Source organism: Ictidomys tridecemlineatus, chromosome 9 (assembly GCF_052094955.1).
Source record: "Ictidomys tridecemlineatus isolate mIctTri1 chromosome 9, mIctTri1.hap1, whole genome shotgun sequence".
In the NCBI taxonomy this organism is placed as follows: domain Eukaryota; kingdom Metazoa; phylum Chordata; class Mammalia; order Rodentia; family Sciuridae; genus Ictidomys; species Ictidomys tridecemlineatus.
The window spans coordinates 37,798,876-37,943,054 of record NC_135485.1 but is presented as its reverse complement, the minus strand read 5'-3'; the positions used below and the strand labels follow the sequence as shown (position 1 = coordinate 37,943,054).

At 39.0% G+C, this 144,179-nt stretch overlaps 3 protein-coding genes across 5 annotated transcripts; 2 read left to right on the top strand and 1 right to left on the bottom strand.

Moving 5' to 3' along the window:
• Positions 1 to 41,178: 41,178 nt before the first annotated feature.
• Spata18 (spermatogenesis associated 18) lies at positions 41,179 to 78,167 on the bottom strand. Of its 2 annotated transcripts, XM_040292425.2 has the most exons (13): positions 77,503 to 78,167; positions 65,093 to 65,198; positions 64,854 to 64,969; positions 63,291 to 63,472; positions 59,355 to 59,450; positions 57,240 to 57,638; positions 54,901 to 55,300; positions 53,273 to 53,431; positions 52,244 to 52,419; positions 49,868 to 49,991; positions 47,938 to 48,021; positions 43,821 to 43,866; positions 41,179 to 43,515 (listed from the first exon to the last, which is right to left on the bottom strand). In XM_040292425.2, exons 1-13 carry the CDS (start codon positions 77,587 to 77,589, stop codon positions 43,508 to 43,510), a joined length of 1,983 nt encoding a protein of 660 aa, XP_040148359.1. In that variant the 5' UTR covers positions 77,590 to 78,167; the 3' UTR covers positions 41,179 to 43,507. The 2 variants fall into 2 exon arrangements, with proteins under 2 accessions (XP_040148359.1, XP_040148360.1); XM_040292426.2 differs by lacking the exon at positions 59,355 to 59,450 and having other exon boundaries at positions 77,503 to 78,165.
• A 10,597-nt stretch (positions 78,168 to 88,764) lies between these two features.
• Sgcb (sarcoglycan beta) lies at positions 88,765 to 105,300 on the top strand. The gene is made up of 6 exons (XM_078021289.1): positions 88,765 to 88,876; positions 92,805 to 93,014; positions 97,112 to 97,297; positions 97,982 to 98,173; positions 98,625 to 98,756; positions 102,209 to 105,300. Exons 1-6 carry the CDS (start codon positions 88,841 to 88,843, stop codon positions 102,410 to 102,412), a joined length of 960 nt encoding a protein of 319 aa, XP_077877415.1. The 5' UTR covers positions 88,765 to 88,840; the 3' UTR covers positions 102,413 to 105,300.
• Positions 105,301 to 105,397: 97 nt separating this feature from the next.
• Lrrc66 (leucine rich repeat containing 66) lies at positions 105,398 to 142,147 on the top strand. 2 transcript variants are annotated; one of them, XM_078021288.1, is made up of 5 exons: positions 105,398 to 105,675; positions 108,093 to 108,590; positions 127,476 to 127,645; positions 132,702 to 132,891; positions 134,113 to 142,147. In XM_078021288.1, the coding sequence occupies exons 2-5, from the start codon at positions 108,098 to 108,100 to the stop codon at positions 136,107 to 136,109; spliced, it is 2,850 nt and encodes a 949-aa protein (XP_077877414.1). In that variant the 5' UTR covers positions 105,398 to 105,675; positions 108,093 to 108,097; the 3' UTR covers positions 136,110 to 142,147. The 2 variants fall into 2 exon arrangements, with proteins under 2 accessions (XP_077877414.1, XP_077877413.1); XM_078021287.1 differs by lacking the exon at positions 105,398 to 105,675 and adding an exon at positions 107,548 to 107,824.
• The last annotated feature ends 2,032 nt before the right edge of the window (positions 142,148 to 144,179 follow it).

The following is a 144,179-nucleotide window of genomic DNA, read 5'->3' as shown; positions in this document are numbered from 1 at the left end:
CATATTTAATATATTGTATATTAAAGAACAAATGTTCCTTACCTTATGATGGGGTTTCATCCTGATAAATCCATTACAAGTTGAAAATATCTTAAGTCAAAATGTATTTGAGGGCTGGGGCTGGGGCTCAGTGATAGAGCACTCACCTAGCACATGCGAGGCACTGGGTTCAATCCTCAGCACCACATAAAAATAAATAAACAAAATAAAGGTATTGTGTCCAACTACAACTAAAAACATGTATTTGATACACATAACCTCCTAAACATCATGGCTTGGCCTGGTACCTTAAATGCTCAGAACACTTACATTAGCCTAAAGTTGGGTAGAATTGTCTCTCAGAAAGTCTGTTTTATAATAAAGTGTTGACTATCTCATCTAATTTATTGACTACTATACTGAAAGTGAGAAACAAAATGGTCTCATGGGTACTCACTATTGATGTATAGTTAAGGTACAGTAAAGTGTGGTTCCAACTAGTTCCATTTCATTTGAAGAGTAGAAGCACCCTAACTTGGGAACAATCCATATTTGCATACATTAACAAATACATTTATAATATAAATATATATATACAATTTATCAACATGTAGGGCCAAAGCATTTTTTCACTGTGAGTTCATCATTTCCTGATCTATAAAATCTTTCTGACTTCGACCAAACAATGCACTGTCTGCTACTCCTAACTTGAATTCTCTAAAGATGAGCAGAAGAGCTGAGAATGTGGCTCGGTGGTAGAGGGTTTGCCTAGCATGGGTGAGGCCCTGGATTCAATCTCTAGCACAGCACTCAATCAGTAAGGAAGAAGAGAAAGTTACTTCCTCATCAGTTGAAGTCTAGAACTTTTTGGCCTTTATAATTGTTTCACATGGGTAGCTAGACTTTTTCATTTCTAGTAATGAATATTTTGTGATGCTCTTATCTATGATTATAGAACAAATAGACCCATCACAAATTACTTAACTGACTCCATATATGATCACATTTCACTTCGAATTTGCAATTTTGTTTTTACCTTTAGCACACTGAGAAAGGCACAATATAAAATTGTTGGGGGGGGGTAGTATATGTCCCAAAACACTTGGGGGCATATTAGCACAATTCACAATAGCCTAGAGGTGAAAACAAGCCAGCATACCATCTCCAATGGACGGATAAACAAATTGTGGTACATGTATATGACAGAACCATTACTCATCCATAAAAAGGAATAAGTACAGTATGGCTGAACATCAAAAAAAATTATACTATGCGCAAGAAGGGAAACACTGAAGATTACATTTTGTTTATGACTCCATTTACATAAAATATCCAGAATAGGTAAAGCTGTAATATCAGAAAGCACATTAGTGGTTTCTGGGGGCTTGGAGGAAGAGGGATGTGAGAGATTGATCTATAGGTACAGGAATAGTACCCTTTTGAGGAGATAAAATGTTCTGGAAATAGGTAGAGGTGATGGTCACGCATTGTGAATATACTAAGTGTTCCAAGTTCTATACATTTAAATGCTTAATTTTGTTATGTGAATTTAGGTCTCAAGAATCTACAACTGCCCTCTGCACACATATGCACAAGCCACACACATCCACACTGCGTGTGTGTGCAAGCATGAGCCCACAGCCATCCTTTGCAGCTGTCCTTCTGCCTTCCCAGAGCTCATTGCTCAGTCACTCCTTCTTTGGGTACCAGAGCCTGGAGAATGCTCAGAGCCTTAGAGACATTGCAATCATCACACGAGCTTCTCATCCTCCTTCCCAGACTAAATTCCACCCTCTCAAGTCTGCGTTCAAGAGACTATCAGAATCAGCTTGATGGGCCATTTGGAAACTGTTAGGAAACCTGACAGGTCCCTTTGGGTCTTTTGCTGCTCCATGAAGGTGAACAGGAGCATTGGCTGCATGGCCCCCTCCACCTGCATTCCCTGAGGGGCATCGTTTCCTTTCAGCAGCACAGATGTGCCAGGTCTGCTGAGCAAGTTGAACACACCCATTGCTTTTTGAAAAATGGCAGACACTAAGGTAAGCCCCGCTGGTAAGCACACCAATGCCCTGAAATTTTTATCTCAACATAGGACAGGCTGAGAGACTTTGATTTAGGCCTCCAGATGTTCCACAAAGAGGAAGAGGAAGAACTCCAATGGGACAGCTGAGCTCTGACTGGGAAAGTCTGCCATCTTTATCTCTGGGAGCTCTACACAAAGCAGACCTAGCCCTAGGAGCCTGTTGTGAGACCATTGTGAGACGTGGTAAGCCTCGGAGAGGGGGATTAAAGCTAACAGAAAGCAAATGTCTACTTTGGCAAAGTCCACAACTGACGTCAGTTTATTTTCCTCTCCATTGTTAATGGGGGAAAAAAAAAGTTATAACAAGACAGCTCTGGTAGAAACGCTAAATACAAAATGTTCTGTTTGACTTTGATCATTCCTGCTTATTGTGATAAGCAACACATGGCAGCAGCCTTGACTTCTCAACTGGAGTAAATTATCAATTGAATCATCTTTCCCACAAAAGCTCACCTGCTCAGGAAGGAAAATGTCCAAGAACGAAGACAAAAAAAAAGACAGACTCTGGCAAAGACACAAAAACATGCTTGAATTTACCTGTTAGTGTGCTCTGCTAAACACAGACTCCACCTCTTCTTTTTTTTTTAATATATATTTTTTTTTAGTTGTCAATGGACCTTTATTTTATTGATTTATATGTGGTGCTGAGAATCAAACCAAGGGCCCCAAGAATGCCAGGCAAGTGCTCTACCACTGAGCCACAACCCCAGCCCCTCTACCTCTTCTTAACAGAAAACCCTCATGGAAATTTCTAAGTTTTAGGACCTTCATTGCCATGATCATATCCTTTTTGGTGTGTATGGCTAAATAGGCATAAGGCAAAATTTACAATTTAAATATTTTTAATTGTGCAGGTCAATGACATTAGTACATTCACATTGATATGATTTGCGAATATTCTTTTCCAGGCAATGGATTGTCTTTTCACTCTCTTGACATATCATTTGAAGTACAAGTTTCTAAATTTGGTAAAGTACGAGTTATCTATATTTTCTTTTGTTGTTTGTGCTTTTGTTATTACCCCAAAAAAATCATTGCCAAATCCACTGTCATGATGATTTTCCCCTTTTTACTCTAGGAGTTTTATCATTTTCTTTTTTATATTTTTTTATTTATTTTATTTTATTTTATTTTATTTTTTTTGATGTGGGGAACTGTTTATTTTTTTTATTGTTGGTTGTTCAAAACATTACATAGTTCTTGATATATCATATTTCACACTTTGATTCAAGTATGTCAATATGTAAATCAATGGAAGTGTAACTGATGTGATTCTGCAAGCTGTATACGGGGTAAAAATGGGAGTTCATAACCCACTTGATTTTATTTTTTTAAATAGACAACAACAGTGGAATGCATTACGATTCTTATTACACATATAGAGCACAGTTTTTCATATCTCTGTATATAAAGTATGTTCACACCAATTTATGCCACTATACAGGTACCTTTTTTTGCATTAAATTCTTAATACACATATATACCACAATTTTTCATTATTCTGTTTGTATATAAGGTATGTTGACACCCAATTCAAGTCTTCATATTTAAGTCTTTGATCCATTTTAAGTTAATTTTTATATATCATCTAAGGTAAATGTCCAACTTCATTATTTTGTTTGTAGATATCCAGTTCTTCCAGTTCTTTTTTTTAAAATAGATTGTCCTTTCCCCATTGAATGGTGTTGGTGCCATTGTTGAAAATTATTTCACTATATAGGCAAGGATTTATTTCTGAGATCTCTACTTACTAAATCAATCTACATTTTCAGATCCATGCCAGTACGATACTGTTTTGACTACTGCAGCATTGTAGTAAGTTTTGAAATTATAAAGTGTGAGCCTTACAACTTTATTCTTGTTTTTCAAGATTATTTTGACTATTCAGGGCCTCTGGAGATTCCATATGAGTTTTCAGATAGATTTTCCTATCTCTGTAAAGAAAAATCATTAAGGTTTTAATAAGGATATCATTGAATCTATAAATTTCAAGGTGGTCTCAGTCTTTTATAAATTAAAATGCTGTTGGATTTCATTACAGAAGCACATCTCCACCTCAGAAGGTAGGGTGGGGCCCAGATATGTGACAATCAGACTTCGTTTGCCCTGGAATTACCTCAGTTCTGGTAGGGATGTAGCTCAATGGTAGGGACATGCTTAGTATGTGCAAGGGTCTGGATTTGATCCCTAGCCAACACAAAAAATAATAAGTCCAAGAATTGTCTTGGCTCTTCCCTTGTAATAAATTATATTTATTCCCTACAATCCAATTACACTGATTTAAATTAACCATGCACCCAATTACCAATAACAGTAAGACAGACATTAATTACCTTCGTTCCTGATCCAATCACAGGCAAGATGATAGAATTATTACAACTGGCTTAAATGAGTCAAATTATACCATTGGAGATAAGGGTAGGGGTAACTTCCTGAGTTGTGCAGCAAAAAGAGATGCTCTTGGAGTGGAAGGGGATGAGGATGATTACTATATAGTCAACTAGTGGTGTTCCCTAAATTTCTACATTTATGGTCTCTGTAAGTGGGCTGGGGTTTGTGAACAATAAAAGATGTCTTACAGTCTAGAGGAAAGTAAGGGGGCGGGGGAGGTAGGAAGGAGGGACTATGACATCATAAAGACATAGGGAAGATCAGTGGAGTAGAAGGAGATTTAGAGGGAGGGAGGAGGGATGGGAAAGGGGAGGAAATGCAGAATGAATTTGATAAAACTGCACTGTGTGCATGTATAAATATACCACAGTGAATTCCACCTTTATGTATATCTATAAAGCACCAATTAAAAATAAATACATAAGTGAATGAAAGGAAGACCAGTGGAGGAAGGTTAAGGAGAAAAGGAGGAAAGTAGGGGCACCAGAAACTGAAGTGAAGTAAATTGAATTCTTTGCATGTATAATTATGTCAAAATGAACCCATTATTATGTATAACAATAATGCACTAACAAAAAATATTTTTTAAAAATAAAGGATGTATTGCCCTTAGGTGCAGTAAGTCCAAATATGGTCAAATATTGGGGGAGAGTGCTACTGTGGAATCAAGGTGATTTTATTTAGCAATAGCAATGGATTATGTCAAAATACTAAGAAATTTCCAAACAGATCAAACAAATCCAAAAGTCCTGAATTTAAACCAACTGGAAAAATGTTTATGCCTGAAACTTCAGAAATAATATTTTGCTTAAATCAGTACACAGTGGTGGTAACAATAATGAACCTGTATGGCATTTTAAATACTTTATAATCTAATTTCCCATCTGACCATGCTTAAAAAGCCCATAACTAAGGGGTTCATTCTGCCTGTTGAACTTTTAAAGTTTCCATTTCTTTTTTTATGTACCACCATTTTATAAAAATATTCAACCTCCTCCAGCACATTCTGGCTTGAACAAGCCCTGAGATAAACAGAGGATAATGTGGTGGCTGATTGTTTCCACTTGAAAAAGGAAGAAAGATCTGCCGTATCGATAGTGCTTTCTAGAGGAATCAAATGAAACTAAATAATCTATGTGAGTATTGACAATAGTTCTTCCTCTTTGTGAAGTAGTTGATGCTTCTAAAAATATATTTTCAAATACAACCATCTAAAACTTTTTAAATTGCTGAGTCCCAATATAGCTGAGCCAGTGTTTTATTGTTAGCAACAAATCAGATTAAAGTATCTGAGAAGCATTCACCTGGACAGAAATTGGTTATGAATGTGATGTCACTGAAAATAGTGACATCAGAACCCTCCCATAGGAAGTGTCATGGATCAGTGGACCAACAGCCAAATCTCATCTTCAGTTGTCATTGAGTTGCTCAGAGCAAAAGACTCAGAATACTTATTTCCTGTGAACTACAGTAAACCCCTTTAGGATGTTGATGATGCCTGTTAGAAGACATTTACATTAAAGATTATAAAAGCCTAAGACAAATTAGGCTATCTGGAGTTTGTGGGATGCACTCTTTAAATTAACTTAGACCTATGTGCACAGTGAACAAATTAATATTTCACAAAATCAGGTCAATTTGACATCTCCAATTCCCATATGCTCCTGAAGACCAGAAATCTGTTTCTCTAGCGGATCCAAAGAGAGAAATCCCTGAGGAAAGATTTCAGGCAGAACATTTCAGGGCTTATGTTTCATTGCAATTATCTCTTCTCTTCCTGTGGATATTTGATTTATTACTGCTGTCAGGAAACACCTCAGTTTCCAGTAAGAAAATGAAGAAAGGCTGAGACGCCCACATCCCAGCTGACCAAGCTTCTAGTCACGTGGCATCTGTGAAAATAGAACTGATAAAAGTTCTGGTTTCCAATGCTAATTGAAAAAAAAAAATCAAGTTTTCCATTTTTCCTATCCATCTAGTAGTTTTATTTCTTTTGAGCCTCAATTTTTTAAAGTAATAACTTTAAGAACAGTATCAACAAATGATGCAAACACTTTTTTGGAAAGCAAAATTATTCTACAAAATATTTTTCCACAAAAATAATAATCCTCCCAAGCCCTTTGAAGCTGATTTCTTAAAACAATCCAAATTTCAAAAAAACTAAAAGCCTCAAGAAATAAGGGCCTTTTTTCTTCAGGCGGGTTAAGACATGCATATGGGGAAGTAAATCTATATATTCAGAAAATTTTGAATCTGATACAGTCTGGCTAACTAATGCCTCAGACGCTTATTCAGAAGACTTTACATTTATTTGTTATAGCCATCAAGTTTCCAGAAACACTAAAAAGTTGCATTTTGTCGGAAAATGTGTATGTATGCTTGGGCATGCTGAGGCTCTGTCTTACTTTGGGGAGATTATAATTGAAGACCAATAAATACAAACTCTAGGGGGTTTTACAAGTGGCTCCAGAGTAGTTACGGGCATGCAGTAAACTGCTAGTTTCTCACACAGAACCCATTCTTCCCTCTCCCTCCTACCAACTTTGTGGTTGAGCCTCTCCAGCAACAGACACTGAAGTAAGGCTTTGGGCACAAGCAGTTTGTCTGAGCAGTGATAACAGAGGACACTGGTAGGTGTGTAAGGTAGTCACCCAAGAAAGGAGGCAGCCCCAGTCCAGAGCGTGTCCATGAGTAGCTTGTCTTTGTGAGCCACTGGAGCTCAATACCACTGAGGACTTAAGGGAGGCAGGGAGAACATACCTGAGAGGTTTTCCACCAGGGACCTAAAAGCTTGGGATACCCACTGCTGACCGAGAGCTGCTCTGGAAACATGGATGCTCTGCACTTTACAGCCTGCCCCCCCATGCAGAGCCAGCTACCTTCTGTCCAGAGAGTTCCTCTGTCTAGCAGTAGGTGTAGCAGACAGCTATCAGTGGGTCCCAGAAACAGTGCACCTCAGGAAGATAAGGGCACCAACAGCCCCTATTACACTACACAGATTCCAGTTTGGCCAGGCCTCGCCTCTCTCTACAACATCCATTGCTCATCAGTGCACTCTAGATTGGCTGCCTCCTTTTCTGGGACATAATACTTACGTGCTTATTGTAACATGTGTTCTATAATACAGGGTTATTATATTTACATATATTTATAGGGACACAAGTAGTTCCTCCAAAGCCTTGTAATTTTTGTTTGTGTTTACCAAGAAAGTGTAATAAGATGTTTATACTCAGAAAACCCCATTTTTTACTCTAACTCTGCTAGATTTACTAAATAGTTCCTTAGCTTGAAAGTGCTCCCTGCTTGCCCCCACACCCAAATTCATGTGTTAGAATCCTAATTTCCAACGCAGCAGTGTTGCAAGGGGAAGCCCTAACAAGAGGTGATTAGGTAAGAGTAGACTTGTTGGGGCTGGGGATGTGGCTCAAGCAGTAGCACGCTCGCCTGGCATGTGTGTGGCCCGGGTTCGATCCTCAGCACCACATACAAACAAAGATGTTGTTGTCCGCCGATAACTAAAATATAAAATATTTTTAAAATTCTCTCTCTCTCACCCAGTCTCAGGTATTCTGTTAGAGCAGCGGAAAATGAACTTAAGAAAATAAGCACTCACAGACAAGCTTTGATTTCCATTTTCTCTAGGTATGAAAGAATAATATTCTCTCTTCCTTCTGTCTTGCTGATTTGTCATAGAAACACATATCATGGTGTATGTAAAAGCATCTATAAACTCTGCATACCTAGCTCCACCAAAAAAAAAATCACTTTTTAACCTCTATCAATAATACTTACATCCTCTGGCTTTGTTACCTAGTACGTGAAGGATAATATTTTAAGTTGAAAAATTAGGGCTTTCTCTTCCGGACTTGAGGATACCAGGACCTGACTCTGCCTTTCCTTCACTTGGCTCATGAAATCTGCCCCCTCAGGGAAGGGCCTGACTTTACGGTGTGGAAAGAAACCAAAGGAGGGAAAGAATCAGGTTTGATGCAGCCAGAGGCTTTGCGCCTTGGTGTCCCTTTGCAGCCTCACTGCCTGCCAAGAGGGCAGATGTGGGGACCCCTGGGACCCAGAAGAACAACCCGAGACTCCAGGAGAGGAGGTGCAGAAGCCGAGGGGAACATGAACCCAGGCAGGTCCCAGCTGGGAAATAAACAGGCCAAACCAAGAGCTCTGCTCACTCACAAATCAAAAAAAAAAAAAAAACCTCTCAGAAGGAAAGTTTGTCAGGAGCAACCTGGATGCTGGCCAGAGGGAAAGCAGAGAGGACTGCAGACTCCCAGTAAAACGCATCCACAGAAGAACGCAGATCCATCTCCCTAAGGAGAAGCAGGGGTGGCAGTCAGTGCTGCTCTGTCCACACAGGTTACCTCCCTCCTTCCTTCCACTTTACAGGACAGGGGTGCCTCCCCACCCAAGTGCCTCGCAGTGCCCAGCACAACAACTCATCTTTGTTGTAGGAATTTTCCAAACTCGTGGTCAATAAGAAATCCCTGAAGAACCATTCCTGAGCATGCACTGTGCACAGTGAACTCTGAATAAGTGTTAAGGCTTTGACAGGAAAGCAAAGGGGCAGACATCTCTGCGTGCTGGTGAGCAGCTCAGTGACTTCACAGTTCCACTCATACTTTATCCACACTGGAGGCACCAATGCAGGGAGTTATGTAGATATTTCAGGACTTTAGTTAGTTTCTGCGATTTCAAATTGTTATCAGAAGATCAAGCCCTTCCTTTGTCCCTGGTTTTCTGTCTTACCATTTGACCTTTTCTGAACATGCTCCCACCATGATATCCTCCATCATGACACAACTGGGAGGTGTGACTCACTAAAGCCAGTGCAATGCTATTGGGATTTTCAGACTCCAAAACTGTAGGACAAATATGCCTCTTTTCTTTATAAAGTATGCATCCTCGGGTATTTTGTTATACAATAGAAAGCAGATTAAAACAGCCGCCATATGCAGTTTACAGAGCAGCACTAGCAGATCTGGCATTGGCGGGCATAGATTCAGACAAGAGGGACCTGATCCTAAGGCTCCAGTTTAGGGAATCTCTTCTGACTCTCCTTTTTTGTGCTTCTCCCCATGGAACTAAGAGTCTACAAGTCCAATAGGATGCACCCATTCAGAGCCTGATCTCATTCCTGCTTCTTAATTGTACCCCAAGTACCCAGGTTCTCTAAATTCCCTGTCCAATGACCTAAGGTCAATTCCAGAACCTGTGTGTTCCGCTTGCCTTTGTCTATCCCCCTGACTGCAGACCCTTCACACTTATAGACCCAAAGGGAAGTCAAGAGATAACCTTAGCAGATATGGCTGATGCTTTTATATCAGGCTAATATAGTAAGAAGAAGGATATGCTCAGGGCTGGAAACAAGGGCTAGATTTCCCCCATTAAATACCAAAATGTCAGAAATCCCAGGTTTGAACCTGACTTTTCAGCTAATTATGAAAGTATTTGTCAAGAAAAGAGGATATAACATTTTATTTAATAGATCATTCATTTGATTTATAATTTATTTATAAGCTGTGTCATATTTAGATGTATATTGGGCCTCCATTGAACTCTTCACACAGGTCCTTCACTTGTTGACATGGTGGTTTTGACCTGTAGTGCCAGAAGCAAGACAGGGGTGACATCCTCTCCAGTTCCTTCCAGTTTTGCTAATGTTCTCCACCTGCCTGCCTGCTACCTCTGCTGCCTATTTTCTAAGCCTCATTCTCTCACCTTGCTAGAAATTGCCTCTCCGCAATATCCATTTTTGCTTTAGTGAGTCAGAACTGATTTCTTTGCGTGCAACTCACCATACCAAATGGGAAATAAAAACGCCAGTGGTCTGTGAATTAACTAAGTGGCATGGAACTGTCTGGTAGAAATCTTTCTATCCTGCTAACTTTCTCTACCTAGACTCTGTTAAAAGATTTTTCTCAATTCATGAAACTCCAGCTTTTCTAGTTCTCACGTGATCCAGAGAGTGAAGTGCTCTCTGGAATCACAGACATGGTTAGAGGGCCTCTAGGGACTGTAACCTACACAGCTGCAGGTCTGGAAAACATTGTTCTGACTGTTTCCAGCCCAGTCCTTGAGCTGAGTCACCTTTGGGACTTTCAGGCAATGGATCACTCTCCAATCACAGGTTTAGGCATCTCATCTCTGGGGATATCACAAAAGTCAAAAGTTGGAAGGATTTAGATAGAGAATAAAAAGCAACTTATTAAAAAAAAATATCATGCTTTGGGAGGGACTCCCTCTAACCCAGATTTTAACTAAGGTATTAGACCTTTCATCTTGTGTCATGATTCCAAACACATGGATCTCTGCCTGATGGCATCATCAACTGTTCTAGAATGATCACACATACACACACACACACACACACACACACACACACACACACACACACACTTGTTACAGCCACCTATATGTTCATTGTGATTATTGCTGGCTGGCAAGATTATAAATATTTTCTGTCCCTTTATTTATATTTCCTACTTTTTAACAATAAACAGATTTCAATTGTATAATTAGAATTCAGCAGGTATGGAAAAAAAGCAAAAGGAGACTGGAAAAATATTCTAATCCAAAGTCGAGTTTAAGATTTATGCAGCACTACTAGATCAAGGCTAATGAACTCCACTCTTGACAGGACACAGACAAAAATCTCATTAGTTCTATTTGTTGAGAACTTCAGAATTATATTCAAATTTGCTCCCAAGTCACCCTATTCATCATGTGTTAATATTCTCCTCAAAAAGATTTGAAATAAATCATTTCTGCCTTTGTGTCAATTGTGATATCCTGAGTGTCTTTCCATTCTGTGGAGCTTTTTGAGAATTCTTGGAATTGCTATAAACATGCACCATTGGATCTCTCAACAGAGAAGACTTCTCACCAATTTTCACATAAAAGTTGGAAGTTAACTTGAAAAGTTGGGGGTCATTTTTCCTTCCAATTTTAAAGAAATCTAAATCATTTGGCCAAAGCTAGTATGTTTGCAAAGGAAATTTATTATTTTATGAACTTTCAATCTAAATCTGCATAGTATGCAAGGAGAAAAAGTCAGGACCCCAAATAAACTGATATTCTATACAAAAGAAAAACCTGAAAACAGTCTCTGACATTATGGAATCTGTAGTATTCTTCATCTGGCACTCAATGGAGGGAGAAAGAGAAGTTGAAAATGAATTTTCTGCAAAGGATGAGCTGTCTGATAATGGGCTTACAACAAAGCAAGTCATTTTTCACAGTTTCTTTTAAACAGCAATAGGTAGATACAGCAGTAATGGGAAGAAACTCGTTAAGAACATCCTCTTGGCAGCAAACACACCTGGATGCGAACCCCAGTCTCAAATCTATTGGCCTTATCAGACTTTGAAAACACCATTCCATCTCTCTGTATCCTGATCTCCCCACTTATAAAATGAGAATTATAATAGCACCCTTTTGTAGTTCTATTTTGATGTGCTTTTTCCAGAAAGTCAAGAGTCACATATTTTATATGTGGAAGTTATAAAAAAGTGTGTGTGTGTGTGTGAGAGAGGGGGGTTGTCTCATGAAATTTGATGGGAGTCCAGTAGGTAGAGGAAGGAGGGAAGTGGAGACAGGAAAAGGGAGGAGGGTACGAAAAGGGGAGGTACTGGGGAATGAAATAGACGAAATTCTATTCTTCTATTATGTGCATGTAGGAATATGTAACAATAAATCCCACTGTTATCTAAAATAATGCACCAGTTAAAAAATCAACCTAATTTGTGAAAATACTGGAGGAAAATCATACGACTAATAAATAAATGCCAAAATGCAAAAGAAGATTGGAAACTACTGGAAGAGAGGGGGAAAGGATAGCAGAGACCCTTAAAAATCAATTGAAAATCTATATCAACATCTTCTGTAAACTTTAAAAATTTTTGAAAAATCTGAGAGTTGCAAGAAAAGAGAATTTCTTCTGATAATTACAGTTCAGGAATCTGGAAACAAATGCTATGTGTCAAACCTCAGCTTCCTTAGCCAAGAGCAAAAAAGTCAGCAAAATAATTAAACTTCAAAAATACTTTTTTTTTTTAGACTTTCCCCCAATTTCTTAGATCTCCTGGAATTCAGTGGAAATTCACAAGAATTACAGTTCCTGTTTTCCAGTGTATTTTGATGAATTTATAGTCTCATAGTACATGGATTAAAATCATTAACAACTTTCTCATGTAGATGAAAATTCTTTTTGTTTCTATATTTCTAACAGATAAGGATGAACTAATCAAGACATTTCAGAGACATGTATTTGTTCTCTCTTTCTCTGCTTCTCTCACTGTCTTCTGTTCTCCTTTTATTTGGCACAAACATTAAACAGTGGATGTTAAAAGTCCCTGGCAGGCAAATAAAGAAATAAAATAATTGCTAATTTTCTTCAAACAACAATTGTTTCACTCATATGAAAATGAATAGTTAACTGTGCTTGGTCTTATTAAATGAAAAAAGAAAAGATATTTAAAGCATCACACTCACATAAATAAGGAATTATTAAATCTCACTTATAGTGCAATGAAATCTATGCAATCTAGCTGAAAAACATTTGCCCACGGATGATTGTCTCACTGTAAGCATCTGAGCCTTCAAAGAATTTCAACAATAATAGATGAAGAGGCTTCTAAATATAATTTTAAATATATATTAATATACATTTACATGTATATGTTGTCAATGGGCCAATGGCATCGATCCATTTTAATCTGAAATTTAATTTCCTCTTGATTGTTTTGATCTGTCTAATAAATTTCAAGCAATTGTTGGGTTGCACCATATCCCAAAACTGAATGGTTTTGGCAAGAAATGAATGGAAGTTTGATTTTCATTTTCATCTGTTCATCAAGGTTATTGTTTGCTATTTCTTTGGTTCTCTAGTCCCCTAGCTCAAAAATCTATTTTATTGGAAAGCAATGTATGATTTATTGCAATTTAATCCAGCTTTACCTCCTGGAAATCAGCAAGCAAAAGTGAAGACCAAATTTGTCAGCTGTTGTTGCCTTAAAAAACATTGTGAGAAAAGCGCATTTTATCCTTCTTTATTTGCAATGGGAAATGAAAAGGTGAGCCCTGGCATCGTCTCTTTGCTGACATCCAGGTCTTCGTTTTCTCTGAATGTAGTGGAAAATACTTCAACTTACCTGAGACACCTCCAACCAAGTTTTGAAAAGGGACAGTTCTGAGGTTATGTTCTTAGATGGGTTTATTCTTCGTAAATGATATCCCTTCTTCATTTATTTATAAATGTATCCCTTTTTAAAGAAACAAATATTTCATTGGCTTTTCCAGAAGTAAACAAATTGAACTGATTTATTTTGTATATGCATTCTTCCTTAAACTTTCTAATTTCAGGAAACTTGGTTCCAGCTAGCTACCCAGGTATGTGATTTGTGGTTCAATCAGAAACTCCCATTGGAAGGGCTCCAGGTTTGGCTTAATGCTCCTCCATTGCCATCTTGCAATTCTTTATTATTGAACAAGGAGCTCTGAATTATCGTTTTGTACTGAGCCCCTCCCCCACAATGATGTAGCAAGCCCTGCTCAATTAATGTAATTGATCATTAGAATTCAAATGAAAGAGTATATGAGCTTTATAGATGATAATAATAATAGAGAATATTTGTTGACCATTATATATTAGAACACTGAGAACTTCATAGGCATTCATTCATTTGGGCCTTGAACAAAAACCACTATAATATCATGAGCTCCACTCTATCCAATGAGGATAGAACTGAAACACAAAGAGAATAATGAACTTGCCTAGAATCACTACTAATTGTCGAACCAGAATTAGATCCCTGAAAGCCAGACTGTTATGCCAAAAATAGTGAAAACCGTTTTCAGAAAATTTCAGGATCACGTGGCTTCCATAACACAACCCCTCTCCCCAGAAACTCATAAAGCCAAACTTGTTTCGTGTGTCTACTTCCCCTATTTGCCCTCAAGTTTCAGACTTTAAATTATAGCTACAACTGTGTATGTTTTAGCAGAATTTATAGAGTGCCCCCATTTTTTTGATCCATGAAGTAGCCCACCTGCAGTTTGTTGATGGACCAAAGGATTACAATTTAATTCTTCTGGGAGCATCCACATTACCTTAGGTGCATTTCAGAGGTTTCAGGTTGATTTCCTGACTCATGTATTTGCTAACCCAAGAGACACTCTTACTTTTTACTTCTTATTTAAGGTGGGTTCAGTTCCTTGGCTGCACTAAAAATGCTTCTTGCTTCATAAAACTTGCTCCAGCAGGCTTCTAATTAGTTTGCCTTCTGTCAAAAATGGGAAACCAGCTTCTGAAGTCTAGCGTTTTTTAGGCAGGGAAGGTAATAAACCTAGCAGTCAGCATCTAGGAATAAAAACAAAGAAAGGCAAAGGAATTCCCATTTTGTGAGAGGTGGTGATAATTCAAGGGCAAAACGTCTATGCCCTAAGTGATTTATTCAAAGTATTTTTAAAGAAAGGAAGTTATAGCATAACTACTCATTGGAAGAATCATGATTGACGTGCTGGAAGGGATTGCCAGGATGGGTCCAATATAGGCAGTGAGCAGAGTGTAGCCTGCTATCTCTGAGCTCTGTAATCCAAAGACCAGGCTTTAAACCCTGGCTTTACCATTTGCTAGAAAGTAAAACCTTAGAAAAAGCTTCTTCTGGTTATGCAGATGTGCCTAAGAAACAAAGATGGCACCCTGTCCTCAAGGTTCTTGTGGTCAAGTGGAACTACAATTGCACTTATATACATATTAAGTACAAAAGACATATAGTAGATTCTAACATCATCTTGTACTTCTGTCTCTGAGGAACTTGGTATAAGCCTTCATCACAGGCTAACAGAATGCTTTCAGCTACTTTCCCAGACTAGGCAGGCATGGTACGGTAGGTTACAAGTCAATTCTTATTATTTCGTGTTTTCATGAACAACACGAGTCCATGTTATTCTTGAGCACATCACCCAATGAATTTAAAACTAGAATTTTCAATCTACAAGGAACTTGAGAAACTACCTCATCGACAAGCCTCCAAACTGTACGTGGAGAAGGCCAGCAGCCCGCGGCCGAGTAGGAACGACTCTGTCTCCCTGACCTCAACCCCTCCGCCACCTCATTGTCCCTTTCCCATGTCAACCACATCGGTAGGATCCTCTTTTATTCTCTGTTTATTTGTCTTGGATTTCCAAGTCTGATTTCATGGAAGGAAAGTGTTCTGGAGGTGAGGGGGTGGGATTAAAAATATTTGATCTAGTCCAACCATTTCAATTTTTTGGAATATAACAAAGTCACTTTATGCCCCATCTCAGTTCCACCCACCCTGTCCTGAAACCAGTAGCTGCTTAACTACAGGGACCCAGACAAAGACCAATTTTAGCTTCAGCTTCAGCACAACAGGACAAGATCTCCTGTGTCATTTACATGGCTGTTGCCAGGATTTTTCTTTTTTTTTTTTCAATGTTGGGGATAGAACTTAAGGCCTCACCCATGCTTTAGGCAAGAGCTCTACTACTGAGATAACACCTCCAGCTCTAGGACATTTTTTTTTAATGGTACTGCTGATTGAACCCAGTTTGTAATTCATATACTACCTGTACAATTTTTGTTATATATACCAATTGCTCCTTTATTTACTTAATATTTTCTTTTGTTAAACATTTTAATTTTTTTTTTTAGAATTTTTTCACAACACCTTTATTCTATTTATTTATTTTTACGTGATGCTGGGGATCGAACCCAGCACCTTACATGTGCTAGGCAAGCTCTCTACCACCCAATCAGTTGCTCTTTCATTTACTTAATATCTTCTTTTTTGTTTAATATTTTTTTTAGTTGTAGAAGGACACAATATCTTTAATTTCTCATTTATTTTTATGTGATACTGAGGATCAAACCCAGTACCTCACACAGGTGAGGCAAGTACTTTACAACTGAGTTACAGCCCCAGCCCTAATATTTTCTTTAAATCAGTTTATGTTTCAGTTTTAGCCATGCCTTAAGCAATGATATCCATGAAATCATGAAAAAGTGTGTAATTTGACTAATACATTTTAAAATAAATACAGAATCATTAAAATAACAAATTTTGCATCCAGGCCAAATCATCTCGTGCAATATTTTTTTGGAAAACACTGTTGTAATTCAGTCATTTATCAAATAGCCTTTGAATCCCTACTTCCTGCCAGACACTACACTAAGTGTCAGTTACACACAAATTATCAAGGGGTTAGTATGATGTTATTTCTGGCTGAGGTGATGTGCATGGTACTGAGGTCCCAGGTGCCAAAATGAAGTTATTTAATTATTTAATCTCACTTTATGCCAGAGGTAAACCTGTATCTTTGAAAAAGAATCTATTTCATTAAAAGGGTGCATGTGGGCTGGGGCTGAAATTCAGCGCTTGCCTCCACGTGTGAGGCACTGGGTTCAATCCTCAGCACCACATAAAAAATAAATTAATAAACAAAGATATTGTGTGTCCATCTACAACTAAGAAAAATTGTTAAAGGGTGCATGTGTGTTTAAGGTTTTTATTTTGTTGTTGTTGTTGTTGTTGTTGTTTTTGTTGTTGTTAACCATGTCATGTGACCATTATTCATAGTTCAATCATTGTCACTAGAAATTCCTAGAATAAAAAGAGTTTATGGCTTTTTTTTTTTTTAATGTACTCAGGATTTAACCCAAGGGTGCTCAACCACTGAGCCACATCCGAACCCTTTCTATTTTTTGAGACAGGGTTGCCCTAAGTTCCTTAGGGCCTCGCTAAGTTGCTGAGGCTACACTTGAACTTGCAATCTTCCTGCCTCAGGCTCCCAAGTCACTAGGATTATAGGTGCGTGTGTGCCACTGAGCCCAGCTGAGTTTGTGCTCTTTGAAAGCACTTTTGCAAGGAAGGGGATGCCCACACCTCAATGAGTCAGGAACTTAAGTGGCCCCCAGTTCCTACTTCAGTATATGACAGCATCTGCCAAATTGCTTAGAGTCATTATTATTATTCTTAAAAAGATTCCCTGGGCAAACAAGTGGAAACCACCGGATTATAAAAGGAGGAAATGTGGAAATGTTTTTACTGGAACACCTTTCAGTGCTAGTATGTATTACAGCTTTCTGAGAGAGGGTTGTTGCTTCATTGTTTCTCAAGTCATCTGAACCTGGAACCCTTTCTTAAGAATCATGTATTGGACTAGTTTTTCATAAATACACTCGGGAAAAATATTCTAGAAAACATCCTGCAGTATAACATCAGCCAAGATCAAAAGACCTGGGAAAAGGGAAGCAGCAATTTTCTCTCTTCCTCCTTTGCAATGGATCCTGGCTGGCAAAAAACTTCCCTATGATCCAATCCTGAGGGTTGGAGAAATGGAATTTCATTGAGAATTAACAATTCTCAGACTCAATGTTAAAAGTAGAATAAGAAGAGAAATTCTAGAGTCTAGAGCATACCCTGAGCCCCCAGCAGAAGGAAAGAGCTTCAGCTCACTCAGAGGCATGTCCTAGATACTGGGGTCAAGAGAGGACAGACAGCTTGAGGGGTGTTTGGGGCAGAGGTGGGCTCAACATTTACATTCAGAAGCTGATGGTGTTTGGAGTTCTTCCCTTGAAACATCTGAAGTCCCACACGGAGCCAATGAAGATGATTCCAAATATTTTCCTAGGGCTGAGAATATAAATTCAACTTCAAAACTGGAAAAATTTTCAAACCTATTTCTCCATAATGTGATGTTTGGGTTTCTTTTAAAATACTGTTCCAGTAAAATTGCATAGTGCTTGTCCTCAGACGTAAACAGCGGCCCAAGGGCAGATGGTGAAAACCATGGTTCTCAGACGGCGAGTTGTAAGAACATTTCTCCCTCAATCGTCACGGAACTTCTGAAGCCAAGTGCAGCACAACATGTGGGCCATGTTTATTCCCAAGGCAGCTCTTATTCTTATTCTCACCAGCAAAGGTTATGAGTCATGTTTGGGTGTCTCATAAATTGTGGTAAATTGAGTCAAATTTGTCCTTTTTTTCCAATGTAATTGAGCATCAAAAATCACTACTCTTGAAAACACGAAATTCGAGTGGTTGGCATGTGCTACAGGACCTGCGACAGGTTTATAGGCACCTCTCATGAGATATCCCATATTTTAAGGCCCATGTGTTTCCAGGGAAGACCTGAGTGCCTGCTGAAGTGATTTTATTATTATTATTATTATTATTATTATTCCATTAGTTTCCTAGATTAAAATCTTAGGCCCTGGTCAAGTTCAGTTTTTCAATTAAAAAACTCCAAATAGATTTAAAAAAAAAAAGTGGCAAGGCTATAGTCAACTTTATCTAGTAAAAGTGTCTGAAGGCCCTAAGTAACCTCACAGGGACAGGTAAGCAGAAAACCTCCATTAATATCAGCTTGGTAGATTTTCTAAACAAAGATGGCTGCAACTATCCCCCCTCTGCACCCGAGTCCCTTGCAGAATGATGCGGCACCTCCTACTGTCAAGAGATGTAGTCTGTTTCTCCAGCCTGTGAATCCAGGTTGAACTTATAATTGGAGCCATAAAATATAAAAGAGTAACAGTGTGCTAGGCCTTGCACATTTACCCTCCCTTGGACCCTCGTGAGTAACCTATGGAGAAATAGATTTGAAAATTTTCCAGCTGCTGAAGAACTCAATTATATATGGCCTGTGGTCAGTCAACGCCGTCATAGCAGCTGAGGCCTGAGCTAGTACATGTGGTATATGGTATAGGAACCACATGTGACAAAGCCCAGCCAACATGAACAGCCCAGTTGAAATCAGCCAAGCCCGCCCAAATCGTCTGAACCCACCAGTTGCCCCATTAGCTTGTGAGCAAATAATGCTTAGTTATTTTCTTAAACCACTCAGATTTGGGGTGGCTTGGTATGCAGCCATACTAACTGATATAAGCTTAACCACCACATCATCTTCATCACCCATATCATCATTTAACATTTTTCCATATACATCCTCCCCACATATTTCCTCTACTATTAACATTTTGCATTTTTTTTTATAAATGATTAGCTAATATTGACACAATATTATTAATTCAAGTCCATAGCTCCAGCAGGGTTCACTGTGTTGTATAGCCTTTGGGTTTTGACAAAAGTATAATAGCCCATATCCACCATTACATTATTGTCCAGAATAGTTTCACTGCCCTTTAAGATCCCTGGTTCTCTACCTGTTCATCCTTCTTTCCCTCCCCTGGATTCCTGGCAAACACTTGACATTTTATTGTCTCCATAGTTTCTAGAATGTCACGTGGTTGAAATCATACACTATGTGGCCTTGTCAGATTCGGTTACCTTACCGTATTCTATGTATCTAGCACTATGTTTCTTTCAACCCTGGGGTTATGTCACTTAACCTCGAAAGGTGTTTTACTATTATGTTCAATTTACTAAGCTCAGAGAAGAAAAGTTACACACACAGGTAATAAATGCTGGAGCTTGGGAAACCCAGACCTGCCTTTATAGAGTCTGAGCTCTTAACTACCACAGCCAAAGTTGGGAAGGATGACCCAGAGGCCACATGCAGCCTCCGATTTTGTTTCACTTGGCTCACCTGCTATTTTAAATACCAGAAAATGTCAGCTTTTCTTTAAAAAATTGTAGATGTGGCAATTTTAGGCCTGCATTCTCACAGGGAATTATCTTAGTCAGCTTGGGGTGCTGTAACAGACCCTAAGGACTAGGGGGCCTAAACAGCAGACATTTATTGCTCACAGTCTTGGAGGCTGGAAGGTCAAGCTCAAGGTGCCAGCAGGATCTCTTCTTGATAAAGACTCTTCCTCACTTACAGGCTACCTTTCTTCTCACTGTGTCCTCACATGGCAGAGAGAGGGAACTCTGGTCCCTCTTCTTCTCACAAGGACAATTCATGGGGCCCCACTCATTGAATCCTAGTTACTTTCCAAAGACTCTAACCACACTATTCAAACACAATCAGATTGGAGGTTAGGGCTTCAGGCTATGAATTTTGTGGGGACACAAGCATTCAGTCTACAACAGCAAATAATTGGCTAGTGTTGAGTGACAGTTGTGCCAGGAGGTCATGACATTGTCCTTTTCCAGAGTCCTTACTACTCTCTATGGCAATGACCTGAACCTAGTCACTTATCCTAGTCACTTGATCTCTCTGACACCAGGAGTATTTGAGTTTGGTTTGTTGTTGTTGTTGTTTTTATTTTGTTTTGTTGTTTGTTTTATTTTCTTTCTTTTCTTTCTTTCTTTCCTTTCTTTTTTTCATTTTTTTTCCCACTGATTTCCCTCCCAGTGATGTCACTGACCCTGGCTGGAGTCATGCAGGGCAAGAGTACAGTTTGGCTGTACTATGAGGCAGCTCATCTGGGTCTTGGAATAAAAGGACTGTGCTGCACTCAGGCAATCCTCACCTGCAGCATAGAACATCTTAAATAAGGCATGTCACTGGCTTGGTTCTTTTGGCCTCAAAACCCCTCCTAAAGTGGTATAGGTTCATGAGGGCTTCTCACCTCTGATCAGGAAATCTTGAAGCTGACCTAATGACAAGGCCAATAGGCAGCCACAGGTGAGCTCTGGTCCCTGAGAAGGTCACTTCATGCCAACCAGCTACCAGCTCCTAAGCATTCCCCACAGAACAAAGTCTTCTCTGTAAAACCTCCTGAAGAATTATTTTCTTAGCTTTGCTTAAGAAATCGACTCCAACATCCAAGGGTTCTATCACTTGGATCACTTCTGCCATTTCTCATGCTTGGTGGTCAGGTGGACTACACTTTTACTCCGGGTTCCAGTGCTTTAATGTGAAAACACTACTTGGCTTTCTCCCTCGTACTTTTAGGAATGACTTTCAGCTGCGACCTCTTATCATGGGTACGCCTGAATCCTTTTAGAAACATCTCCACTGCCTAGTAAGGATGAGAGTCCAGTGAAAGGAATTTCTATCAGCCTGATACCTTGACGGATGGTCGGCTTGGGAAGGCAGACCTGAAGCTGGGCTGGAAACAAGAGGTGGAGACAGTTGGGTTAAAGGGAATGTGGAGTCTTGGGAGCAAACTAGGAAGTAGGCAGAAATTGAGGAAGAAGGACAGTAAGTGAAATCAAGGAAATTTAGACAGAAGAAGAGCTATCAAGAGTGAAGAGAAGCCTAAGTGTTACTTGATGCAGCAGAGAAGGTGAGATATGAAGCCATGCCAGGTGTCTTAAAACAAGATTGAAGAATAAAATGATTTAATATGAAATTTGATGTTGGTTACTAGAGTGTAGTAACATAAAGCTCCCCATAGAAATTTACAGACTTTTGGTAAAAGTTCTACTACAGTCCATACCTGTATTCATAAGCATGAATGGGGGATAAGGGAACATCGAGAAGGTTCTAAGTTTGGAGTCTTATGGGACAGAAAAATTGGAGCAGCTTTAAGATAGAGAGCAAAACAAGACTTCAGGGAACACCGGAAATGGAGCCAGAGGTGACAGTGAAGTTTAGAATCTGGGGCGGGCATTGAACTTCCTTAGTCTTTACCTGGGGGTTTGGGCGCCACTCTTATCTAGATCTTGAGGGTCCAGAACACTCTGGATGACACCCAAGTTACATAACCACTGGGTTTCAATGAGAATTTTCCACTGAGATCTCCCAGCTGGTTCCATTCAACCTGCCCCAGGCAAATGCAAACAAACCACAGGTATTTGATCCTGTAGGAGGGACAGGGTGTCCAGACAGAGTGAATGTGTGGGCCCTGGTGTGTGGTGTGTGTTTTCCCAGCAGCCTCTGCAACTGGAGAAATTTGTGATTCAAGATTTGCGTAGTAGTTGCCTAAGAGAAAATGAAATCTGCTTGAGGTTCCTGGATGGGGTATGAATAATGCAAATCTTTAATTTTCACTGAGCTGTTTACTTTACAAGCTTGTCTTCAGAGTACAAGACATTTTGCCGTCTTGGTGAAAATTTTGATTGCAAATTTTGGTAGTAAAGGGCGATTTCACTACACATTTTAATCAGAAATCTATCAATATTGATGAATCTTCATAAGTCACTTTTCAGAGCAAATATAAGTAAGCCAGTGGAGCAGTCGGGAACTACATTCAGCTGTGAATAGACTAAGACCTGAAAATAACAGTGCACTGATCACATAATAGTTCACTCTTTCTTGAAAAGGAGTCTGGACATGGACCCTCCAGGGACGAGGCTGTGGTTCCATGATGGGCTCCACCCCCCAACTTTTCTTTCCATCCTCAGGGCCCCTTTCCTACTCTGCAGGCTGCTGGAAATTCAGCCTGGACAGGAGGGAAAAGGAAGAGCTTGTTTCCATTTCTTAATGAGCCTTTCGGAAGTACCTCTCAGCAGGTCCACTACACATGGTTGGCCAGAGCACAGACCCAGGCCACACCTGACGGCAGGGAAGACTAGGTAGTGTCGTTTCTCATCAGGGCACCTTGCCCAGCACTGCTGAGAAAGTGGACGAACAGACATGGACGGCAGCCCTCTCTCTCACCACACCACCGCATTCTTTGGTTGATTCTCCTTTGGAGGCAGCTAAAAGCTGCTGGGGGTTTTTTGTTGTTGTTTTGGTGGTTGTTTTCATTTTACTGAATTTATTTGGTTAGCATGAATTCCTTTTAATTTAAAATTTATAGTGATGATTTAGTTCATTCCTTTGGGTTAGACCATCAGATTTCAAACAACACATAGTACATGCTCTTGTGAGATTTCTTTCACGTACATTATTTCTACCAAAGTGAAATTTTCTAATATCAAATATGGTACTTTAAAATTACCTCATAAATATTACTCCACCTGCTGTAGTATGGAATCTCCCCCAAAGGTCTAGGTGTTAAGGGCTTGATTCCCAGACTTTATTGTGAGGTACTGTGGTGCTCTAGGAGGAGGGATCACACGGAAGGCCCTTAGGTCATTGCCGGAGTGCCCCTGAAGGGGATCTTGGGACCCCAGCCCCTTCCTTTATTTGTTTGTTTGTTTGTTTGTTTGTTTTTCTTCCTGGCCATGAGGTTAGCAGGCTGCTCTCCCACCAACTCCACGCCATTGCATCACCAGAGGCTGAAGGAAATCGACCTGCCCAATCTTACACTGGAATCTCCAAAACTATAAGCCAAAATCATCTCTTTATAAGTTAATTATCTTGGGTGTTTCATGTAGTGATGGAAAGCCAACACACACCCTTATTAATATGGCAGGAAAAGTAAGATAATCACCATCAAACACTTTCGCGTGGCCTTCTAGGAAAAGCTAAATATGGAGCTGGACAAAGTGGCAAACCACACGTAGTCCCAGTCCCTCAGCAAGCAAGTTTGAGGCCAGTCTCAAGAATTTAGTGAGGCCCTGTCTCAAAATGTAAAAAGTAAAATAAAATAAAAAGGAATGGGAATGTGGGTTGTATGTATGTATTAAGTATGTATTGTATTTATTATATTTATTGCTTAACTAATCTATGAGAAAGATATAGAGTAATTTAATAAGAAAGAACATTAGAGAAGCATAAAGGAAAAAACTGCAGGAAAGAATGACAGAAGGAGTTGACGCAAGGAAGCCCAAGCAGATAAGAAGGTGAGTAAAGAGCGCAGCCACCCAGCCCAGAAGGACTGTGGGCTAAGGCAGGAGTGACAGTGGTGGGGGAGACAGAAGGTCAGATAGGTGCTCGTCTCCCTGTCCTGAATAGTGAGGAATGCAGTGACTAAGTTAGAGATAAGTCTTACCTTACTGCCGTAAACACTTGGTCCTTGTCCGTTTTTTGATAATGGAGTACCCTCTATGGTGGTTTGAGAATGGCATTCATTAGCCCAATGTCTCCCTTTATGGCATCGTGGGCAAATACCCGGTATTCTACTCCTTTGATACCTAGCTTTGTTAAACCCTCCTCCTATGGGGCAACTCCTTTTAAAATGTCCTGTTTGTTCACAATTGTAGCATGTTTTTGGCCTGGCATCTAAAGCCTGTTGTACTGTAGCTGCCAAGACTTGCCCTTGTTCATTAATATCTCTACATAATTTAATATATGTGTTTAAATCTTCATGTCTCCATGGTCTAAGGACCTCTCTGCAGCAACGATTTGCTTGCTCATAAGCCAGTTGTCTAATTAATGGCATTGTTTGTTCTGTATCCTCAAAAACTCTGGCAGCTGTTTGAATAAGCCTATCTACAAATTCAGTGTAAGGTTGATTAGCTCTCTGTATTACCTTAGATAATTGACCTTGTAAATCTCCATGTCCTTGTAAAGTCTTCCATGCCCTAACTGCGTCTGCAGCAATTTGTGCATATATAGCAGGATCATATTCAATTTGTTGCCATTGACCCTCATAAGGTCCTTTTCCTAACAACATATCTAGATTTCTTTGAGGGTAACCGCCTAACTGCATTTCGCCTAGCTGTCTCCGTGCAAAATTCCTCATTGGCAACCTTCCATAACAAATATTGTCCTCCATTTAGCACAGATTTACACATGCTAGCCCAATCTGCTGGCATCATGTCCAAGTTGGTAATGGATTTGACCATGCTTACAGGGAAGGGTGCTTGGGGACCATAGGTTGTTACAGCCTCCTTTAACTGCTTCACTGTTTTGAAATCTAGAGCACAGTGAATCCGCTGCCTTCCTGCCTGCTCAAGTACAGGGCATGCTAATCTTTGAGGTCCTGTCTCAGGATCCCATCTATCAACTACAGGGGTTGGGGGCCCCATAGGATACGGTGTCTCTATAGGTGGACTTGTTGGTTGGACACTTACACCCTCTGGTGATAGAAAGGCGTTAGTAGCAGCCTCCTGTTGTAATTGTTTCCCTGATAGTTCTTCCTCCTTTAAATTTTCTTTCTCTGTCTGACTAGCTCGAGAGACCTTCTCTTTTACTTGATCTAAAATGTATTTCTCCATGGTCTGAACCTCTAACAATTTACTTAACACTCTTTCAGTTTGTTTTTTACTAATTTCTAATCTACTATAAAGATAACGCAACCCAACAAGATAACACAAAACAAAACCGAAACAGAATGAAACAAAAACGGAACAAAAAATCATTGTATCAATTTTCCTATTTTCTTGAAATGTATTTTCGTGGTCTATCTCTCTCTTCCTCAGGGGCGAACAACTTCAAACCTTGAGCCAACCATTTTTCCCAGTTTGCCTGAGAAAGTTCTAGGGATAAGCAGCTTGAAACAAAAACAAAACAAATCAAAACAAGAACACATTGTTTTTTGAAAAGGTCACCCATTCTCTCACCTTCCCTCAGGGGCGAGCAATTTCACTTACCTCCGAGCTTCAGGCATTCCCCGTACGGGCCGCCAAATGCCGCAGTCTGGCTGGGCACAAAATCACGAGCCACTCAAGCAGGAACAAACTTTATTTCCAAAACTCCCGTGAATGCCACACACGCGGCCTTCTCCCGGGACACACTACACCAACCGGAAGTCCCTTCTCTGGAATTCCCTCCTACGGCACTTCCCCAACCAATGGGAACTCTCCGGGAGTCCAGGAGAGCTCCAAAGTAGCAGACCCAGGCGGACAGCAGGGGTCTAATCTCCAATTGAATGCACATCTTAACATAATCATTATCATCTCAATGGCTTGCTGGCTCACCTTTTAACCAAAAATGCCATGCGTCATGGCTATGGCTCTCAGCACCTTACAGGCTGTTCAAGGTAACCTGTGAGGTGACCTGGAAGCCTGGGATGCTTAGACAGCCTAGGTTCAGCTTGCCTTCCTAGTTTCCATGTTTCATGAATACTGGGTTAAAATAAATCAGCCCACAGCCCTTAAGTACAGGGTGGACAGCCTCACCTGTGAACTCAATGGACTTATGACAGGACCCTCAAGAGAATGGGGTGGGGGGGATGCAGGGAATATCCTCCAGGTCCTGACCATTTGAGAAAGACCAGGTACGCAAGTATAAATCACAAACATCACCTGAGATACAGCAGAACACCTAAGGATAGGACCAGGTTGGTCATAACTTGGGGGACAGGAGGTGTACATACCAAAAGACCAGCATGAGGTCTCAAGAAGCCCATCCCACACTCACTTTGGTTTCCTCTTGGAGAAAAGTAGGGGAAGAAGGAAGGAATCTTAAATACCAAGAAATGATTTCCTATGGCATGGGATTAAACATAAACCAGTATAAATAAGTTTAAATCATGAGTTTCAATTGGATTGGGGTCCATTAGTCCCCACTCCCCTCTCACACTCCCCAGAAAAGAAGGAATGAGAGGGGCATGGGAGGCCAGAATTTATCAGGCATATATAAATACAGGCACTTTCTCTGCACCTTTGATTGGGGAGAGGCCATCTGTGGCTGCACCAGAACTGCTAAATTCTTTAACAACCTAAGGGGTCCAAGTGTTCTGCTTTCTTCCACAACATTGTCTCTTGTGAGTCTCCCATGAAGTAAGTGTGGACAACATTTTTTTTTACCTCCATTGCACAATGAATGAAGGGACATGGGTCATAAACTAGAAGTGATGGAGGAAGGATTCGGTTTCTCCAGCTAGGTCTCTGTGCACTGAGCAAGGGAATACAAAAGGCTCCAGGTGTTTCCAACGAGGACTCAGCAAGCAGGCTGACCAGGCAATAGACACATACGGGCACTGCTCTCCAGACATACTGACGGTTCTCACTCTGACCAAAGAGTAAACTCTGGGCAGAGACAGCCCCACACAGCAAGCCCTGGGAGAACCACCCAGATGCCTATATGCTTCAGTGTTCTGTTTTCCCGGAGTATCCACAAAGCCCTGTTAAAGCTCCAGACCCAGTTTCTCATTTCATTTTGTGCCAAGGACATTTTATTTGCAGTTTTCTCAGCTCCCACAAGGCCTCATTGTAGCTCTGTTGGTCTGATTTAATTAACATCAATTCTTGAAAAGACTCACATACAGGACTGGTGCTATTGTTCTCTCTTGCTAACTTGCTGGAAAACCATACACAAACCCCACTGAACCCAATTGCGGCAGACCCAACCACATCATCATCCAAAAGTCATTTGTCACTTCCTAAATTAGTTATAAGCCAAGTTCAGGTTCATAGGAAGCCCCAAGGTCTCAACAACTTTTCCAGGGTCCCAAGATTTAAGCTGTGTTCCCTTTAACCCATTAAGTCTCGAGTTTTCAATTCTGTGAGTATTTCAATGAAATCAATAAGGATGCACTAAAATAGGTTGGAAATCATAATCTAGAGCTTATACAATTTATTATCATTCGTGATATTAATGAATAGCATCACTCATAATTCACCTTTTACTTTTCTCAAAATAATGAAACTCCAAAAAATGTAAATATGTATTTCAAAGTTACCGCAGTGGCATGTTTGATGCTCAGTTTAAGTTCTTAGGTGTTCCATCAATGGGACTCTGGGACGTAATGGGTTAAGATGGGCTGGGGATCTAGAATTGAACTGATGTTTGTAAATCAGCCTCTCTGAGTCTGTGGGCTCCAGCTGCTCGAGTTTCATTAGGATGACTTCTCGGGGCCTTCAGATCTTATTTCACATCAGGCTAAATCTGGTCTTGATTAAAGCTTCAGTGGGGGAAGCATATGGCAGTCAGAAAGGCAGAGGCCCTGTTACAAGCCCCTGCAGGTTCACGCCAAAGAAAGCCAGAGCCCGTAAACGGTCTGCCATTCCTTCAAGTTGGGCTCCAAATGAAACGTGAGCTTGTGTCCCGCCTTTTGTTTATGGATTTGAGTTAATTGAGTTTTTAATTATTAAAAGTAAGACCAGTCAGGCAAGGCATTTAGTGAACTAAGCATTAAAATTGCGCATTAGGGAGGCAAATTACTCCTAAGTCCTCCTCACACAAATTAGCGTGGGGATTCTGCTGTCATCTATTTTAATAGGAAAATGGGAAGGGGTGGGACTGTAACCATTCGCAGTTTGCTAAGCTTTTGCATCTGCAGAGTGAAAGGGATAATGGTTTACCTTTTGAATTCCATGAGGCCAAACAAAACTTTTTTTCTAAGACATACTTCCAGTTGACTCCAGGACTAGCCATACAAAGGGGAAATAGATCCTTGCTCCCCATCATCAGAGCTCCCAGCCAGAGCAGACCAGAAATTACACAGCTTACTTCCACAGATACAGGAGGGGAGGGCTTTTGCACAATGGTCTCATTACTGAAGGAATCGTATGAAATTTTGTTCTGCATGGTCTTGAGTTCTTTATGTTGTAGAAGCAAAGCAGTAGAGGTAGAGTTTTCTTGCAACGGACAGATTTCCTTTTTTTCTTATAATTATGCAAATTATTTCAAAATAAATGCTACTACAGCATATTCCTCATTTTTTTTAAAAAAAAATTTGTTTTATTTTATTTTTAATCCACATACAATAATTGTACAAGTTTATGAGGTAGAAAGTGCTGTTTTAATGATCAGATCATGTAATCAGTATATCCATCATCTTAAACATCTATAGTTTCTTTGGAGTGAAGCATTCAACATCCTTCCTTTTGCATTTTAAGATCTCTGCTTCCTTTCTTCTTAAAACAACATTATGAGTCTTTTTTCTTATGAACAATTCCTATTGTTTTTCAAAAGACTGTTAATTCCTTCTAAAGAAATAGCAGCAAAGTGTTTTCACTGCACCTTGTAGGATAACTGGATCTGTGCTGGCAACCTGTACACTGTCCCCAACTAGCACAGGGTCCTGTCTCTGGCAGTTGCATCCAGGTAAAATCCTAGGATTCCTAGGAATGCCCACAACAGCCCATTCCTAGGAACTGAAACCCAGAAAACACAGCTGGAGATCCAGGAACGGCAGGGAGATAAGCAGCAGAGCTCCCTGGGACAGAGGGATGGGGCTGGGGTTTGGAGTTACAAGGGGGGAGCGAGATGCTCAGTATCCTCAGCAAGAGACAGTTTGTCCTTATAGATGTTTCTTTGATGTTCTATGGATATCTGTGTTCTCAGAGCGTTTATTTAGCACCTGCTCTGTATTGCTTCAAATTTAGTTCTCATAGATATCCTTTATTATCCATCATATTCCATCTCACAGGAATCATGGCATCCTACTTCTGAATCTTCTAACCTGAGGGTTATTTTAGAGTTGCCATCAACTCAACTCAGAAACAACTCAAAGAAGGAGTCGACATGTACCCATGAGGCACGAGTGATTTCTGAAGACTCATGACCCAGGTGATTCTCTCTGAACCCTCCCTCTCTGGGTCAGGCTTTCTAGAAGACTTTACATTTTCCACATGAAATTGCCCATGGCCATGTCTCCAGCCTTTGTCAGCTTGTCTGTGGTAGAGTGTGTCTCTGTGGTCCTGCAGAATGGACCAAAGCCCACTCCCAGGGCTGGCTCAAGAAAGCATGGTTCTATGCCAGGAGAGAAACATTCCTATGAAAGAACATGTTTTAGTCAGCTTTCTCACTGCTGTGACTAAAAGACCTGACAAGAACAATTATAGAGGAAGAAAGTTTACTTGGGGGCTCACAATTTCAGAGGTCTCAGTCCATGGACAGCAGGCTCCATTCCTCAGGGCTTATGGTGAAGCAGAATAACATGGTGGAAGAGTGTGACAGAAAGAAGCAGCTCACATGATAATCAGAAAGGGGGTGGGGAGGGAGGGAGAGAGAGAGAGAGAGAGAGAGAGAGAGAGAGAGAGAGAGAGAGAGAGAGACTCCACTCACCAAATACAAAACATTTACCCCAAAGGCAAGCCCCCGCTGACTGCCTCCTCCAGCCACACCCTACGTTAATCCCAGTGGATTAATTCACCTACAAGGTTAGGGTTTAGTAACCCAATCATTTCTCCTCTAAACCTTCTTGCATTGCATCTGCTCCTCAGCCCATCTGTCTCCCTCGTTACCTGAGCCCCACTTTTTGTATCAAACATCACCTGGCTGCTTGCTGCTTTCAAAGCTTGGCCAGAGGGGAAGTGATGAAGTAGATACCCATCTATCTTCTCTCAAAAAAATAGAGAAATATTCTATTTGCTTATTTACATTGCTTGTTTCCTCCGACTTTGATGTGACTCCCTCAAAGTTCTGGGACATCATACGCAAAGCTGCCTTGTGAATAGAATTCCCCAGGCCAATGCTGTGGTGTTGGTGCTGGCACTGCAGTCAGGAGGTGTACCCGGGACACTTCTGGAGCACTGTGGAGAGGGCTCCCCAATGTCAGTCAGATCATCGTAGCTATGTGTGTGCAGTAAAGGAGCTCAAGACACATGGCCAGGCGTATGGGTGTTCTGATCTGGGTTTCTAGTAATTAAAAAAGTCAGCCCCTAACCCAAGGAAACCTCTGGAGGCAGACACAAATGGCTATGGGGACAGCAGAAGTTGACCATTTCCTATAAAGTCACAGAGCCTAGAAGAAATAATGGTACATCACCCCACACCCATTTGCAAATATATTTATTGTTTTTTTACAGTTTAAACTAAAATTAAGGGAGTCTAATGAAATTCTGGCTTTTCCTAAAGCTGCTTAGAATCCTTTTTAAAAATAATAAACACTAAATTGTTTTATCTTGGGGCTTGACCTTGTTTTGCTGTTATACTACTTCCCGTAAGTCTGACTAGGAGGTAGCCCAGGATTCATCCAGGTCCTCTTTTTCCAACTTTAAAAATCAAAACAGAACATTGCTACTGGTCATCTCTGTGACAAACAGACAGATCTCTTGACTCACAGGAAGAAGAAAAAAAATTAAGTTATTGATTTCAATAACTTTGTTACCACCATGCAGAATATTTTGCAATTAATCTTAAATACATCAAATTATTTTCTGCTCTTGGAAAAGGGGTGTTCCCAGAGGAGGCTTCATAAGACATCAGGATTATCTCCAAATGAAATGTTTTTCTGAGGTCTCTTTATAAAGTCCTCACTGTTTTTCAAAACAGAGATGGTTCTAGTATACACTGCACCATCTTGCAATTACTGGGTTAATTCTGAAGGCAAATCTCCAGCAGAGATAGACCAAAGCAAAACAAGACACATATTTCAGAAAGCTCTGTCAGAGAATACATGATGGAATCACATTCAGTAGTTAACAAACCTCTATTATCTCATACTCTCCCAAGGAAATGTCTATCTTTCTGACACGAGAAGTTCTCGTTCAGTATGAATGTTGAAGATTTTATTTTACTCAAATAAAACAATCCCTGTGCAGTTGAATTTCTTTCAATATTCATTCACTATTTCCCTGAAGGATTAAAAATGCTTTTTAGGGAGCCAGTAGTCACGTCTGCACATCAGACTGGCAGTGTGGTCCTCTTGTTCATGATAACACTAAGTTGCTCTAAGGAATAAGGCAAATTGTACTGATCACATCCACTTGACGCAGTGTGCGTCAACAGAAACTGAGACAGACTGGGCAAGTCCCCATTATCTCTTAAATATAACACTCTTCATTTTTGTGGCAACAAAGAAAAAGTTTCTAATAAATGTAATTTCATCTAGTGTAAGAAATGGGCTTCTTGGGTTTTGCTTTGTTTTCAACATGTTTTACTGAAAAGACCCCAAATGCAGCAGGACTGTTCCATCAAAGCCCAGGGATGGAAGCCCATTGAGCCACAACTGAGAGTGAACATTCAGTACCCAGGAGAATGTGTTACCATTTCTCTTTGTTTAAAAATGTTGACATTTATCATCATATTTTTTTCTCATTAACCTGTTTCCTTAAATATTGAATTATCATATTATGTATTAGAGATATTAACATCCAATGCAATTGCCTAATTTTCCTCACCCTTGTCTGAATGCTGGTCCATTATTCTCTTCCTAGAAAACTTCAGAAGAAAGGCAGAAGCCCTGTTTGAAGAATATGGCTTAATCGGGGAAAATGAAAAATGATTCTGATGATCTCTTCTTAGATGTGGATCTCTAAAGTCTTTGAAGATGTCATCAAACCAATACTAAGTCCTCCTCCTCGTACCCAGATCCAGTGCATGCTGTTGGGCACTGTAAAATTCCAGGGACATGGTCCTCAGCATGGTCCACATCTGTGCTGTCCAGGGCTACTGCCAACCCCCCAGCTTTGGTTATAGGTCCACAGTCAATTTGTTTATTTATTTATTTTCATTTTACTTCTAGCAAGACATTCCAGATGAAGGAAACAATGTGTCGGTTTACATTCTGGCCCAAGTTCCTTCTTGTATACTGGTGTTTCAAGTAACGGCCATCCAAATGAGGGGTGCTCTGGGGCTTGTAAAAAGTGTAATCCGCACAACCAAATGTGGAATTCCCTCCCTCACTTCTTCTTACCTTCGTAATAGTGAGACCAGCAGCCAAACTAAGCAAAGAGTTCTCTTTGATAAAGGCCCTCCTTTAGCTTCTCCTTTAATGCCCTCTCTCTTTATATTTTTCATATTTGAAATGTGTCTTTTTCCTTTCCTGGATTGGCTCTGAGGCCGAGGTTCCTTTACACTAGTCTGGTTAAGAAAGACAGGTTCTTACCAAGGACAATTTCTGGATTCCTAACACTATATATAGCGTCTCCTTGTTAAAATTAAATACAAATAAAGTTGATGCTCAAACCACTAGATAATGCAGACCTAGACTTGATGGCTATGATCTCAATTAGCAACTTCGCTATTTTTAAACTTTTTTTTTTTTTTTTGTGGTCGAGGATGGACAGAAGGCCTTTATTTTATTTATTTTTATGTGGTGTTGAGGATCGAACCCAGTGCCTCACACGTGCTAGGTAAGCACTGTGCTACCGAGTTACAGCTCTAGCCCTCGCTTCCTTATTGTTGAGAACAAATCCACAGCAAGAAAATTTTCCTTCATACAGTCACCAGGGGCAATATCCCAAACCAATCCATCCGAGGAGATGCTAGGAAAGTTGAAGATGAAGTCCCCTCCTCAAGTCTGACATAGATGGCTGAAGCCCTTGAGAGCTAAAGACAAAGCCTAAATGAGGGGTCAGGGGGTAGAAAGTCCTTTGTAAAATTTTGCTTATAGGTTGGTATTTCCATTTACACTTAGCTGTGTGGCCACGGGCCCAAAGGCATATTTAACTGATCAGTTCAGTGTAAAGACAGATTTTATGATCAAAATAAAATTATATGCAAATAATAAGCTTGCAAAAAATAACACACACACACACACACACACACACATACACACACACGCACATAGGCCTAGAGAAGCTAAATTGAAAATCATTATTTTTGACAGGAAACTTCTGCAGAAGCGATTATTAACATGATAATATTTTTTTCTTGCTTCTACATAGAATTTTGGCTTTTCAAACATTCTAGAAACATCACTCTGGCAAGTTCCTACAATTTTCTCTGAGAGCTGTTTAGCCACCTCATTCCATCTTCCAGGAGAAAACTAAAATACTTACTTTAAATAACTCCAAAGATTTCTGAATTGGAGGTCCTTGCCCAGGGCCTGGAGAGTATGGACCACGTAAAATACCAAGCATTTGGAAAATCTTGGAAATCTTTGAGGACAGTGAAAGAAATCCATCAAGGGGCTGGGGGCATATATAGCTCAGTTGGTAGAGTGCTTTCCTCGCAAGCTCCAGGACCCTGGGTTCAATCCCTAGCACCACAGAAAAAAAAAGAAAAGAAAAGAAAAGAAAAGAAAAGAAAGAAAGAAAGAAAGAAAGAAAGAAAGATAGATCAAGAGTGGTATCCCAGACATTTATTAAGACACTACTTTTATACCAGTAAGAACTCTAAGTTGATTAAGACTATGGAGTCGGATTATACATTTTAAAAACTACTAAATTTTTTTCTTCTAGCAGAAAAATTCTTTCCTGAGCCTTAATAGAATCAAATTCATAAATTCTGTATGAGTTTTAATGACATATAATTTCACACATCACATTTTCTATCACACTCTTTATTTTTTATGCCTGACCATCCTCCACCAATTTAAGTTATTCTCCAAATTTATGGAGGGCAGTAAAGCCAGTAATTAAGTTACAGATGTTCTCTGAGGGAAACGCTTTTTGAATCTTGTTACCAAGGGCGCATTTCCTACGCAACATTGCCATCTCGTGGCTGACTTCATTCATTTCCAAAGGACACTCCCGCTGAACTAAAGAGACCTGGAGAGCTCCACAGATTGGGGTGGATTTATGGCCCTCTAATAACCTCCAATTGTGGGTCAACTTGGTTAGGGAGGAAGTAATCATCCCAAGAAATTTTACAACTTTGTTTTCCAGTAATCCATGCCATTTTATATTACATTACCACCTTTGGTTATTTAATGAAGAAAAGCTAAGTTCAGATCAAGGGAAACATTAAGAAGAAAATCCATCATTTCCATCAAAAACACTTCTTTAGAGTGATTATTCCACCCATTTCAAAATGCCTCACACTCAAACTGGATTACATTCGTGGTTGTTTCTTTCCTGAAGATTTTTTGAAACTGCTTGTTTCAACATTAAGACACGATGGTGATGAGACATTCTATTGGGCTCTAAAAGAAAAGAAGAAAAAAATTTTCCGTTGCTCATGAATGGAAACTGAGCAGTTAGTTTCCATCTTCTCTTTGGGATATTTGGTATTTTGCCAAGTAAACAGAAAAAGCCAGATTCCTCTATTCAATGTTTGGGAGAATTCCAGTTGAGGTAAGCCACCTGTGAGGTCTAATATTTGGATGTCAATTTCACTCATTTTTCTCTACAGATACATCCAGATGATCATAAAGCAATTCCCAAGTCTGGATCATGCAGGTGACTTCTGGTTACCTTTGGCAGACAATCATGATGATTCAAACTGTGACCAGTGGGGACTCATTATTCTAACTAGGACTCCAACTTTCAATTACACACAATGAACAGAGATCTATAAGATGGAAAGGAATAACTTCTAAGTTTAGAAAAAGATACACATTCTGACAGCTCAACAGGGAAACTATCCAAACATGAGGTACAAAAGGGGAAATTTTGACCACAAGGAACAGAAACAAAATTGCTATTTTGTTTCTTCCTTCTCATTTATTGAAAATCCAATTGCACAAACTATAATTTGTCATTTATATGCATGTATATATAAAGAATAAATATATTCAATTTTCAATAATTTACCTATTTATGGATTGGGACAAATAGTTCAATATGCTCAGAGGTTTTTAAACTACATCATCATATTCCATTTAGAAAGTTAGGAGCAGCATAACATATGCAATATAATATTATTTCTGCAATAAATATGTAATAAATTATTTCTGCAATATTCTGCTTGTGGGTTATTAAAGCTTGGTCTACACCAGGGTCTTTAAAACCTGCTTGCTGATATTAAAAATACAGATACCACTGAAGATGCTTATTCAGCAAACTTGGGGTGAATCCAAGAATCTATCTCTGATAAGCACACCAAGTAATTTTCATCATCAGACAAATGTGGAAAGTACTATGCAACATTTTCATTGTAGTGACTCAAGATTTAAGACTAATCATAGTCCAGACATATTATAATCTATTTTGAAGGTTGTCATCTTTTAATAACCCAAATATTCAAAAAGTGAGAAAATAATTATTTGCAATTTTCATAGAACGTAATATTCGGACCAGGGTATAAATGAATTGTTTTATGGAATGTTAGTCAGTGTGTTCTAATTTTGAATATTTGTCTCTTTCATTGACATATAACTAGAGGTTAAGTGCCTCTATTTTAAAAATGTAAATGAATTAGTACCAAGGAGAATAATTAGGAAAACTGAAACCCTGAAAAAGAAATCAGAACTAGAAAGAAAATAGAAGTGGAGATGAAAAGATATAAGAAGGTAAAGAGCTAAACCCAAGGCCAGCATCACTCTAAATAGAGAAAAATTGAAAGCATTCCCTTTAAAAACTGGAACAAGACAGGGATGCCCTCTTTCACCATTTCTATTCAACATAATCCTTGAAACTCTAGCCAGAGCAGTTAGATGAAAGAAATTAAAGGGATATGAATAGGAAAAAAAAGAATTAAAACTATCATTATTTGCTGATGACATGATTCTATACTTAGAGGATCCAAAAAACTCCACCAGAAAACTTCTAAACTGTGGTATATCTGCACAATGGAATATTACTCAGCATTAAAAGAGAATACAATTATGGCAGTTGCAGGTAAATGGATGGAGATGGAGAATATCATGGTAAGCAAAGTAAGCCAAAGACCAAATGTTCTCTCTGATAAGTGGATGTTGGTCCATAATGCCTGGGGAGCAGGGGGAATGGAAAAATGGAGAAACTCTGGGCAAAGGGGAGGGGGCATGGGGCAGGAAAGAAGGTGGAATGAAAGGAACATTATTACCCTAGGTACATGTATGACTGCACATATGGTGTAACACTACATTGTTTACAGCCAGAGAAATGAAAAGTTGGGCTGCTGTTGTGTACAAAGAATTCAAATGCATTCTGCTGTCATATATACCTAATTAGCATAAATAAATAAATGTTAAAAACTAACAAAAAAAGAAGGTAAAGGATTAAGGGAAAATGTGAATGCTGGGAACACTGACATAAATATTGGGGAGCAAGGGAATTTTATTTATGATACAATTGATGTGAAAAGTGGATAAAAGGAAAATCCACACATGTATAAAGAACTGGAATAAATAAGAGATTTCTGGTTTGGACATTTCGCTTGTAAGTATTTGTATTTGTCCATTTTTCATGACTAAAATGAAAAAAAAATGGAGGCAGGCTACTTTGTAAAGAAAAGAGGTTCATTTGGCTCAAAGTTCTGGAGGTGCAAGGTCTGGGGCTAGCCTTCTGCTGGCAGAGTCCCAAGACAATGCAGAGCATCACATGGCGAGTGATGGGCATCACACGTGTGTATATGTTGTGTCTCTTCTGGCCTTTCTTCCTCTTCTTATAAAATCACCAGGATTCAATGGTGGGACCCCACCCTAATGGCTTTATTTTAATCCTAATCACTCTGGAAGGCTCCACCTCTACACACCATAGTAGGATTAGGTTTCTTCCTCACACCAAGGATTAAATTTTAAGACATGGTCAGCAGCACCTCTAATTTTTAAAAACAGTTTCCTGAAATCATTTTTCTAGAACAATACCTCTAGAAGGGCTCCATGAACAAAAGGATCTCAAGGTAAAGAAAGTCTGCAGAATGCTGCACAGGACACCTGCTTCTGAGATTCCCTTGCATAGAATCAAAGGAAACCTATTTGACTACTTTAGCTCAGCATTTTAAGTCAGTACTTTCCAAACCAACCTGACCCAGGACCCTTTCTTTCACTCCACATCTTATTAACCTCCCAGAGAGTCAGTGAGAAGAGGGTGGACTCAACATCAGAAAATCTGGGTTTGAACTTTGCTCCCACATTTACCAGCTAAGTGACCTGGAGTAGGTTATTTAGTAATGACCTTGAGTCTCTGGGGCTCCATCTGTAAAATCAGTTTAAAAATGTCTGGCATCTGGGAAATGTTGAATTAAATACCTATTACTAATATTCTGAGAACATTCTGGAAAATTTAGGGACATGTTGAGTCCTGTCAAATTATCAACAAACAGTATTAAGTTATGTTGTCATCTGTTTCGCATCTAGAATAAATTTTTCCAAACAAACCAGACCAAAAGAATATATGCATGTATGTATGTATGTGTGTATATATATTTTTTATTGTTCCTCATCAGACCAAGAAAGGTGAGAAGTTAGTCATATCACATACAAGCCAGTGACATGTAGCAAACAGGGGTCATAAGCAACCTGTTGCTTTCTATAGATACTAACAGTTTTGGGGCCATTTCTAAGGTGAAGTGCTTTACCCTGAGGACCCTCCCACCAGCCAGGAAGCAAGACTGAGCCCCTGCCAAATGCCACAGAGGAAGAGGTAGGGCCTGCTTTTCCCACCCTCCTGACTCACCATCCCATTCAGAGGGAAAAGGCTTCCTGTAACATGCCATGCCATCCCTAATCTCATACTAAGCCTCAAAGTCTGTCCTCGCTCTCTCTATTCGCAGGACTCCAAAACCTCATCCCTATTATGGGGTCTAGTGCTCCAAGTCATTCCCATTCTAACATCCTTCAAAGTCTTCAGCTGGAGCAAGGTCTAAAAAGGAAAATATCAAACACTTGCTAATAATGTGTGGGTGGCGGGGAAGGCTCCTTAAAATGAGCACCCAGTCCTTGGAGAAAGCAGAGGCTTCCACCTTGACCGTGTCTGCTCTGGTTCTAATTAAGGCCACCTTTCCAAGGATGAGTGCAAATTCCTTTGGATCCTTCTTGCCATTTTCATAGTCACCTGTGTTTCCCCAGATTCACTCACTAGAGCTGGGACAGCCTCTGTCTGATGCCTGAACGAGTGTCACAGAGTAGTGAGCCCAGGTTTCCATGTGACAGTGTCAGGGAAGACACTGACCCTACTCACTATTGACAGGAGGTTCTTAACATGATCTCCCAAACAGACATCCTTAACAGTCTCGCCCCTACTATCACAGACCACAGTTGCAGCCTGAAGGCACACACTGCCAAGAAGTGCCAAGGACCCCCTTTCACAACTGAAAGCCTATTTACCACTGCGTCCGTCTGTGGGGCTTCAAGGTACCTAGAACACCATTTAACAAAACAAAGGCAAAAGCTTCTTAAATGAATGGATAATGAACGAATACATCACTTCTCTCCATTCCAACTTCAAACTCTTGACCCACAAGTTGGGCCAATCCTGGAATTCATTCTTCTAAGATATGGCTGTGAAGCTTACTCCCTGATCCATGAAGATAGAAGGAAATAGGAAGGATGTGATGTCCCCTGCCCCAGCATCCCAATAGCAGAAATCCCTTGAACAGTCTGATTCATCAAAGGATCCTCAAGTTCTAACCAATGTCCAACCACCAAATAGCTTTTCTAACATATATTCTGTGCCATATTTCAATTCACTATTTCATTTGTATCAAATAAAATGTTAAATGATTCAGACTCAGGATGTAGCTCAGTGATAGAACATGCAAGAGGCCCTGAGTTCAATCCTCAGCATTTACCACCCCCCAAAATCTTTCAACCATATTGAAGCAAATCATATATCATAGATTCCTTGTTCACCCAAAAGAAAGTAGAAATAGCTATCCAGTTGTGATGGGCAATTGCCAGTGATACCATGGAACGTCTGATGTACCTGATGATCCCCAGCAAGCAGTTTCTTAAGTGTGAAATTGTTCTATCGTGTTTTATTTTGAATTAATGAGTCCCTGTCTTATTTTCAAGGGTCAACACACTTCACTGCTTTGGTATTTAAATGGCATATACTAAATGTCACTTACCCATATGGTTCCTGAGATCATATGTCAATGACTTAATGCAGTTTGTAATGCTAGTTTCTTAAAAGCTCCATAACATCTTATCCTTGATGATGGGTATGAAGTTATTCAAAGCAATACTATTAAGAAAACTTGCACTTGACTTTAACTTTGTAGAATGCTATTGGCAATGACCTTCCTCTCACAGGATTTGTGGTATTCTCAAAAGCAAATTAGAATGGTCTGCAAAATGGCCCTGTTACTTAGGAATACAGCAGATGGAACACACATCTGTGGTAATGGGAGGTGTTGGAACTGATCTTTTCTGAGCTCTTCCTTTCTTCCCTCCCCAACTCATTTTATTATGTTGCCAGGAGTATAAGCTCAATCATCTGTGGATGACATAATTGAGTCATATTCTCTTGAGTTTGTCACAGTATTCTTATACTCTTCATTTTGGTAAGTTTTTCTGTTGAGATCTTTGCTTGATGAATTAATGTTTTTGAATCCTTCAATTGTGTAATATTTCCCATTTGCATTTGCTGGATTCTTGAAGCCATTTCTTGCCCCCCTCATACTTACTCCCTATGACAAGAAAATCATCGTGGCATGCACATGGACAGGACATTAAACTCCATAAAAACCAGCACTTTGTCCATTCCTACATCCTTAACACACAGGAGGTATTCAGTAAGCGTATGAGTAAGTAGATGAACAAATCAAATTAAGATCACCATATGACATGAAGGAACAAAATAAAACAGATTGAATCTTATTCTTAAACAAGAGACTGAAACAAGAATGCAGTGTGTTGGATGAACAGGTTCCATCTCTGTGAGGTTGAAGCCACACCGAGGTGTTGTGGGGGGAAACTGAAGCAATTTAAATGAAAACTTATGAACACGGAAAAAGAGTCTGGAGAGTGAGAAGGATCTGTGAAGAATAGTAAATTAGCAATTAAGGTATGGTATGGAATTGCAGTAATCCAGAGGTCAACCTCAGAGCAGGGTGCAGTCAATTATTTTCTGAATGAATATGGTCATGGTTCAGGCCTGTTATAGTTTGGATGTGAGGTGTTCCCCAAAAGCTCATGTGTGAGACAGTACAAGAATATTCAGAGGTGAAATGCTTGGGTTATGAGAGCCTTAACCCAATCAGTGGATTAACCCCCGATGGGATTAACTTGGTGGGAACTGAAGGCAGATCAGGTGGCTGGAGGAGGTCATTGGGGGTGTGCCTTTGGGGCAAATATTTTGGTGAATGGACTCTCTCTCCCTCTCTCTCTCTCTCTCTCTCTCTCTCTCTCTCTCTCTCTCTCTCTTCTGATCATCATGTGAGCTGCTTCCTTCTGACACACTCTTCTGCCATGATGTTCTGCCTCATCTCAAGCCCCAAGGAATGGAGCCTGCTGTCTGTGGAACTGAGACCTTTGAAACCTTGAGCCCCCAAATAAATTTTTTCTCCTCTACAATTGTTCTGGTTGGGTCTTTTTAGTCATAGCAGCAAAAAAGCTGACTAAAACAAGATCTCACAGATTGGAGATGGTAAAGGACATCACTAACCTGCAACCTGAGAGGAGTTCATTGCAAAGAACTGACAATTACAAAAAGCATTTTTATTGATTTTATTATTAGATGTTAAACCAATAATATAGAAACTAACATTTACCCAGGGTAAAAAAAAAAATTTTTTTTTTCATTTTCAGTGTTTCTAAGTTAAGTCACATACCCAGATGAAATAAGTCCAGATCAGCTTCCTTTGGTTTCACGAATTCTTTCCAAAAATGATTCTAGACTATTCCACTTTCCCTCTGTAGTTAGAGTTCAAATCAGAAACTTGAGAAATGGAAAGTGGCCAGACAGGACCAAAAGCAAATAATTGAGTTATGTGACTTTTTTCCAAATTAGAGTATACATCTGTCTCCTGAAAAGAAATTATGGCACATAGGCATTCTCATTGCTTAGACTTTAGAAAAAATAAACTTTTCAACACATAACACAAAGTAACTAATTGCATGGTTTTAATATACAATAAATTGTCCAGGAGTGAAATTTGCTGTGTAAGTCAAGCAAGACTATTTTGTTGTTGTTGTTGTTCAAAATATTACCAAGCAAGCCAACTAATTGTACCTTTTAATATGACCCTTCCACTTCAGAAAGTTGTATCTAATGACAACATTAGATACATCTTCTGTTGCCAACACAACACACATCAATCTGCAGCTGTAGCTAGGGATTCCACAGGCAGATATTGCATAAAAGCATCAAACACCTTATCTTCCAGGGTAACTATACCCATTCTTTTTAAATTTTTAAAGACATTTTATTAAATTTGGTTTGCTTTCCCTCTGTTTTATTTTACAGTTTGGGGTACTATATTCAACGTAAAAATTCTATGTATACATGGATTATATTAACTTTGGCTTTCATCTCAGGATATCCAGAATAAAATATTTGCTATAAAAGAGGGATTGAGCCTGACAGGGTTAAAAAAAGCTCTAATTTCATCCAGCACTCTCACTCTACAATGAAACTGAGGTTCAGAGAGATGACATCACTTGCTCAAGCCCACAAAGCAAGCTAATGACCGGAGGGATTCTAGGAGCTACCTAGGGGACACCTAGTGCTCCTTCCAACACACCACGAGATCTCAAAAAGGTGATGGCATAAATGCACAAAGAGAGAAAATTAAACTCACACCTCAAGAGAGATCCAGTGGCCATTGGACTCAAAGAAAAGAGACTAAGGAAATCCCCCCACCCCCAGGACAGGGTGTCAAGATGCTCTAGAGAAGTTTTTTTGTTCTGCCCATCTGAAAAGCATCAGGTACTGAACTTCAGCAAACTAAGATGTGTCCAATTCAAAATTTCTCTCTAAAAGGTATATGGAAACTGCAGTCAATGGTGAGGGCTCAGGTGTCAGGGTGGATTGAGAAGAGGAGGCAGGGCAGAAAGAACATCATGCTTCTAGAGAAATCACAGTTCCTTATTGTCTTGAATGTGAACTTTCAAGAGTACTTCACAGTGAACAAGTCAATGAGAAAAGCCCAATTTAAAATAGATAAATGATGCCCTGAGTTTTACTTCTTAAGTTCTAGTATTTTTAGTCAGTTGGAGTTTATAGGAGGTGGAATAGGTAATGAACAGGTCCCATAGGTAACTTGTATATTTAACATGTGCATTTAAACTGTTTAAGACATTTCTAAGTAGATAATGCAAGGTGATCAACATTTATCTCAAAGCTGCATCTAATCAAATTACTGCTCTGTGTTTATGAAGCAAGAAACCTCTCAACTAAGTGACTTCCACATTTGGTACTCCACAAAGCCAAAATGGGTAACTCTCAAAGCAAAAACAGAAAAGCAAACCAACAAAGTGACATACTTTTAAATTATTACAGGTTACACTTAATCTGACATCACTGCTACTAATATGATTGGTGTTGTCTTCCAAACCTTAAAATGCAATTAGAGCACCCATTTTTTTTTTCAGGTTAAAAGCTGATACTAACAATTATAACATGTATGATCAACCTGTAAGCTAAAATGCCCTTTCTTTTGGATTCAGCATGTTAAAGACTTTGCACTCTTGTTCATATAGTTGCTATAAAAGAACCTAGTATTTTCAAGATGGAAATCCTGAATCTTTGTAATGGACTTTGCTTCAAATGAATATGATCCTAAATGCCTATGCAATCGTTTTTTTTATGAAATTAATGGAATTTGTATCTATAAAATAAAATAAAATGCAATATATCTAAAATTACAGATGCGCTAAGCCAAAACATTTAACTCTGTGTGTAGAGGGATACACAGAATGCCAGTTCACATCATGCTAATTGAAGTCAGAGGCGGACAAGGCAGGCAGCAGGAGGCCCAGGGGAAAGGTGGCTGCAATGATGCACTACATGCGGTGGCATAGGACCAACCGTGGTGGTGGTTTTAAAACCCTGTGGAGAAAAACAAACAGTTCATCACTACGGCCAGATCCTTAGAGTTTTCTTTTGGAAGTATATAAACGTAAAAGGGGTGATTGATCTAGGTTTACAGCAATTAAACCCCTCAACTAGAGGCTCTTCCTGTCTAACTCCAGGGACCGGCATGGGTCCCATCAGTGAGAGGACCCAGAAATGGATGATAGGAAGGGAAGGGATATTCTCTAAAGAGCCAAACACTCATGGTGCTGCACAAAGCTGAGTACTAGGAAGAGTATTCAAAAGCAGAAAACTCAATCCGTCTTAACTATCCTGCTTACTTGGCAATGTACATCTTATTGGAGAAGGACTCCGACTTCGAGATATCTGAAAAATAAGACAAAGTGTAATGTGAACCATACAGTAGAAAGAGCTCAAAGGATGAACCCTTTTGACATGTTCTTTTTTTCCCCCCTAAAACTAACAAATTAGTTGCTCCGAGGCCCTTTAGAACTATGATTTCTCCCCTGAGGCTGACCACTGTGAGTCCTTTTATGTTTCTTGAACTAAATGGGCACTCAATTTGGTTTAAATTATAGTATTAATTACAAACTGGGTTCAATGGCCATATTGAAATTAATGCTTTTCAGAAAATAATAATTATAATAATCAATGAAATCTAAAATAATGATATAATTGTCTATTATATAGCCTTAATAAGTCGTCTCATGTCTCCAAAACCCTGCCTTTAAAATCTCATCTTTAATTTCAATAAGCAGAAGCTACCACTGTTACTCTCAGCTGACGCTGCCTGCAAGCATCATTCCTGCCCTGAGTTGTCCAACACTTTAAATAAATAGATTGCTAAGGAAGATAGAGTCTGTTCTGGATGACCTCAAATAAGCCAAAAAGCCAGACTAACCAAAAATATTTACATTTTATTTTGCAGATATACCCAGTTTTGTTGTAGAGAGAGGCTGATGGAAAAAGAAGGAATGTTGGCAGAAGTCTCACCTTTGAGAATACATTCTAACTCCCTTGTCTAAAGTTCAAATTACTTTGTTCCCTTTAGCAAAAATAAGAAACAGAAGGTTTAGACGTGTCTAGGGCTCATCACGGAGGACACTGTCCATGGATGAAATGTCTAATCAGAGTCTAGAGTGACAGTCTGCCCCAGCTGTCACACAAGACATGTCTAACATTACTTTCCTCTAATATACAGTTTCCTCTTGGAATGGGAAGACTATGATTATCCCAGTATAATGCTCTCACTATTTTCCTTTTATTATCAGTCCATTACATGCATGTCTTTTTTAAATACTTAATCAGAAATACAGGTAATCAAGTTATATTAAAATCCTCAAGAGCAAAATTACACAGATGCATGCCTCTTCCACCTCCCCACCATTCTTAGGCCATTTTCCTCCCCTGAATATTTTCCCCAATTCTCAGCCCATTGAAATTCTACTCATTCTAAAAGAGCCAAAGAGCTCCCCAAAGAGCTCTTTTATTTATTTATTTATTTATTTATTTTACTATCATGGCCTTTGTTTTACAGACTGTACCGCTTCATAGACTGGATTACATTCAGTTAATTTGTTTAAATTATATTGATCTTCCTATATGGGGGTCCTTTCAGGGAAAGACTAATCATGCTTAGTTGTTTTTGTGTCCCTCCAAAATCTGACATCTATCAGTTACAGAAGGAATGTTTGAGAAGGAGCCAGCTGCAGAAACAAGATGCTTGCTAAACTCCTTAGGAAAGGTTAGTCTGGGCTGGATTGTGGCTCAGTGGAAGAACGCTTATCTAGCACATGTGAGACACTGGGTTCAATCCTCAGCACCACATAAAAATAAATAAATAAAATAAAGGTATTGTGTCCATCTACAACTAAAAAAAACTATTTAAAAAAAACGAAACTACAGAGCAATAGTAACAAAAACAGCATAGTATTGGCATCAAAATACACTTGTAGACCAATGGTACAGAATAGAGGACACAAGAGACCAATCCACATAATTACAGTTATCTTATATTCGACAAAGGTGCCCAAAATGTACATTGGAGAAAATACAGCCTCTTCAACAAGTGGTGCTGGGAAAATTAGAAATCCACATGCAACAAAATGAAATTAAACCCCTATCTCTCACTATGCACTAAACTCAAATCAAAGTGGAACAAGGACCTAGGAATTAAACCAGAGATACTGCATCTATTAGAAGAAAAAGTAGACCCAACTCTCCATCATGTTGTATTAGGCCCCAACTTCCTTAATAAGACTCCTGTATATCCCAAGAATTAATATCAAGAATCAATAAATGATGGATTCAAACTAAAAAGCTTCTTCTCAGCAAAAGAAATCATCAGTGAGGTGAATGGAAAGCCTACTAATTGGGAACAAATTCTTACCATATGCACATCAGATAGAGCACTAATCTCTAGAATGTATAAAGAACTCAAAAGTCTTAACACCAAAAAAACAAATAATCCAATCAATAAATGGGCCAAGGAACTGAACGACACTTCTCAGAAAAGGTTATACAATCAACCAACAAATATATGAAAAAAATGTTACAAACTGGGTTCAATGGCCATATTGAAATGAATGCTTTTCAGAAAATAATAATTATAATAATCAATGAAATCTAAAATAATGATATAATTGTCTATTACATAGCCTTAATAAGTCATCTCATGTCTCCAAAACCCTGCCTTTAAAATCTCATCTTTAATTTCAATAAATTTAATTTCAATATCATCACTAGCAATTAGAGAAATGCAAATCAAAACTACTCTAAGATTTCATCTCACTCCAGTCAGAATAGCAGCTATTATGAAGACAAACAACAATAAGTGTTGGCACGGATATGGGGGAAAAGGCACAACCTTATGTTGCTGATGGGACTGCAAATTGGTGCAGCCAATATGGAAAGCAGTATGGAGATTCCTTGGAACACTGGGAATGGAACCACCATTTGACCCAGTTATCCCAGTCCTCGGTCTATACCCAAAGGACTTAAAAACAGCATACTACAGGAACACAGCCACATCGATGTTTATAGAAGCACAATTCACAATAGCTAAACTGTGGAAGCAACCTAGATGCCCTTCAGTAGATGAATGGATAAAGAAAATGTGGTATATATACACAATGGAATACTATTCAGCAATAAAAGAGAATAAAATCATGACATTTGCAAGTAAGTGGATGGAGCTGGAGAATATATTGCTAAGTGAAATTAGCCAATCCCCAAAAACCAAATGATGAATGATTTCTCTGATTTAAGAATGCTGATCCATAATATGCTGTAGGGGGGATGGGAGGATTAGATGAACTCTAGATAGGGCAAACGAGAAAAGAGGAGGAGGATGGGAGGGAGGATGAGGGTAGGAAAGACAGTGAAATGTGATGGTCATCATTTCACTAGGTTACATGTATGGAGATATGAAGATGTGACTCTACTTGGTGTACAACCGGAGATACTGTGCTCTATATGTATAATATGAATTGTAATGCATTCTGTTGTCATATATAACAAATTAAAATTTTTACAAAATAATTTAAAAAGAGAAAGGTGACTCTTGTTAGCTGTGTTTTGTTTTGTTTTGTTGCCAAGGAGATCTTGCCCCTTTGGGGCTGCACCTGCTATGTTAAAGAACACTTCAGAGACGTCTAACATTATCAAGTGTGGTTCTGCTCCTCCGCTCTCTTCTAAAACAAGGCTGAACATACATGTAAACAAATGCTGTTTGAAGGAATAGATGATTGTTAGCCTCTCTAACATATACATGTCTTTCTCCAGTCTTGACTAAATATTATTTGTTGAATAAATGTACAGTGGTGAGTTGTAATAATGTTTCTAGGGATGCTATCTTCAAAATTTTCAGAGATGTTTTTCTGTTTTTTTTTTTTTATCTTGATGAAAGTGTTAGTAATGCTTCCAAGAATCAATATACAAAGAAACGAATTTTTCCTACTATGAAATTGGGGACAAATAAATACCTTCAATAAAGTAATGAAATCCAGATCCATTTGGATTTGGATTGGAAATGAACCATTTCCCCAAACTCACACAGTAATTGTGAGAGGAACCAGGGACCTGTGACCAGATCAGTTGACCAAGGCATCTCCTTCTCTTTTCAGAAAGCTATCTGATATCTAATGGCTAACATCAGAGATAATAAAACTACTAAGTAAGGAAAGTCTATTATTGCTTGAACTAATTAAAAATACCAAAAAAATAAAAATTAAAAAAAAACCCACCCTCCTCTTCCTTCACTCTAGAATGGTAAAACTCCTTAGCCCACAGTAATATAAAAAACACTTTAGGGTTAGTGATATTGCAACAAGCTCTCTTTATACCTATGATAGACTTACAATCACCAAAGAGACTGCTGAAGCAAGGAAAACGTGGGCTGTAGGCATTTTGTGTAAAAATGATTAGACAGATAAGTACCGTGCTTAAACCAATGCGGTTACGGGGGCAAATGGGACTTAAACTCCTGCTTCGACACCGACTCACAGCTCTCACTGAATTCCACTAAAAAAAAGAGAGAGACAGACAGAGAGACAGAGAGAGAGAAGTAAGTAATTAAGAATGTACAAAAGAATGTGCAAAAACTGACATGGCTTCAAACAACATGCATATCCCGTGAAACGAGAGGTTTACCAACAGGATTATCCTTGCCCATGACTGGTCACCAGTATGGGCTACATTCTTTTTATTTCCTATGACTGCCCAATATTTGGCAATAATTTTTCAAATAAAATCACGCTAAAATGAACTTGGGGTTATTCAGATTCTTGGTACTAGATTTTTTTTTAAATTTCTTAGAGTAAACTATTAGAAACCCCGTTTAAGTTTGCAAGTGTTGGAGAAAATAAGCTCCAGGTGGGCAGGGATTATGTCTATTTTATTCATTGCCAAATCCCCTAGCATTTAAGTCCATTGCTCAGATCATAGATAAGTACTGAATAAATATCACTGAATGAAACACCACTGTTGCACATTGACTCTCTAACTGTAAATGAATGAAGACCAGAACTGTATCTCCAATTTATCTGATTGCACATATTACACCATATGCTGTTTTTATTGTTTCAATAATAATACAACGATTTTATCCTACAAGTAAAATCCCTTCTTAAGATTTCTCTTTCAACTCGACCCTTTTCTTTTCCAAGTTTTTCCTTTTGGGGAATCAAAATCTTTTGATTTTGAGGTTTAAGCTTGGGCAAGTGTTGGTGATATAGTTGATGTGAGAGAAGGAAGATAGATAAAGAAAACTGGTGGAGAATATGAGTACAGTGGCTGCTTCCTCTCTCTCTCCCTGCCAAACTGCAGTGCAGCGGAGTGTTTAAGAGGCAGTATTGGAGGTCAGGAAGCACACTTTATGCTCTCATAAGATCATTGTAGAGCTTATGTAGCTGTCAGATCAACAAAACCCAGTTTTGATGAGCTCCACTCTCAGAGCACAAAACATTTTATTAAGATATAATCCACCACAATGGGATTTTTTTTAAGCTACACAAACCATTTTCCTAAGTTCTTTGAAAATAAAATACACCCCTCCCCTTCACTATATGCTGCCTGAGGCAGGCACTTCCCCTATTGCCCAGTTCAAAGAGAATCGAATCAGAGACCACCCAGATGATGGTTTTGCTCTGGATCAAGGGGTTTCCCTTTAGAATTAACCCTTTTAGGTAAGGCCAGGTTCAACACTGTATCCCATGAACTATGTACAACCCAGAACCTGTGGCCACCAGTTGCAGCACCCGGTCCTCCTACAACACACACATGCTCACACAATTAGACACCCAGGATTCCCTTATGAAGTCTGTTAAATTATTTAATATGTTTAGCACTTGTATAGCCCTGAATATAGAAAGCAATCTTCCAAAACTGATCTGTTCCTCTTCCCTGACTCCTTTTTCTCCATCCCTCCCCTTTCTACATGTCATACCAAGGAGAGAAAAATGGCACATAGTTTCCCAAAATGAAGACTTAGCAGTAAAAAATTGTCAAATTAATTCCTGAAAGTTCATTAATCACTTTCAAATGCTTAGGATTATAGAAAGCCTCCAAACAAGACGATTTCAAGGGTTTTCCCTTAAAATATCATAATCCCTCTAAGAAGAGGCAAATTTGACTAGTTCCATCTTATAAATAGAGCAATAAAAAATTTACTGCCAGGGAATAATGCAGAATGATGGAAGAATAAATAAAAACAATCTGCTTTTCTAAGGCCATCTTCTTCTCCTTTTTATGAAATCTTATCAAACAACTCTTCATCAACTTCTTCTATAGAATCTTTGGGTTTATAAATATTCTCGAACTTGTGAATCAAACACTGGGGATGAACTGTCATTATGCAAGGCCACCGTACAAAAGCCCCTCTCCTGGTGACAGCTTCTCCCTTCATAATGACGCAGTCATTCTCCATGAGAGCAGGCCATACGTGGTAATAGACCAAAGGAGCGGTGAAATCCGAGTCATAGCTACGGCGGTACCTACAGTAAACACAAAAGAACAGAAAAAAGAAGTTAAGCAATTATATAGCATCGGGGGAAACCTTGCGTGTGAAGTTTCTTTTTTGATTATGCTTAGATCTAGGTAAATATGGATCCCAATCCTGTTATTAAAGAGATGGCTGCAGGCTCTTAAAATAGAAACCAATGATAACTAGGACCTGTCAGGAAGTCACTTAGAGCAAGTCCTGGAGACTAATCTTATTCCTTCTCTGCTCAGGATTGTAAGATTCGCAAGACAGGGAAATGAGACTACCTGAAGTCCCATAGGCTTCCTATAAGATTCTCCATGCTGTCTCTGTGGACAAAGTAAAAGAAATACAGGTGGATGGTTTACTTCTGCAGGTGGCCTGGAAACTGGTTCCATGATCCTATCCAAAGAATAATGAATGGATCAACAAGAACCTGACTGAAGATATTAAAGGTTCTCTTTTAATCCTATACATCAACACATTTACCAACAACTTGTACAAACAGAAACATGATCAAAGATGGGGAGGATAGGAAATGAAAAACAGATGATGATTATACAAAAATAGATCAAGGAGGCCACAAAAATAAGTTGGCTCTAATACGATAAACTAAAGGTTAATGTATATGAGGTCCTGCAACTGAGTCTAAAGAGAATTTAACTGAACAAATAAAGGAAACATGGTTTAGTCTCAACATGAGAGGAAATAAAATAGCAGGTTTTAGTTGCCCTCAAAATGTGTGAACAATATTTTAAGGCTAAATATGAGGAAAATAAAGAAAAATGGCTGTACGTTTGTTAACCCACTCCACTGGTAGTTCAAACTCGCCTATATTTAATTGCAGACACTTTCATTAAAATGAATACTCAGCAGAGCATGAACTATGATTCCCTGGTTGGTTGAATCTGCAGATGGAGACCCTGGCGGATTCAGAGAGCTGAAGGTAGAAACAAAGCCAATCTTTGTTCAGAATCCTGATTTTAACTGGACAGCCATCCAGCAAAAAAGGCAGGAGGTGCCTCTGGTTAAAGGCCTGTGACTGGGAGGGCAGACCGGTCTGGGAAATGGGCAAATTCTACAAACTAAAATGGGTGAAAGTTTGAGTGTTACTGTCTGTCCTCCAAAGGAGAGTGGAATAAAGGAAGGTGCATGACCATGATGATATATGCTCTGTAAATGAACCAGAAAGATCCACCTGTGATGTCATGTTCTTCCATGAGTGGAGGCATGCTGGGATCGGTGACCTAAAAGAAACTAGAAACAGATAAAAGCTGTGCTGTAAGGCAACCAGAAAGCCCAATCACTGGTGTGATTTGCCTAAGCCCCCAAAAGGTATGTGGTCTCCCTCAACAACATGCTTTCAAGAGTCCTGGGTAGCCCCTTCCCCCCGACTCCGTGACTCCAACAACACCCAGAGCTGATATTTCCTGAGCATGCCAGCAGTGACCTCAGCTATCCTTCTATTCCTAGGGAATAGGCATCATTATTTCCCCCTTTGACAGAGAAGACATTAAGGAACGGGAAAACGGAGTAGCATGCCTAGGACTACTCAGCCAACAGGAAGTGGAGCTGAGATTTGAACCCGGGCAGCCCAAGACAGAATCAGTGTTCTTGGCCTCTTCCCAGATTAATCTCCAGTTATAGCTAAAATTTCATCAAATCTCGATAAATGTTTAAAATTAATTTAATATCTTTTAATTTATAAAGAGAATATCTGTCATGTAAAATTTAGAAATCTGATTCTAGATAAGAATACAGTGCATCCTCTCAAACTTTAGTGTGCACAAAGCACACTGGGTACTTTTTAAACTGCAGCTTCCTAAGCTCCACCACAGACGGGCAGCATGAAACAGCGTATCATGGAATGTGGCACAGGAATGTGCGTTTTGCACAAGCACCTTGAGTGATCTGCACACTGCACACTGTACTTTGAGGAACCTAGCCTAAATAATTCAATAAAAGCCAATAAAAAATAATACACATTTGCATTTATAGAGCACCTTTCTTTTAAAATGTTCCAGACAGGTTCCAGGTACCCTTAGTTCTCCCCAAAGCCCAGTCTGTTTGGTGGAGAATGAACCCAGGAAGGGCCTGCTCAGAAATACAGAGAAGTCCACAGCAGGCCCTGGAGAGCAGAGGGTCTACCCGTCCCCCCACCAACACACACATACACTGGAGTCCCCTCCCCGGCACTGTTCCCAGGAACAGAAGCAAGGCAGTTATTAAGGGGGATCCCTTAGCTTCTGCTCCTGTGTCTCTTACTTGGTGTCATTAAAAACTTCTCCATCCGCCCCAAAGGCAATGTCAAGGGGTGGCTCTAAGGACTGCATGGCAAAGGCGATGCAGCAAATCTCCTGGATAAAGTCACTGAGAAGGCAAAAGTCAACTTCAGGGGGGAACGAGATCTTGGGGTTGACATTCATGGCACGGATCACATCCTGAAAAACAAAACCAAAAAAAAAAAAAAAATGGCATTATCTGGTGGCCAACCTGTGACAAGACACTCTGACACCCTGAGGACTCTAACATCAGCTAGTCCCAATGGGGGATGGGAAAGGAGGGTTTCAGTGAAAATAAGCCAGAAAAACAGTATAGGTGCTACATAAAGAAGGATGTTGTCACTCTTTGATAAGGAAGGAGGAAAGATACACAGAGCACAAATGACATGCTGAAGGCCCAAAATTTAAGAGGGAAAATGGTCCATGGATTCTTAAATTATTTTCTTATTTTTCTTTGCTGTGTAAGTGTATAAGGTGCCAACACAGAAGTCTGACGTATTCCTAATCCATAAGAATAATTAAAATAGCTTGCTTTTATTGAGTGTTTACTATGTGCAAAGTCTTGTGCTAAGCAAACGATCCGCTTTCTTTCATTAAATCCTCTCAATGACTCTGTGGGGTAATAATCATTGTTGTTTCCATTTAAAGGTTAGAAAATCTAAGCCCTGAAAGGTTATGTAAACATGTAATATCACATGGCGCAGTCAAGTGGCAGGGTCAGTATGCAAATCCATCCTTACTTACCAAATCCCTTCCTCTTAAGAACTATGATATTCTACCTCCCAATCTTAGGGCCCCACTTGAAGAACAGAACTCTGAAGCTCAGGACATTTTTTTCCATAAAATTTCTAAGAAAAAAATAGAAGTGACTAGTGCTACAAGACTAACTGAATGCTGTTCCTTCTTCTGTTAACTGGAAGCAATACAAATGCTAACGAGTTCCTGAATTATGAATCTCCATTGCAAATGTCATCAACCACAAGCCAGTTCTAACAAGAGACCCAACACTTACGTTAACACTGCTAACGGAATCATACAGATCAAGATGGCAAATGATATATTCGGAGACAGCATTCTCAAAGTCATTCGACCCTCCATAATTTGGTGTTAATGTCTTCCTCACCCGGATCTTGAAGTGTCTGAATGCCATTTTCGCCACGTGAAATGCCTCCTGCATGTGAAAACACAGCACATTTATTATCTAATAAGAGGAGGAGGGTAAATAAGTTCAAAAAAATGAATTCAAGAGAATAACAAAGTCCACATCATATTAGACTTCAGATAACTGAACACAGTTGATGGAAATGTTTTTAATATGATAGAAAATAACATCTCTCAATTTTGAAAAGCATGCAAGTAGATACATAACAGCCCACATTCACTAATTGCAAGCATTAGCCACTGTTCTGGTCTTTCTGAGTGCAGTGAAGCAGGATAGTACAGATTTAAGGACAGAGGTCCTCTACCATGAGCCCACTACAATAGCATATCACTGGCCGAGAATGAGAGAAAACTATCAGTCTAGAGTTCATTCCCTACATAAGCACACTGTCATGCATATTTCCTGTTACATGTTAATTCAATAAATCTTTCTAAATACCTTTTATATAGTAGGCCCAGGGAAAACTCAGTTACAAAAAAGAGACCCAGCCTCTATGTTTGCACAGCTATAACCAACTCAGTGATTCTTAATTATAAAAACCAGGGTTGGTAAAAAATTTTTGTATGAGGAGACAAATCTTTTAGGTTTTTCAAACTACCTACAGTCTCTCACATTTTTTCCCTTACAATTCTTTAAAAATGTAAAAATGTAAAAATCATTCTTACATTCTTAGTTTTGGGGCAGTATTTCTCATAGAAATACAAGCCAGGCCCAGGTATAGTCCACAGGCCATAGTGTACTGACCTCTGATATAAATGAATAGACAGGATTCTGGACAATTCTGCTGTCATAGCAACATTTTCTTTTTTATATCTAATTATTCTCATAATAGACCCTTAGTATCTCAGTATGGCATTGAACAACCCATTGAACAAATGTATTTACTTTGGAAACCAAGGACTATAGGTTTTTAATCTGCCCTACTCAAGCAAGCTGGTGTATTAGCAGTTTCATTAACTACTCTTCATTAAATAAATGAAGAGTTGACACAATTGCAACTTCTGATGTTTAGACCTGAAGTAAATGAATGAAGCAACAGTCATTTGCAGTGATTGATTCTCTCTCTCTCTCTCTCTCTATATATATAGAGAGAGAGAGGGTGTGTGTGCGTGCGTGCTCCTATGATCATATTAGACAAAGTTGATTTACAGTGCTAATCAACTTAGTATATACCCATTGAAAAGACACTTCTTCAACAAATCGGTCAATACTAATAAATGCATATGAACAGTTATTGTCGTGAAAAGGAATTCACCCCGGAATATTTGTAATGAAACAAGGGAGGGAGAGAGGGAGGAAGTGAGGGAGAAAGGAAGGAGTGAAGGAGAGGGAAGGGACAGAAGGGGAGACCGGAATGCCCCCATTCAGTGACCTCAAGATGCACAAGTCCCTTTAAAGTTGTACCATTCACTTTATCTAAATGTCTCCCCGCACTGCACCCAGGACAGCTCAAGTCTGGCCACCAGAGTGTCACCTACCACAGTGGCGATGTAGATGATCCGCTGCACTGTCTCTGCTTTGTCGATGCAGCGCCGCAGCAAGCACTGGGCATCCAGGCGGGCCTGGGAATAGGCGTCGCTGAATCGGGACAGGAGAGCAGCTTTGCGTGCCACATTGGACATTTTGGAACCACCGTTTGGGGACGTGCTTCTGATCTTGGCGATTTTGTTGTTGGGGCTGTTGGACCTGCTCCGGCTGGGGCTGTGGCTGGGGCTGTGGCTGAGGCTGTGGCTGCGGCTGCGGCTCTGGCTGCGGCTGTGGCTCTGGCTCCGGCTGTGGTTCCGGCTGTGGCTCCGGCTGTGGCTCCGGCTGTGGCTGTGGCTGCGGCTGTGGCTGCGGCTGCGTGGGCCAGGGCTAGGAGACCGGCTCCTGGGTGCCCTGTGGAGGAGGAGGAATCAGGTGGGACACGCTGAGTCCCTGGCCTCTGCTTGTTCCCGGTTCTTCTCCCCACATCAACTGCAAATGACACACCCAACCCTCCAAGGGAGGTCAAGTGGCTCTCTGGAATGACCTTCCCCCCAGTCTCAAAGGCCACCCCAACTAAGAAATTACTGGAAGAAATATTCCATATCTGCCTAGTGAGTTGGGATTTATAAAGCACTCCCCTTAGTGTGGCACGTCTATCCTTGAAACAACCCTGTGAGGCCAGCTCTGCTTCTTGGCCATTTTACACATAAGGAACTTGAAGCTTTAAAAAACTAAAGGACCATCCTCAAGGAACACAGCTAGCAAGAGCCAGAGTTCAAGAGGAGAAGTCAGAGGTGGGTGTTTCTGACTCTGACCCTGGAATACTAACACACCACAGGAGCACATCGCTCGAGCATTGTGGGACAATCTGGATTGCTACCCAATAGGAAGTGAAATAATCAACCAGCTAATCCAGAGGACATGGCCCCAGGAAAGGGACGTTTTACATGAGAAACTGTACAATGCTGTCAGTGTTGACTGGCAGGCTATCGGAAGGGGTGGAGAAGGCCTTATGTTTGCTAATTTCCAGGGTGAAGATGCCCCTACCATGGCAGAAAGGAACAGGTTCCAGGGAGCAAGTACACATCAGCACCAGGACAGCACAGAGGGAGTCATTTAGGGAAATGGGTACAGGCAAGGATGATGTTTCAATAGCCTGAATTAGAGCATGCTGGGAGCCTGGAGCAGAGGGGGTAGAAAAAATAAAAGTGATGAGGAGACTCCCAAAATCAACATGCTTCTGTGTCTTCATCTCACACTGTCTTAATGACCCACCTCAACACACCTGCCCTTTAGTGGAAAAGGATTTCATAATACTTAACCTATACACACCACCCATCATGTGACATAGGGAAAAAAAATACCATGCCCTTCAACAGATGGATAAAGAAAATATTACATATATATATATACATACATACACACACACACACAATGGAATATTACTCAGCCATAAAGAAGAATGAAATTATGGCATTTGCTGGCAAATGGATGGAACTGGAGATTATTATGCTAAGTGAAATGAGCCAGTCCCCCAAAACCAAAGGCAGAATTTCTCTCTGATATGCAGATGCTAACACACAATAAAGGTAGGGAAGGAAAGAATCGAAGTTCATTGGATTAGACAAAGAGGAATGAAGGGAAGGGAGGAAGGATGGGAATAGGAAAGACAGTAGAATGAAATCAGACATCACTTTCCTATGTTCATATATGAATACACAACCAGTGAAACACCACATCATGTATAACCACAAGAATGGGATCCTAATTAGGATAAGTTATACTCCCTCAGTGGCAGAGTGCTCATCTAGCATGTATGAGGCCCTGGGTTCAATCCTCAGCACCACATAAAAATAAATAAATAAAACAAATGTATTGTGTCCAACTACAACTAAAAAAATAAATATTAAAAAATACACTCTACTGTCACGTATATCTAAAAAGAACAAATTTTTTAAAATTTTAAGAAAAAAATACCATGCAGACTGCTGTCCCTGGAGAGAAGAGTCCTAGACCTCAGAGAAAAGAACCCCTACATCATGAACATCCTTTCAACTCAGGCACCTCTCACCTGACCAGCGCACACAGCCTGGTTCCAAGTAAACAACCACCCTCCCCATATTTCCCCATTGAAGGGAAATTACTAGCAATCCAGGAGTTGTTTTCTCTCTCTGGAAGAGTGCAGAAAGAAAATGATCCCCTTATAAGACAAAGCTTCCCAAATTGTTGCAGTTTGGGTTTACAGGGTCATTGTAGTCCCCAACTCCACCAACTTCGCACTTTTACTACTAGCTCAGAGAGGAAAAAAAAAAAAAAGCCAAATGAAAAGATCAATGAGAATTTGTCAGACCTTCCTTGAAGACCAGCTTTTTCAGCAGACAAGACAGCAATCTCATCCTTCAGGTTTCGGAGCTGTTTCTCATAGTCAGAGATCACCTCTGCGTTCCGCTGCTCTGCGCACCGCTGCTCCAAGCTCCGCTGCTGCTCTAAGCTCCGCAGCTCTGCGCACCGCTGCTCTAAGTTCCGCTGCTCTGCGCACCTCTGCTCCAAGGTCCGTGGCTCCGAGTTCCTCTGCTCAGAGCGTGGCTCCGAGTTCCTCTGATCAGAGCTCCTTCTCTCTGAGCCCCTCTTGAAGGAACTGCGGTGCTCAGGTCTGATCTGGTCTCTGCTCTGTTCTCTGCTCTGGTCTGTACGCCTAGGTTCTGAGTTCCTATGGCGAGCATCCTCCTGGGCTTGAAGAGATTTAAGCCTGAAGAGCAGAGAGAACAGGGTGGGGAGGGAAGGGAAAAGATTAAACAGAGGAAAGGAAGGAAAGGGAAAAGGAAATGAAGAGAAAGAAGGGAGGGAGAGAGAGAGAGAGAGGGAGGGAGGGCAATAAGCAACAACTGGCATACCTAACATCAGCCTGCCATTTTGCATTGGAAAGGTGAGATGGAAATACACATGAACAAACACATATGAGCAAAGAGCAGAATTGCCAGTATCTGGGGGTTAGTCCCCATCTGCAGCTTACATGGTAAAAGGTCCCCAAAGAAAGAATGCTCATGCAGGGCCTCTAAGAGAAGTAGAGTAGACCTATACTCATGCTGTTCCACACTGGTCTCCATTCTATGAAATTCTGGAAACACCTGACCTTCAAATCCTAGTCCAGGGCTGAAGGTGTTGCTCAGTGGTAGAGCACTTGCCTAGCAAACATGAGGCTCTGGGTTCACTCCCCAGTACCTCAAAAAAAAAAAAAAGAGTTGGAGGGGTGGACTTCAGTGGAAATTGAATGGTATTCACAAGACTATCTAGAAGTACAAAACTATGAAAATAATGGAGTACGGAAACAAACCAACAAAAAGTCTTTAGAAATAAAACTGGCACCCTCCTGAAGATCCAAAGAGATGTGGCTTCCACAAAACAGAAGCAAAATCCATAGAAGAACATGCTGTGATGATCATGACAATAGTGCAAGATGAGAAGGTGAGAAGTAAGATTCAGAAGGATGAAGGAGAAGTGAATAAAGGTAATAGGGTTAAAAGCTACACCAGAAACAGCAGACAACAGATTCAGAACTATGGAGACGAATGAGCGATATGATCAATGAACTTGCGAACGTGTACCAAATAGGAAATAAGAGATTAAAATGATGATGAGGGAGAAGCGAGAAGTGGAAAACAGAACAGCTTCTAAACTAAGAGATATGTGTGTTCCTGAAGAAAGGAGAACAACTAGAATGTGAAAACCATCAGAAAGTGTGAGTTTGAGTGTATGTCTGTAAGTCTAAGTGAGTAAAACACTTCCCACTTGGAAATCAAAACTAACACCAAGAAACATATAACCTTAAAGGATCCGCATGTTGATTTGTTCCCTTCTAGAAATTGATCTTTAGGTAATAATATGAAATTTAAGCTCAGATTTTCCACAAAATTATCCCAGTATTGTTTTCCAATGTTGAAAATCCACATCTAAGTTAATATTCAACATGAAGGAAATATCCAAATGATGGAAATGATGAATGTATTTGAAACTAAGTTCTGCAATCATTTTTTCATGGTGATAGAGGAAAACAATGGGATCAAAAATATATACTTATATACTTTATTCTGTATTCTGCACTGTTAATCATAAGGAACATCAAATGGACAGTTACTGGCACTAGGATTATGAGAGGGTTTTTAGATGTCTTCATATTATGTTGTACTTCAGAGACTTTAGCCTATATCACATAAGTAATATTTTTGTTTTCTTTTTGTGGTATTGGGATTGAACCCAGGACCCACAAGCATCCTAAGTGAGCACTCTACCACTGAGCCTTAGGTAACATTTTTGTAATAAGAAAAATATATCAAATATTACTAAAAATGTTCTGCCTTTTCTCTCTAATTATGAATAATATTTTTTCATACTGTAATAGAGCATCAAAAAAAACTTGAGTCAATGATTAATCGGCAGGCTGCAATAATCCTATCATTTTTCTTACTGCTTTTTTAGCTGATTTATTTCCTCCTCTGCAGCCAAAAGGGATATGGCAGATCTGTTCTTGGTTTCTTCGAGAGACTTTCCCGTTTCAGCAAGACTGTAAGAGAAATCAGTAACTAAAGACAGATTTTCTAAAATCAGCAGACTTTCCAAATCAAGGCCTAGGTTCTCTTGGAGACCTTTGTCATATGATATAAATTCAATGAAAACAAAATCAAATTATAAGACATCTGCACTCAATCAGATAATATTGCAGATATTATGGTGGACATGGACACAAAAACATGCCAGCACCCTTAGCTCAAGGTCAAACACAAAGGAAGGTCAGAGCTACTTTAAAGACTGTGTGATAACTATTAATGTTAAAATGTAAAGGATGAAGGAACTCATTCAATTCCTCCTTCGCCTCTTCCTAATTCATCTACTCTATTTATACCCAATCCCCAGGTTGTCTCTCTATAAAATCTCCATTTTTCTTCAATATACCAATACCTATTCCTGTTGCTTTGCACTGTAGAGCTGCATTTGCCTTATTTTTCCCAAACTTCATAATATGAAAAGCTGATTGCCCACTACAAAAGTCCTCCACAATCACATCAGTCTACAAGTATTTCAGGTCTTTCTGCTTCTGATGTCTGCCGCTTATTGTGCACAATTTTCCTGAGTTTTTGTTGTTAGTTTCAAGGATTCTCTTCATTGTAAGCAAATCATAGTAATATACTCCCTTTTTTTAGGCCTATCTAAATTTAAAAATAAGTGGAAGTGGGATGGATGACCATGGACAAAGATCAGTGGTTCTCAGTGAAGTTGCCCTGGGAACCATGAGATATCATGGGTCCCTGACTTCTCTGATCTGCCTCCCTGGAACAGGCAAACTCTTTCACCACAGTAATCCTGAGGCTAAGACAACACAGGTGAAAGAAGAGTGGGAAATGAGACCTGGGATTCTGCTGTGGTTTGGATCTTAAGTGTCCCCCCTCCCCACCTAGCCAAAGCTTGTGTGTTGATGTCTTGGTCCCCAGATGATGGGGAAGTTGGGCCTAGTTGGAGGAAACAGGTCATTGGAGCAGTGAAGATTATATATGGACCCTGATCCCTTTTCTCCCTCTCTCTCTTTTTTTGCTTCCTGACTGCCATAATGTGAGCAGCTCTGCTTCCCATGTTCCCTGCCATGATATTCAGCCTCACCACAAGTCCAAAAGGACAGGGGCAAAGTGGCCAAGGATTGAAACCATGAACCAAATTAAATCTTTCCACCTTTAAGTTGTTTCCATCAGATATTTTGTCAGAGAGATGGAAATCTGACTAAAATGGAAAATTGCTACTGAGAAGTGAGGCAGTTGCTATGATTAAACATGACCGTGTGGTTCAGGGGCCTTTGGAATTCATTTGCAGGAGGAGTTTGGATCAATTTGGAGAAGCAGACTGGAAAAAGCTTAGAATGCCATAAAGAGAACTTCATGAATGATTCTGGTGGAAGCTCAAAACAACAATGCTGATAGGAATGTGAAGAGTAAAGACTACGCTCATGAAGTTTCAGATGGAAATGAGGACTCTAGGGTGTTTCAGTTCTGGCAAAGAATTTGTCTACACTTTGCTCATGCTGAGACTTTATGGGAAGTTGAGTTTAAAGGTGATGGATTAATTAATGTGGTGCAGGAAATTTCAAGGCAACACAGCATATAGGCAGTGGTAGGGGTATTGCTGGCTGCTTTTAGCCAGATTCACAGGGAGAATCAAAAGCAAAAATCAGTGTGGAAAGATATAAAACTTGGAGTTTGTCCCAAAATAAAGCACATTTAAAGTTGCATCCAACAAGAGTATGGTTGCCAAAGAGATTAATGCCTTTGAGAAAAGAATCTGGGTGCAGAAGCCCATCCTTGTAATCTCAGCTACTTGGGATTCTGAGGCAGGAGAATAATAAGTGAGGCTATCCTGGGCAGTACAGAGAGACACCCATCTCAGAATAAGAAGGAAGAGGAGGAGGAGGAGGAGGAGAAACAGAAGCCACCAAGTATTTTGCATCAGGACAATAGGAAAGATGGCTTGAGGGCATCTCAGGAGTAAGACCCCACCCAGCAAAGACTTCTGTTTGAGAAGACAGCTCTGGGACACACTGCTTGCAAAGGGCCATCTGGGGAACTGAAGAAAAGGAAGCCAGAATCGGAGAGGGAAGAGGGAGCCGCTTACCATATAATTTTGGGAACAGACTTACATTTGGGTTAACCTTAAGTAAAAACATAGAATAAGAACTACAGGTGGGTTGAGCACAGTGGTCCACACCTGAAATCCCAGCGGCTCAGGAGGCTAAGGCAAATAGATCACAAGTTCAAAGCCAGCAATTTAGCGAGACCATAAGCAACTCAGTGAGACCCTATCTCTAAATAAAATATGACAAAAGGACTGAGGATAGCTCAGAGGTTAATCACCCCTGGGTTCAATCCCAGTGCCAAAAATAAAAAAGAACCAGCAAAGTATTGAAATCCTGCTTCACAACTAGAGGGGCTTCAATACTAGAGGGGCTCTTATTCCTGGAAACCTAAGCAGAGAAAGCACAACTCAGGACCCCTCAGCACAAGACACTAGTGCCAAGTCCACTAAGGCTGAGAATACAGTACACAAGCAAAAGATCTTATTTGTAGCACCAGGTGACTATCTAAGCATCCTTTCCCTAGATGCCAATCTAAGGAAGGATAAGGGGAGGGGAAGCTCTATGGGGGGGGGGGGAACTACCTCTGAATAGAAGTTCTCACTATTAACTGAAGTTTTCACAAAAGTGACTATGCTTAACCAGGAAAGACCTAGATGAGGCAAATATAAAGATCAGCTGACATGGGTTGAAATAAATAGAGATTCAGAGAAATCATGTTCCCTGCATGTTACAGCTCAGCTGTACAGTTTGACTTCTGCAGTTGTACTCCTGCTCGCTGACTATGATTCCAAGTGGAAAAATGCACAGGTGCATGTAGAGGCATAAGTACATAGAAAAATGTCTGGAGCCAAATATACCAACATGTTGACACAGGTGAGGTAACAGTTATTTTCATCTTTACATTTTTGGTACTTGTATACATTTGATGAGGAAATTAGTACTACTTTTATAATCAAGTAAAACTAAATCAATAGGGATATCTTCATTTGGGAGAGAAGACTGGACATCTCATGAGAACAATGCAGAGGGCTACAACTATTTCATCACAGACTTAATTGGTTAAAACAGACTTCCTTTCCCTTCCCGGAAGCAATGGAGCGATACTGTGGGAGTGGAAAGACCTTATTAACAGACTTTTGTTAAGTTCTGTCAAAGGCAATTTCATGCATATTTGTCTATCTTCCTCAAGAACAAATCCAAACTTGCAATTTTCTTTGCAGTGATTCCCTGTGCTTGCTACCCTGACTGCCCAGAGCCTGCCTCTGACTTCTGTTGTTGCCTGCCATTAACTTTTTAAAATATATTATTATACCTAAGAATTATTTCAAAAATCTTATTTTTTAAAACTCTAACTCTCTCCCATCAGGCATCAATAGGCCCTGAAAAGAACATTAGTATAGCTGCTTTGTCTTTTATTCTCTTCTTTTTCCTCATTAGCTGATCTTTCATCCTCTTTAACTCTTCCCCTTCTATTATCTTTTTCAAAAAAATCTTTCCTCCCAAGGATAGATTTTTCATCTACAATCTTTACTTATTTATAACTCTGAGCTGATTCTGGACCTGCAGAGGAGGAATAGCTCAGCAGATGGAGGCGAGGGACCAGGGATCACAGACCAGATTGGTATCTTGTCCCCAAACTCAGACATTGACTCCCAACTTGCACAAATCATGTTACTTATTTACAAATGCCCACATTTCACATAAGCCATTATTCTCCTTCAAATTTAAACAGAGTTAAATTGAAAACAATTCTTTTTGAAGATAGATAACTTGCATTCCTCTTACTCGTCTTTAACCTGGTTGAGTTGGTTACGGGTTGAGTTCAAGTCAGAGTCTAGTTGTTGTAGGTCCCGAGGACTACTTGCTCTAAGGTCTCGAGGACTACTCGCTTTAAGGTCCCGGGGACTACTCCTCCCTTTAAGGTCCCGAGGACTACTCCCTTTAAGTCTCTCCCTTTCAAATGTGTCCTGAAAAGATAACAAAAAAATAAAAATTAGTCTGAATACACAAAATGACATAGATTGCAAAACACTGCGCTGAGCAAAAAAAAAAAAAAAAAAAAAGTCAAGACACAGAAGAACACATAATGTGTGCTTCCGTTTGCATCAAGTTCTAGAGCAGACAAAACTGATCTGGAGTCATAGAAACCAGAAGAGTGGTTGCCCTGGAGTGGCACAAGAAACACTCTGGAGTGATGGAAATGCTTCATCTCTCAGTAAGGGATTTGTCAAAACTCACTGACCTGGGATTTCACTGTACATAAATTACACTTTGATTTACAAAAAATAGATTAAAAAATCTTTTAAAGCATCATCCGATGTCTCTACAACCGGATGTAATACCCACAGGGAGTAAAAATTTGAGAAGCATTTAAAAATCCTCAGGGAGAAAAATTACTGAGTGATGACAACTGATAGCTATTAAAGTCTTAACCACACACCACACCTCTGCAAGGGTTTTTTCATGTTTATTGACATTTCATTCTCACAATGACCCCATTATTAGGTCAGTAAAATCATTGTCCTAATTCAGTCAAAGAAGGAAACTGAGACATAAATGTTCAGACCCTACCAAGGGCCATGGGAGCAGGACAGATTTCCTGGCCCTAGATCTCCAAGCAGGGATTCTGTCTAGTTAAGACCCCTGCATTAAAACAGTCTGCTCGAAAGGCTTCAGTTTTAGAAAGGGATTCGTGTTTATCCATTTAAACATTTAAAAGTAAAGCTGGTGATCACTGTGTTTTGAAGATGGTTTGATTGTGTCCTCCAAGGGTGCGTATGTTGGAAGGCTGGTCCCCAGTATGGCAAGGTGAGAGGGGGTGTGGCACCTTAAATGGCTTTTAGGTCATTGAGCACTGTCCGCGGAAGGAACTGATGTAGTTTTTGGAAATGGTTGCTATAAAAGAGCAATCCTGACCTGCTTCTTCACATGCTGGATTCCTGTCTCTATTTGATCTCTATCTCCCACATATGCTCCTGCCATATGTCCCCTCTAGGAGGTGCCTCTAGAGTCAGCATTGTGCTATTTGGACTTTCAGCCTTCAGAACTTAGGAGCTAAATCAAACTCTTTTATTTATATTTTATCCAATCTCAGGTATTGTGTTGTGGTCCTGGAAAACAAACTCATATACTGGTGTTGTATTTACCCAGACATAATGATACTGATGCATGAAGCAAGGCCCATATTCTATTCTAGTCTGGTCTCCAGCTATTGGAATTGACACTCTCCCATGGAAAGCAGTAATCCCAAATTATGACACTCTTTTCCTAAGTTTTCTCATTATCTCAGAAATTTCCGTTGTATGGCATTGTTTCAGGAAGTCAAGGGTCATTCTTTAGCATTCCTACCTGTAGAGAGGGGACCCTGCTGTCAACAGGTTTTCCCATGGAAGCAGCAGTAAAAGAAGCCTCCAGCCAAGGCAAAAGGCGAGACTTGATTGTTTCCACACCATCATTATGTCCTCCTAAGAAAACACGCACAAGGTCAGAGAGAGAAAGCGAAGTGCACACCAGTTCAGTCAGCAAACACCAACAATGGAAAGGGACTAGAAGAGAGAGGGGGACGGGAAAGTATGGGCCTTTCTCACCTTCTTGGGCTGCAATAGTGAGGATTCCAAAGAGCTGTCCCTGCACTCTGGCAACTTGTTCAATGATTTCAAGGCAGTAATTTAGATTCTGATCACATGAGTTTGTCTGTGAAGTCAAAACAGCAGTAATCAGTGTGATTCCTTTACTCTGGAACGTGCTGCAGACAGACAAGGGTCTCTTGATCCAGGGGCTCTGAAATGCTTGCTACGGCAGACACTGCTGGGCAGGCACCAAAATCTGTTCCCCTCCCCCCCACTGGACACACAGTGGGACCATTTGCCCCAGAGTCCCAGGAGTGTGTGTGGCCCTGAGACTGAGTTCAGTTAGTGGTCTGGGAAGTGATGTGTGCCATGATCAGGCATGGCCAAGAAGAAAACCTCCTGAGCAATCTTCTTCTCTCATTCCCATTGGCCAGTCAAATGCAGAAAAGGGCCAGCAGAGAACCCAAGGGCATCAGGGATGGTGGATTCTCAAGATTTGTAAGGCTTCTGACTGAGCACTTGCACCAAACTACTACATAATCAAGAAAGTCATTTTGTGTGTATGTGTGAAACCACTAAGATTTGAGGTTGTTTTTATAGCATCATCCTACTCAGTGGATTCTGCAAAAAGTCCCCTTATAAAATGAACATGCTTTCTGTAGCACAGTGCAAATTGCTAATTTATCTCCTTTAATGGCTCTTGTCCTCTATGTAAATTCAATTTTTATTATACCTGCAAAGAGAACACTAATTCTTACTTTATAATTAACCTTTTTTTATTTGTTCTTTTTATATGTACATGGGAGTGCAGTATATTTTGGCATATCATACATACATGGAGGATAATTCACATTCTTGTGGAATTATCCTCCATGTATGTATGATACCTGATTGGAGTTTCACTGGAAATGTATTCATATATGAACATAGGAAAGTTATATCCGATTTGTTCCACTGTCTTCCCTGTTCTCAAATCCCCTCCCTTCCCTTCATTCCCCTTTGTCTAATCCAAAGTACTTCTATCTTTTCTCTCCTACCCTTATTGTGTGTTAGCATCAGAGAGAACATTCAGCCTTTGGTTTGGGGGGAGATTAACTTATTTCACTTAGCATGATAGCCTCCAAGTCCATCCTTTTGCTGGCAAATGTCATAATTTCATTCTTCTTTATGGTTGAGTAATATTCCATTTTCTTTATCCATTCCCCCATTGAAGGGCACCTACTGAGCTGCTATAAACATTGATGTGGCCTCATCACTATAGTATGCTGATTTTAAGTCCTTTGGGTATATACTGAGGAGTGGGATAACTGGGTCAAATGGTGAGAACACTAATTCTTAACAACAACAACAAAAAAGTGTCTGCATTGAAGATACATTGAAGAATAAGACAAAAAGAGGCACAGGTTGACCAGAGAGAGGGCAAGTAGATAGCTCCCCTGCAGTGGAACAGTAAGTCTCACTACATAGTGAGTGCGAGGTCTACAGAGCCCACCATCTCAGAAAATCAGGGAAGGCTTCTGAGGGGAAGTGAAAACCAGCTCAAGAAGAAATGAGGCAGACTTGGAGAAGAGGTAGTAGGTCCAGTATCTATGGAACTTTCGAAGCAATGAAAACAGAAGACAGGGAGGGGGGATGAGAGCCTTTTAGCTATTATTCTGCTTTGGTCATTCTTTTGTGAGAGTTGACCTTTCACCATTAGCCAAATATCTAATTGAATATACTACTAAAAAGAAGAAGTAAAATTATAAGCAATAAATAAATCACATGGGTGCAAAACTGTATAGATTTATGTGTCACTCAGGTCATGACCCAGCATTGGCACCACAAATCCCAGAACAGGAAGCAAAGCAGATGGAGGATGTAACCAGAATGAAGATAAATGGTAGCTCTAGGCAGAAGTTTAGCAATGAAATTCATTATCTGTACCAACAAGGGAAATGGTCTGGGCAGGATGAAGCCCCCTCTAGGACAGAGACTACTTGTCTATCCCTGTATGCTCAGTCCTGCATTCTGTCCTGTCTATATATTCAAACTCGGCATGCGTTGGATGGATGAGTGAAAATTAGATGACTCACTCCTTGATTTTCATACACACCCCCACAGACCAGGCACTACTAGTGCTTTACTCATCGAATCTCAGTTAATCCCTGCAATCGTACCTTATGCTATTATTATCATTCCAATTTTCAGATGAGAACACTGAGGCACAGAGAGGTTAAGAAGCTTGCTCGAGGCTCTCCTGCTATGAGCTGTCAGAGCTGAGAGCGGAACCCTGGTTCCAGAGCGCATGCTCCTAACTACTGACTTACACTGACATTTTTGTTTTAACCAGTCTTTGGCAGGGAATGGCTGGTGTGACAAAGAGTAAATGGGGAGGACAACCAGGGAAGAGCTCTGTGAGGAGGGCACACTTGATTCACGGATGTGAAGCAAAAGGGAAAGAGCATGCCAGGCGTTGGGCACAGCAAGGCCAAAGGCCCTGAGGCAGGAACACATAGACAACCTGGAGGACTATGAGTAGCTGAGTGTGGCAAAAGAATAGGTCAGAGAGGTTGGCAGGACAGACCCCGGAAGGCCTCATGGGACTGGTGATGAATGGGCATGAAATGGGTGGGTAACTGAGGGGCTTTTGGGTTAATTTCTGTGCCTGGCAACTAGCTCTTGCAGCCCTACTTCCTCCTGTTGTCATTCCTTCTCTTCATCTTGTCCTTCCATCCTCTCCTCTCTAACAGACTGAATTCTTCCTAAAAATGAGCCTGCCTTTCTTTCTTGTGTCTGCATCTATTGTTACTAGTATCCTGAAAACTGAAGGCCCAAACGCTGATGAAGGAACGATTTAACGACACATTATTGACCTGATCAGGATTCTGCACCCCACCACCTGTGCAGCTCTGTCAGTTCTTCCTCGCTGCACCAGCCTAGGCTGTGGTATGCGTCACAATGACACTGAACTTCAGTGGCCTGCTTACAAGACTCTTGCCCTCTGGCTAGACCATGCCATTTGCAAAGAGGATAGAGAATGAGCTGGGGAGTCAAAGGAGACCCCAAGAATCACAGCTCTGCCACCTGCCACAGTTCTCTGTGATCCTCTGAGCCCATTTTCTCTCTTCCACATGGGGACAATAAGGCCTTGCTGAGTGTTAGAAGAACTAAATGGAATCAACACATGCCTAGCTCCTCAGAGACAGGAGGTGTTCAATAATCAGAAGCCATGAGGTGGTTTGCAGCAAGGCAAGGTGTCAGGAATTTAGGGACAGGGCAGGGCTTGGTTCAAATCTGGATTCCTTTCATTAGCTTAATTCCTTTAGATAGAAGCCTCCATTTCCTGATATTTAGGAGGTGGTTAATCCCTCCAGGCACAGAGTTTAGCATAAAGGAAAGACACAGTTAAATTAGAAGCAGGATTGTAGTGTCATTATGATCTGCTCTTAATGCTTTGCCCAGGGCCTGTGCATAATGGGCACCCAGAGGAATGTTTGTCAAATGTGTTTGCATACACAACTTAAATCACAGAATACAATATACTATGTCACAATTCTCCTGTTCCCAAAGACCTGTCACAACATGCCCCAGCTTCTTACACAAAGCACTGCACAGGATATTCAAGCCATAAGAAGGTCACATTATTCTACTAAGATAAATAGAACAAAGACATGAACTCTTTGGAACTCTTATCTCCAAAGCCTAGTCTCTCCAGGTTCATTCCCTCATAAATCATTGAGTCCTATTACATGTTAAGTCCCAGGATTGGCAGTTGCAATGATAAAGTTACATTTAAAAAAGAAAAAGAAGTTGTCTACTATCACTGAGTTCACCAGCGTTGGAAGCGGGATGGAGAATGAGAAGCACGCGGGAGTAAATAACCATTAGAGTAGGTTAGGGCTTTGTGTAGACAGTGGACTGCAGACACAACAAGCTCTGCGAGGGGTCAGGGGAAGAGGGAAGAGCACTTCAAAAAGGAGAAACAGCAAGTATCAAAGATAAGAAGCAGAAACACTAGGGAAAAATGAGTTCAGGGTCCAAAGACCAAATCTGAAAGCTGTGACTTGCCACATGAAGGGTTCTGGGCTTTGTCCTGTCATTGGAAGATCTCTGAGGCAGGCGTGGAAGGGTGATGGGGAAAGACCAGATTTGCTTGGCATTTTACAAAAGTACTTCTGCAGGAGCAGACCACACAAGAGTTTGTGTTAGAGAGCGAGTCTGGAGGAGAGGTAGGCAGATGTAACCATCTGGCCAAGAGATACGGAAGGCTATGGACATAACAAAGGTCTGCTAAAGGTCTTTCCCAGGCCCACGATACACCTGGCTCAGTCAAGGTCCCACTGATTCCAGAATTACCTTGGAGGTCAGGAGGTTTAGAAACAGACAGAGGTAGGAGAGGGCTGAGCCTACATTTGGGTTTGGATAGTTCAGGAGGCCATAAGACCCTCCGATGGAAATGTCTAGTAATAGTATCCTACAATTATTGAGCACTTACTCTTTGCCAGCCAGGCACTGCACACAAAGCTTTATATATACACTGTTTCATCAAATCCTCAAAACAACCTTACAAATTGAATGCCATCAACAACCCGAGTTCACCAATGCAGAAAAACAAAATGAAGTATTTTGAAGAGACGGTGGTTGAACAGGGACCTATACCCATTCCTGCAGCCTCCAGCATTAGAATCTAGCTCTCCCCAGGCGCTTTACCAAAAGCAGATGCAAGATAGGTCTGGAACTCATGTGAAAGGTGGGAGTTGACGATGTGGGCTTGGAAGCCCTCTGCAGATGGGAGAAGGTGGAAGCCACATGCATTGAGGTCACCAGGGAGGTGTGTGGTGGGAAGAGGGCTGAGGGCAGGCTGCAGGGCCATCTTGCTATATCAGAAGTGGGTCGAGGAAGAAGGGCCAGTGAATGAAAAATAAAACAAAAACCGGAAGTAGATGACAATCAGCAAGAAAAATGAAAGAGAACTAGGAAGCCAGGGAAGAAAGTGGCTTTAAGAAGTAGAGGCATAGTTTCTTCTCTGCTTCACTAAGGTACTTATGTTCTCCATCAATCTTTATGGAGGGGCCTGCAGGTGCTAGATGCCAGGGACACAATGATTGAGTGAAATAGTGTTTCACCCTCAAGGAATGCATAGTTTAAGATAAACACAAATAAATGCATGTTATAATAAAACTAAGTCTGGATTTCAGAGTCCAGACTCAAAAGATGTAGTAAGGAGCCAAGAAGATACAGGAAGGCCTTCATCTGGGGAACCTGGGGAGGGGCCACCACACTAGAAATTCTGCTTTCTATGCTCCAGTGTGGGAACTGGGCCTTGGTTATTTTAAGAACTCACCAGATGTGTCCCATGTTCAACCAAGATTGAGCACCACAAAATTAGTGAGTAGTGAAGTCAGTTTAGTGAGCCTCAGTTGACGACTACCAAATCATAAAATAGTAAAATAAAATACATTATAATTAATAAAAGTAAGAATTGTTCGTGTAATTTGTTTTCAGTCATTTAACAATGGTGATATGTTCTGAGACCTGTGTTGTTAGGCAATTTCATCATTGTGGGAAAATCTTAGGGTACACTCACACAAACCTACATAGTCGTGTCAATGCAATCAAGAGTCACGGTAAGTAGGGTGTCTAAGGATGTTGCTGGAATATCACAGCAAACAGTTTTATGGTAAACTGTTTTTATAAGTAGGAGTACACTTATAAAAAGTACAGTAATTTATTATTACTATCAAATGTATTCTATACATAATTGTGTGTGCTACTGAATAATATAGGATAGTTAATAGATCCCAATTAAAGTTTTTTTTTAATGTAAAAGCTCCTCCATAAGATCAACGTGTAGAAATTTTCTAAGCATTGCAGCTAAACCTTTGTCCCAGAATAGCAGTAAAAACAAAAGTGGGGCAGACCCTAAGAGAGGTTACAGGAAAGTTCAAATTCAAGGTCTAAAAAGGGCAGAGCCAATTAGAAAGTCATGGACTAAACCAATACAGTTGGTACTTTTCCAGTGTAATAGATTAGCATAGATTTTTGTCCAAAAGAGTTGGTACTTTTCCAAGGCCTGATTAGCATAGATACTTATCAAGGCCCCTACCCCTATATAAGCCCTTAGACAAGTACATTTGAGTGGCAACCCCTATCAGGTCCCCTCTCCCCTTGCAGGAGTTCTCTTTTCTTTTCACTTGAATAAATCCTACTCCTTTCATTCTTGCCTTCCATTATCATCCATGGATTTCATTCTTCGAATTTGCAAGACAAGGACCCAGAAAGAAATTGGTGGTGAGCTACTGGGGTCTGCTCTGACACTGGAGGCCTAGTCTGCCATTAAAAGCTGCAACACATTACTCAATAGTAGTGGAGAAGAATCCAGCTTTGCCAGCTGCAACCCTCAGAGATCCGATGCCAGCAGGCATCCCCCGCTGTCATTAGCTGCTAACATTAAATGGCTTTCTTGGCTGCAGAGCCCTGCCACTCAAGCAGACCCCACCCACCAGCAGAAGCAGAGAATCAAGTTTTTTTCTCAAACTCTGGTTTCACTGTACTTCCATTCAACTAACAGGGCAATAAGTTTTCTTAACAAGTATCTCCACAAACATGTGATTAATGTGATGTGCTTACCAGATCAATGGGCCATGATATCACTGGGTAGTAGGAATTCTTTGGCTCATTAAGTTGTAGGGGACCACCAGTTGTACCTGCAGTCTATGCAGTTATGTGGCTTTTGACTGTATAAATACAACAGTTTATGTGCGTTATGAGGTGAAATAAAATGCACTGACCACTGTGGTTAAGTTTCTAAAACATAGCCCTAGAGGATAGTGTCTTGCCTGTGTTGAGAACTTCCAGTGTGGGCAAGTAGAGCCATAAAAATGATTCCTTGGAGACCTGAATCAAAGTTGACTGGAAGTAGGCATGCAGAAAGGCAGGAAGATCAATAGGAATATGTCATATTATAGAAGTGAACTTCATCAAGTGGGACACCAAACAAATTCAAGTGACTTTGTGTAGATAAAAAAGTGAGAGGAAATAAAAAGGAGGAAGTTATTCATGAATGTAACCCCACCCTTATTAACATAAAGAAAATGTGTTCTTTTAAACACTCTATACAACAGTTATGGGCTCCCTGCCTCCTTTTGTAAACATGATGACTGTAAAAGCATTCAGCTTTGTTAGAGCAGAATTCTCCATCTTGCATGAAGCTGTTATGCCTGGGAGTTTGCTGATATTATTGTTTGTTTTGCAATGAAGTTCTCTTGAAATCTATCCTGTACACATCCTAGAAGTTCGTTTTCCCACATATGTAAGAAATAATGGAAGCTTAAAATAAGAGGAGCTTGGTATGGGAGGCTGAGGCAGAAGGATTGCAAATTCAAAGCCAGCTTCAGCAACCTAGTGAGGTTTTAAAGCAAAAACATTTTAAAAGGGGTTGGGGATGTGACTTGGTGGTTAAGCACCTCTGGGTTCAATCTCTGGTACCAAAGGTGTGGGGAGGTGGATAGGAGCTCAAGGGGGAAAGGGGGAGGTATTTGAGAACTATTTATCAGGCAGAATCCTCAGGGATTAAATGAACCCATTTGTGAAGTGGGATGGAGAAGGAGGGGCCAGGATTCTGACTTGGTCAACTAAGGGGATTATGACATCACTACCCAGCCAGGGGCAGTGAATAGTCCTATTGGACTTATTTATTCTCCTTAAATATTAAACTTGAAATACTTACATTAAAAAGTTTGTATCAGGAGAAAATAAGTCAAATTAAAAAAGCTGACAGCCTCTGTTAAAAAGTAAAACGGTCTGCCTTAGTCCCTCATCAATTTATTTTGTAATAAGTTGATCATTAGAAACATGACAGAAAAGGCAGCGCCAATTCAATATGCTGCGTGCTTTCTCACATTTCTTTACAATTAGATTGGGGCCACATAACTATAGTCATGTTCTATAAAATGTGACTATAATCACATGTGGCATAATGTGCTGTTTCAGTCAACCATAGGCGACTTACAAGATGGTGGTCCCATGGGATTAAACAGCCTAGTAACCTATTGTGTTTGCACAATCACAAAAATCACCTAGTCAGGCATTTCTCAGAACGTATCTGCATCATCAAATGTTGCTTGGCCGCATCTCTGGCTAAGGGATGACAAATAAAGGTGGTGTGCATCACTTACGAATGGTGCAAGTTTCCACTGCTCTTCTCTGAAGCCCCTTGAGGTCACATAATAGGATGCTGTCACCTCTAGGCAGAGGGTGCTGAAGCTAAGCCAGTGATGGAGCTGTCTCTGAACTTCAGGGGAAGCCACGTTTTAAAAACATAACCCTCAGAGACCTGCCATCAGACCACATGAAAGAAGAAGGAAAAATCTCTCTTCTACTTGGACACTGAGATTTGGGGGGCTATTCATCACTGAGGCGTGGTCTGGCCAGGAAACAGATAAGCATCTTAAATTGAAGAAAACGTTTCTCTAGAAATTTACTAATCAGATTGACTCCTCAAGAATGTAGAAGTATGTCTCCCAAAGAGGAGGGTGAAGGCAGGCAGGGAGTATGTTTGTACAGACCATAGCAACGGACAACAACCTTTGTACTAGGAATCCAGTATATTTTGGCATAGATCTCTTATTTCAACCACAAAGTTTATTCTAAACCAAATAGAAGGCAAATCTCAAATAATATCTCCTTTTTATATGTGGATGTTTAATAATGCTCTTTCCCCCTCTTTCTGTAGATGTCTATCACACAAACGAGACTAATGTGGATGGAAGTCTTGTATTTCCAGTCCTTTCCTACAGCTCCACTCACACATTAAATAATGCAAGATTTCTAGACTGTACTGTCTTGTCTATTATTTTACTTTAAAAAATCTCATCAATCCTATCTTGGGTTGGGATTACCAAAGGTACAGTTAAGTATTACATTTGCTGCTATAATAGGGGAAATTTTTTGAAATAAATCTCAGAGCATCTAACACAGCTTAACTCCCTAGTCCAAAGGGATCCGAAGGAAAACAAAAGCATCTCAGAGGGAGGAGAGTTTCCATCCAGAGCTGACTTACCCCAGGAGCTGCTAACTTGGTAAGGGAATTTCTCTTCTCATACTAACATTTCCATGAAGTAATTAGGGAATTGGAATTTAGTTCTGCATAGAAGGTGATTTCAGATTTTTGCAGTTTGTTAATAAAACGTTCAGATGTTACACGATAAATTGGGGGTATTTGGGCGCTATACTCTTGCAGTATCCCTAAGGACCATTCTTGGAATGATCTTGTTCACTAAATGTGCTAAGCAAGTTTATGAGAGGTTGATTCATACAATGTCTTGCCTAAAGTATTACCCAACCCCATCTACTTTCCCTAGAGTTTTGAATTTCTCCACCATGGGACAATGACAACATTTCCTAAATATGACCCAAATTTCTCTCTTCCTGCATTACACTTTTAGCTTCTCCCTAGGGCGCTTTATCATCTGACCCCAACTCTCCTCCTACTTAGCCTCACCTCGCTTCCATCCTGTTTTGAACCAATCACAGCACACACACCCCATTGTCAGCTTCTTCAGTTTTCCCTGCCTCTGTATATGCTGTCTCCACTCCTTCCTCCTCTTCATCAGATGGAGGTTCATTCTTAAGATGCAGCTCACTGGGCTGGGTTGTAGAATGATAGAGCACTTGCCTAGCACTCGGAGATAGACAGCTTGCCTAGTGCATGTGAGGCACTAGGTTCAATCCTCAGAACCACATAAAAAATAAATAAATAAAAATAAAGGTATTGTGTTCACAAAAAAAGATGCAGTTCATATTGTTATTACCAGCAACCAGCATTAATAAGCACACCACAAGCTCTGAAAAAAATATTTATAAAGGTACACTGTAAAAATTGTAAATAGTATGTAACCCACTGAGTAACCATTTTTAATCACCATTTGTTGAATATTAGGCTTTTGATAACTGGTTCAGTTCTTGGTGAACAAGAAGGAATTCTCTAGGACCTATCACCATAAAGGCTCACTCAACTACAAAGGAAGAAAACAACTTCCAAAAGTCACATGGTTCAAACTCAGCTGTCCATGAACTTCAGGGGAAGTCAAATTTTAAAGGCATAAACCTCAAACATTTAAAATGGGGCTTACTCGAAGGCAATACAACCACAGTGACTAAAAGAAAATGAGTCAGAAATGTTTGCTGTTGTTTTTAGTATTTGCTTCTCTTAAGGAGGTTGAAAAATACCCCTTTTCTGCAAATATTTTTAAAATAAGCAAGTAGACTGGGCACGATGTCACACACCTGTAATCCCAGCAGCTTGGGAAGCTGAGACAGGAGGATCGAAAGTTCAAAGCCAGCCTCAGTAACAGTAAGGCCCTAAGCAACTCAGTGAGGCCCTGAAGGAGATCTGTGTGTGGGGTGTGGGAGAAGCTAAATTCAATTTTAGGCTGATTTGAGTTCAACATGACAATAGTACTCACCATTTAAAATGTCCATGGGCAATCAAAGAAGCGAGAGCTCAGATGAGAACAAGCCCCAAACACAGATACGCAATTCATCAGCACATGAGTAAGAGATGAAATGAATAGTGTGGCAATTGAGGCCAGAGTTTCCACAACAAAGCAGATTTCAGGAGGACTTTTATAAGAAGCCAATATTCTATCATCAAATCCACGCACTGTTCAAATCTCATTAATCCCTACTTCCACTCTGGCTCCCTGTAATCCACCCCACCTTGCCCCCCATCCCCAAAATAGAATTCAGAATGCTGGAAACATCCCTCATTCGGGGTCTGTCTGCCTTAAATAGGAGGTTCCCCTCTTACATAGCAAGTAGAGCCATCAGGCAGAAAAAAAGGCTTTGAATAGAACTTGCCAAATAACCCAGGGGCAGTTTACTTAATGTGTCTGGGTTAGGGTGCTTGATCTGTACCATGGAAAGCATTGGACTAGATATATAAAGTTCCATTCCTCATCTCACAATTGTTTTTTGTTGTTGTTGTTTGTATGTTTGTTTTTTTTTTTCATTTAGATCAGATTCTTTCTGAGCTCTGCCTTCTCAGGAGTCCCTTGGGCTTCTGGTTCACCCTTCAATCAGGGCTTCTGAAGTGGAGGGTGGCTCAGAGAACAACTAGAGCTTTTCCTTCTAGTGTCTAGTAGGTTCTCTTTGCTCCCTTTTAAAGAACCAGCACTGGACATTCCTTCACCAAGAATTCAGGAAAAATAAAAATCACCTTTGTTTTTTTTAATCACAAAGGACCTGGGTTCTCTCCACCACTTTTTAAAGTAACTGCTTGCTACCTAGTCTCAGAAAATTGAGAGTAACAAATCCTAGTGTATGTATTTACCTTTTTTTTTATTATTATTGCCCTGTGGCCTTAACTCTGAAATTTTAAAAAGCATTTTTTTTCACAGTGCTTAACACAAATGGCACTAGCATTTGGTGGAACAAATTAAATTATTGTTTTAGAAATATCCTGTAAGTACTCAGAAGTGCCATTGTGTGTTACAGTTTTCTGTCTTGGTAGCAAACTTTCTCTGTTCTCTTAAAATCATTTCAACTAGCTTCCCCTCACCACTCTAAAGACTGAATTCACAGGGACCAGCAGATTTCCAAACCATTCTTTACCCTCTACTTAAATTCCAGTTAGCATCTTTTTTCTGCCTGATGGCTCTACTTGCTATGTAAGAGGGGAACCTCCTATTTAAGGCATACAGACCCCGAATGCGAGGTGTTTCCAGCACTCTGAATTCTATTTTGGGGATGGGGGGCAAGGTGGGGTGGATTACAGGGAGCCAGAGTGGAAGTAGGGATTAATGAGATTTGAACAGTGCGTGGATTTGATGATAGAATATTGGCTTCTTACAAAAGCCCTCCTGAAATCTGCTTTGTTGTGGAAACTCTGGCCTCAATTGCCACATTAATCAGCACGCAAATGTTACCTGGTGTCCGTTTCTCTAATTTCTGAGCAATGACTCCTAGGTATATATTTATAAAAAGTCATTCTGGTGCGTCTGGATACCTTCAGAGTGGGAGACTTGCGAAAAAGGCAGGAGAGTGTACTAAAACACAATTCGGGTTGGGGTGGAGGGCAACGTGGATTCCACTGGCTGGGGGCGAACAGGAGAGGATCAAGCAGGACCTGGCACTGATTTTCCAGTTGCTAAGGTCGCCGGCGTCCTTGGTTACCGCTCTAGGTGAGGCGCTCCGCCAACAGCCCGGTCGCCGCGGAATCCCGCGCTCTGCAGGAAGCGCCACCCCAGCGCCTCCACCAAATGGCACCAGGACACATTCCCTTCCTTCCCGCCATCCCAGCCCAAGGCCCAGGTTCCCGTTAGGAGTCACAAACTCGGGGGACTTTGCAAAGCGATCTCACCGACGCCTGTCCCCGAAAAGCCCCGCGGGGACGGTGCGGGGATCTACCGCGGGGCGAGTCCCGGGGGCCTCCCACCCCGACTCACGTTGTACTCTTTCGCCCAGGAGTCTATCCTGTCCTGCAACCGTCGTAAAGTTTCGTTGGAGACCAGCCTCCTCAGGTTTTCCGCCATCGCTGGCTTTTTCTACGCGGCTCGGCTATGGGAGACAGACGTGGAGGGGCGGAAGCAGGGGCCTCCGCAGGACCGCCGCGTGGTGTAGCGGGAGGGTTGATATCTTCCAGGGGGGCTCAGATAGCAGCTGGTGTTTCCATCCTCCCCTTCGGGTCGGACCGGGCAGGGTTCGGGATGCCAGGGGGGGGTGCCCTGGGCCGCAGCTGTCGCGCCTCATCCGCTGCCCGGCGCGCCCTCCTGGTTCCCCCGCCGCCGCCCGCGAGCCCCAGCCATTTATGTACCCCGGCGATTATTAAACAAACCTTGACGTGGGCGGGCGGCTGCCAGGGACGCCGCGTCGGGGCAACGCTCTTGCCACCCCGCCCCGCCCTGCGGCGCCCGGCCTCTGGACTCACCCTCTATGCGCCACGCCGCTGCTCCTGAGGCAGCTTCTCCTCCTGCTCCTGCTTTCGGTGCAGTGGGGCGAGGGCGAGGAGGGCCAAAGCCACCCGGATTCGGGATCGGGCGGGAACTGGAAGGCTCCGAGATCCGAACCGAAGCGGTGCGACCCCTCGATGGGTCCGGACCGATGGCAGTGCTGACTGGGGTGGCACGCAGGCAGGCAGCCGGCGGCCTAGAACCCTCCTCCGCAAGCCAAGCAAAAGTTAACCCGCCATGAACTTTTTTTTTTTTTTTTTTTTTTTTTTTTGACTCTAGGGATATCACTTCTTTGGCCCTTGCTTTATTCTTTCTCCTCTCAAACCTTTCTTGCATCTGCAGCCTCCCGGGATTTGCCTGTAGGAAACTCGCTGGAACTAAAACTTCTATCTTTTGCTTTATTTTTTTAGCCCACAGGGTGGGTGTCCAAGTTGATGGCACTAGGAGGTTCACAAATTAGAACTGATCCCTCAGGTTTGGATAGGATTTGGTAGTATGTGCGAGCATATTCGATTGTGCCATTAAAGCTTCATTTAATTCTGAATTCCTTAAATGAGACTTTGTAGAAAGTTCCCACCGCGATCTGTCACTATTTCAAAAGAATGCATTCAACCACAGTTGAGTTGTAGTTTGAACTATTAAATTAAATCATTTCAACCATTAACATGTTAGAAGCAATCTCTTGTTTTATATACCATCAAATGATGTGCTGATTGCAAATCACCTGTTCATTAAATCATGGAGGTGAAGCTAACAACTTTAAACTCGGTTTCATTTATTTAGGTACTTGAGAGGAAATTGAACATTGTGTATATCAGATTACCATAAAATTCAGAATTTGCACCACCTCTTGTTTTTATTCCTTTTAATTGCAGTGGTTTTAATGTTCAATAATGAAAATGAAAGGTTCGTTTCTGGAGTCTGCATTTCTGCTAGTTTTTGTACACCACAAAATTGGGTGTGTCACAAAATGTTAGTGTGTCACAGTAGAAAAATTACTAAAGTAAAAAGAAAAAATCCTATTCATTAAACATCTCCTTCCTAAAATGTGGGAGCAGGGGAGAAGGAAAGGAATGGAGGAAAAACAGATTTCTTAATTTGGAACCAATTGCACATTCCAATAGGTAACAGGAATCTGAGCAGTCCTGCTTACTTATAATAAAAAAAATGAACCGGGACAGTTGTTTATGACAAATTAGAGGCTAAATCCTTTTTCCTTGCTCTGAGCACTTTAATTAGCCTGTAATCCTTGTTTCATCATCTGTAAAAATACAATAGTTCTTACTTCATAGAGTTATTATGAGCCCAAATAAGATAATTCATGTAAAGTACTCAGCATAGAGTTTGGCAGTGCTCAAAAAATTCTACGATTGGTATTACTAGGAATTTTGATCACAGTATTATATTAAATAAAACTAGGTTGAAATTATCCAAATTTCTAATAACAGGATGATGTTTGAGTAGATCATTCAATGAAATATTGTATAAAAAAGTCTTATTTAAGAGGAACATTTAATATCTAGAAATTCTCACTATATAATATTAAGTGAAAAGCAGGATATTACATTATATATTGTGTTAAATTATATAATACAAAAACAAGGTGTTAGCTCCTTTATAGTTTTCCAATTTTCCAAACTTTTACCATGAATATCAATTGCTACTATGAATATTTATCAGAAAAAGTTAGCAAAAACTTTACCATTCCTGGAAAAATGTTAGCCAAAATATGAATGGTTAAGCTGGTGATTTAGAACAGAATATGACTTCACCAAATGTCCTTGTTACTAATTTAATTATTAGACTTACAGTGACTTAAGATAGAACGATATTTTGATATCACCAAATATGCTACCTGATGCCATTTATCTCCTCATATGCTGTAGTCCACAACTAGACTCAAAATCCTCAAGATACTTAAAGCCTGAAGACTTGCAGTACTTAAAGCCTGCAGTACATCTTGGTTACCCTGGAACTCAGGAGCACACATTGTACATAAAAGGACCTTTGTGTTTATTGATAACAGAAATGGGCCTTCCATTCAATGACTCAAAATAAGGGGAATGAATGTTCCACAAACTGTTCATCCACACTACTTCCTAAAAAAAAAGTATCTGAGATGGCTTACAGTGAAAGACTTGTAGAAAATATCAGTTAGAAGTTTTTTAAAGGAAAAAGCAAATATTCCCTAAATTTGGGTGAAAGACTGAATCTCATTTCATATCCATTCAATTAAGCCCAGGCAGAAAGAAAAATGAATTTTATGATTATGATTATTTGATTCTTAAAGTACATGTCTCTTCTTCGAATGGAAACATTTTCCTGGTACCAATTCTAAAATATGTTTATCTTTTAAAAAACATTATAGAACAATATAGTTGAAAGGTGCTTTAGTAATCATTTTTAAGAAAATATAGAGCCAAGCCAGGCAGGTTTGTAATCCCAGCGACTCATGAGGCTGAATCAGGAAGATTGCAAATTCAAAGCATCAGGAACTGAGTGAGGCCTTAGGTAACTTAACAAGCCTGTGTCTCTAAATAAAAAATCAAAAGGGCTGGGAATATGGCGTAGTAGTTTAGTGCCACAGGTCAATAATCAATTTGATTATTTTAGGATATATGTATATTATACAGGTACTATTATATATATATATATTATACACAACTATTATATATATATTTATATATATATAAATAGAACTATTTTATATATATATAAATAGAACTATTTATATATATATATATATAAATAGAACTATTTTATATATATATAAATAGAACTATTATATATATATATATATATATATATATATATATATATATAACTTCCATGCCCATAGCGGATTTCTAAGTGCCCTTAATGATGCTCCCCTCTGAACAGTTTTCAGTGGGCACTGAATAGCAATCAATTTAAGAGAAAGCAAGATCTCAGAATGCAAATATCTGAAGTTGCTGGTTACAAAAGAGCCCATGTGCTTTGAATTATAAGAATGCATTCAACCTTGGAAATTACATCTCACCACCACTGCCTCGGATGCTGGACATGGAACCATGGCACCTAAAGTTTGCCCTGCTAGGTTTCCATCTTGCTTTGGTCTCATCGCTTCTTTCTATGCCTTTATTCTTCTTTTTTGGAATGGGAACATTTACTCTGTGCCATCGTATATTGGATGTATGTAACTTGATTTTGATTTTTACAGGGGCTCACAGCCACAAGTTTGCCTTGAGTCTTGGAGGAGACTTTGGACTTGAGCTATGCAGGAACTGTTCAGTCTATGAGAACTCTTGGAAAAATACTAAATACATTGCACTGTAAGTACTAAATACATTTGCACTGTAAGATGGAAATGAGTTTGGGGGGGCCAAGGGGGAAATGTTATGGTTTGTATCTTGGATGTCCCCCAAAAAGCTCATGTATTAGGTAATTCAAGAATGCTCAGAAGAGAAATGATTAGATTATGAAAGCTGTAACCTCCACTGGTAGATTAATCTATTAATGGATTAATCATTTGAATGGATTACTGGGTGATAACTTTATGCAGCTGGAACATGACTGGAAGAAGTAGGTCAGCTGGGGTATGGCTTGGGTTATACTGTCCCATGGCTCTTCCCTGTCTCTCTGCTTTCCTGATACCATAGCTGAGCATCTTTCCTTTCCAACGCCCTTCCACCTACCTCACTCTGGTCCAGAGCAATGGAGTTGGCTGACCATAAACTCTGAAACCATGAGCCCAAAATAAATTTTTTCCCTCTATTTTGTTTTTATCAGGTATTTTGGTAACAGTGACCCAAAGTTAGCTAACAGAAACAAATTTAGAACATGGACACCGTTGCTTTATTTTACACTCTATTTGTGAATTAATGACTTTATATGTTATTAACCACTATGAGTCACATTTCTTTCATCTATAAAATGAAAAGCATGGACTAGATGAGTTCTAAGATCTCTTGTAGTCCTGACATTCTTTAATGCTATTTTAACTTTTTATATGATCAGGATCGAACACACCTTGCCCCTCATTTTCATTTTTGGTTCACAGTTTAGTTTGGACGCAGTCTTGATTCTGAGTTTTTGCTAATCACCAAAAGTTGAGCATTGTTTATGAGTACAAGTTATTTCACAAGCTTGCTGGAATAACATTCCTAACCTCTAGTAAACGAGGAATTTCTCTATGTTGCACTTTTAATAAATTTAGGCCTAGCTCCACTGACAAATTTCCTAACCCCCCAACCCCCAGAGCTCTTCACTCTTCTTCATACTTTCTCTAACTTTTAGACATTGTCACATTACATTATACTTATTTGTCTGCCTTCTCTAAAAGCCTGTGTGTTTCTTGAAGGAAAGGGCAAAGGCTTACTCAGCACAGCCACTGGCTTATGAGAAAGGAAGGAAGGGGAGGAAGAAGGGAGAGAGAAAGGAAGGCAGGAGATGATTGGCTGAATTATATCTGATGTCATAATCCCACTGAGGTAGAAAAAATTTACCAGACAGTTATTCATTCTTAAGCTGTCATAATTCTACCTCACAGCCAGGAATCATTTGTTCTAGAGAAGTATAATGTGTCAAATATTTACCTGGCAAAGACTTTCTGAAAGTCCTTAATTTTGTCTACTCTGAATTTTATTTGCATCAATCATCTGGATGTATTTTTCATTTGAGATGTTAAGAAGCCAACAAAAGATTAACCGGATCCACTCAATGAAATGAGGGCTCAGCATATGTAGTTGACACAACACTGAACATAAATATATGCTATAAACCACGAGGGTATACAGTGGATACCTTACATCCTGATTCTTCCTTACTAAGGACAGTGGCACACCTTTAGCCAGTGTGGCCATAAGAATAGTCTGTGTTCTGATCCTCTTCTATGTGTGCTGGGCTATTCTTGTCCTACTGCCGTCTGGGTTAGGATCTTGTTTCTTTGGATCAGGGCCTGTATTGTTAGCTAAAAGAAAATCATCTGGCTGTAGCTGACCCAATTGCATGACATTGTTTTTAAATACCGTGTTTATTGGTGGTACGCTAAGGCACTTTTCACTCAGAAGGACCAAATTCTTATAGGCAGAAAACATTTCTTTGTTTCCTTAGCGTTCTCTAACCTGAGTGCTTTGTGTTCTCATTTCAGGAGCTTCATTTTTGTCCTTTTTATTTCTTTGCCAGATTGGAGGAAAAGTGAAGCAGGGGAAAGTCTCGTTCATTGGGAGGAAGAACTAATTGAAGAGAGTCTGAACTGAAGGCAGCTTCTCCCACTGGGCAAAAGCAAAGATGCTGTGTCCTGTGTGATCCCAATACCAAGAAGCATTTTCTGCTCAAAGCAGCACATCAGAATTTTCCTGCATAATTAAATCATGCCCACTATTGCCTAAACTACAAAAACAAGAGGGAAAACTTCATGTATCACATGGTCTCACCATAGCACCCAAATAAACTACAAAACATTTACAGAAAATACAGAGTAAAGAGGGAAAATTAAAAGCAAGGTAGGTGTAGTGTGATATTTACACCCCTCCTATCTCAATCTAGGTTTTCATTGTAGCACAAAAAAGGCTATCACTGTCCTTGATATTTGGGGCTCAGCTAGCCATATCAGTGGCAAACATAAAGCTCCATGAAATGGAGTATGTGAAGTATGAGCTCAGGATACATTAAGTTATTGCAGAGGAGCATAGGTCCATGGCTCACCCACTAAGCATCTCAGGAGAGTGACATGGGACAGCGTGACAGCCATCTCTAGAATGAGGGCCGTTGGAATAGAAACTTTTCCGCACATTTAATGAACATTTACAGGATTTCTACTGTGATACAACTACCCGACTTAAGTATGAGGCAAAATTAAACTGAGTTCCTGGTCCCTAAGGTGTCATATCATTCAAGAGAAAACTACCACAACCATAGTTCACTGTGACAAGTTATAAAATTCTATGAAAACAATGACTTCCCTTACGGTCTTTCCTGTTCTATTGAAGAAAGAATCAGGGAAAGTTATGGAAGAAGGTGACATTTAGGGCCAGTTCTGAAAGGATGGAGAAGAGTTCACCATAAAGACGAGAGAAAGTGGAAATCGGAGGAACAGTAGAAAAGAGGCGTGTGACTGAATGGAGAGTCAGGGAATGAGGAATCCTCACCAGTGTGACACAGAAGAATCAAGGAACAAGAGACAAGGCCAGGATAATAACCTGTTATTTTGACTAAATATATTAGACTAAAAAAACCTAATTTTTATTTCATAGGCAGTGGGGAAGCAGCCAAGGTTATAAACAAAACTTATAGGATTAGATCTTTTTTATATCACATTGGAGGTCCTAGAGGTTAAGTTTGGAAGAGGTGAGACTGGACCCAGGAAGAGCACTTAGGAAACAGAGAGATGAGGAATGATGAGGTCCTCCCCTGGGGTATTGTATGATAAGTGTTAGAATGGACACATGCCAAAAATATTTGTTACCCATTAAAAAATTAACCCAGTATTCATTCATCAAAGTTAATTAGTATGCATTATATATTGGTTCCTAATATGTTCAAGACTTAGAGTGACATGGAAGTGATAACACATTACCCTTGCTTTGTAAGTAACTCACAGTCTAGTCAAGACCAAACTAGGGCAGGAAAAGCAAAATAACAGGTTAGTATGTTAAGAATCAAATGGGTATCATGTATCATAGTGAATGGGTACAATAAGTTAAAAAGAGAAAGCAACAAGGATTGGCTGTAGTTGTCTGGAAGAGGTAGAATTGATAAAGATGGGTAGAATTTGAAGAGGTATAAATTCACAGATAAGTAAGACAGATGGGTAAGTAAATTACCACATAGTGTGATTCATAATAGAGATGTACTTGAGGATCACAGGGAAGAGAATGGATATCAAGTTTGTGATAAGGAGAAAGATTAAGAAAGGTTTGCTAGAAAGGAATCCTTTCAGCTGGGTTTCAGTGGAGAAGTAAAACAGCTCGATAAAAAAGAGAAAGATCCACAAAGGGATAGACACAGGGACATTAGAGCCTCAATATGTTTAGGCATATGTGTGTGACTACCAAATATTACATGATTGAAATTAAGGATGAGTTTTTGGGAAAGGCAGGAAATGAGGCTAAAAGAGGTAGACAGGATTTGGCAAGTAATAGCCCTAATGTGCTAATACAAAGAGTATAAATATTATTATGGAAGGACTTGGGGTGAGTGTTTAAGCTTAAGGAGGAGGAGAGACATGATTCAATTTGTATTTTAGAAAGATCACTCTAGAAATAGCACAGAATGACTTTGAGGTGTATGACTGGAGTGGTGTCACTAAGAGAATATAAGAAAAGCAGAATAAGGGGAAAGATTTATGAATTTCAATTTTGGATGTGTTGACCTTGATTAAGGATTATCTTGAAGTATGTATTTATTAGTGCCTATGGCTACTATGACAAATTACAACAAAACTTGGTGACTTCAAACAGAAATTATTTTCTCTTAGTTCTGGAGGCTAGAAAGTAGAAGTCAGCAATGTTGATTGCTTCTAGAGGCTCTGAGGGAGGAACTTTCTTTTCTCCTTTCTTTTCTCTTTAGCTGCTGGTGGCTGATGACAGTTCTTAGAGTTCCTAGCCCACTAGTCAGATTGCTCCAATCTCTCTGCCTGTGTCTTTCCATCATATCCTTTGTGTATACCCTGTCCTCTCCAAAGATATGGGAGAAGGCCATACCTCTAAATCCAAGGTCATGGGCCCATACCTCTAAAACCAAGGTCATCTTTTTTCGCTCTGCAGTGCCAGGGATTGAACCCAGGGCTTTGTGTATATTCCATAAGCACTCTACCTCACAGCTACAACCCTAGCATGGGTAATCTTATCTAGAGATCCTTAACTTAGTCTGTGTCTCAAGCCATTCAAGATGCTATGATAGAACACCACAGACTGAGTGGCTTATTAAACAAGAGAAATTTTATTTCACACAGTTCTGGATTTGGGGCAGACTAAGATCAAGGTTTGGAGTCTGATGACAGCACATTTTTTAAATTCATAAATGGAAACTTATCAATATGTTCTCACATAGTGGAAGGAACATATGAAGAATCCTGGGCATAATATATAAGGGCATTAATCTCATTCATGAAGGTTTGAATTGGTTCCCCAAATTTTACGTGTTGGAAACAATCTCCAAGACAATAGTGTTGAGAAGTATGACCTGTAAAATGAGTAGGCCATGAGAGTTTGGCTTCAGAAAGGATTAAGGATTATCTTGTGAAATTAAGTTATCTCAGGGGTAGACTCCTTGTGAAAGGATAAGGATGGCCCCTTTCTTCTCTTGCCCCCTTGCCTTTCTCACCTTTTGCCATCCTATGGTGGATGTGGGATGATGCAGCAAAAAGGTCATCATCATATACAGCCCCTCAACCTTGGACTTCCCAACATCCAGAAACATAAGAAATAAATCCCAGGTATTCTGTTATAGCAATAAGAAATGGAACAAGACATCTCCCAAAAGCCCCGTTACTTCCCAACGTTCCACTTCCCAGTGCTATCGTATTTGGGCTTAGGATTTAAACATGAATTTGGTATTGGCAGAGGCACACAAATATTCAGCTTATAGCAAAAACCCTATTTTCACAAAGATCACAAAAATACTGAGGGTTTTATGTCTTGGATATTACTTTTTTGAGAGACATGCAACCCACTACAAAGTGAATGAGAGGATAAATATATTCGTAGTCTGCTTCATACTGGGGAGTATGGGCTGTAGAGCTCTGCTTTGTGCTTCCAAATTTAATAACATACAATAGGAAATACAGAACGAAAGGCCATGTTGTTTGACAGAAACAGTAAAGATTTGAGTAAGATGAACATGAGTTCAATTTTAGCTCTTTCTTCGTTGAAAACTTGGTCAGTCATTTAACTTCTACAAGCCTTGATTTCCTCACTTGAAATATAGGGACCTATCTCATAAGACTGCTGTGAGAATTATAGAGACATTAACAGGCACACAGTGGTCTCTAAATACCATTATGTCAAATAAAAAAGTTTGAAGATAATATACTTGATATTGCTTATGTTAAAGTTGTGATTGTATAAATGAGTTGGATCTCTTCATAAAGGACAGAGATTGGCATCAAGGACAATAGTGAGACAACCTATCAGAGACAAAGATCAACAATGAAGAATCCAAGAGAGGGTAATCTCCAGATAGCCAAAGGAACATTTGGCTTCAGGAAAATTTGTTGTAAGGGAGGTATCTGTTATCAGAACCCAAGTGGGAGCAACCTTGGCAAAATCAAGGCAACACTTTCTAGTCTTAAAACTGGAATCTTAGGTATATTTTGAATAAATGTAATAAGCTTCATACTGTAGCAGGCATTGGAGATAAAAGGATGAGACATAGACATACAATGCAATCTGAAGTATTACACATGGGTAAGAATAGAGTTAAGAGAACTCCTAAAACAACCCTTGAGAGCCTTGGAAGGGTTGGAAGAGAATGAGACATTTGGATGGTCCTTGAGGGTAAATAAAAGAGTATGTCATCCAGAGAAAGGAGAAGGACTTTACAAATAGAGAAAAAAGAAGCAATGCATAGGAATTAAGGGATACCTTTCCAGATTCAGAAACAGAAACTCAGGAACAATCAAAAGCCCAGTTATCCAAATTTATGAATGAAAACAGAGCCAGGCTATTAACAGAGATTTAGTGTTGCCTCCCAAAGTCTATATATATAGTCTTCCTGACTATAATAGCAAGTTTTTCCTAGGGTCTGAGGCAAGAGCAAGCCTTCAGATGTGAGTCAGATAATTTCTAGCATTTGACAAAGAAGATATGCCGATATTGATGACCAGCAGTCAGATACAGACCATACATAAAACCAGAGAATAGTAGGGGGAAAGATTAGGAAGCATTTACCACATTGAATTATCTAATTTAAACTTCACATTAATCCTCTAATATAAATCACAGCGGTGAAATATACCATTCCAGCCATCAAAAAGCAGAACTGACTTAGTTCCTGGAGAAAGGAAGCTTTCTGCTGAGAGTCAGCCCTGGATCCCAGGATGCTTTCTAAAAGTAATTGCCGGTGTGAGAAACAGTTCTTGCACCTTGGTTGCTACTCTTCATTACGTTTTTCTTTTTTCGATGAAAGGATTGTTGGGAAATATCAACGACAAAGAACAATGAATATGTACTCAAGTTACTTGTACCTATGGGTGGCTTCCTGGTGTGCAATAAATGTTAAAACTAGGTTTTCCAAGGACATAAATCTTCAACACTATTTCCGACATGATGAGGGAAAACCACCCCCAATACCCTAGGGGAAAAAGCTTCAGATTTCATTGATCCTCCAAAGTTTAGAAGCAGCCCTGAAGCGACTCAGTGTCGTCCCTGGAGACAGCTTCCAAGATTTTAACCACCTACTGGCAACTTAATTTCTGTCCACCTTGTCACATCGCATCCTCGCCCAAGAGCACGCAGGCTGTCACCCTTCCCACCCTAGCCAGGGAGACGCTGGCCTGGAGGACGTCCCAGCTCGGGATGGCTGCAGCCCTTCGCCAAGGGGAGTGGAGTGGAAGGGGAGAGGCGAGTTCTGTATTTTGGTGGCTCCCTTTCGGGGAGAATCTAGGGGCGGCTGGGAGTCGCCTGGGGTCCCAGTTAGACCCTTTCCTGACTCAGCAGGGAAAACTCGCCGCAGCCACAGCTCAATATCCCGGGAACGAAGCTCCGGGGCGCGGCGGGGCGGGGCGGGGAGGGGTGGGGCGGGGGTGTGAGCGGCGCCCGCCTCCAGTGCGCAGGCGCGGGCGCGGCGGGCGAGGCCCGGCCGGGAGCGCGGCGGCAGCGGCGGCAGCGGCAGCGGCAGCGGAGAGCGCGGGAAGATGGCGGCAGCGGCTACGGCGGCGGGGGCCGAGCAGGTCTGTGAACCCCGCTGCGGCTGGGGCTAGAGGAGCGGGCGAGGCGGGGTCTTGCCGGTGGGCCACCGGAAGGGCTGGCGGGCGGGGCGCGAGGGCCAGCGGGGAATGGGCTCCGCGGGGCGGGGCGGGAGGAGCTGTCCGCCACCGGGATGCTGGCAAAGGCGGGGCGCGACCCCGAGCCGGAGCTCGCTCGCCGGGAAGGGGGAGCCTGCCGCGGCCCTCGGCCTAGCTTGGCTTGGCTATCCATCGTCGGCGGTGAGAAGGGGACACTGTCCTCAGGGATCGGGAGGCCACCAAGCCAGTCTGGAGCCTACTCCAGGACGTGCCCCGCTTGGCAGCCAGCAAAGATGCGGATAAAAATAACCTCAGTCCCTGCCGAGAGGCTCCCCAGACGCCAGCCAAGAAATGGTCAGCTGTTGCCTAGTGTCAGATTGTGGCCACATCTTGTTTCTGCCAACCCTGATATGCACACGTGCCAGATTTCCCCTCCCACTTTGGTTTTTGGAGATTTAGTCGCCAGTATAAAACCGTTCCTGTCCAGTGGGTTTAAAATCACTTTTAGGAATGCATTATCAAGTATTTCCTGATCTGCATAGTAAATTTGTAACTTTGACTAGTTTCAGAGCCCCCCCCATCAGCCTATATTCATGCATACACATACATGCATATATGTGTACATACGTGTATATATGGATGGTTGCTAGAGCGATAATTTTCAGTCACTTCTTAATTCTTGTTTCCCTTTAAAATAACTTTTTAGTTTATCTTAAGAAAGTGTCATTCTTCAACATCGTTGCAAAAATAAATGAGCCAAGTTGCAAACATTCTTTTTGACCTTTGGAAAGATTTTCGCAGGTGATTAACTTTTTAGGGACCTATTAGTTATATGTCTGGAAGTCTCATTCTAAGGGACAGAAAAAAAATAGGAAAATGTGAAGTCTGCCTTCAAGGAGATTAAAGTCAAACTGCCAAATAAATGAAGAAAAATCAGCTAAAAACTCTAGTCAAGCTGCTAATTTAGTGATAGTTAATGTAAAGGAATGTGTGAAATGTAAAGAAGTTTGAGACTGTTGAGATTAAAGCTGTTCCTTGGCTCTCATGACTTTCCTCCTGACTAAACAGCTTCTGTTTTAGATTATTCTTTTGCCATCTGTCATACCCTCTGATACTCTTGAGATTCTTGATGTTCTATTCTTCCTTTACACATAAGCTAGGTATTGTGATCCCTCCTAATCTTCCTTGTGAGCCATCTTAGACCCCTCTGTATCACACTCACATCCAAGAAGTCACTAAGTCCTGATAGTTCTACCTATTAAATCTTCTCCCCAGTCTTCTTTTCATCTCCAAAGCCATGGTTCAGTCAGGCTCTCTCTTGCACTATTAGAGGAACCTGCTGTTCTATTCAGTTCACCTCTTTTGTCATGATTTTGCTTGATGTAAATCTGAGTTGTATCACTCATAATTTTTAAATCTTCAGTAGTTCACTGTCTTTTGCAAAAATTCCATTCTTGCATTGGTACTTAGTGTCATTTACTGCCTCCTACCACCACATCCCTTACTTCCTCTTTTGATTCACTACTATACCTATCCTCTCCATTCTCATAAAGTTACCAAAGTTCCTTGACTCAGAGATGACTTGAACTCTAAATCTCAAAGTTGTTCCCTATGCCTAGAATGCCTCTCCCTGCTCTTTTGATGTACTAAATCCTGACCATCCATCAGAATTCAACTTACTGTAGCCTCCACCCCCTAAGAAGGTTTGCAGTCCTCTTCTGTGCCCTTTTGGTATTTCTTTCACTGCTATGGTATGACACTTACCATGTTGTACTGCAATTGTTAGTGACCTTGTCTGTCTACCCTATTGTCCTATAAGTAAACTCTTTGAAGGATATCTTGTTTACCAGTTTGGAGTAACTGACACCACATGGTAAATAGTAAATGTGAAATGCATCAAATTGAAGATAATAATGTAGATGAATTTGCAAAGACTGCATTTTGCCCTTTCTCTCTTATCTATGGACCTATATTCATACTCTGCCTGAGACCTTTAAGTTGCCCATCTATTAAGCTATCACAAGCCCCTACTGTTCTGTATAAAATAGAAGAAAGCACTCTCACAATGGCATTTTATTCCTGCAACTACAAAAACAATCTAAATGCATATTCAATTCTAAAATGTCTGCAGGTCATGCCCCTCTTAGGGGTTGCAACCTCATGCAGTACCCAACCTACACAACTGTATTTACATCTGTTTTGTTATAAAATCTTTTTTTAGTAGATTATTTTATCTTCTGCAGAGCCTTCCTTATCATTCCTGATCTATGCCAGATCTAGCAATGCTGGGCGAATAAAAGTTTTAGACAAGTAGGGCCAGGCTGAGGAAGTACAGACTCTAGTCTTTTATGTTCTGTGGATCCTGAGGTCATCAGTGATTTTCGATCATGAATGACTTATGTTTCAGGGAATGAAAAAGGTAAGGCCATCTGTCAAGAAAGAGTGAAAGGGCAACTGGAATATTAATGTGGTAGCAGAGGTAGCAGGCTGATCAAAGGCTCATAAAAAAATGGGGAAAAAAGGAAGTATTTGAGTGTTATATCTGACCCACCTACTCCTCCCCCTTTCCCTAGAAACTATAGCTCATCCTGATTCTCTCCCATTTGAAGCCTGCAGCATGTATTGCTATGCACTTGGTTTGGCACCTGAATATACAGAGTGCTTTATTGCATTGTTAACTATTTCTGGCATAGGACTGTAATACATACAGAATAAGGATGCTGGCCTATATGTCTTGTGTCCCTATGTATGGTATTAATGTTCAAGCATAAAATTCTTAATACATATCTATTCAATAAGTGAGTTTTCTCAGAGCTCTAAAAATTATATAAGTTGAGCAGTATCCATTTCTACCATTCCTTTCATGCCTGTGTTAAATAGGATTATTGCCTAATATGTCATTCAACCATAGTCTAGTTTAATGGTTCTCAAGTTTTTTTGATCTTCTATCTTTACTCTCTTAAAAACTACTGAGATCTTAAAGAGCTTTTGTTTATATAGGTTACATTCATTGATATTTACCTGATTAGAAATCAAAACTGGAAAAAAATTGAAAACACAAGAATGTCCAAACATTGCATTTTTTCTAAGAGTAATAATGTTATCACATGATCATGTACCCATTGTCCATTCAAGACAGGAAAGTGAAAAGGAAATGATATCTTAACATTATTTTGAAAATGTACCTGACATTCCAGACCCTGGAGGGGTTCACTTGACCCCATCACAGCCAACACACACACACACACACACACACACACACACACACTTACATATACACACTCAAAGAACTGCCCAGTCTGCTGATCTATTATAATATTAGCTTTAGTCAATGGAGTTTTAAGGAGCAAATTATATCAAGTACCAAATTCTTTTGAAAATAAGTATATGAAAAAATTAAACATGTTAATAAAACATTAATAAAAATAAATTATCCACCCTAAGATATGTTTGTCAACTCCAACAAGAAGTGAGGTGTACACCTTATTGACAATAAGACTGTTGAAAGCAAAGAGGGAAAATATGTTATTCAATAGTCACACTGAAGTTTCTGCTATGCAGTGCGTCTAAGTATAGTAATGTCCTTATTTGGAGCCTGCAATGCCATGACTTGCAGGGTTGTAGTGGAAAATATATCAGCAACTAGTTTAGCTTTTTTAAAAATATTTTTTAGTTGTCAATGGATCTTTTATTTATTTATTTGTATGCGGTGCTGAGGATCGAACCCAGGGCCTCACACATGCCAAGCAGGTGCTCTACCACTAAGCCACAACTCCAGCCCTAGTTTAGCTTCCTTTAGTTATGAATTTGTCCCTAATAAATGTATCAAAAAAGTGTGTTACAACTGTTACATTGTGTTGTATTTTGTTTTTAGCAAAGTTCCAATGGTCCTGTAAAGAAGTCCATGCGTGAGAAGGCTGTGGAGAGAAGGAATGTTAATAAAGAACACAATAGTAACTTTAAAGCAGGATATATTCCAATTGATGAAGATCGGCTCCATAAAACAGGATTGAGAGGGAGAAAGGGCAATTTAGCCATCTGTGTGATTATCCTCTTGTTTATTTTGGCTGTCATCAATTTAATTGTAAGTATATGATACAGAATATTCTCTTTTAATCACCAGGGGTAAATTTTCATCTTACTTTATGGTGATGTTCTGAACTTAGTTCCTGTCACTTGTTGGGGGCGGGGGGCTGTCTTACTTTCTGCTTTTCTATACATGTTTTACCTCGTATAGGCTTTAGTGAACATGTATAAAAAACCTAGTAAGCTGAGGAGGCAACAATAATTGCAGGAAAAGTTGAATGAAAAGACAGGAATCTATTGTTTTAGGAGAGGCAAAGACAATAAAATCATGGCAGAGTTCTCTTTTTAGAAAAAAAGTTTGACAGATTCTTCCCTTTAAACGACTTAACTTTTAATTAGGATAGAGTCAACTCAATAGAGGAGAACTTTGCCATGATTTTGTTGTCTTTGCCTCTCCTAAAAAATAGATTCCTGTCTTTTCATTCAACATTTCCTGCAATTAGTAATGCCTCTTCAGCTGGATTTTAAAATTATAAACGTTTTTAAAAATTATGATTATTATTGTTATTAACACCATATGCAATTTCTTCTTATTTTTTATTTTTATTGGTTAATGGCAGTAAAGATTTAGGTTTTGTAGTCCCAAGTCCCTATTGTCAAGAATGAAAGGGTGTGGTGGTGCATGCCTATAATCTCAGAAGCTCGGGAGGCTGAGGCAGGAGGATTGTGAATTCAGAGACAGCCTCAGCAATTTAGCAAGGTGCTAAGCAATTTAGCAAGACCCTGTGCTCAGTGATTAGGCACCCCTGGGTTCAGTCCCTGGTACCAAAAAGAATGAAAGGATCTGGTAGGTTGATTCATACTATGGTGCTGAGGACCACCTTTTCCAAAGATATTTACTTTTTTACAGAAAGGGCTTATTAGTCTGAGTTCATGACTCTGATGGTTAATTTTGAAACCTGGAATGCATTTAGGTTGATACTTTTATTTTCAGAGAGTGATTAATGGTATACATAAGACTGCTCATAAACATGATCTGCAGCACTTCAAAAGTGAATTTATGTCATTATTACTTCTAAGGCTCTCAAGCCAGCCTTTTTATTTTATGTACATTCAAAACATTTGTGTCTAATTATTAACTAAAGTCAGCAAGAGCTAACATTATACATTTTATAGTAGGTACCATAAATAGCTTTACTAAGAGCACATATTCTAAATTTATTTTTTCTTATAACTTTGCATTATTGAAGATTTCTGGTTAAAATGGCAGAACAAAGACATTTCTGTCCTCTTCCAAAAAAATTTATCCCAAAGTGACAATGTTGAAATATCTTTGAAGAGGGTGAAAGACAACTGAAATCCCAGACCCACAATATATGAAGACAAAAAAGTAGGAGAAGGAATGCCAAACACTTGTCAGTGAGAAGAGATTGGTTGCCTGTTTGTTGGGAGGGGTTGCAGGGTGTGTTAGTGAAGTGCCTTGCTAAACCCTGCAAAGCCTCAGGAGTTGGAAATACAAGTACTTTGAAAAGCAGATCAAGACAGGACCTGAAATAGAACTTGTTTGAAAAAAATCTATAGTAGTCAGATGCCTAGGCCTCCCTCTGTCTCAGCTAGCAGTTAGGCAGCCGCCCCTCTGTACACCATCCCAAACTAGCAGGTGTCTAGACACCTTGGGCCAGACAGGGATCTTTGTGCTTAAGCCTGTTTTAAGAAGGTGGGTTTCCAACCTGAAAGCAGTGCACTGAGGCTGCCTTTCCTGCGCTCCCTTCTCCTCTTCCTCCAGCTCCTTGGCATCAGGCAAGAGGCCAAGGAGCCCTCCATAGGTAACTGAAGCACCTAAACAAAAGATGTGACAATAGTGACTTTTGGCAGGTCCCAGTGGAAAAAAAAATCAACTCTCACTATCATGAAGCCAATAAGTCACAAGCCCCACCCCACACAGAGAATTTCCTATGATCTTTTTCTCAAAAATCACTATTAAGTATGAACACTGAGCCAGAGATCAATAGATTTTTGAAGAAAGCTCCAGGAATTGAGAAATGAAAAGGACAAAATACCCAAGTCCTGGGGCAGTATAAACTCAAATTTAGGAAGATAAAGAAAATGCAATGATTGACAGAAAATATTAAGGATATTGAGTCCATGAGACAAGAATGGCATACCATATAAAAGGAGCAATTGAAGAATAGGAAGAACTCAAAGATATACACACAGATGGATGAATAGATTTTGGAAAACAAAGGAAAGTAGCTCTTCCAGAATGTTCAACAAAAGTGAAGAATCAGTCTGGGAGTTTTCTATTAATAGGAGATTCAGAAGCAAAATCAGAAAAACATTGGAAAGTTATCATAAGAAAAATTTCTAGAAGAGATTAAAAGCTACCATTCTAGCTCTGGAATAATGCATCAAGGAAAAAAAATGAAATCCAGGCTCTTACTATGAAATGTTAAAAAATAAAAATAAAAATAAATCATAAATAAAGACCTTAAAATCTTCCTAAAATTTTTCCAGGAAAAAAAAAATGACTCACTCTTATATAAACAGTAAGTCAGAGTGGCATTGGACCTCTCAAAAACAGAAGAGAGCTAGGCATGGTAGTGCACCCTGTAATCCCAGTAACTCAAGAAGGTGGATGAGGCAGGAGGATTGCAAATTCAAGACCAGCCTGAGCAATTTATCAAGACCGTGTCTCAAAATAAAAAAGGATGGGAATGTAGCTCAGTGGTAGAGTGTTCTAGTACCAACAAAAATATTTTTTAAAACTAGCAATGGAAACTGGAAGGCAATAAAGCAATAGCTTTCAAAGTTCAGAAAGAACATCGTTTAAAATCTAAAAATGCATACCTAGCCAGAGTGTCAGTCAAATGCAACATTCTTGCCATGCATATTCTTCAGAAAATTTTGCTTCTACTCTGTTTCTGAGAAAACCACTAGTACTAAAGAAAGTTAGAGATAAGGAAACTGGGTATCTTTCTTGCACAGGAGAAAGACAAAAGGAAATTCTTGCATGAAAGAAAACGAAAAGTACAGGGTTACAGCTGTGCAAGAGGCCAGAGATTGGAGCAGGAAATCCAGACTAGAGCAGGAAAACAGGGGTTCTAGAAGGATTTTCTGAGAGAGAAAAATGAATACATTATCTGAGGAGTTTAGACAAAACATTCTGTTGAGGGCCACAGCCCAGTCATGGCGTTTTTTTTTTTGCCAGAACGGAATGGTTGAGAGGTGACAGGTGAGGCCAGCAAGCCATTGAGATGATGATGGTTATGTTAAGCTGTGTATTCAATTATATATTAGACCCCCGTGCTGTCCGCCTAGGCCTGCTACTTTGGAGTTCTCGCGGGATTCCTGGGGAGTTCGTGTTGGATGGGGAGGTGCCGGAGGAGGGATTTCCAGAGGAGGGATTTCTGGTTGGTGTGTGGTGTGTCCCCGGAGAAGGCCGCCTGCATGGCGTTGGTGGTAGTTGGGAAATAAAGTTTGTTCCTGCTTGAGTGGCTCGTGATTTGTGCCCAGCCAGACTACGGCAACATTCATGGAGAGATTTGGAATGTTGGAGAATAGAAATGTTGGAGGGTTTGAGATAGTTATATTTTCAAAGAAGCTAAGCAAATTAAAGAAGTATTATACAAAGTACAAGAAAATAACTGCCATCATAATATCATATTTGCTTTAGCAATGAACAGTGTTTACATGGTCATAATACTGAAAATAGATTCATCTGAAACTTGAGGTTGGAGTTGGGAGAGAAAAGAGGTAGAAATAAGCTAAACTTCTCATCTGCTAAAATAAGAAATTATTAGATAAAACCTAAAATTGATAAATGTAGAAATAATAGTATACATATATATTATTTCATATGTTATTTAAAAACAAGGAGATAAAGCCCACAGCTAAAATTGTTGAAAGTGATTAGCCTGTGGAATGAGACCTGGAAAGGTAGAAGAAATTATAAACCTTTCCTTGGTCTTCTGCATGTAATGCCATGATAAGAATAAAATTGGTTTTGTTTATAAGTGGAAAATCAATTAATATATTCATCTTACTGATTAAATATTTTAGTAACTCTTTAATATTTTGGCAATGATTTTTTTTCTTTTCATTTTCCAAGTGTGTCAAGTGTATGCCTGTTAACAATGGGCTTGTGCTTTTTTTAAGATAACCCTTGTTATTTGGGCTGTGATTCGCATTGGACCAAATGGCTGTGACAGCATGGAGTTTCATGAAAGTGGTCTGCTTCGATTTAAGCAAGTATCTGACATGGGAGTTATACATCCTCTTTATAAGAGCACAGTTGGAGGAAGGCGAAATGAAAATTTGGTCATCACTGGCAACAACCAACCTGTAAGTTACGACATTAATTGAAATGCGGTATGAATGAGAATGTGGGATTAGAGAACAAGTCTTTTTAAAAAACCTAGAGTTGATTATAGGAAAGAAGTATTTTCTTTTAGAGAAAATTAATATATTCATTTAATATTTGCAAATGTATTCAATATTTGTAAATATTTAGTACTCAATAGGGTTGGTTTTATAATCTATTAAGGTTATATGCTTTCTTAATATTCTAGATTTTGTTCAATGGTAGCATTGATAGATATAATTAGTGTAAGAATGGGTAGACTACTCATCTCCACATGAAGCCATTAAGAAAGCTCCTTCCTGGGTTAGAATATCCCATATTTTCTGATAATCTGAAAGAGAGTGTGCCTCTCTGCTCTTGAAAACCTCAAGAAGGTATTCTCACTTTCCTCTCAGCCACCTTAGGCCTTGAGCCATGCTCCCTATGTTCCTCTCTTTATTTATGCAGAGTCAAATAAGCAAATAAACATTTAAGTTTTCATTTTAAAGAATTCTTCTCCCAAGGAAGTAGAGACAGAACACATACATTTAAAAGCATTTGAAGTTAGTCTATTATTATAGTTAGTTAAATAGTGTTTCATAGTATTTTTTTAGAATAATGTTCTTCATGAATTTTGGTTATAATATTCTTTGAAAATATATTCACAATAGAGTGTTTTTCTGAAGATTGTTTTTCAGCAAGGGACAACAAAGCTCAGTGTAGAGAAGAACAAAACTTCTATTACAAGTGACATTGGTATGCAGTTTTTTGACCCGAGGACTCAACATATCTTATTCAGCACAGACTATGAAACCCATGAGTTTCATTTGCCAAGTGGAGTGAAAAGTCTGAATGTTCAAAAAGCATCTACTGAAAGGGTATGATTTATTTTCTTCACTTTACTAATGGGAGACAATTATTGTCTAAAGTTATAAAGTGGGAGGAGAGTTTCACTTCTTTTGTTTAAATATTTATTTTTTAGTTTTAGGTGGACACAGTATCTTTATTTTATTTTTATGTCGTGCTGAGAATCAAACCCTGTGTCTCATGCATGCTAGGCCAGCACGGTACCACTTGAGCCACATCCCCAGACCCTAGTTTCACTTCTTTACAGTGGTATGAAAGAATGTATTCCAGAACATTGGAAAGGATTAGTTCTAGATCTTTCATTATCTAGTTTATGTGAGCAATATCAAGTCCTCTCTTTATTATCAGTTTCCAGATGTAAAAAATTTCCTATCCTCTCTCATGTTTGAAATTCCCATTTATCTGTGATAATTAGTCTCACATTATTTAGAAAAGCTTATCAGCATTTTTTTTAATTTTTAGATTACCAGCAATGCTACCAGTGATTTAAATATAAAAGTTGATGGAAAGGCTATTGTGCGTGGAAATGAAGGAGTATTCATTATGGGAAAAACCATTGAATTTCACATGGGTGGTAATATGGAGTTAAAGGCTGTGAGTATTTTCTTAAGAATTTTAAGAGAGTTATTAGGTTCTTGGATACATAAATCCATGTGTAGAATAGTCTATAGTTACTAAAAATAGTGTGCATTTTTTTATCATGAAAATATTTTCAAAATGGATTATGAAGTAAAAGAAAGTTACAAAACAATTTATGAAATATTTCATTTTTATTTTTTAGGACATATCTGTTTATAAAAACTTACAATAATATGTCAAAATATCAACAATATTTAGTTATGGGTAGCAGGAAAACAGACAATTTAATTTTATGTTTGTTTCTGTTAGTTTGTATTTTCTGAATTTTGTTGGTATTAGTTTAAAAGGCAAAAAAGAAAAACCCAAACTGGAAGATCAAAGTATACATGCCCTAAAGTTGTTGTTTAAAGAATCTTCATGTCCTTTCCTGTTTTTTATCCAGTGTCATGATAAAAACAATTATCAAATGTATCAAGTGTATTTTATTTAAACATCTATTATTAATTATATAGGGAAAAGATTTTTGCCTTATTGCAGCTGCTGAAAATTAAATTTCTTTGTGTTTCACAGATTTTATAGGAACTTTAGCAGATATCGTACTTCATATAAGGGAGCCATAAGTTCAAAAACTTTTACCAGCTCATAATTTTGGTCAAATGCCTTTGGGCACTTCTATATACTACTTAAGTAAAACTAATAAATTTATTTTACCAAGCATTGCATGATAAAAGTGACTTCAAGCCTAAAGACTTATTTACTCCCCCCTTTTTTAAAAAGTGAATTGCACATTTTTTAGGAATAATGAACTTTAGAAAATGAGGTAGTTGTTTCACTTTCATAAACAAATTTTTTCCCTAAAGCTCATGATTTCATTTCTAAATAATAAAGATAAGCAGAAAGTGTAATTCTTGCCACAAACACCCTAACAATATTGAGTAGTTTTACTTGCATTGTGCTAAGAAGCCCTTCCTCTAAGAGAGCGATATTGAGCACCAGCCACAGCTGGGCTGCTGTTTTGTGCATAAGAAAGCTGAAGAGAAAAGCAAGAGGTGTGAACCGTTTGTAGAGACCATACACAAATTGTTGAAATACTTGAAAATATGTATACATACCAGTTTCTTCACAGCCAAAAAAACAAAATGAAAAGATAACTAGCTTTATAATTCAGTTAATATCAGTGGTTAGTTTTAAAGAATATAAGCTATACTCATAAGAATTTTATCAAACTACCTTTTCAAATCCCCTTTTCCCTCACTTTCTCCCCCCCCCCTCTCCCCCTCCACTCTCCCCCCACCTCTCATTTTAATTTTTCTTTTTTGTGGTACTGGGAATCAAACCCAGAGTCTCACACACATGCTAAGTAAGCATTCTCCACTGAGCTACATTCCCAGCCCTTATTTTTCATTTTTAATTAACATGTTGTGAACATATTTATGAGGTACAATGTGATGTTTTGGTAGATAAATACAATGTGTAATGATCAAAATAGAGTAATTAGCATATCCATCACCTCAAACATTTATTGTTTCTTTGTGGTAAGAATATTCAAAATCCTCTCTTCTAGCTATTTTTAAGTATACAACATATTGTTAACTGTATTCACCCTACTATGTAATAGAACTCTAGAATTTATTGAAAATGCCTAAGTAAAGAAAGTAAAATTAATGACCACAAGATGGCAGCATTGGAACAAAATCTGAAAACTAATCACTTAAGAATTATATTTATTCAATATGTAGCTTGAGCATTCCTATTCCAAAAATTTGGATTAGGAATACTTGACCAGTAAAATATTCCAAAATCCAAAACACTGTGAAATGTGAAACACTTCTGTTCCAAGCATTTCAGATAAGGGATATTCAGCCTGTAACACCACTACATAGTACATTAGCCATTTCTATTGCTTTTTAACCATCTTCCTATCATCTCATCTTGTAAATACCGTCTTCGAGATGATTTAGAACTCCTGCCTTAGCCTTTCTTCTGAACTAACATTCATATACACAAATGCCTACTTACTTTCTCCACTTCCATGTCTAATAGCACCTGAAATCTAACAAGTCTAAAATCTTGATATCCTACTTCCTCACCAGTCATACATTTCTTTCAGTGTTCTGTCCTGTAAAATGATAACCCATCAGCAAAGCCTTCTGGCTTTACTTTCAGAAGATGTACAGAGGCTGGCTGCTTCTCATCACCTCCATCATCACCACTATGGTATGAACTGCCATCATTTTCCTGCCTGAATTGTTGGAACAGCCTCCTAACTGGTCCTTTTGTGACTTTCTTCACATCTGTAGTTATTTTTCTGCCTTTCAACTAGAATGATTTTCTGGTTGAAAATCAGTCACATCACTTCCCCATTCGGAATCCTCTATATGGCTTCCGTCTAATTTCACATAAAATCTAGAATTTATTCCTTTGACTTTCACATCTGGTTCCTGATGATGTCTCCTCAGCCTCTGTGCTCCATTCATAGTGGCTACTTTATTGTCCCTAGAACACCAGGCACATCTTTACCTTTGCATGTACCGTTTTCTCAGCTTGGAATTCCCTTCCCCAGTTACCTACCTGACTTAACTTCCTCACTTCTTCCAGTTTCTGTTGGAATGTGACCTTATCAAGGAGGCCTTTCCTGACTCTTTTATAAAATAGGATCCCCACCTGCTCACTCTCTACTTACCCTGCTTTATGTTTCCCCAGAATTTATCCCATCTGCTGCCCTATATGTCTTACCTCTTCATTTGTTTATTGTTTGCTCCCCTCCCTGAAATGGCGGCCTTCTGAGAACTTTTTTACTTCTGTGTCACTAGCACCTAGGATAGTGCCTGGTACATAGTGGGCACTTAATAATTATTTATTGAACAAATGAAAGAAAGAACGAAGAATGGAAAGAAGTGAGATACGCTTAGTGTTTCCTCTTAAAACAGGGGTTTTAAGAACCTATGTTATAAAAATGTTTCTGGAGCAATGGCCTTAAAGAGGAAAAATCTCCACACAGTTTTCTTTGAGTATCTGGTTTTCTAAATTATATGGTTTTAATCTAGTTAATTCAATCTTCATTAATTAAAATTAATTGCCTGTAAGAAAATGCCTTCTTCTTCTCATCATCACAAACTTATCAGTCAGTAACTTTGTTAATATTCTCTTAGGAATTAACAAGTGAAAATGAGACATAATCAACATTAGTTTTATTATGCTCTTAGGAGTTTTGATGTAACTTTAACTAACAATTGAAAGTTATATGGCAGGTTTATTGACTTTCAGTCAAACTGAATAAACTAAGAAGTCACCAGTTGAATCTTGATGGTTGTTTTGGGTTTTGATGTTGCCATTATTGTTTTGGTCATGATTTTACTCTCTAACTGCCTTCTTTTCGTGTTAATATTCTGGAAAGTTTTGTTTAATAACTTTGTTCTATACTCATATGTGGAAGTAAATAAATTGTATTATTATCCTTTTTGTAGGAAAACAGCATCATCCTAAATGGAACTGTGATGGTCAGCACAAGTCGATTACCCAGTTCCTCCAGTGGAGACCAGCTGGGTGGGGGCGACTGGGTACGCTACAAGCTCTGCATGTGTGCTGATGGGACTCTCTTCAAAGTACAAGTAACTGGACAGAACATGGGCTGCCAAATCTCAGACAACCCTTGCGGGAACACACATTAGAAGAGCCCAGAGGTCATCAGTATGTTTATATCTTGACTTGACTTGACCTTCCCCCCTCCACCCCGCCCAAGTATGCATGCAAATCATGTTTTTACAGAGTTTGTGATAATTTGTAATTATTTTAACTGAAGAGCACTACTGTATCTATTATGTAGTCTCCATATTTAAAATATTCTTCAGAGTATAAATTCTAATACATTTTATTAAGTTGCACTAATTTTTAAGTGACAGTCCCTTAAAATCATTATAAGAAGTTAATAAAATCAAAATTAATCTTTAAAAAAGTGTTTTTTAAAAATTCTACTATCCTTGATAAAGGATAAAGGGCTGACGCAACTGTTTAGATTCACTGTAATAAGTTTTTGATAATTCTAATGGGAATAGACCCATTAGAGATGTTTAAAAGGCATACCATCGATGTTTCATGTTCTATTTTTTGGTTTCTAAAAGAAAAGATGTGGATTTTTAGTGTATTAACCTTGAGCCATATTCTCACATGCCAGTAAAGTCATTAAAGAACTTGGTGTTTATGAGAGAATAAACTGTGGTTCCTTAGCTTTTCACTAAGAAGAAAACACTCGGTGATAGAATGTTTATTTGCTATAATGATAATTATTGAGAGTTCACAGTGTGGTAGAAAGCAGACACATGCTCAGTTTTAACTTTTAAGTAATGATAGCTTTTAAGTCATTTGTTGAGTGTCTTAGATTTCCCGGGCATTGCATATTTAATGTCTCTAGTTCTCACTGAGGCTCTCTGAATAGGTGTTACTATCCCAGTTTTACCCATTAGGAACTGAGGATCAGACAAATTAATAAACTTGCCTAAGATGATATAGTAAATAGCAGAGTTGGGATTGGAATGCAGGTGTGATTCAAACCTAGATGTAATTGATTCCAAATATCATGCTCTTTTTACTATCTGCACTGAATTCTCAATTATTTAAAACTCTAGAAAGATGAAGGACTAAATCAAACTTCCCTAAGGTAAGAAAATCAAACAAAACAGACTACTCTATTTAAAATAAATAAATCTCATATCAGATAAAAAAAAATCACTGTCAGATTTTAACTATCTTAAGCCAATTCCAAAATACTATTTGATATAGAGGTGTAATTGGCCTACCTATGACTTACCAGTTTTCCAAATAAAGGTCATTGGCACACTGGATTACCTGAATAGGTTCCAGGGGTACAGTAACATTCTCACCCTTAGCCCTAGGGCAGCTCAGTGCAGTGGGAGACAGTAGGCCTAGCCAAGTCCTGCTGGTTTTACGACAGCATACTACACTAATGTCACCCTTTTTAATGTGTCAGGATATGGAACTAAAAGCAGGAGATAATACACAAAATTTTTGAGTATAAGAACTTATCTTCTAATATCGCTTCTATTATACCCTCAAACCAGTTGATTTTTAACATATTTTGTATTTGATATGAAAGGAACTCTCTGGTATTATTAAGACACACACAGGATCAGGGACAGGGAACCCAAAGTAGATTGCCATCCAATAGGCACTAGGTACATATCATAGGTTCTATTTGCAATGAAATATAACCATGTTCTGTCATGGTCACTTTGAACTGTGTAGATAAGAAAATCAATGCAAAAAATTGTATTCAATATAATCATGGTTCTCTTTTACAGAAAAACTATATACCTTAAAGATTATGAAGTCAATAAATTTTACTGAAATAGGATTGACTTACTACATAATACTGAGAGCAGTTTTTAAGTGAAAAGAAAGTGAGAGATTTCTGACCTCTGAGTATTATTAGTTATAGTGATATTTGAAACCTTTTAGATATCTTTTAATGTCTGAATGATTCTCAGAAAATAATCATTGAAATTTTCATTTAGATGCTCAGTATATTTTTAAATTGTACATTCATTACTTGTCTATTTAGATTTGTTTTGAAAGTTTCTTTAAATATTTTTACTAAAACCACAGAACACTATATTACAAAGTATTATTTATTGAATCTAATTCATGATATAGTCTATTTTTACTTCTCTTTGAGAAATATTTGTGTTTTTGATACATTTCCATTAAGTGCTTTTGACATGAGAAGATATTTTGGTGTTTTTATAAAATTGACTGTTATCAGGTATAGCATTTAGGATACTCTGTAGGTAGTCTTTGCTTTTCTACTGAAATGTAGACCTGGAAAATTTATTGGGAAGAAGAACAAGAACAAACCACCCATTTTACCTGTGACCTATTTTGATTCACAGTAAAATTTCAGCAACTCAATAGCACCCCCAGATGGTATTTTTCTATAAAGGGATAAATTTACCTCTTCCTGATTCCATTAAGCACTGACAGGGCAAGCAGCAGCTTTGGGAGAGGTGAATGATAGAGGACCCTAAGAAGGATGTAGATACATGCTTGTTTGAATAATGACAGTATTCTAGAGGTGGATTACCATGACATGGGGAATAAAAATAAATAAATGCATGATTTCTTAGAGACTGTCTAATGGGCAGATAGGAAAAATGCAAAACAACACAAAGCAGGGACTGCCTATATATAGTCTGCAATATTTTAAAATACACTAATTTGTATTTTTTTGGCATTGTGAAAAAATAAATAAATTTTGTGTGATAGTTTTGATGATGAAAGATAGAAATTCTATCTAGTTTTGAATGAGTGTTTTTTTAAGGAAGTAAAATGTTTTGGTGCTAAACTTGACAGCCAAGAGACCATTGAAATGCTGACAGTTTTACTCATCTGAAGTGTTAAGAGGGGCAAAGATTAGAAATCATGCCATACAAAAAAAAAATTAAGTAGATAAAAATTTGTTTCAGATTGCTAACTTGCATTTCAGTTCATTCAATTTGTAATGACTATTAATGACCTCTGTTTGCAATAAAAGTTCTGTAAACTATTGGCTGTTAGTTTTTTAGTGTTTATATGTTCATGGATTTCCACTTGATCATGCAGACATTATAAATTTAAATATGTTTTGAGAATGGAACTTCATCTGTATTTATGTAATATCTCTGGATATCAGATTTAGAAAGTTGCAGTGTGGATAGTCCTACCCCATTTGCATTGCAGAAGGCATCTCTCCAGCATCCAGGGAATTAACTGTGCACACTGTTACCCTGGCAAGCGGCCAATGCTGGAGATGAAAGGGTGAAGGCTTGCCACTTAGCTAGCATGATGGCAGGAGGGGAGGAGCCTCCAAGGCTCAGTTCTGAAATCCCCACCTGGCTAATTCAGCTATAAACCCACTTGAAAACTACCTAAGGCTCTTAAGGTATGTCTCAGAAGCAGCGTATCATATTTTTTCCACATCTTCTCATCACCAAAATAGTCTTAGTTTTTTTTCTTTCTCTTTTTCCAACTTGTTTTTATCTAAGAATGAATTCTTCATTTCGTTTCTACTTTTTTTCCTCTACTGCCTTCTTCCTCCTCTTTCTCTCTGACTTGCACACCCACGCCCAGTATTTCTAACTGCTTCTTCAAACTTCAGCTTGAATATGTCTATTTAAAGACTTACATTTTATCTTATTGTTTTCAGTTTCCTCACAAACTTTTTCTGGAGTTCTTAGTGCTAAACAGCACTAAGAATTTATGTATACTCAGTCTATACAAATTTCTATGTAATAAAAATAATGTTTATTTACAAGTAAATAACTTTCACTATAAGATAATAGGATTATTCTTATGTGTTTTGAACTTAAATCCATTAACGTATCAGTGTCTTCAATTTAAAAAGAAGCAAGGCAATAGAAATCTTTAAGTTAAAAACTTTTTAAGAAAAAGTATTTTTCAACTACATCTTTCTCTTCAGTACTACAAAGTGATGTGATTCTTTAAATGATTTTGTTGTTGTTGCTAATGTTATAGTATTAGCTGCATATACAGTTATAATGATTACAGCTTGAATGTAGAAGGAAATATTTTTTGACTGGACAAATTAATTCAGTTTCTGTGCATAAGGGACACACTATAAATCACCCCTCCTGCTATAGGGCAGCTTTGCAGTTCATGGTCATGTATATGAATTTAGATGTCATCCAGAATTTGAGAGAACTGACCTTGTATGAAAAAAAGTTTAAAACTTAACACTGTAAATTAATTTAGTCCACACATTCATTCATGCAAACAAAGAATAGCCCAGAGACAGACTACAGACTATTAAAAATATAAAATGGAAATGTGTGTGTGTGTTTAAAAATATAAAACATGGAAATGTGTATGGGTGTGTGTGTATGTGTGTGTGTGTGTGTGTGTGAGAGAGAGAGAGAGAGAGAGAGAGAGAGTCATGACAGACACAAAGCAAAACACTAAAAATGCAGGATAGTATTCATTCAATAAATATTTAATGAAACATTTGTGAAGGCATAAAGACAAATAGAGGCTAGAGCATAGGATTTGAGATGAGTATGGAAGAATGTATAGGATTTCGACTGAGGAGAGGAAAAGGCATTGAGCTTAGAATTGGGAATAGTTGAAAAGCTAATTTTGACATGAGATGTGCATATATAGTTCTGTGCCTAAGCCATGTCTTGTGGTTGCTCCACATGTATTTTTCAAACTAGTTCATGAGGTCAGCTAGATAACTCAAATCTTTGAATGCCACTCTGAGAGATTTGGACTATAGGCAGTAAGGAGCCCTTTGAGGATTCTGATCATCTGATTGATAAGGGAATCACACAAGAAAAACAGTATTGTGGGAAGATAATGTTTCAGAATCACCTAAAATGGATCAAGAAAAAAAGAAGAAGTGTCAAGAGTCAAAGGCAGGAAGATCAATTAGAACATTCTAGTATTTTTGACTACAGCAATGAAAACTAGAAAGTGTGCCATTAAATCAGAAAGGAAGGAACTATTTGTTGTAACTGCATACTGAATAATGTGGTTATTTATACACTGATTTTTAGGTGGAATTTTAAAATAATTGCAAAAGCCCATTTGCATTTCTTTTTAAAATTATTTTTGTGTATGCATTCAGCCTTTGTGGCTTGTATTTATACTTATAAAACTTTCAGTTGCTTCTCAAGAATTTTTAGTGAAAAAGATACCTGAGGTTTCTATCTCTCACTGTATCTATGTGGTTCTGGGGCAGAACATCCTTTTCATAACACATTTATGTTGTATATGTTTAAATGATTTGAAAAGTCACAAAAACCACAAAGACAAAGATTTTAGTTTTTCTAGTCATGGAAAAAAGTATATGTTTGGCAAGTTGAACTTTCTACTTACAGGGTTATGGGAAGTTCACAGTTTAGTGTAACTGGATATCATTCATGTAATAAACCACGTGGCTTACAATTTTCTAGATAAGCATAGCAGACTTTGCTCCCTACTTTCAGCAAAGAAACAGAGAAGTCTTCTTGGTAAGTTTCACTCACTCCAAAGCAGACTACGCAGTGAATGATACTGAAAAAGCAGGTGTCAAGGTGAGGACTTATTAAATGTATATTTTCTGAAAATACAGACAAGTCCTTTCTTTAAAGTGCTATAAATAAAATTTTATGCTAGTTATACCATTTCAGTAACTACTAAAATGTTTTTAATGTCTTGACTTCTAAGAAATCAGTCACTTAAATTTATAATCAAGATAACTTTCCTGAATCTTAGAAGTGGAAATTAAATATCCTGCTTCTTATTTGCTGCTACTTTTTATGTAAGTTATTTTGAAAAGTCAATTTTTTTTCATTTTTCCAGGCATTATGAAAAACTTCTATTTCAGAGTTATTACCATAGTTATAGGTGTTTTCTTTACTGGAACAAGAGAAAATCCATCAAGAAAAAGCAGTATTTTATTCAATTCAGAGTACCAAAGTAATAAATATCTCCTAACAAATTGTTCTACTGGAAAGCATGAGCTACCCATGGACTCATCACAGACAGCAGCCACAGTGAACGTAAGCTTCAGTTTCTTTAGAGTTCTCTTACAGTCTCACACGATAAAAGAAGAATGGAAAATAAAACACCTGGACCTCCCTGATACTCTCCTATGGAAAATGACCTTGAGCCCTCTCACACCTTTACATGCTTTGGAAATACTCAACCTAAGCAACAGTGCCATCCACTCCATCTCGTTGGATCTATCCAGTCCTCACTCCTCACCAGAAAAACACCATAGAAGCAGCTTCGAAAATGAACTTCTCTTTCTAAAGGTGCTAATTCTTCAAAGAAATAAACTCACTGACACTCCCAAGGGTGAGTACAATTTGAAAAGCTGGACTAGAGAGAGAAACGAGTATGAGGAGAATTAATGTTTTATGTTAATAAGAATTCCGTATTTGTTTTCAGTTTCAAGGGATCAACTGACAATAAAGCAATTTGATCAGAGCAAATACAGTAAAAGGTTTCACAGTGGCATTGGAAGTCATATGTAGAATTTATAATCAATACAATTTAATCTCTCATTATTATAACTTTAATGTTAAATAGAGTTGTTGAGAGACAGTAAGAATTATTGAAGTGCTAAATAAGAAAGTGTGATTTTTAAGCTATTTTGTTTATCAGGTATTTGTTAATGTGGAAAAGCATGAGAAACAGCTAGTTCAGATATTTTTAATATATAATGTAATTTAAATTATGTTGCCATGTTTATAAATTTTTCTTTATAGAATATGTTTTGCCTCTTCTGATCTAGTTGTCCTTCAACTGTAGGCCAGAAATGTGCCAATATTACATATAAGTTTGTAAGCTTTCTGATTATCAAATCAAAATCGGAATTCCTTGTTCTAGATTCTAACAGAATTCTAACTTTTCTTCTTATAGTAAATTCTCATGTGACATTCAGTAGTCCACGTGTTAGAATCCCTTTACTGTGAATTGTTTTATTTAGAAAATACATCAGGTTCATAAGGCAAAACTTCTTTTGCCCTTTTTATATTCTGGAATGCTGGGAAATTTTCTTATTCCGTTATTGTTGTTGTTTGGAGACTGTTTGTTTTGAGTCTTGTTCACCGTTTGTCAAGCACCTACTTGATGCAAGATACTTATGCTTAAAAAAAGTAATGATTTTGCCTGCTTTCTCCATCTCAAATTATGCATATTTAGCTTTTCTCATTTTTCAGTTCTTATGTTTCAGATAGATAGATAGATATGGAGGGTTTTTGTTTGTTTGTTTTGTTTGTTAATTTTGCCTTTCCCCAGCTTCAGGCCTTCTTTTAAGCATCATTTGGCAATAATAATCTCGCAGGTAAAGGCATGATTATTTCAGTCACCTTATCAGCAGAACTGTGTGAGAAGGTGGGAGTGTTTTTTTCTCTTTGACCTTCTTCATGAATACAATGTATAGTATTTTCAGTGCAAAGTGTAAATGATTAGATTTCATTTTAGAATTTTTATTTTTTCTTCTTATTACAAAAGGAATGTCTGCTATTTGTAGAATTTTCATGGATTTAAGAAGCATTAAAAAGTAAAATTTAAACTCACTTATGTAATACATATTCTTTAAGTTTATTCTTTATATCTAAATATACATTTTTCTTCCAGTGATACTGTACATAATATTTCATAATTTGTATTTTCCTATCAGGACATTTTGGGCATATTTATATAATTAAGTAATCTCATAAGTAATATTTGAAATAGTTGGATAGTTCTCATATATGTTTCCTAATTGGATTAATAACTTTTATTTCCATTTTGATATATTTGAATGAGCATTATTATAGTTATATGTATCCACTTGACCTAACATATTTTTAAGCAAGTGTCGTAGATATAAACCTCACTCTACAAATTCAAGTGTCCTAGAGCTATAACATTCTGCAGTCTCTAACATAATTTGTGATTCTGAGTCCCCAAGGGGGTGGTTGTAGGGATATATAACATCTTTCATTGGCTTTTCTCTGCCTTTCCCCAGATGTGTACTGTAGCTGTAGAATCTTATGCCCTGACAAGACGTGTGTGTTCCTACCTGCTGCATCCCAGAGAATATTTCTTCTTAGTCTGTTCAGTTTGGAGAAAATTCCTTCCCCGTTTTGTTTCTTCCATACCCTGTGTTTCTAGAAGGTCCTTTCCTCTAAGATTTAGAACTTAAAAGGTTGGTCTGCCTCTGCCTTGCCATGTGCCTCCTCTGGAGTAGTGAGCATGGAGCCTGTTTTCTGCTTGAGTGGAGAGAAAAGGAAAGAGAAAACTGTAGGCAAGGATAAAGATAAATATGTCAAAATATTATTCTCCCACAGAGTACATAGAGAAGTGCTGAATCTCTCTCCTTAGAGCAGATGAAGACCCCAGGTTAATCAGTGTTTAGGGCTAATACAATTCTACTTCAGGACCAAATATTCCTATAAATACAGCTACAGACTCATCTTCCTTTTTCAAATTAAACTTCTGCCTCCCAAGATATGTTAAACCTGCGAAGGTCAAAAATAAATAAAATGAGCAAATCCTGTATCTGAAATTCCATTAGAATTCTGGCAGATGAAACCATAGAGAAATGAACAAAGTAGATACTGAAAGTCCAGTGTAAGTCATAATCTAATTAGATATAATTCAGAGTCCTTTTATCCTTGGCATTTGGTGATTTGAATTGTTTTTCTGTTATTATCATATGCTTTCAATTTGTCCTAGGTTGAATCCCTGTAACTGACTTTAAACTTCCATTTTGGAGGAAAATATTTTATTAAAAATATGTTCCCTGGGTATTGTAGTGTGGATGTGAGGTGGCCCCCAAAGCTCCTGTGTTGATGCAGGAATGTTGATTCAGAGGTAAAATGATTAGAAGAGCTGACTCACTTTCTCCAGTTCATCCTAGTTAGCATGGCTTGACTGGTGGTAACCACAGGCCTATGGGACACAGCTGGAAGAAGTGGGTCACTGGGGGTGTGCCCTGGAAGGGTGGTTCTTCCTGTGACCCCTTCTCCCCTCTACCTTTCTCCCTCCCTCTCCCCCACCACCACATTGCTACCATGAGGGAAGGGACTACCCTCTACTGTACCCGTCCCCCATGATGTTCATCCTCACCTTGAGCTTCAAATAAACTTTCCCCCCTTTAAGCTATTCTTATTGGGTATTTTGGTCACAGTGACAAAAAAGCCAACCAAAACACTGGGTCACTACCCAATTTTTGGCCTTTCCTTTGTTCTTTTTCAATTCCTTCATAAGTATGTTTTGGGAGATTGGGGTTATGTTTGTTTGTTTATTTTCTTACTACATTACTGGAAATCAAACTCCAGGCCTCTGACATGCTACACAAGCACTCTACCATTGAGCTAGATCCCAGCCCTCTGTTTAAAGGTAACATCTAAATAATACACATGTTCCTCAACTTAGGATATGGCTACAACTTTGTAAACCCATCATAATTTGAAAACATCATAAGGCAGAAAATGCATTTAATACACCTCATCCTCCAAACATTTTTTATATAGCCTAGCCTTTCTTAGACATGCTCAAAACATTTACGTTAGCCTATAGTTAGGAAAAATCATGTAACACGGAGTCTGTTTTATTATAAAATGTTGAATATCTCAGTAGTTTTTGGATACTATAGTGAAAGTGAAAAACAGTGATTATATGAGCATGCTTTCATACTTTGTAAAATCAGAAAACCTTAAGTAGACCCCTTATAAATTGGAAACCATCCATATAATATTTATTCATAGAATTGTGAAGATAAATGAAAAATATATCTCAAGAAGCTAATTTAACGTGGTAGCTGGCATAATAAATGGAAGCAATTAAACTACATGAAAGGTATTTTGTAGACTCGTACTTTGCAAATATTAGTTTTTATTGCTCTCTTAGCACAAATTGAGAATAACAGTATACTTAGAAACAAATAATTAATTTGTTTTTCTCTAAGTCTCAAGTTAACTTTTAAAATGTTAAATAACTATTGCTGTGGATGGGATTCATATCCCACTATAATTGATGAGCATCGAACCATTTGTGTCTGTCTAGATGTGCTTGCATTCATCTACAATAATAATAAATTAGAGATATCCCAGAAGGCAGCAATTAGCCTTGTAGCACATACATACCTTTATAACTCATGTTTCATGTGTATTTAAATGGTGACTGTTTACAGAACACTCAGATGAGCCCATTTTTGTAAGGGTAAATCATCACATTGACAAACAATTATCAGATAATCTCCTGTGTCCAGAGTCTGCTGATGTCACCAGTAAGCTTTGTGTTGGGAAAACACACAGGTGAGGTGCTAGCCAATACAATACACTGGCCAATGCAGAAACCACCCATGAATTTAACCTTAATGTGATGATTGCACCTTCCTTTCTTAATTTTGAAGTACAATGTTCATAACTGAGAAATTGATGTGTTCTTCAGCTTTCTGTTGCTGTAACAAAACACCTGAGATAGTCAATTTAAAGAGAAGAAAGGCTTGTTTGGGCTTATGGTTTTGGCAGTTTCATTCCACCTCAGTTGGCTCTTATTGCTTATGAGGGTTGCTGAGGTAGTACATCATGGCAGGAGCATGTGACAAAGAAAGCTGCTCGCCTCATGGAAGCCAAAGAATGGAAGAGGAGAGAGAGCAAGAGACTTGCATCCTATAGTCCCCTTCAAGAGCATCTGTTGAAACAGTATCTACCTAAAATGTCCAAGCCCAGCCATTAATGCACATCACAACCACTTTCATGTAACCCATCATCATTGACTCACAAAGAAAAACTTTTAAAAAACACATGTTCCCCCCATTTAGAAATGCAGCCAAATATCATGGAAGAATTCACTCAGATTTCCCAACTCCATCTTAAATGTCATTTTCAAGGACCACACCAGTTATCTTAATAAAGTAGAATTTTAATTCTCTTAAATTGGAAAAAGAAAAAGTTTCATATAGGAGACATAACTGAACTTTATGGTGTTAATTCTGATCTCCAGAAGAAGCTTACCTTCTTGAAGACTCTCGTTTTGATATTATCAAAGGAGTTGAATAAAATTTTTTATTTCCTTATAACTCTCTATATTCAAAACCACCCACTCCCTTCATGGTTGGCCCTGTTCTGGGCCCATTCTCATTTACTCTTATACTTCTGTTATTCTACTTACTTGTTTATTGACCTTAAAGGAATCACTTAACCTAAAAATGCCTCCTGGTCCTTATCTTTAACTGAGGGTAGTTATATACCCAAAGTTGGTGTTATAATTAGAGATAGTGTGTATAATGACCATAACACATGGACTGCTGATATATATAAAACATCTCTCATAGTGCTGGTACACAGCAGATACTCAAAAACCATTAGTTCCCTGTGTTAGTCAGCTTTTTTGCTGCTGTGACTAAAGGACCTGACCAGAACAACTATAGAGGAGGAAAAGTTACACTTGAGGGCTCATAGTTTCAGAGGTCTTAGTCCATAGAAGGCTGGTACCATTTCTTAGGTCTCCAGATGAGGTTGAATATCATGGCAGAATGCGTGGAAGAGGGAAGCAGCTCACATCATGGTGATCAAGAAGCAGAGAGACTGACTCTACTTGCCACATACAAATATATACACTAAAGCCACACCCCAATTCCCACCTCCTGTAGCTATACCCTACCATTGTGGTCAATCCCATCAGGGATTAACCCACTGATTAGGCTAAGGCTATATAATCCTGTCATTTCTCTTCCAAAGTTGCTTGCATTGTCTCACATGTGAGCTTTCGGGGGACACCACATCTAAACCACAACATTCCCCTTTAGCTCCAGTTGATAATCCTGTACCTCTAATTTCTGTTTCCTGTTCCAGTCTTTGCTATAATGATCACTTTCTTGATTTGAGATAGTTAAAGATGATTCTAATTTCCTGTCTGTAAATATTCAGAGTTTATATGAAGCTGAGTATTTGTCAGTAGTCTGGTTGCTACTGTTCATACTGTGCAGGGTCTGTGTAATATTGAAGGCCTCTGCTTCTCCTGTTTCTGAGCTCTGTCTCATCTGTCCTCTAACTCTGAGCCATACTGATCTGTGAAACTGTTGACATTATCAAGATGATGACCTTTGCATCAACTTAAGTTTCTTCATGTCCTTCTGTAATCTGTGTTTCCCACTCATCACCTCTCCCCAGCCATTGATCTCTTTTCTATCACTGTAGATTCATTTGCATTTTCCATAATTTTACATAAATGCAAATCATACAATAAAAATGGCTCCCTACTGATTCAACTTAATGATTACTTGGCTTCATGCTGGTGTGAAAGCAAAACACATTAAATATCAACTGTACTTTGAATTTTGATCTTCTCCTGGTCTAGTGAAATGGGGAGTGATATGCTGTTGTGATGCTGAGCAGTGGCAGCCAGCCCAGTCAACCAGCCACATGATCACAAGGGAGACAACTGACACCACGGTGCACCATGTTGCTAAGCTGTGAAACTTGATACGTTAGGTGTATTAAATGCATTTTTGATTTATGATATTTTTAACTTACTATAGGTTTATTGGAATAGAACATCATAAGTCAAGGAGCATCTGTATGTTTTGTCTTGTTTTGGTATTGGGGATTGAATTCAGGGGCACTTAACCACTGAACCACATCCCCAACCTTTTTTTGTATTTATTTAGAGCAACTCTCATTTGCTAAGGCTGGCTTTGAACTCACAATCCTCCTGCCTCAGCCTCCCAAGCCACTGGGATTACAGGTGTGTGCCACCTCACCTGGCTTATATCTACTTTTGTTGTAGCTTCTTTCTTTCAATATAATTATCTTAAGATTTATTCATATTGTCGTGTATATTAAAATTTCATTTCTTTTTATTGCTGAGTAGAATTCCTTCATGTGGATTATCATCTACCTATTGATAAGCTGTCTTTTTTTTTGACTCTTGTAAATAAAACTGCTAGTTAAAAGGACAGAGAAATAAATGATTAGATGAATACTAATCAAAAGAAAGAGTATTTCAGACAAAGCAGACTTCAGAACAAGAAAATTATCAGGTATAGGAAGATATCATCAATTCTTGAAGAAAACATAATAATCCTCAACATGAATACACTTAAAAACAGAGCATTAGAATACATAAGAAAAAAAAGTGATAGTTCAACATCACCTTGCCATTGATAGATCAAGCAAGCAAGCAATCATTAAGGATCTAGTTGACTTGAATAGCACTATCAATCAACTTGATCTAAATTATATCTATAGAATGCTTCATCTAGCCAGACACAGTGACCCAATGCCTGTAATACCAGCAACTCAGGAGGCTTAGGCAGGAAGATTGCAAGTATGAGATCAGCCTCAGCATCTTAGCAAGACCTCCAGTAACTTAATGAGATCTTGTCACAAAATAAAAAATTCAAAGTACTGGGAATATAGTTCAATGGTAAAACACCCTCTGGTACAATCCCCAGTACCAAAAAAAACCAAAAAGAATGCTCCATCCATCAACAGTAGAATACACATTCTTCTCAAGCTCACATGAAACATTCATCAAGTTATGTCACACTATGGGTCATAAACACATCTTAACAAACATGGAAAAATAGAAATCATATAAACTGAGTAATTCAGTTACAGTGTAATTGAACCATGAATCCATAACAAATATAACTGGAAAACTGTAAAGTCTCTGGGAACTAAATGTGTTAGACAGCTTTCTGTCACTGTGATAAATACATCAACTTAAAGGAAAGAACGGTTTATTTTGGCTAATGGTTTCTGAGGTTTCAGTCCATGGTCATTTGGCTGCATTCCTTTTGAAACTGTGGCAAGGCAGAACATAATGGTAAGGGAGCATGTGGCGGAGCAAAGCTGCTCACCTCTTCATGGCCACGAATCAAAGAGAGTAGAGAGGCCAGGTCCCAATATCTTGTTCAAGGGTGTGTCCCCAATGTCCTAACTTCTTTAAACCTCCTCAAAGCTCTACCACCTCCAAGAGCACCATGGGCTGGGGACCATAACTTCAACACATGCGCCTTCCAAGGACATTCAAAATAATAATACATAGGTCAAAGAAGCCTCAAGAGTAGTTTTTAAATATTTTGAGCTGGTTGATAATGAAAATGCAACTTATTAAAATTTGTAGGATGCAGCAAAAACAGTGGCTAGAAGGAAATTCATAGAATTAAATGTACATTTTAGAAAAGAAGTAAAAAATCAATAACCTAAATTTCCACTTTAGAAAACTAAAAAACACAACGCAAGCCTAAAGTAAGCAGAAGAAACGAAATAAAATGGTAGACAGCAAAGAAATTAAAAACAGGAAAAAATAGATAAAATGAGCAAAATCAAAATTTGGTTATTTGAAGAAATACATAAAATTGAAATCCTCTAGCCAAACTACTCCTCCACAAATAAAATGAGGGAAGACACAAATTAGGCTAATATCATAAAGAGTGGTTATCAGCACTATTCCCATTGACATTTTTAAAATAGTAAAATTTTGTGGCAATCTGTTTTCATTTCCCTTAAGTAAATAACCTAGTGGTTGAATGGCTGGGCCATATGTTGGATTTATGTTTAACTTTTTAAGAAATTATCCAATTGTTTTGCCACGTGGCTGTACCATTTTAAATTCCAAGTAGTATTATGTGAGAATTTCAGTTGTTCTACATCCTCACCATGCTAGGTATTATTGGTCTTTTTAAATTATAGCCATACTAATTGGTGTACAATATCAGTTTCATTTGGATTTCTCTAAATTACTGATATTGAATATCTTTCTGTGTATTTATTTGACATTTGTTACATTCTTTTAATGATGTTTGCAGATCTTTGATTCATTAAATTACTGAGTTTTGAGAGTTCCTTACATATTCTGGATACAAGTCCTTTAAGAGAATGTGATTTGCAAGTATTTTCTTCCAGTATATAGCATGATTATTCATTATCTTTAACAATGTCTTTCAAAGAGCAGTTTTTAATTTTTTTATTTTATGAATTCCAATTCATAAATGTTATTTTATAGTTTGTATTGTGATGTCATGTCTAAGAAATCTTTGCCTAAGCCAATATCACAAAGATTTTCTCCTCTTATAGAAGTTTTATAACTTCTAATTTACATTTAGGTATATGATCCATTTTGAGTTGATTGTTATATGTGATGCCAGTAACCGTTCTATTAATGTATAGTTGTTCCAGGTTAATTTGTTGAAAAGATTATTTTTGAAAAGCTTTTTGCTCTTGTCAAAGATTAACATAGGTGAAACTATTTCTGAATTTCTTCCAAAGATCCCTTGGTCTATCTTGATCCCAATACTACAGTGTATTGATTTCTATAGATTTGTAATAATTTTGAAATCAGATAATGTAAGTCCTCCAAATTTGTTATTCTTTTTTAAAGCTGTTTGGACTATCCTAGATTGTTTTCATCTCTATATAAATTTAGAGTCACTGTGTCAATTTCTAGAGAAAATCCTGCTGGGATTTTTATTGGAATTGTATTAAATCTGTAGATCAATTTGGGGAGAATTAACTTCTTAACAATACTGAAGTATTCTGATATATAAACACAGAATTCCCTTTCACTTATTTAGGTCTTTAATTTCTCTCAACAGTGTCTTATATTTTTCAGTAGATATGTCTTTCACATATTTTGTCAGATTTATCTCTGTGTATTTCATATTTTTGATGCTGTTTCAAATGAATTACATATTTATCTTTTATCCTACAATCTTATCAGGCTCAATTCTCAGTTCTAGACATTTTTTTGTAGATTCTACAGAGTTATCTATAAGGACAATTATGATATCTGCAAATAAGAGCAGTTCACCTTTTTCTTTCCATTCTGGATGCCTTTTCCTTACAATATCACACTAGCTAGAACCTCCAGCACAGTGTTGAACAGAAGCAGAGAGAGTGGGTGTCCCTGTCTTGTTTCTAATTTTAGAGGAAAAGCATTTGGTCTTTCATCATTAAGCCTGGTGTTAGCTGTGGGTTTTTCATAGGTGCTCCGGTTTTGGGGTGATGAGATTTTCTGTATTCCTAGTTTGCTGAAAGCTTTTATCAGGCACAGACATTGAATTTCATCAGATGTTGTTTTGGATCTACTAAGATGATCATATGGTTCTTATTTTTCATCTGTTAATATGGATAATAGTAGAAATTTTCAATATTAAACCAAATTTGAATTTCTGGGATGAATTCCATTTAGTCCTTTTTACATATTGTTGGATTCAATTTGATGAAATTTTGCTAAGGAATATTGCATCTGTGTTCATGAGGAATATTGGACTGTTTTTCTTTTTTGTAGTATCAGTTTAAGGTATCAGAGTATTACAAACCTCATAAAATGAGCTGGGAGATATTTCCTCTTCAGTTTTCTGGAAAAATTTGTTTAGAATTGGTTTTATTTCTTCCGTAAGTGTTTGGTAGCTTTCTGCAGGAAGCCATCAAGCCATCTAAACCTTCAGTTTTCTTTATTAAAAGTATTTAACTACAAGTGCAATTTCTTTACTAAATGTAGGAATATTCAGATTATCTATTGCTTCTTGAGTGAAAATATTGATAATTTATTTTTTTCAAGGAATTTGACCATTTCATCCAAGCTATTAAATTTGTCATAAAATTGTTCATGCTAATTCTGTATCTTTTTAATTTCTATAGACTATGATTAGTGATAGTGATAATTTGTATCATTTCTGATCAGCCTGGTGAAAAATTATTTTTATTAATTTTATTTTTTATGCTTTATGTTTAGTTGATTCTATTATTTTTCTAGCTTATATTTCATTTGTTTTCTTCTCTTCTCTTTATTATGTTCTTTCTTCTGCTTACTTTTAGTTTCATTTACTCTTACAAATTTTTTAAGGGAGAAGCTGAGGCCACTGTCTTGAGCCCTTTCTTTTTTCTAGCATAGACATTGTATTCAATAAATTTCCCTTAAGAATTATTTAGTTATATCCCACAAATTTTGATATATAGTGTTTTCACTTTGATTTATATCAAAACATCATATTTCCTCAGGAAGCTGAGGCAGGAAGATCACAAGTTCCAGGCTAGCCTGGGCCACCAAGGGAGATCCTATCTTAAAATGAAAAATAAAAAGTGCTAAACTTGTAGCTCAGTGGTGGAACACCCCTGGGTTCAAAACCCACAGGAATCTGGAAGTTTTGTTGTTCAGTGCATAAATGCTTAGGATTATTATGTCCTCTGGATGAATCATTTTCTTTGTCATTATAAAATCATGTCATTATAAATTATGCCTGGTAATACTCTTCTGCTCTGAAATACTATATTTTACATTATTATGGCCACCTCAGATTTCTTTTCATTATTGTAGGCATAATATGTTGTTTCCATCCTTCTATTTCTTTTTACAATGTTTTTTAAAGATATGACTTATATACATAAAATTCTTCCTTTCAAACTGTTTGATTGAAGAGATTTTAGTGTATTCATATAGTTGTGCAACTATCACCAATATCTAATTTTAGAAGGTTTTAATCACTCCAGAAATAAACCCCATCAACATTAATAGTCAACCTTCATATATTTAATTTTTTAAAAACAGATTTATTAAGGTATAATTAACATAAAATAAGCAACATACATGAAAGTATGCAGTTGGTATATTTTGACACATCTGTACACATGTGAAACCATCACACTCAAAATGGTGAACACACTATCACTCCCAGAAGTGCCTTCAACCCCTTTGTAATTTCCCTCTCCTGCCCTTCACCATGCCTCCACCCTGAAGCAATCACTGATCTGCTTTCTGTCACTGTAGACCAAGGTGTCTTTCCTAGAGTTTTATATAAATGGAATCACACAATATGTATACTTTCCCATCTGGCTTCTTTCATTCAGCATAATTTTTTGGATTTCTTCACTTTGGCGTATATATCAATACTTTGTTCTTTTTTGTTCCTGAGCATTATTCTAGTATATGGATATGTTATGCTTTGTTTTATTCATTCTCCCATTAAGGGGACCTTTTAATTATGTCCAGCTTTCAACTACTATGAATCAACCTGCTATGGAAATTTGTGTTTGTATGGAAGTATATTTTCTTCACTCTTGGTTAAATGCCTACTTGTGCAAAGCCTGGATTGTATGGTATATTTAACTTTTTAAGAAATTGCCACACTTTCCATGGTTGCCATACCGTTTTCCATCAGCAGTTCCTTCACATTTAGTAACACTTAGTATGTTAGTCTTTTTTATTTATGCTAATCTAATAGGTGAACAGTGCCGTCTCCTGATTTTAATTTGCATTTTCCTAACACCTAGTGATACTGAGCATCTTTTAATATAATCATATAATCATTTGCTATCCATATGTCTTTTGCTTAAAATGTCTTCAATGCTCTATTAAAAACTTTGGTGGCTTTTTATTTCTGAGTTTTGAAAGCTTTTTTAAAAAAATGTATCTTGGACACAGCTATATCCTTCTCAGAGACTATTCTCCCATTCTGTGTCTTGTCTTTTCGTTCTCCTAACAGTGCCGTTTGAAGAACAGAGGTTTTCATTTTTGATGAAGTTCCTTTTGTTCCTTTCATTTGTTCCTTTACTGATTATTTTAGTGTCATATCTAAAAACTTTTTTGTCTAGATAAAGGTCTCAAATTTTTGTTTTCTTCTAGAACTATCAGTGTTAGGTGTTGGGTTTAGGTCTAACCATTTTGTGTTAATTTTTCTATAGAATGCCAAGATTTTTTTTCATATGGATATCCAGTTGTTTTAGCACCATTTGTTTAAATGATAAACATTTTTTGTCCTCTTTCAGTTATCCTGTTTATGACTTCATATTTAAAGTGAATTCCTCATAGATATTTTTAAAAAGCAAGATATTATTTGAAAAAAAAAAGCAAGAGCTTTTTTATCCCAACTAAGAATCCTTGCCTTATTTAACAGAGGTTCTTAAGTCATTACTTAAATATAACATTTAGGGTTTTTTTTCCTGCTTATTCTTTCTGCTGCTTCTCTCTCCTTGTTTCTGACATTTTTGTATTAGTTGTATATTTTTTAAAAATTAATCTTCTTTATCTCCATTGTATGTTTACTAGCCATAATTCTTTGCCATTTTTTGTTTACTGGTTGCTTCGGGGTTTCTAATATACATCTTAATATCACAGTCTGTTTTCATGTAGTATTATATATTACTTGCCTAGAATATAAAAACTACAACTGGATTCTCCATTTTTCTTCTCCTGGCCTTTGTGCAAATATCGTAAGACATATATGCTATATGTCTTATGGTATATACATATACCCCATATATGCTATAAATTTTACAATTTATTTATGCTATTTTTGCTTTAAACAATTGATTGCTTTTAAAGAAATTTATATAAGAAAAATATTTATTGATAACTCACATATTTCTGAATTCTTTGTTCCTTTGTATATATCCAGACTTCCATCTGATTTAATTTTGGGGGCTTGGGATATAATCCTAAAACACAAAACCCAAAAAGTCATAATCTTAAATATCAATATCCAAAAAGAGCAAAATCCCTGAAGTCTGAAATCCCAAAAGTACAAAAGTCCCAAAATTATAATTCTGGAAAAATAATTTTCAAAGTTCTGTAAAATACGTTTATTTACATTTATAAAAGGGAATTCAAGAAACATAAAATCATGACAATATATCATAGGCTACTTAACACAATAAAATTGGCAATAATAATAAACATAGTTTTGCAAACATAAATACTCAAGTACACTACAGCAGTCACACAGAATTTAATAGTTACAAGTAGACACATCATATTCATAAGGAAATAGATCAAAAGAGACATGTGTAAACACTTATCATTGTGGTTGCTTATTGTGTGTACCCAACTTTACCACTGCAGTCATCTGAAATGCCTGATGGACAACTTAAGTCTTTGACAAGATTGATCAAAAGCCAGGATGGGTCACTTCAGACTGCTGGTGTAGGCAGCCTGGCACACGTTCAAGCTGTTGAGCTCGGAGTTCTGATACTCAAGGCTGCAGGAGGAAACACTGCCTCAGCTCTCCGTCACCAATTCACCTTCTGTGTTTACTCTCCGTGGGGCCAATTGGCTGGCGGTTTCCCATATTAAGGATATATCTTCCCCACTCATACACTCACAGATAGACTCAAAAATTGTATCAGGTATGGGAAACTGAGGCAGTAGGATCACAAGTTCAAAGCGAGCCTCAGCAACTTAGTGAGGCCCTAAGCAACTTATCATTGTGGTTGCTTATTGTGTGTATGCCACAGTCTGGCTGGGCACAAATCACCAAGCTGCCACAAAGCACTTGTATGTTCAAACAGGAAACTTTATTGCCTGAACTCCAACAGCACTCCACGCACACTCCCCTGGAACTCTCCACCCACTCGGCTCCTCTCCGGCACACAACACCAACGGGACTTCCCCAACCAGAGGGAACTCCCCGGAGAACTCCAAAGTAGGGCCCCCCCCCAGGCGGACAGCAGGGGTCTATATACAATTGAATCAATCCAGCATCATCTTAATGGCTCGCCTCTCAACCATTACTTCTGGCAAAATGCCAGGGGCCATTCCAAGGGCTCTCAACTTGTGTACCCAGTTTTACCACTGTAGACCTGTTTCAAAATAAGATCCTGTTTCAAAATAAAAACTAAACAGGGCTGGGGATGTGGCTCAGTGGTTGAGTGCCCCTGGGTTCAATGCCCAGTAAAAAATGCTTCATCAGGTTTCTAGTTATTTATCCACCTAACACAACACCACTGTGTACAATCAAAAACACACCAATCTTCCCCAGAATTTGGCTTTCTACCCATTTGTTGTTGTTGTTTTAATTAGTTACATATGACAATAGAATGCATTTTGACATATCTTACATAAATGGAGTATAACTCCTCATTCTTCTGGTTGTACGTGGTGTGGACTTATACCAGTCATGTAATCATATATGCATATAGAGTAATAATGTCCAATTCATTCTAACATTCTTTCCCACATAACCCCCTTCTCCCTTCACTCCCTTCTGTCTAATCCAAAGTACTTCTATTCTTCCCTAGCCCCCTCCTCCTCATTGCAAATTAGCATCCACATATCAGAGAAAACATTCAGCCTTTGGTTCTTTGGGATTGGCTTATTTCACTTACCATGATATTTCCAGCTCCATTCATTTACTGGCAAATGCCATAATTTCATTCTTCTTTAAGGCTGAGTAATATTCCATTGTGTGTGTGTGTGTGTGTGTGTGTATCACATTTTCTTTATCCATTCATCTATTGAAGGACACCTAGGTTGATACCACAACTTAGCTATTGTGAATTGAGCTGCTTTAAATATTGATGTGACTGTGTCCCTGAAGTATGCGGATTTTAAGTCCTTTGAGTATAAACCAAGACGTAGGATAGCTGGGTCAAATGATGGTTCCATTCCAAGTTTTCTGAGGAGTCTCCATGCTGCTTTCCATAGTGGTTGCACCAATTTATAGTCCCACCAGCAATGTATGAGTGTACCTTTTTCCCCACATCCTCACCAACATTTATTGTTGCTTATAGTCTTGATAATTAGCATTCTAACCGGAGTGAGATGAAATCTTCGAGTAGTTTAGATTTGCATTTCTCTTGCATTGATATTGTATTTCTTCTTTTGTGAAGTGTCTGTTCAGTTCCTTAGCCCATTTATTGATTGGATTAATTGGGTTTTTTTGGGGGGGGTTAAGTTTTTTGAGTTTTTTATATATCCTGGAGATTAATGCTCTATCTGAGGTGCATGTGGTAAAGATTTTCTCCCATTCTGTAGGCTCTCTATTCACATTAAAATGTTTCCTTTGCTGAGAAGAAGATTTTTAGTTTGAATCCATCCCATTTATTGATTCTTGATTTTACTGCTTGCAATTTAGGAGTCTTGTTAAGGAAGTCAGTTTCTAAGCTGACATGGTGAAGATTTGGGCCTACTTTTTTCTCTATTAGGCACAGGGTCTCTGTTCTAGGGCTGAGTTTTGTGCATGGTGAGAGACAGGAGTTTAATTTCATTTTGTTGCATATGGAATTCCAGTTTTCCCGGCACCATTTATTGAAGAGGCTATCTTTTCTCTCTCATCATCCCATTCACAAGTCTGCCAGCACTTACAAAACAGTCCAGAATAATTCACACAGTCACCTGAGGCTGATCTCACTAAATGACTTAGATTCTATAAATAAGAAAAATACTGTGGCAGCCAGGAGCAGCTCTGATTCTAGTCTATCACAATAAGTTGTTATCCCTCAGGAGATTATACCTTTCACCTTGAAGGTGACACAGTGGGTCCAAGTCTGTTCCACATGTTCCTCAATTGGGGATGCCAGGCCATGTTCTTTTTATGGTCCTGGCAGAAGCCAAGAGAACAAGTGCTACCACATCTACATGTTTGAAACGTTTGCTCATGCCATATCTGCTGACATTCCACTGGCCATAGCAAGTCACATGGCCAAAAAATCTCAGTGGGAGGAAAAGTGTATTCTGCCCACTGGAGAGTGAATGTTTGCTGGATCATAATCTAAACTATTAGGGCTTCCACTGGGCTCAGAATTCTGGAAGATCACAGTAGTGAAAGCAGATGTTGTTTTCAGTTGTAAGAAACAAGTTGTAAGGAAAGTAACTGAGACATGGAGACCTTAAGTGATGTTCCCTAACTCACATCAAAATCACTAATAAAGATAGACTAAAACTTGGTTTCTTAAGTCCCCCTCCAGGTCACTATTCCATGGCACAAGCAGGATAACTAAGCAACCCTTAACACATTTGACAGTTTTATTATGTATTCCATGACCCAGACCTTTCTTTAATTAGAGAGTCCTGCCCTCTGCCTTCTTTTTTTTTTTTTTTTTTTTTTTACAATCAAGATAGTGTTGTTTTGTTTTATTTTTTAATTTGATTGTGGGCATGGTGACTGGGTAATGTTAAGACACCTGGGTTTTGATCCTAGCTCCATCTACCGTGACAGTAGACAAGTTCTTACCTTACATGAGCCTTAGGCGATTTCATTCATAAAATGTGATAAGCCCCAGGACTTTGTGAAGAGTAAAAGGAGATGTTTGTGAAATGCTTAGAGCATAAAGAGTGTACAACTAAATAGTTCCAAAAAAAATTTTCCCTCTACTTCAAAGCTAGTCATGAGCTCTCCCTTCATTGAGCCCCTAAGTTACTTATTCAATTCAGTTAAGCTCTGAGGATATTTTAGGAACTATAAGTTCAAATTCCGAAATAGTTCAGGCAGATATCATGAAAATGTTAAGGAACCTATGGAGTCTTTCACATTGTTATCTTATGCTGCATTTTTTCTTACAGATCCATACATTTGCATATTAAAGCATGTGGAAATATTCTCTGCACAAAGAAACCTATTTTCTCCAGGTGTTTTAAAAATATTTAATGATTGGCCTTCAGCCTGGGCTCTTCATTTGGATGCTTTATGGCTGAGGTATTGGAGCAGGGTCCTGCTAGACTGAGGAGAGTGAGGGGAAAATAGACCAAAGTGCCCAGGGCCATGGGGCAGCACATAGGGACTCCAGCAAAGGCTATTTATGAACCAATATGGGAATATTTTTTACTCTTATGTGTCAACTAAACATGAGCTTTGGTTTCTCTCATTGTTTTTTAAACATATAGTCATGTTGGCTATCCTTAGTATTCTATTTTTGTAGAACATGAGTACAAAGAAATCATAGTCTTGTATATGCTCAGGCCCCCATCTGAAGCAGGCAGCCCTCATTCAGCTCCAGCCAAGTGTTGTCTTATGCCAGTTGGAACTTCCAGTTTTTAAGAGAAGCCAGAAATGCAAATTTTTGTATTAAATCTTTAATGTTGGTTCAGTGGTTTCTAAATCTCTGCACAGGGCAAACCCTATGGCCTCTGATCTATTGGATGTATACTATATACTCCTCAGACATTGCAAGAATCCAAGCAATGAATTCTTCCCTGAAGGACTTGATCCTCTGGTGGTCAAGTGGACAGTCAAATAATAGGTAATTTTATACTTGGATGGTGTACATAATAAACTAATTTGAATAACTAAGTAATTTTTTTTCTTTCTGAATATCTTATTATTCAACCAGAATAAGCTCCTTAAGGATAAGAATTCTGAGTTCTATTTGTCCTTAGCACCAAGTCCCTTTTTCATAATGTTTTGATTGACTTACTGCCCTAGGAGTCTCTTGCTTAATCCATGTAACTAAAATGAATGTGTAACAACCTACCTGGTACAGCCATTTTAATTAAGTCATCATCTCTGCATAATCAGCCAGTCCTACAGTAAGTACCTTGCAGACTGGTAGGCAAGAAATAAACCCTTCTGGAATTGAATCAATTTACTCTGATATGCGGTAGTTAGTTAAAGACAGCCACATGCTAGAGCAGAGCAGAAGAAAATGTAAATATGCAGGCGCTTCCTTGTGAGGCCCATCTGGGAAATCAAATTGGGGCGATTGCTATGACTGGCACCTCATTCTCAACCTTTATTTTCAATGCCAAACAGACCTTCTGGAATCAAGTGAAGTACAAAGGCAGAAACCAAACTTCAGTTTGATTATTGTGCTGAAAAACAAACTCTAGCTATGATTTATTACCTTTGAAAATGCAAGAATACCTAGGAAATGGTCATAATGACAGCAATAAGTAGTTTAAGAAAGGACATGGCTACAAAATACAGCCAGATAATCTTAAAACTGGAGACATTTATTTATGTAATAAAGCACCAAATGACATATTTTCTCAGTTATCATAACAAAATTATTCCAATTTATCCATGGTTCAATAGAATAAATAAATTTTTATTCATCACCTCCTTTAATCAAGTTTGGATTTTCACTGATGCTTTTATTTAAAAGTAGTGTATGCTCATTGTAGGAAAGAACTCAAAAGTACATAAAATAATATAGTTTCCTTCCATTTCCCTCCTCCCTTCTCTCTCTCTCAATAATCCTGCTAAGTATAATGACTACTAATAGTTCAGTTTGTCTCCTAGGCCTTTTTTCTGCTCAAACATATAGCTGTCCCCCCACCCCACCCCCCCAAAAAAATAGGAATCGTACTCTATAGAGTTCTGCAGCTTAATTTTTTCCTTCCTGTTCAGTCAACTCATAGGTGTCCCCATTCTCTTTTAAAACTGCCTATTATTTAATAGTATTAATACACCATATCTGACAACTTCTCAATGGGGAACTATTAATGTTGTCTTCAATTTTCCATGCTTACTAACAATACTGCAGTAAATGCTACCAGTTTAACTTATTTTTTTTTTCCTTTTAACAGGACTATGGAAACTGAAGTCATTGCAGAGTTTGGATCTGTCATTCAATGGGATATTGCAGATTGGGCTGTCTGATTTTCATAACTGCCTGCAACTGGAGAACCTTTATTTAAAAAACAACAAAATATTTAAAATTCATCCAGAAGCTTTCAAGGACCTCAAAAAATTACAGGTTCTAAAATCATTTTTATAATACCTTAGATATTCAGACACATGGGCAATTGCATTGGAAGACTTTCCTTTGAAGAGTATTCTCATATCCTTTTTTACTGGCCATTAATCAAAACATGTAAGTCTATTTTAAAATCCCCTAAAAGAGCTGAAGTCCTTTCATTGCTTCAGAAATCAAAGGCCACATTAATGGACATGAACTTCACCCAAACAATACTCCACAGCAAAAACTGGCACATTATTTTCTAAATCAAATTAAATTGAACTCCAAGCTTCCACTTACCGTTTGGCAAGAAATTAAATCTGCTGTTTGTGAGGCTGCCTCCCTAAACTGCAATATGAGTCAAAGCCCTTGGTGTCTTACATGCAAACTGGAATGCTTGGGGAGACCCCTCTGAACCACTCTGGACAATGCTGAGTTGTCAACAATTCAGACTATCTGGGCCACTAAGAGCCTGTGACCCTTTTGCTTCTATGCCAAAATTGGGCTTGAGATAATAAAAATGGTGATGCTAGTGCATTTTGTACCACACCACCACAGGCGGCATACTGTTCTAAACATCAGACATGTACTGGGGGAACCTGTGTCACATTTTGGAGCTGTGCATTAAGCTTCCTGAAGTCCTCACATCTGTGAGAGTGAGGAACCCCAAACCCTGTTCTTGGTTTGGCAGGCTTCAGCCCCTTTTCCTCCAAGCACTTTCCTCCATGCCCTTGTGCTTTGGAAAGACATTGTGAAATCTCCCCTCATTGGTCCTTTAGAAATACCAGAAGGGCCTCCAGAGTGGCACACAGAAATAACCTGGGAGAGTCTTCAGTTATAACCTCTACCACCCACCCCCATTCCTTCCATAGGCCAGTATTATTCACAAAAACAATGTGAGCCACACATACTATTTCAAATGTTCTAGTAGCTGCATTTAAAAAGTTAAAATAAGCAAGTGAATTTCATTTTAGTTATATGTATTATTTAACCCAGTATATTATCTTTTACACATGCAATCCATATAAAAATTCTTAGTGAGATATTTTACATTCCCTTTTTTATACCAAGTCTTCATACCTGGTGTATTTTATATCCCAACATGGACTACCCACATGATAATTTCGTGATAGCTACATGAGGCTCATGGTGGTTATTATTAGGCAGCACAGACATAGATAACTGCCATTTTCCCAGTGTGATGGGAACTGCTATGGAAGCGTAGCCATGAAAAAAGTCTCTGGCTTCCTAATCTCTCCATGGAAAGGAGACTGGGGAAGCAGTGGTGAGGTCAGGGAGAGGCATTCTAAAGCCAGCTGCATGGGGTTCAACCTAGACTCTGCCACTTTCCAGCCACACCATCTTGGTTATCAGATTTCTCATTTATAAAGTGGAGATGACTTGGTTCTTTCTCATAGAGTTTTGTTGAGAATTCAATGTTTTAATGCATACGAAATTCTTAGAACAGTGCTTAGGATTTGGTAAAACTCTTTGTTCATGTAGACTACATATAGAAATTTTAAAGTGGCCAGAGTAGTCTGTTCTATTAATATACAAATCTGATCATGCCATTCATTGGTTAAAATTCTTCCAAATTTCTCAAGTAGGGTCCTGGCCCTGCCTGCCTCTCTAACCTCATTTGAAGCCACTCTCCCCTTGCACACTGGTCTCCTACCTGTTTTCACCGCAGGCCTCTCCCACTTGCTGATCTTTTACCTGGAAGAGCTAACTCATATTAATTCTTTCAACTTTAGGTTGAATGTCAACTCTTTAAGAAGAGCTCCAGATTAAGTCAGGCCCTCTTTTTTTCCCCACACTTTATAATATGCTATGTTTAATGCTTATTGCACTTATCCCAACAGAAACCATTTAGTTTGGGGTGTGGTTAGTTGATAAAACCCATGCCCCCTCACCCTATTACCAGATGAACACTCTTTAAGTATATACATCATGTCTGTTTTGTTTTCCAGTGCTTAGCTAGGACATTTAAAAATATTTGTTGAATAAATAAATGAATGCATGAATAGATGATGATCATGGATAATTAGGAAATTATTGCTACATAACAATTTACTACATATTTAGCAGCTTAAAACCATGCACATATAATATCTCACAATTTCTGTGGATCAGGAATTCAGGGATGGCTTAGCTAGGACCTCTACTTGAGGGTATCTCAAGAGGCTGCAATCAAAGTCTTAGCACAGGTTAAGACTCACCTTAAAGAGTCTCACCTGAAAGAGTCTCACCTGAAAACCCAGCTGAAAAAGTATTCATTTCTCAACTCTGATGGTTATTGGCCAGACTCAATTTCTTGTTGGACTGTTGAGCTGACAGTTCTGCTCTTTACCAGCTGGTGATGAAAGCCTGCCCTCAGTCTCCTGCCTACGGCTCCAGCTCCTCCCCAGGGCACTTTATGGCATGGCAGCTTGCTTCAGAGCAAGTATGATTTACATCATGTAATTACATAACTTAAATAATTTAAGTTCCATTTTATATAATGGAATCACCAAAGTGACATCCATTGCTTTTGCTGTAGGTTCTTGGCTGGAAACAAAGCATAGGTCCTGCCCACAGCTAAAGGGAGGAGATTGCTCTAGAGCCTAGGAGTCAGGATCACTGGGGACCATCTTACAATCTGTCTGCCGTGGAACTTATTAGAGAAGATGAGACAGTCCACTTCATTTGGCAGTGCACGTAGATTGACAAATTGCCTGGGAATCTCATTTAGTGCATTATATATGGATTATATTTGTATGTGTAATTTTCCCTATGTCTGTTTACTTCCTATGCATTTTTAGTGTACTTTATGAGTCTTCTGCAACTCACAGGTGATAGATACGAAAGACAAGCTGTAATTCTCGATTCACCAGAACTGCCAAGAATCCTATGATTCCTCCTTCTCTATTACCCTTCCACATGCTTGGCAGTAACTTTAAAAACTGGAACATGATGAACATATTTGGTACCAAAAAAGCTGAATGTCACAATGGATGTTGTTTTTCTTCTGGGAGATGAATTTAATATTTGCACTATTCTGTATGTATTCCCATGTGGGAATCTTTTCAGAAGCTAGATGGATTTTTCAAAGCATAATTTCATCACCATGTTTAAATGCAATAAAATAAGTTCCATCGACATTTCAAATTAGCATTTCTTTTCTTAATCTTATCTCATTCTTCTTAGATGCAGTGATTTGGAAAACACTATTTATATGCTTCTCCAGTCTCACTGTAATGTACAGCCCTTTCAAATGCTAGTGGATGGGTGTTTCTTTAGGCAAGTGTTACCATTCTGTTTTAATCTTTTCTCAGAAATTTTTTCCTCCTGAATCACTTTATTAATTTCCTTTCTTCCCTTCAGTTTTGCTTTCAGTTCCATGATTTGTAATATAAGATGCCAGGATGAAAACAAAATGCACTACAAAGAAAATAACTATCTGAAAAACATCAGAATATCTCACTCTGCTGTTGAGGAGGGCTACATAAGAAAATAACCCTCTGTCTTTTAAAAAAAATGGGATATCCCAGTCTATTAGATAGTTATTTTATTTCTCAGAGAGTTATTTTCAAAATGCATTTGAAAGGGCTGTAGATTACAGAAAGACTAGGAGATGCATATAATATTGCTTCACAAATCACTGCATCTAAGAAGAATGAGGTAAGAAAGCTACTGGTCCTAGGCAAGACAAGACTAAAGCAAAGTGTTTTCTCCTTCCCAACCCCAGTCTTCTGCTTCCTGTTTTTGGCAACCTTCCTTTGAAAGTCATTGTTCTCAGAAAAAGTTCACCAGGAATTCTGATTCTATACATAGCGTTCTTGTTTGTAGCACTATTTAGTTGTTTGAATTAGCTCTTCTTGGGAATATATAATCCAAGATGAAATGCTGATTTCCCCCCTGATGTTTATAAAAGCAGTTGGCCTTGATAACATTTAGCCTTTAGAGTTTTTATTCATGGGCCTCTTTTTTTAAAGCAAGGTTTGCATTTTCTGTTTATGATTTTCTCTTCTCCCACCTGTACCTGCCTAAACTTCACACACTCCCGCTCTGTGTCTCCTGCTCCAGGCCTCCTCCACTTTGTCCCTCTTTCTTTCTAGTGTGGTGAGTCCGCAAGGATGTGTTCTTCAAAGGCACATAGCTGTGAGGCCAAATCAAATTGCAACTGTGCCACTTCATTTATTCATTCTTTTTCATTCTTTACTGAGCACCTGCAATGTACCAGGCCCTTGTGCGAAGGTCTGTGTGGGATGTACTATGTGGTTCAGCCCAGTTTTTTCCTCTGTAAAAAAGGAGGAAAGTGAGGACATTGTCAGAGTATTAGAGATAATGTTTGTGAAGAACCCAGCACAGTGCCAGATATTCAACAGTGCTCTGCAAACAGTAGCTGGAGCTGCACCTGACTGTCTTCCCCTGCTTTATCCTACCCCTGCTAGTTCTGACTATTCTGGGTCTCTAAACCGTTGAGTCCTTTATTTTTCCCAGTCTCCCTACTGCATTTCTTATTAGACTAGACAAATTGTCATCTTGCAGGTTCTAAATATCCATAGATGCAAAGAACTGCAGTACTATCCTTGAGAAAATGTTTGATGTAAAAGATATATCTTTGCAACTTCTGGTCAACCAGATTTTTTCTGTGTTCATTGTCTTCATCATCTGGCATCCTCTGCTACTTTCAAGATCACAGTGTTTCTAGAAATTCTAAGCCTGTATCCATTTCTAGACCTTGATAGCACAAACGCTAAGTATATTTAACAGTATAAATTATAACTCATAGGATAAAAGAAAGAGAAAATGTTTGGCCATCTAATGCAGATACCATGCTTAAAGCTTTAACATACATTTACTCCTTACAACACCTCTGGAAAGTAGGTTTGCAAAAAGCAAATGGTTTGCTTAGACTTACAGAGTTTTTAGGGGCAAAGCAGAAAATTAAACTCAATACCTTCTGACTTTCAAATGAGTACTAAACTCATGTGCTTCCATAGAGATGTAAACAATATCTTTCTATAACATTTATTTTTATCTCTGGATATCTTTGTTCACAACTTTCTTAAATTTGTTTCTTCTCAAGCAGGTTGTAGACCTCAGCAACAATGCTCTGACCACTGTCCTACCAATGGTGATCATTGCTCTAAAATTTCCCCATCTGGAGGTTGACTTGACAGATAATCAATGGCAGTGTGATGATAGAGTGACATTCTTCCAAAGTTTCATTTCTGAATCCTGGAGGAGAAAGTGGAATGTACTTTGCAATAAGTCTGTAGGTAAGTCAATCATACCTCTTTTCTCTGAAATGGTTCATATATGAAAAGTGCATATAAAAATGTAGTGTCATTTGAAACAGTGACAGTCCCTCTAAAAGCAAGATTGTTAAACCCCAGCATTAGTCAGCCTTGGACTGTGTCACAGCCTAATCATTGGTGCCTTACTATATCCTCAGTTTATGAATGATTTTCTTCATGTGGTCAAAAAAAACTAGTTCAAATCACTCAGAATCAATTGGTTATAGTAAAAAAATAAATTTCAGTAGAAGAAAATTTTACCCTGAAGCCTCAAAATGTCAATTTTACCCTAATTCTCGAAAAAATTGATTAAAGAAATGACTTTTAAATTTTGAAACATGATTTTAAATGCTTGCTGAGACTCTGAAAATGTGATACTATACATTCACAAAAGCACACATATTTCAAAAGTATATTTCTCTTTGATTTGTTCCTTGCCTTTCCCAAAATTCAGTTGGAATTAAACATTTTGGGAAGGTTTCCCCCTCCCCCATTATTAATTAGCTATCTTGAAAGAGAAAAAAAATACTTGAAAACAGTCAGATTTTCTTAATAAAATGAGCCCTGGGTTCAATTCTGTTCAGGACTACCAATATGTAGAATCAGAGTCATACCTACCAGGTTCAGAAGAAATTCACAAGGAGCAGAGGGAGGTTAGAATGTTGTCCACCACACTTACATCATTCTTTTGTACAAACCAGTACTGGCATTTGGAATAGAGAAGACAGAGGCCAGGGACCAGAAGACAAAAATGAATGTATTTTTCTATTTACCAGAACTTAGGAATGGTGAGAAAAGAATACTGCAACCCTGGGAAGGAACAAGACAGATTTTGCTGGAGCTAATAGAATGTTCTGGCAAACATGAGTGTATAGAGGGAGGAGGAGCGATATGGTTGTCCCTCCAGTCTGGCTTCTTCCTCCCATAGGCAGCAGGCAGGAAGCCTAAGAAACATGCAACCTTCTGGGGCCAGCAACAGCTCTACTCCTGACAGCCATGCGTAACTGCACAGAACCATGTATACACTGTTGGCATTAGACAAGAATGAATGAATGAATGAATGAATGAAGACTGCTTGTCACCATGTAATATACACTTGAAAATATAGTAAGATAAGGGCTGAGGAGGACTCACAGCTTTGATACACCCTGGAACCTTATACTCAGATCCACTCAGTGTGTGGTTTTTGTCTCCCACTTACAGGGGATGAGAAGGCACATTTGGAGATTCCCAAAAGCAGAATTTCCAGGGAGATTCACCTTCCTCCCACTGATCTGAACCACATGAAAAGCCTCATAAGGAACAAAGCAGCGAGGCCCCAGGGAGGAGCGTCTGTGCGCTTTTCCACTCTGAGGAAGGAGGCCCACACTGGCTCTGATCTCAGGGAGATGCAAGGACAGCTGCCAAGAGTGGGCAGAAATGCCCGGGATGTTCACGCTGCTGGCAGAAAGGAGGATGCTTCCCAGGACCTCGTCCTGGCCATCTGCCTGTCTGTGTTCATCACGTTCTTTGTGGCTTTCTGCCTGGGGGCTTTTACAAGACCTTATGTTGACAGACTGTGGCAACAAAGATGCTGGCACAAAAGCCCCGGTTCAGATAATGCCTATTCAAATGAGGGCTTCTATGATGAAATTGAAGCTGCAGGGAGCACACAGCATCCAAGGACCGATCTGCACCAAGCTTTGCATGATCCAAAACTCTGTGAGAACCAGCACTCTTTTTTGGTGACAGAGCCAAGTCCATGTGCCACTGTCATTCCCAACAAAACTCTGGGAAGCAGCAGAAAGGAACCTGGCAGTCTGCAGAGCACAGAACAATGCAGGGCCAACACTGGGGCAGCAAGTAGAAATGATAACATGTTTCCAAACAGCAGTGCAACCCATTTCACTCTGTGCAGACATCCAAACGCTCATAATGATGAGCTAATTTCAGCAGCACAGGACCACATCTATAGGAATGATATTCTCAGGGAATTAAATTATGAAACTGTGGCCCAGGAATATTCTCCCAGTGAGCATTCAATGGGTGGCTCTGCCATAGCTGGCACATTAAAGACTTTCTCTGGCTCAACCCATAATCATTTGAATGAATTAGACCCATCACTCCCCAGAGAAGTGACAGCTTCTGAATCCAAAATGCTAACACATGCAAATGCACAGAGGACTGGAGAGAGTGAGGAAATCAAGGGCCCTGAACAGTCACCTTTGGAAACTACGGGTTTGCAAATAGAATTTTCTAAGGAAATGCAAGTGAGCAATTTCATCAGCTTGCTGAATGCGCAGCAGCCAGGGAGCCAGGGGGCCAAAGCTGAGGAAGAGCATCCAGAAATCTACAGTGCAAGCACTTGTATCCACCCAAGAGATGCAGACCCATCAGCCCTCATGCCAAGATGGGCTAGTGACCTCAGTGTCACTCCTGCTAATGAGAAGCCAGTGCCAAAAAGTGCACCCTTTGACACTCAGTATGACTTGGAGACTGACTACGATTCCGACGAAGGATCTTTGTTCACCCTCAGTTCAGAGGGTTCAGAGGTGACAAGGGACATGACTGAAGAAGAGCAGCATGGTGAGGAGAGCAGTGGGGCCACCAAGCCCCTGCAAGTTGAGAATCCAGGGATGCACAAGGACAGTGTTATGTCAGTAGAAAGTCTTCAGGACAACATCACCTTCCAGAAGATTCTGGGGAAATATGAAACTCAGGAAGATAATTTTGGAAAATCTCTCATTTCTGGATCAGACTCTGGTTTGCGCAAGACTTCTTTGGAAAGTGCCTCTAACATCAACATATCTGAGGATCCATTAACCTGGCCCAGATCCCTGGGTAACAGTCCTTCAAGTGATGAGATTCCAGACATGTCTGCTTATGATTATGACATAGCTCTGCAGGAGACACCAGAATGGCATTGCTCACTTAGAGACCTAGAATTTTCAAACGTGGACATTTTACCACAAACACCTCCACATTCTGCTGAAGATCCCCCCGATACTGTTGAGAGAGCCTGCCATGAAAAAGACATAGACACTTGTAGATATGAGCCTTTCATTCAAGGAATAGAGACAGCTCAAAAAGACTTTGCTCTCAAGATTTCTACAGGGGAAAACTTAAAACTCTCACAACAAGATTCCCAAGAGGGAGACCAGGATTCCAACCAAATGGACACTGATGCAAATAAGGGGCTTTATGTCCACTTGAGGACATAAAATCCAGAAAACTCACAAGCTGAATGCAGGTGTTACAATCCTATGGTGATAAGCTGGCTCTTGAGTGTGAAACGGGAGAATATTTTGGAGACAGTTCCAAGAACTAAGCACTATCATTACAAGAGCTTCCAAATAAACCCAGTTCACTAAGAGCACAAGAGCACTGCAGTGATAGAGACCAGGGTAAATATTCAGAGGAGAATCCATAGGAAAAGATGATTATAAGGTCTGTGCTCAGACGCAGACCCAGAGCAACCTGATGGGAGTTGGCTGTGTATGTGAACAGCCCCATTGTGACAAAGACAAGGATGTTCAACTTGGTAATCCCAGGGAATTCAAGTGACATATTAGTCCACAGTGAAGCACTTACATGGAAACGTTGAAGAGATTTTTAATGAATTCTCCACAGAGACTAGCACAGCTTTTTGAAGACTGATCATGAAACCATAAGATTGGAAGGGTTTAGAACAATTTAAATATTTTAATAAGTTACAGAGAAGAGAGACCATTTCATAGAACAAAATGTTAATTAAAATTCAATTTTCAAGAGAAAAGGTAATGTTTTCTGTAAAAGAAAAAGGTCCACCACCATTGTCCTTGATGAGCCTTCTTGGTGTGACTCTCCAGCTTGGTCTCTCATGAGCTTCAGCTTCTCTGACATTTTCTCAGTTTCCTTCTTGACTCTCCTTCTTTGCTTGCCCCCTTAAAGGCAGTATTCCTCCAGGATTTTCCCCCAGTCTTTCCTTAGGACCCCTTTACCAGTACTGGGGAATGGTGAAGAAACAATACTATAAATCTGAGTTGGGCCAAGACAGGTTTTGCAAGGACTGATGAAAAGTTCTTGCAAATGTGGAACCTACTGCTTCACAATCAGCTTGATATAGATGATGCCAGATCTGCACAACAAGGCCCAGCCTCCCTGTTACACTCCATACTCACATCCTTAAACCCACTTGCTCAATCCATGTGAATTATCCAGCACCTAAAATTCATCCTTTTCCTTCACAAACATCATGTCCTATATTATCTTTCTTGATTAACAATAGCATGGCATCCTCCAAGTAAACCCTGTTAGTTACAACTTCTGACTCAGTTCTGACTCATTCTCTTTCATTTCTTACATCTGAGTAGCCTGTAAACCAAGTGCATTGGAAGTTCCTGGATGACTATAGGATAGGGAGATAGGTATGGCAACCTGGATGGAGGCTAGGCAATGTGTGCTAAATCAGGGTTTATGAAGAGGATGGAAATTGATAGAATGTGGGAAAGAACACTAAGAGTCCCTTAATCTACCTCATGGTAGAATCCTGTGGGATCCAGCTCCTCAATAACTCTTAAACTTGTCGTGTCTACTCTCAGTCTCCAAATAAGGGGCATCCCTTGTCTATCACCTAGATTATTGTGATCTTTAGTACTTCTCTGTGCGCCACTCATCTCCTAACAGTCTTATATCCAGTTTACTACTCCCCTGCTCAAAAACCTCTGATGGATGCTGTTATCTTTATAAAAACCAAATTCCATAATACGGACACATTCCATCTTTCCAATTATCTCACTGTACATTCTATTCTTGTTTATATCATTTACGACAATTATTTATCTCAGCAAACTCCTGAGACCCTTACTGGATTCCCGATTAATTTCTTTCCCACTCATAATCGCTATTTTAAAACTTTGACTATCCTTGATGTTTCAATGAGAAAATTTGGAAATCTGGACTGTGAGGAGGAAATTTCTTTCTCTTACCCCATAGCTGTAAACATGTTTATATCCATATTTACCCTCATTATTTTTCTCCAGTCTAAGAAGAAATCAGTATTCTATGGTCAAGGATAATACCTCCAGACTGCTTTTGCTTCAGTCCTGGGTATAGATCCTTCATTCATCCCATTTCTGCACACTCAAGCTCTCCATATCTATTGGATGTTTCTTGGTGTTTCATGTTCAAGTCCTCTCAACATTAAAATTAAAGAAAAGAGCACCTAGCAGCTCCTCAAAATACTACCTTCTCTCTATCATAGCTAAGCTCCTCAAAGCAATGGTCAAAGGACGGTCCACTGACTTTTCAGCATGCTATGGTCAAGCTTCATCCTCCCTCTAACCTGTGCCATTAAAAGTCAAAAGCAACTTTCAACTGACACATGCAACGGACTCTTCACTCTTCATCAAGTAAAACCTCTGCAGCACTTGACCCTTGGCCACTCCCACCTGGAAACGTTGTATTAGGCAACTTCCCACTGCTGTGACACAAGAACTGAGATAAATCAACTTAAAGGGGGAAATGTTTATTTTGGCTCGTGGTTTCAGAGGTTTCAGTCCAGTTTACTTTGGGGCCTACAATGAGGTGGAACATCAGAGCAGTGGGAGCGTGTGGTGGAGGAGGCTGCTCCCCTCACGGTGGCCAGGAATCAGTTAGCAGATGAGAGCTAACTGTACAGCAAAGCCCTTTGACAAAACCCACGAACCTATGAATCCATTGTTGAGGTTGGAGCCCTCATGACACAAATACCTCCCAAAGGTCCCACCTCTGAACACTGCTGCATTGGAGACCAAGCCTTCCACACAAGCTTTGGGGGAGAGATTTAGGATCCAAACTCTAACACTCTTTTTCTGTGCCTTCTGTGATATGGTTCAGTAAAGGTGAGGATCCCAGAAGGACAGAGATTGCAAGAAACAGGGATGACTGAAGACACCTTCATGAAGAATCATTTGCAAAGATCCAGGCAGGGTTAAAGGAAACTAACAAGGGAAGGTGAAGGATGTGAGGACTAGCAAGAGGGGAGAGGCTTTACCAGTCTCAGGCCTGAAAGACTGGGGAGTTTTCAGGTTGCCTGACAGTCCAGCAGGAACAAGCCAGGGAACCGGGACCCTCAGCCTCTCCATCTTCCAGTCTCCTCACAGCACCTCCCAGTGCCTCCCAGTGCCCAACCTCCAGAAGCTAGAGGTCAAGAGAGCCAGTTAAGATGGCCCACAGTGGTCAGCCTTCCCAGCCACAGAGCAGGATGGAGAAGGGTAGAAAGTAGGTTTTGGAGAATATCCACCACACACTGGTTCCTAATTCTGCTTCTCAGATCTTTCTTTCTCAAGCTCCTTTTCCAGCTTCTCTTTCTATGCTCACCTTTTAAATATGCATGTTTTCTAGGCTTTGGGCCTTGACTATCCTGTCTTCTCACTTACCTCACTTTCCTTGTGAGAGCTGTCAATCCTTATGGCTTCAACTACCACTTAATGGCTAATATTTCCTATTTCTGTAACTCCAGCTTTGAAATCTTTCCAGAACTTTACACTCACATCCAGTTGTCTATTGGACATCTGCAGAGGCACTTCAAGCTAAGCATATCTAAAAGGAAACCCAGTATCTCCCCCTAATCCTCTACCCATCAAATCTGTTACAGACACGCCCGCCCACCTGCATCACTTAACCCTGCCTGGGCCCTCGATGCTGCCTACTTTTTTAGGTTGCACATCTGATGTCACCACAATGCACTGGCAAGCTTCTTCTCTTTATTCAAGGCTCTATTTAAGTGTCACCTCCTCCAAAGCCTTTCTCACTTCCTTCCAACCCACATAGAACTAGCTCTCCCTCGCTCCCTTAGGCCTCCACTGCACTGTTCTGCACTGTAGAAGAAATGAGGTTTCACATAGCTTGATAGAGACCTACTGGACTCTTCCGTTGACAAAATTCCAACTATGTAGTGATTTTCAGTCCCACCATGCAGTCTGTGAAGATAAAGGTTATCTCAGTGCTGGCAGGTATTTCATAAAGTAAAAAAAATAAATAAAATTTTTAAAAAATTATATTCCAGAAACAGAGAAAAAAAAAGTATGCACAGCTTTGAATATTTTTGTTTGCTTACTTATTTTTGTTCAGACTTCCCAAAAGAGTTCTGGTAGTGTGGCATAAACATCACAAGCTTTTTAGTTAAACAGCTCTATTTCTGAGCAAGCCCCTTGTTTTCTGTAAAAAATAAAACTTTTGGGCTGGGATTGTGGCTCAGCAGTAGAGCGCTCGCCTAGCATGAGCGGGGCCCGGGTTCAATCCCCAGCACCACATAAAAAAATAAAGGCATTGTGTTGTCCATCTATACCTAAAAATAAATGTTAAAAAAGGAATTTTTTTTAAAAAAATAATTCTCTTTTTTGTACCAGGGATTGAACCCAGAGGTGCATTACCATTGACCCACATCCCCAGCCCTTTTTTACATTTTATTTAGAGACAGAGTCTGAGTTCCTTAGGGCCTCACTAAGTTGCTGATGCTGGCCTTGAACTTTCAATCCTCCTGCCTCAGCCTCCCAAGTCACTGGGATTACAGTCATGTGCCGCCACCCCCCCATAAAAATAATTTTTAAACTTCTCTCTCAGCTTAGCTTGATATAAGATTTGAGGCCTGCCCTGTATCAGATTTCCAAAATTGCTAGGGATCTACCACAAAATAGCCTCAAACTTTAAGCTGCCCAAGTTATACTGAGTCCCTATTCCCCAGTTTTCCCTTTGTTTTAGTTTCTCTTATTCTAATTATGTTTCTAGTTCTGGTCTTACTTAAATGACTTTAAATCACATCTTACTGTTTATTTCAATAACCCTCTTTGCATTTCTTTGGCAGAGTAACTCTTAAATTTTCATCAGCCTAACAATTCCTTATCATGATATTATAGCCTAAAAAACATTTTTTAAATCTCTGATATAATTTATCTTCATGTATTTCTAAAGCCATTAAATAAATATTCTATCAATACTTACCTAACCCAAAGCATGAAATTTTAATCCTCTCCTTGAAGAGCAGCAGGTACTATAAATGATTTGTCATTATTTCATGCTGCATCCTAAAAATCCTTCAGGTTCAATAAGGTCATGTTGGGATCAGAAGGACAGAACTTTCCTCCCCATCCAAGGTGTGAGGCTGGTCTTTTGTCTCTCCTGAAGAAAGTTTTGTCCAGTTCTTTTCCAGGACCACACAGGGCAAAAGGGAGAATCAAGAGAGTAACCAGGAATACACAGGAATAATTCTTAGAACTACCAGCAGAAAATAAATGCAGTCAAGCGGATGTCCACTTGCTTACAATCTATTTGAAATATGAAAGCCACTCTCTCAAGGCTGCAACTTTTGTTTGAAGTACTTTGAGATCCAAGGGAAATGGAGGTAGGAGGGACAGAAGCAGTTCTTCCTATGGGTGCCAAGTTTTGATGAGGTCAGTAGTGCTTTACACTAGATTAATCAGCCATCAAGAAAACATGAATGGCAAGCTGCAGGCTTACCGCAGGAGGTCTAGTCAGCCTGCCCACTGATTCAAGGGGAGAGAGGCCCATCTTTTTGCTGCCTGAATATATCATATCTTTTGCACTTGAAGCAAGACTGTCTAACTCTCTGAATCTAGTTTCTGCACAAACGTATCCAGTTCACGTTTTTCAAACTCCCACCTTAATATTTCATTAAACTCTAGGAGACATGGGCAATTGTGTGACTAAATTCTCAGACTCTCTCCATAATTTGGTATATTATGAATGTACCTCTGAAACTACAGAGAAGGTAAGGACATTCCAAACCTCGGCATGAAAGTTTTTCAGTCTTTGGTTGACATATATTTCATCTGCCTGTGTGTGTGTGTGTGTGTGTGTGTGTGTGTGTGTGTGCACGCACGCGTGTGCATGTACTTCTGAAGCGATTCATAGAATTATACAGGAATAACATCTTTGCTCATTTGAATATATACAACTCACACTTGCTATTTGAAAAGAAAATTCTCATTATTTTTCTTTGGCTATCATTACCGATTCTGGCTTTTCACAACTGAACATAATTTAAGTTAGCCATAATTTTTTATTTTACTTCTTGATGGCCAAATTATCACAGCTGGACCAATGGGATCCCCTCTCAGCTAGCTTCTGTGTGTTTATCCAGAATTTCTAAATTACCATTGCTTTTTGTCAATAAATGTTCCAAGATGGTCTATATTATTATCCCATGATTGGAAATGAGATTATACCCAAGGACCCTGCTTTCTTTTAGTGGAAAATAAATTGCTCAGGTTTTTGTTTATTTGTTTGTTTGCTATGATGTGAAATTTGTATTAATAATGGGGAAAAGCCTCACACTTCATACGCCTCATTTTACAAATCCCACACCAAAAGCCAAAGAGCTTGTGGGGCAAATAAAGCTGGGGAGACTACAGAGAAGGTAAGTAATCTTATAACCAGAGTACTAAGGAAAAGTCACTGGTATCTTTGAAGTCACCTTGATTGACACAGGCAGGCAGGTAGGCATGGCTAGAGGCTGTAATAGTAGAGATTAAAAATTCACATAAACCAACCAGGCACACTGGCACACACCTGTAATCCTAGCTACTCAGGAAGCTGAGACAGGAGGCTCCCAAGTTCAAAGCCAAATTGGACAGCTTATTGAGACCCTATCTCAAAAAAAAAAAAAAAAGAAAGAAAGAAAGAAAGAAAAATGGACTAGGGATGTAGCTCAGTGGTAGAGCACTTGTGTAGCATGCACAAGGCCCTAGGTTCCATCCCCAGTACCAAAAACAAAACAATCATATAAACCACTCAGTGGAAATGCTGGCCCCAGTACAATTAGGGCAGCTAACTATAGTTAGGCCAGCTGTGGGGTGCTGGGACAGTGCATACTGAAGGTGATCTAAGCAGAGACTCCCTAGGCACAGGCCCCAAATGTAGTCTAGGCTGGAACACAATGTTATGGGGCTGCCCAGGAAGCCTGTGCAGGTATTCATTTTAATTTTCACCTATCATATCCCAATATCCCATGTATAGGCCACCTATAAAAACTTCATATTCAACTTCATGTTTAAGTTTTTATGGGTGTCCTGGACATAATGGGTTCAAACACAACTCAAGGAATCTTGCTCCCCAGACAGCAGCCGAGTTATGAAATTTTTCCCTTCCTGCTGAAGAGTATTAGTCTGCTACAGCTCTTTTGGCTCCCCTTGCCTAGGAGAAATCTGCTATGATCCAACTTGACTTCTAAGTTAGACTGACATCATTTTATAATGGGTAAGACCTGATGGATGTTATAAACGTGCTTTCTGAAACCGTCAATTTCTTCCCTCCCTGTGCATATGAGATACACCAAGAAGTAGAAGTTGTTCTTCTACCTTGAACCTGAGCTTATCTGTGCCTGCTTTACCCAATACAGAACAGTGAAAGTGATACCACAGGACTTCTGAGTTTTTCATAAGAAGCTTTGTAGCCTCTGCCTGGGTTGCTCACTCTGGATGAAGCCAGCCACCTTGTAAGAAGTCCAGTTACCCTAAGACCACCATAATATAAGGAAGCCCAAGTTGGCCATGTGAAAAAGCCACATGGAAAGAGAGATGCCCAACTGCCTCCCAGTGGTTCCAGACACCCTTGCCTGATACCAGATATTTGAATAAAGATGATTTCAGTCCCAACCCCTGCAATCCCATAAACCCTGAAGCAAGAATACTTTGACCAAACCCATCAACCTCCAGAGATGTGAAAAAATAATAACAAATTGTCTTAAGCTCCTGAGTTTAAGAAAGACTTGTTTACACATAGTCAACCCAAAAATAAAAGTATATACTACACTAAGTATGTACTCTGTAAAAATTAGGCATGGGGGTCGCATAAGATTCTTTGTCTTGAGAGTCATGCTGTAGTAGTTGCTGCTGAGCTACTTTAGGGGTGCAACTGGAAAAGATCTCTTGCATTAATGAATGCATGTTAGTGCTTAATAAGTTTAGTTTTATATTTGCTCTATAACATACACACTAAAATTTTAATTCCTATTCCAAACTTTAGTTTTAATTCCCTTTCTTTCATAATTTGCCAAGTAATAGAACCATTTATAATTTAAGGACAGTACCTTTAATAAAGGGTGTTGAGGAAACTGGAGATTCAAAAGTAGAAGAATGAAATTGGATTCTTATCTCACCCATATACAAAAATCAACTCAAAATTCATGAAAGAATTCAATGTAAGACCTGAAACAATAAAGCATCTAAAGAAAACATAGGAGAAAAACTCCATGACATAGGTCTGGGCAATGATTTTTTTGGATATTTTTGCCCAAAAGCACAGGCAAGGAA

Bases quoted from the DNA above. Each gene is read 5' to 3' on its own strand.
- Spata18 (XM_040292425.2), bottom strand. From the start codon at position 77,589: ATGGCGGAAAACCTGAGGAGGCTGGTCTCCAACGAAACTTTACGACGG. The intron at 55,301-57,239 runs GTCTGACAAATT...CCTCCTCCACAG, and splicing joins AAAGCTGGTCTTCAAGGAAG to GGCACCCAGGAGCCGGTCTC. The intron at 48,022-49,867 runs GTACGGTGGCCT...TCTTTTTTTTAG, and splicing joins TCACCAGGAGAGGGGCTTTT to TGGAATTCAGTGAGAGCTGT.
- Sgcb (XM_078021289.1), top strand. From the start codon at position 88,841: ATGGCGGCAGCGGCTACGGCGGCGGGGGCCGAGCAG. The intron at 93,015-97,111 runs GTAAGTATATGA...GCTTTTTTTAAG, and splicing joins TGGCTGTCATCAATTTAATT to ATAACCCTTGTTATTTGGGC. The intron at 97,298-97,981 runs GTAAGTTACGAC...GTTTTTCTGAAG, and splicing joins TCACTGGCAACAACCAACCT to ATTGTTTTTCAGCAAGGGAC.
- Lrrc66 (XM_078021288.1), top strand. From the start codon at position 108,098: ATGAAAAACTTCTATTTCAGAGTTATTACCATAGTTATAGGTGTTTTC. The intron at 108,591-127,475 runs GTGAGTACAATT...TCCTTTTAACAG, and splicing joins ACTCACTGACACTCCCAAGG to GACTATGGAAACTGAAGTCA. The intron at 127,646-132,701 runs GTTCTAAAATCA...CTTCTCAAGCAG, and splicing joins AGGACCTCAAAAAATTACAG to GTTGTAGACCTCAGCAACAA.